Consider the following 144,179-nt stretch of genomic DNA (forward strand, 5'->3'; position numbering starts at 1 on the left):
CATCAGATAAAAAGAACTCCCGGAAATAAGGACTACAAGCAGCAAGAATGAGCCTGTGGCAGGGTAGACTTTTGTCTCCAGCTTTCAGGAAGCAATCAACAAACTTATTTTCATCGAGAAGTTCTTTTAGACCATCCTGAAGAAGAGTAGATTGGTAAAGTCGGACTTCTTCTTTCAGTTCCTGGGTGGGATCCATTTTTTTCCCCTTGAAGAGCAGAGAGATGTGGGAAAAAGCAGAAATGCCGTAGCTGTTGTCAGCTCCCAAGTCAAGCAGTAAAAGGACTGATCAGTGAATTCTGCCAAGCTTAAACTCTCTGCAATTTAAGCCCACCAGCTAAATATAGGTACAGGCTCTTACAATATGGAATTCAGGTTGGCCAGTTTGGAAAGAGGAATTGCTCCTGCAGCTGTCACAGATTGAAAGAAACAACTGTAGATTTTGGTTACTAGGATGGGATAGCTTTGTAAAAAGTGACCAGTGCCAAAGAGAGAATGATGAATACATGCAGACTTGCATCATAATATATTTTAAATAGATGACATTTCTGCAATTTATAATTCTGCAATTATTTGCTATGCTTACGTTGAACAAAGTTACAATTGCCTTCTTTACTTTTGTACGGTGGTAAGCGAAGAATAAAAATGGTTCTGCAAATGCAGTTACAAAAGTTGTTTTAAATACTTCAAAAGCACAATTTACTTGAAATGGGCGCACAATCCAAAATAAAGATATATACACCACTGTTGTTTTGATTAAAGTGTCATCCTTTTCTGCTGTTATGAAATCTATACATTCTAAATACTTTTTAAACAATTCAGAATAGCACCTATACATCCCATTAAGCAGCACGCACACATATTGTATAGTACAGGTACAAACTTTCATTACCTGCATTCAGGGATGGTTTTAGGGTGCATCAGAGAGGGCATAAGTCTCAGACCCCTGGGGGTATATTTACTAAGCTGCGGGTTTGAAAAGTGGAGATGTTGCCTATAACAACCAATGAGATTCTAGCTCTCATTTATTTTGTACATTCTACAAAATGACAGCTAGAATCTGATTGGTTGCTATAGGCAACATCTCCACTTTTCAAACCCGCAGTTTAGTAAATATATCATCTAGTTTCAGAAGGGCCCAAGTTCCAGTATTTTGCTCCTTATTATATTTTCAAACCTGAGAGATTATTTTACATGAACATTTTACTTTATTTTGTAACAACGTGAAAATGTACATCTAAGAACACTTTACAATTAATTATATAGATGAATAAAAGTGTGTAAAACAAGAACCACACATTTTTCCTCTGTAATCCATGCTAATAATATACCCATGAGTTAGCTGCAGGCTTGACACAGCTTGCTACGTCACTGTATATCTCCAAAAGAGCAAAGCAAGAGTCTCTGGAGATTAATGTCATGTAAGCTGGCAGCACTGACAATGTTTCTATGTTTAGCTGCTTCTAAACAAAGCTTCCACATCACCAGCAGAGAAATCACACACAGGCGTGTCAGAGCAGACACTCTCATGGACACCAGACCGAGACAGTCTGTGGCTCTCCAGTTTATGGTAGCAGTGCATGCTGCAACTTGTAGTTCCACAAGACCCACAGGTTTTCTTTCTTTAATCTAAACCGTGTGTAGTTTATATTTACGTTTGAGTATGGCACAGCTCTTATCTAGGCTGTATTTTATCTGTGAGTGTAATAATTTTACATTATTGGAGCTGCAGCTGTTATCCTTTTAACACATCCCCCCAACCAAACTCAATAGCTTGTCTCTTTACAGTGTTGCAAACAATAGGTCATTGCTAAATTATAGCATAGTGTAGTCAATTACCTAATTTGCCTGGGTTAGGCCCAACGCACAGCATTTTGGGCAGATTTGACCTAAAACTACCAAACTAGACATCAAAATCAGTGTGTTGAGTGAATAAATCATGAATTATCACTATGCGACACCTAGCTAGCCATAGTCACATGTGGTCCAATTCAAAAAGACAAACTCGGCAAACAACTTCTGGAATTTTTGTAATTTCAAACTCAACTCTTCTTTTCTATATTAGATTAAGAGTCTTAAGAGCTGGATGCGTTTTGCACCTCAAACGTGTATAAAAAACAGGGCCTGTTTAAGGGTTCTGGCCCCCCTAGGCTAATACACCTGTAGCGCCCCCCACCAATGAATAGGCATATAGGAGTACTTCTGAATATGGATATTCAGGAGTATTCTCCAGCATTCATATTTAGACAGATTGTGCTCTTCTTTCTTCTACCTGTTCCTGCTCTTCTCTCTTCTACTTGTTTCTGCTCTTCTCTCTTACCTGTTTTTGCTCTTCTCTATTACCTGTTCTTGCTCTTCTCTCTTACTTGTTCTTGCTCTTCTCTATTACCTGTTCCTGCTCTTCTCTTTAACCTGTTCTTGTTCTTCTCTCTTACCTGTTCTTGCAGCTTTGTTGTCTTCTACCTGTTCCTGCTCTTCTCTCTTCTACCTGTTCCTGCTCTTCTCTCTTCTACTTGTTTCTGCTCTTCTCTCTTACCTGTTTTTGCTCTTCTCTATTACCTGTTCTTGCTCTTCTCTCTTACCTGTTCCTGCTCTTCTCTTTAACCTGTTCTTGTTCTTCTCTCTTACCTGTTCTTGCAGCTTTGTTGTCTTCTACCTGTTCCTGCTCTTCTCTCTTCTACCTGTTCCTGCTCTTCTCTCTTCTACTTGTTTCTGCTCTTCTCTCTTACCTGTTTTTGCTCTTCTCTATTACCTGTTCTTGCTCTTCTCTCTTACTTGTTCTTGCTCTTCTCTATTACCTGTTCCTGCTCTTCTCTTTAACCTGTTCTTGTTCTTCTCTCTTACCTGTTCTTGCAGCTTTGTTGTCTTCTACCTGTTCCTGCTCTTCTTTCTTCTACCTGTTCCTGCTCTTCTCTCTTCTACTTGTTTCTGCTCTTCTCTCTTACCTGTTTTTGCTCTTCTCTATTACCTGTTCTTGCTCTTCTCTCTTACTTGTTCTTGCTCTTCTCTATTACCTGTTCCTGCTCTTCTCTTTAACCTGTTCTTGTTCTTCTCTCTTACCTGTTCTTGCAGCTTTGTTGTCTTCTACCTGTTCCTGCTCTTCTCTCTTCTACCTGTTCCTGCTCTTCTCTCTTCTACTTGTTTCTGCTCTTCTCTCTTACCTGTTTTTGCTCTTCTCTATTACCTGTTCTTGCTCTTCTCTCTTACCTGTTCCTGCTCTTCTCTTTAACCTGTTCTTGTTCTTCTCTCTTACCTGTTCTTGCAGCTTTGTTGTCTTCTACCTGTTCCTGCTCTTCTCTCTTCTACCTGTTCCTGCTCTTCTCTCTTCTACTTGTTTCTGCTCTTCTCTCTTACCTGTTTTTGCTCTTCTCTATTACCTGTTCTTGCTCTTCTCTCTTACTTGTTCTTGCTCTTCTCTATTACCTGTTCCTGCTCTTCTCTTTAACCTGTTCTTGTTCTTCTCTCTTACCTGTTCTTGCAGCTTTGTTGTCTTCTACCTGTTCCTGCTCTTCTTTCTTCTACCTGTTCCTAGTCTTCTCTCTTCTACTTGTTTCTGCTCTTCTCTCTTACCTGTTCTTGCTCTTCTCTCCTACTTGTTCTTGCTCTTCTCTATTACCTGTTCCTGCTCTTCTCTTTAACCTGTTCTTGTTCTTCTCTCTTACCTGTTCTTGCAGCTTTGTTGTCTTCTACCTGTTCCTGCTCTTCTCTCTTCTACTTGTTTCTGCTCTTCTCTCTTACCTGTTTTTGCTCTTCTCTATTACCTGTTCTTGCTCTTCTCTCTTACTTGTTCTTGCTCTTCTCTATTACCTGTTCCTGCTCTTCTCTTTAACCTGTTCTTGTTCTTCTCTCTTACCTGTTCTTGCAGCTTTGTTGTCTTCTACCTGTTCCTGCTCTTCTTTCTTCTACATGTTCCTAGTCTTCTCTCTTCTACTTGTTTCTGCTCTTCTCTCTTACCTGTTCTTGCTCTTCTCTCCTACTTGTTCTTGCTCTTCTCTATTACCTGTTCCTGCTCTTCTCTTTAACCTGTTCTTGTTCTTCTCTCTTACCTGTTCTTGCAGCTTTGTTGTCTTCTAACTGGCTTCTGGAAGGCTGGGATCCTGTTTTGAAAATATGCAAACACAACAATACATTATGGCCAGACAAAACTATCCCCTAGCACAGGCATATATAGGCAATGTATGAACATTTGTACATTTGTGGTGAAAGAGCTATAATCAAATACAAACCTCTACCTGCCCCATCTGACTAGTAATTAGCATTCTAATGATCTCTGAGACCACAGAGAGCATCCATGTAACAGCCACACAAGACAGAGCTCATGTCCCCCCAAAGCTGCTCTATTTTTTAAATCCCCACAGCTATTCCCCCCCCCCCCCACTGGATAACGCACAACTGTCCCCTTTTAGGCATGACATCCCGATTTGCAGGCCACAAAAGTGGCAGGACTTGGCATGAAAGTGGCATTTTACCCTATGACCATTTACATAGAAATATAGAATTTGACAGCAGATAAGAACCGCTTGGCCCATCTAGTCTGCCTATTTTTTAACCTATGGTAACCTCAAACCCTATTTGATTCTTTATTCTTTGTAAGGATATCCTTATGTCTATCTGAAGCATGTTTAAATTGCTCTACTGTATTAGCCTCTGCCCCCTCTGATGGGAGGCGATTCCTCCAGTTTCAGTGCATGTGGGCGGAGTTTGGGCGGATCAAGAGTGGTGTTCATTTTGTCCCGCTTTTAGGATTCTATATGTTGGGAGGTATGTGTCAGTGCAGGGGTGGAGAGTACTTATACCGCTTTCATACTGCCGCCCCGGTTATATCCCGGGTTTTTCAAGACGGGTTTTTGCCAGGGCTCGGAGCGTCCCAGCTCAGAAACACCATTCATACTGCACCTCGGACCTGGGAATTTCCCGGGTTGACCCCATTCATACTGCACAAGTCTGTGCCCTGGCAATTTGTGGGAGTCATCACCAGAGCAGTTTTCATTGGCTGAAAAATGGTGATGTCATTGAAAGGTGACTGGTTTTTTGACGCATAAAGATGATGCAAAAGTGGGTGGTGATTGTTTACCACATTACTTCCTCCATCATCCTCCAGAGACAGGCAGACAGCCAATCAGCTTGTTTTCTGCGCAACCCGGGTTGAAAAACCCGGGTTGCACCATACATAGTGCAGGCAACCCGGGTCCGACCCGGGAATTACCCCTCAATAAATCCCGGGTTGAAGACCCGGGTTTTTAGAGCCGGGATTCTTGACTTGTACCATTCATACTGCACCAAGACCCGGGTCGTTTGAGCTCGCCCCGGCAAAAACCCGGGATTTTGGTGCAGTATGAATGGGGTATGAGTCCAGTCTTGTGAAATATTGTAGTCTTGCAAAACCAGACTAAGAGAACTTGACAGGCAGCTAACAGCATCGGATTTGCTGTCAGGCTGCCTGCCTGCATAGTGACTGCGGTGCTGCATCCCACCGTGACCCAGTGTCCCAGGCTGCAGCCTGATCAGCCCATTGGTTAATCAAAATAGGATAAAAAAAATGTATGGAAGGAAAAGCAGATTTCCGTGTATATGTTGAGTGAGACGCCTCAAGATGCGAACAGATCAAAGCCAGTATCATTTATCATATTTGCACACAGTATAATAATGTAACAAAGTATCTTACACACACGATAATAGTGTCTTGACAGTTATTAATAAGTACGAATCACATTTTCCATTTCAAATTAAATAAATACAGATTAAATAGAAACATCTGTTGCTTTTCCCTATAGCAACCAATCAGATTCTAGCTGTCAAATAAGTCTTCTTTCCTGCAGTGGTCCAAATAGAAATGTCAATTAAGTAATGCAAAAATATATAATACATACATATAATATAGCTGCAATGCTAATGATTTAAATACTATCAGCTAGAGGAGTCAATACGCAATCAGCCAATCGGAAGAAGCTACATAGAGCTACTGATCATGACCATCATCATGGCGAATCGTTGCACCAGCCCTCGAGGACCCACAAAAGATAAGCCTCCTAAAAGGCATATCTGCAGTCACATCCATATCTACTTGTGTCATAGTTGCATGAACATGGTCTTATGGTACTGAGCTGGCGCTTCCCTGACCCCATCTCTCCAAGCGTAATGGACGAAAAATCAATGTATTATAATTTAATGAATAGTAGACTTACTGCAGCTTTACCATCTTTGGGGGCTGGGCACTTGCGGTCTTCTGTGTACAGATGGCTCCCAACCTGTGGATAACACTTGTGCTACTCTTCTAAAAACAAATTATGTCGGTCATGTGACACCCCAGTGTGGAGCGACTGTAAGCAGAACACTGCATACACCCAGCCTTCCAATATGGAGATACTGCAGATATGCTGCACACATTCTCTAATACAGAGCAAAGGATTACCCATAAGGATTACATTCGCAGAATAGATCCTTTGGGTGCACTTATGCTGTAAGGTTACCACTTAAAGACTAATCTGTTTAGCAGCATGTTTAACAATGTGGAGAGCAATCTTTTGTTACATTTAGTCACTGCTAGTTTTATCATCAATTTACTTGTTATAAATGTAGTGGTCTTAAAAGTGAATTTAGTCACCTATCAATAATGTGTTAAAGTGGTGTAAATAATAAGTGATCGTATTATCATAGTTTGAGTATAAGGCCCATTAATACGATACTAAATCAATAGAATAGAGAAAACAATTGACCTGGCATTTTCTTTTACTAGCATCAATTACAGGATACATTTAAAAATACAGAAGATAGTGGTTTTATTCTGGGCCCCTCCTTACATTTTGCTATGCTGAAATCAACACTTTTCTAGACAATTCTGGAATTGACCTGTTACACCCCACTACACAAAACACACGGAGACAGTCAGCTGCTAAAACAACAGCTGAACATAGAGCTCAGCTGGCTCTAAGTCCCTGTTTAGATCATCACGTGTTAAGGTGGCCAGTGATGTAAAAGACAGACAGCTGTATTACCCTGTCTGCAACAATACCCATGACTCAATTCTCTCCACTCCTGGCAAATAACATCCTAAGGCTGGGTACAGTCTGGAATCTGCACAACACAGTTTTGGACACCAGTGACGCTGTATGTTAAACACACACTTGACATGCGGTTGTTAACTTGGGGTTTTACTCCTGTTTTGGAGGGCAATGGAGATCACTTTCTTGACCTTAATGGGCCTGGTTCAGAGTGAGATATAAGCCCCCTTTGACGCAGCGTATGATTGCAGGTGTTTTGCACTGCGCATGCTTAGGTGAACGTTTGCAACTACGGGTATAATTTTTGCCACTTATGCCAGAAGGGGCGTTATGGGGGAGGGAAGGGGTGTTGTAATGTAGGCAATATAAGGGCATGTTCAAGCAATTGCACATGGGTTCAGACTGGGATGTAGTCGCAGATACGAGTGAACAAGTTTTTTTTATTTGCGGGCGGTCAGGGGCAGCTGTAAGTAGCTGGTGATAATGACAAACAGCCCAACTTGCAAACAGCTTGTAATTAGGTTTGCAAATGACTCACAGGGGTAAATGGATTACCGTAATTCCCCATGTATAAGACGCACCTTTTTCCCAAAAATGTTGGGTCTAAAACCTGGGTGCATCTTATACAGGGGTAAAGGGGATGCGGGGGGGGGAGGGGCAGCGTTACAGTGGCAGCGGGGGGGAAATCGAGGAGGAGCGGGGCATCGTTACAGTGGCAGCGGGGGGGTGGTCGAGGGGGAGCAGGGCAGTGTTACAGTGGCAGCGGGGGGATCGAGGGGCAGCGGGGGGATCAAGGAGGAGGGGGACAGAGGCACAGTGGCAGCGGGGATCCAGGAGGAGGGGGACAGCGGTATGCACACATCCAGGAGCAGGGAGACAAAGGTACAGTGGCAGCGGGGTGGGGGTGGGGGGTGATTGCAGGGAGAGTGCAGAGAGCCGGCCATTACACTCTCCCTGCCTTTTTTGACAGCTACCGTAATTTTTTTTTTTTAAATTTCGGGGTCAAAATTAAGGTGCGTCTTATACATGGGAGTGCCTTATACATGGGGAAATACGGTAAGTAGTGATTCTACCAAATCTCTGTTATTCGTCGTCTTTTCCGGCATAATTTAAAACAAGTTTTGCCTTTGATCCCAATGTCGTTTTAAATTATGCCGGCAAAATCGCCGAATATCGGAGATTTGCTATAATCACTACTTAATACATTTACCCCCCCCCCCCCAGACTCTTATTGAGATGTTACTCGCTCGGCCATAGATTATGATTTACCAAGCACAGATAGAAGCAAAGACAAATACTCTTTTTGATTTTCACACATGTTGGGAAGTTGTTCCTTCTGTATTAGGTTATTGATATTTAAATGGTGCTTTATAGCAATTGCGTTAGTAACATATAAAATGTATTGTACATGTTGACAAGTTGGACCCAAGTGTCTGAGGGTGTGTCTGTTACCGAGCGGACGCATCTTCTACTCATTCAGTTCTGGATGAATCTTGATCTATGAATACGACGTACATACGAATACACTTGAGTACATCACAAGTTAGGCTTATGCTTGCGTTCCACTCTGAATCAGCCTCAATGTGTTTAACATTCCAATTGGACGTGGGTTTCATTTAGACCCGTTTTCCTGTGTTTGTACTAACATTAAAGACACGCTTGTACAACACAAGAATTTGATGCAAGCTGGTATGAGGCATCAAGGTTTGACAAGTCTGCGATTCTCCCATACAGCACAGACTGTATGGTAGAAGTATTATTGATAAGTTTCATAGTAGTTGTATCCGTATTATTGTTCTGTAAAAATGTGGGCTGGAATTTTCAAATGTGTAAACAGGATGCAATGTCCTTTTGTAGATTACATTATAACATCAAAACATTTTATTGTGTCACACTAATCAAAAGTAGCTATAGCTTATACTACAAGTGAAGCAAACAAGGGACTATTAGAGACACAAGAAAATAAGGTATTAATTTATAAAGGACAGCAGTGAACAAGTTATACTCTTGGCCTTTGAAATAAAGCTGAACAATGGGTGCAAGGGCACTCGCTTACTTAATTGGCCCCAGATAGCTTCCAATTTTTTAATGCGTTATCTGTCATACAGGGAGATAACGGTACCATTTTACAGCATGGTTTGAGACAGTGGTAAACAAGATATCCCCCAAATCAGTTTTAATTAATATAAAACCTCCACCCAAGAACCAGAATTGCTGTGGATGGCAGGGATGTTCTATAACTCGGTGCTTAATGCACATAAGGATTTCTCAGATGTTGAGAGTGCCGATTGGTCAGTGCTGTCTACCCTTTGGAAGCTGCTGTGTGCCGGAAGTACTGAATTTATAATTAGCTTTGCAGGTGGGAAAGTGGAATTACCTTATAAACAGCAGGGGTGAATATATACTGAATGGCAGAGGTCTCAAGAGTATCAGATCACTGCTATTGTCATACACATTTGTTTGTTCAGTCTGAAAGCTTTTTTACATTTTGCAGAATGTGTGTGTCAACAGTCAATGACTGGAAAAGATGGGTCACAAAGTCAAATGGCTGGATTTGGGATTATTTGGTTGGTCATTGGTTTAAAATGATCACATCTTGGGGTACATGTGCTAATTTTTGATTCAGAGCATTTAAGACAGCTCTGTGCTCTGCCAAACCAAATTAGTTGCCTGTGTGTGCTGATCGTTGGTGCTAGATGTAGTTTCTTGAAAAACTTGATAGTTCCATGTAAGTTGAAATCTGTGACAGAACCGTTAGTTTAAGAATGAACAAACCTTAAAAGCCCCACAGATTACCTGACTGCACCACATTTTGTTTGGCTTACTCCTCTTATCAATTTTAACGGTTTTTCTATCCAATGAGAAGTATGGCATCATATTGTTAATTCAACATAATGATAAATTGATTTATAATGTTGAGAAAACAGAGCGAGCTGATAATATTGAATTCAAAACATATTTTCTTTTTGGACCTTTTATTTTTCAAGGAATAAACAGATATTCAATAGCTAGAAACATGGCTATATTTTACATAATACATTTTAAGTTGAAAGGAACTAGAAAAGACAATAATAGACAACACAAACATATTAGCTGTCATATATCAATAAATAAAAAATACTCCTTGAAACAGATTTTTTAAAGTGTATGTTTTCATATATATATATATATATATATATATATATATATATATATATATATTACATGCAGTGATTTAATATCAGAGTTTGAAACATATAGTACAGATAAGTAACTAAAAGTGACAGTTGACTTTTTATTTTTTTATTTTCTTTTAAGGAAAACCTTATGCAAAATATTAGCCAGAGCTATGTTCCTAAGTTATAACTATAGGTGTGGAAAAGTACATGAGAGCCCAGTTGGAGTTTATAGCTAGGTGCCTACTGGAGTTTGAACAACACAAACTCAAATACCAGTAAAACTGCATGTTAAAAGCAAAAGAATTTGATTAACGTGCAGTTTTTCTCACATTCAGAAGGCCAATGACATTAAAACATACTTAATGGAGCAGACAGTGTTCAGAAACTCGCAACACTCCCAAACAGGAGTAACATCGCAGGTGGGTATGGGGGCATTAGAATCAATGCGTTCTATTTCCAGACCCATTTTTGTGCGTTAAAAACCCTAGTACAATGCACAAATTTGACACCAGTGCGTAAGAGGCATAGCAAGTTAATTAAGTTGTTAGGTAACTAAAACACAGCACAAAATAATAGCATTGGTTCTAAGCGGTTACTAAATAACACATAACTCTGCTGTGATAAAAAATAAGTAGATCTGGTAATAAATACTCTTAACCATATTTTTACTGGTGGTAAGTACTACTTATTGTGGTTCACATTTGGGATTACATCTGTATAAAAACACGCTGGACTTGAGACCTGAGAAACATGGCGGTCATATTATTTTGTAGTAAGCGTTTGGTTTTCTGGACAAAGACTGGAAAAGACTTATCCTGTGACATCCCATAATCCTTGAAGAGTAAAACCGTCTCTTAGCTTCTCTATGGCAACGCCAAGTTCTTCAGAAAATACCGGCTCACGATCTTGTTGCTGGTAATGTAATTAAACCCAAAGGCAGAAAAGGTGAGTAGGTTTCTAAGAGTATCATAGAAATATACAATCTAGACACTGGAACAAAATAAACCTACCTTGTTCCCGTCAGCAAAATAAGCCTGTAAATATAAAAGACAGGCGCTATAAATATTACATTTATAATGCACAAAGGAAACGGCACATCAAGTTGCACACCAACTATCTGCGTTATTATTATTATTACCATTTATTTATATAGCGAAACTAATTCCGCAGCGCTGTACAGAGAACACATTCACATCAGTCCCTGCCCCATTGGCTTACAGTCTAAATTCCCTAACACACACACACACACACACACACACACACACACACAGACACACAGACTAGGATCAATTTGTTAGCAGCCAATTAACCTACCAGTATGTTTTTGGAGTGTGGGAGGAAACCGGAGCACCCGGAGGAAACCCACACAAACAGAGAACACACTCACATTATGCTGCCTGCTTAAGAGATGTGTCTGCAAACTAAAGTGCGCCAACTGTGCAGGGGGGCAGAGCATGGTGCAGAAGTGTAAACGTCACATCAAACCCAACCTCTCACCACTTTAGTAACACCCCTTTCTATAAATTAAAGTTTTCAGGTTTTGTGCTAAGATACTGCTCAGTTTAGCCTCATTTATGGTGCTTTGGACACAGTTGAGTTACTACTGAGGAGACAGGGAAATTATCAGTTTATAACCTTTATTGTGGGAGGTGCAGGAATCACACAGAAACAGGTGCAAAGCAATCAGTAACACAACAAACAGATATCCCACATGATGTCAGAAGTCTGGATGTTCGGGCTTAGTTACCACTAAGCCTGGCATAGGTTTTACAGAGCCTCAACACAAACACTCTTTCCTCCTAGTACACCAATTTAGAGTGGGCTATCATGGCTTATAAAGGACATAAACTGCTCCATTTATGTGAGGAAGGGGTGGAGCTATCAGAAGTTATCATTTGTGGCAGATCTCCATCCTGGGAAATGCTTTCTCCACTAGAGGTTGGTTCTGAAATGAGGTGGAAGCCTGCCATACCAGCCCTGTGCGAGACAGGAAGTCTGCATTAAGATGCAAGTATCCTGGCCTATGATGCACCCCAAAAGAGAAACGCCATAGAGCCACATAATGCACCGCCTGGTCAATAGTAGACTGGCATGCTGCATAGTCTGTACCACCTCAGGGACAACCACAAAATAAACACCCTAAGGTAGTACCAGACTAGCCAATTTGCCACTGCAGAATACTTCACCCCCTGAGAAGCTTCCGGATTAGATACAAGAACGAACGTTCCACCTTCAAAGTCCTGACCCAGGACCGCTCCATGACCTGCATATGAAGCATCGAACTGCAGAGCAGACCGTCACCTAAAGAAAGGGACCTATGTGCCTTCACAGAGAACTTCTGGATTTTGTCAAATGACTCCAGGATTCCAATGGACATGATTCAGGACCATGTTTTTCAACAAACCTGTTAAAAGTGCTACAAAAGTGGAAGAATTATGTATTAACCTCGTATTATAGTCCACTAAGCCACAAAATGAATGTACCGCTTTTGTTCTGGACTTTATTACCACTAGCTTTAAACAACTCTATACTTTATGTTGGCTGTAAGGCCGGCAGCTCAAAGAACACCCACAGCCTATGCATATGAGCCTTTCAGCCTTAAATGTAAATGATTATCATCCACGTATAACACTACATTATTCTGGTGTGGACAGAGTACTTCATCCATGAAGATATGAAAGAAAGCAGGAGCACCATGGAGTTCAAACGGCGCTGGTCATGGACTTACACAATATGTTAAACAGACTAATTTTGCAATGTAATGAGGCCAACACTGAATGAAGTGTGTCCAAGAAACACATTCACACAGCTTATGTACTAGCACATGTAATGCAAACATAAAGCGGAGGACTGCCACTTTTAATGCTGAAGTGTAATAAAGAAAATGGAAATATAACTAATCAGTAATCAATAGGAGAATCAAAACCATTTGAAACACGCACTTTGCCAATTTGTTTCATTTTCAACACGCACTGAACTTGTTCTTACCGCAAATGCGTCAGTATGTTCATCAGCTTCTATTTCAACATCGTCCTGAACTTGTTCTACTGTCAGTTCCTCCAGAGCTTGTGGCTGAAAAATATGACAATGGTTTTATGCTGAGATACTGATGTTTAATTTTTTTTTGTGTGTTTGAGAGTCTGGGGGTAGAAGTTTCAGTCAAATTCTCATGTTCTGAATAATTTTTTCGAACACAACAAATTTCCTGTCCTTTGTCACTAAATAAATACAGTACAAAACAGTTGTTTATGATGCACAATTAATAATAAACATGTTAGCACAATGTGTTCATTAAAACTAGTTGTACAATTTGGGATGAAGGGACGACACAGAAATAACAGCTCTCATCCCAGCTCTTCTAACAGTGCAGAGGCGCAATGATAAATCATGGATTGAACAAACTGTGTAACCAGGGGAGGGCTGGTAAATTTTAGCCTGGGGGGCAAGACTCGACTCAGCACCCTATTAGGAACATTTTAAATGATGTAGGTGGCCCAGTGACCCAGCCCAAGGTAGCCCACTATGGGACCGGCCTGGGGAGCAGATGCCCGCCTGCCCCTGTGTGTAACAGACTTGTCCTGGAACAAAGACAAGTAACCAGCACTAATCCATAAATAAATCACAGCACTGCACCAAGTCATTTTACATATGACACAGCTAAGCTTTTCCATGCAACTATATATATTCTTGAAAAGCCCTCTGAAATTATTCACAGTACAGCAATGTGCTCCTGTGCCAACAGTTTTATGGCATACACATAAGCCATCTGGGAATTTAGAGGACAAGGACTCTGAGACATCAGGACAACCAATATATTCTTAAGTATTTACAAGACCACTGCATCATTTACTATTAGCTATGTAACTGGAGATCTCAGGTCCTTGCTCAGTCTGTCATAGTCATTTGTAGGCACCTCTGTCATGAATCACATCTTATAAGCTTAGATTTCTTTTAGAAATATATAAACTTAGTGCCATTTGCAGGTTGGCTATTTCAACACATATAAAACAACTATGCTGTATTGGAAACAGCTCAGCTATATACTGCAGCCATAGAGAGTACATTTATAGTAGTGAAGACATATAGGTAGCAGGTTTACTTCATGCGTTTGATTGTAAATGGTTTACCTGGCATCAAACAATGCATCCGGGGACACTATACTGACACAAGGCAGATGACAGACACAAACTACTTCTTGCTTGGAAACACAGTACTTTTTAATGTTCGCATAACAAACAGCACAGCAGACATTTGTCAGGATGACACCAGGAGACCCTCACTCTAGATAGACACAGTTCACCTTCCTGGTTACCGGCCAGGATATATATTTTAATTTGTAACATTTTATTTGGTGGAAAGAAATCACATCTTCAAAAGAGTCAGCTCAGAATAATACATTAGGACAAATTACCTTTTCCTCCATCTCATAGTCTACTCCAAATATGGGGCTTGCAGAGTAGACTCTGTGCAGCGAGTTAATCTCTTTCACAGAATCCTGGAGCTTCTCTACAGGATCGATTTTAAATCCGAGGACATAGCCACCACTCTGTGCACAAGGAAAGTAGAATTAGTTATATGTCATTGTTATGTCCAAATCAACTTAATTTACTAAATATTTCTGGATACCAAGTGTCTACACAAAGCTCTCACATATCCAAAGGTGAACGTCCTAAATGATCAAATAAGAGTATTGCTCTTGAAAAGTACCATCCTACCAGAAGTGGATAACAAAACTATAAACTATGATGGTATTAGAAGTCAACAAGGAGTTTTGGAACTATATAACGGCAAGAGGAAGCAAGTGGAGTGGTATTAAATGGGTCATGGAAATCTGAGGTCATTTCTAATATTCTTAAAAATTCACAGCCATATTTACCTATTGAACAGTGATGTGATAAGTAATGACATGAGAACTCACTGTTTACATCAATATTATTTAAAAGGGACTATATACAGTATATATTTAAACACAGTTTTCAATATTAATCGGATATTACATTCAACAGAAAGTAATAAAAAGACACTATGATCACAAAATGAGATTCACTGAGATTTGAGTGAACTGACACTTTAGTACTAATGGAGTCGATCTATTCATCAAGCAATCCTTGGCAAAGGCTGTTATTTAGTCCAGTAAAATAAACAGTGATAAATCCTAATGCCTCAAGACAAACATTGCATTAAATTGCCATGAGAGCAGCCAGATTGCTTAAAAAGGATTTTCTATTCTTGCACCTGAAATTAGCACAGCCATGGCTCAGATTATTTGGAATCATCGAACTGTAAAGCTAGGTACACACTACACTCTTTTCGTCCAATAATCGGCTCAATCAGCCGACATATGACCGCTCGTTCAAAAGTTGGGTCAGTGTGTGTAGTGACACGATGGTCGAAAGTCTGCCCAGATGGACGATTGTCACCTCATTTGGTTGGTCGTACCGATTAATATTTTCGTTCCAATCTCGTTTCCGTTCTGTAGTGTGTATAAACTTCCGACCGATCCACGACAATCCTCCGATACTTCATCCAATATATATACAGTGTTTCCGTTTATAATCACTGGACTTTTCATAATAACCCCATTCTAATCTCACAAGCTAATTTCATTGCAGGTAACCAACAGTTTAATTAGTTGTTCCCTACTAATCAAGTGTTAACTGAATTTTTTTATTAAAGTACACCTCAGTTTTATATAGGAAGCACAATCGCTAAATGTATATGCATATATAACTGAATACTTTAATAGATTTAAAAAATAAAATTAAATAATTTACCTGTTGAGAGCTTTCGATCACAAGAGCTAAACCAAACTTTGAGTCTCGTATCTTTATGGAACGCTGATTTGAAAAGAAAATCAATTAAACAGTGGTTTATGTTTACTTTGTACAACATATTATAACAATGCAGAGACAACACATCCATTAAAATGTAAATCTGAAAGACTTTATATTTTTAAAATTGGTAACAATGAAAAACTTACTATTTGTAGATAAGGGATGCTGACATTAAAACTATCATTCATGTTGGCGTGCCAAACTATTCTGACATTAGTGATGAAGAACGTGCCTAAATTGCCCTGTGGATAATTAAAACAGGAGGTTAAATACAGAAGAACCTAGAGGATGAATAGATATCAGTATGTAATTATCATAGCTGGTAGCATTGGGATACGAGCTATAGAAAGTACAGTGCTGAGAAATAGGTGTGCTACATATATCTGCATAAACAATATCTAGACCCTTTACTCCACCACAAAATACAGGAAAACTAGAATATATTTTTATTGTAATTTATAATCTATTAAATAGATAATATTTATAACTATAATTGATACATTTAATACATTTACCAGAAAACAGAAAATATAGATTTAGCACAGTGTTCTCCCCAGCACCTATCTCCACCCGGCTCTTGGAACCCAACAATTATAATAGAATAAACCATTGTTTCTCCTATTAGAACAGGCACTATGTGAGCACTACAGCCAGCAGAGTGTGTTAGACCACTGACCACCAGTCTGTCCAGTCCTGGCAGGTGTGGGCAATACCCTCCAACATTTTTCAATATTATTGCAAAGTATTACAACTGCCCCCACCCGGCTACTTCTTAATGTCACCCGGTTGGCAACATTTTCTGGGGAGAACACTGCAGCAAAATACAATATAATATAAAATATAAACTTCACGACATCATAAGGGAGAACGAAAACATAAAATTGTGACAGAATTAGGTGATGACTGAAATTTTGGCACTCTAGTGTATGGACCCGAGCAAATGCATGTGATGGGAAACGTTATTAACATAAAGCTAAAGTGATGATCAGATGTGCAACCACCTGTGAGTCAGGGCGGGATCTAGACTTTTCTCTGGGGAGGGGGAGGGGTTTAGCGCCATCACTGTGATTGGTGGGCCCTGACACCTCCTTCACTCCTACCAGGGGCTGGCACAATATGTACATTAAAACATAATCAAAATCAAAACACGATTAAAACACAATCAGAGCAGCCAGACAGGATTCCCTGCCTGCCTCTCGGCCACCAGGCACAGGTACATGGTGTGAGGCCGCAAGCAGGCCGGCCCCGATCGCCCCCTCTGGATCTGCTACTGCTGTATGAGTTTTAACTTATCATCATTATTTATTTATATAGCGCCACTAATTCCGCAGCGCTGTACAGAGAACTCATTCACATCAGTCTCTGACCCATTGAGGCTTACAGTCTAAATTCCCTAATATAGACACACACCCACATACAGACACAGACACAGACAGACAGACAGAGAGGGAGAGACTAGGGTCAATTTTGATAGCAGCCAATTAACCTACCAGTATGTTTTTGGAGTGTGGGAGGAAACCGGAGCACCCGGAGGAAACCCACGCAAACACGGGGAGAACAAACAAACTCCATGACCCCAGTGCTGTGAGGCAGAAGTGCTAACCACTAGGCCACTGTGCTGCCCACAACTCGGCCTATTTATAATATTATCTTCAACACCGATGGGAGGGAAAGGCATACAGTGAATGTGATGGGGTATATTATATCACAATACAAATAATCAAATAATATAATTAAAACTAGTAATCACATGCAAAAGCATAAAAAACCATAAGTATTAAACAATAATTTTTCCTTTGTTTAAGGAACGTTAACTTTTCTTTCTGAAGATGAAGGGTGCGGATCACAAAAAATAAGAGCTGAACTTTAAACCGTGAAAATGCTTAACATTAAATATCTCTATTTCTTTTTTTTTTTTTTAATACATATTCTTTATTTTACGATTTTGAGCACAAGAAACAGATTACCTTTACAAACATTAGGTTACAATTTAAAAAAGGAAAAATATTTGATAATCCAAACACTGATGTAACAATCATAAAATTCTTGCTCAATTCACATACAAGTATAAACAATCAATCAATATTCTCACCTGGTCACTGGATAAATTCCATACTCCGTTGATTTTGTCATAAACTTGTTCCTTTGGGAGGAGTCTAAGCTGCTTATTTTGGATCAGAGCGCCTCTTAGTTTCAGATCTCGATACATTTTAGATGTTTCATAAGCTCTGCAACAAATACAAATATTTAAAACAAATAGCATATGCATACATTTGTACATTTGTTATATAATATATACATGTATATACACACATATTAAACCAAAATGTTCTTTTACCTAAAACTGAAGTGGACAGTAAGTCTAAAATACAAGTTGATCCAAACTGAAAAGATATCTTATAACATTCACAAACATACATGTTAAAGATTTCATACCATTATGGAAATTGTGATGTATGACACTGTATTGTTAATGGCTGTGCAGTCGAGTGCATGCTATTGCTTTCTGTTGTCAGTCATTTAGGAAACAGAAGAAAGTCTTATATACATATATACTTGTGTATGTTACCAATAGTTATTTTATATTAAGCAACTCATATTTAGGTGTAACTGTCATTTTAATGGGAACTGCAAACAAAATGAATATATATTTCATTATTTTGTCGAAGAAATTTGAAATAGTTCCTTGTGAAAACTTTCTTTGAAGAGATTTAACGTATGGCTAGAAGCTGTACTAGTGGTGCAGTTAAATGATCAACACAAGATTAGAGACAATTATTTCACACCACTCATACAACATGTAGACTGCCAACAAGTAATCCTGTCAGAAATGTCAATAATCTATCATAAACAATCAATATGCCACATCAGTCATATGTTTTTAAAATGCGTAGTATTCACTTATTCACCACCACTTCTTCTTTAGAAAGATATATATTTATTTCATGGGCGTTGTTTGTAAATGAGGGGAGGAGACAGATTCACAAGGCATCCTAGTAGTACAAAATATAGACTGTCCCTACTGCACAGTGGAGGGGTGAATACAAAAGTACTTACTTAAAAGTTATTTTATGTACTTAACACACAGTCCACTCGACAAATCCATCCCATACCTCTATTTGGCTACAAATAAAGGAATGAGAACCCATCCCTACTTGTCCTGTTAGTTTTGGGTATATTGGAAGTCTAAATTAATTATTATTATCGTAGATTTGTAAGACGCCACAGTCCTCCGCAGCGCTGTACTGTAGGAAAAACAGTACACACATAAAACAAGGACATACAAGGTAGACAAAATAAATGCAGACATGAAAACAAAGGATATGGAGGACCCTGCTCATTAGAGAGCTTACATTCTAAGGGGAAGAGGGCACAGCTGAAACAAGAGGCCCAAACGTGGTTCAGAGTGTAGATTAGGACAGTTGTGAGGGTGCATTAGTGTGAATAGTGTTATTGTGGATAAGATCTCCTCTAATAAAGAGATGGGTTTTCAAGGAGCGTCTAAAGATTTGAAGGCTGTGGGAAAGTCTGATTGAGCGTGGTAGGGAATTCCATAATATTATGCGATAATAAGCATTGTTAGTTAAAGCTCGTTAGTGAAAGGGGAAATCGTGACACGTGTGCCATAAAATATATGTGCTATTTTTCGTTTGCATTCCTCACCATCTGTCAGATCAGCAATCTAAGAGTTAAAATAGCAACTCTGCTAAATGTTTACATATATGTTGGCAGTCATACAAAAAAACGGAAATATCAGGTGACATAAAGAGTTACCTGTGAACAGCAATAACTGAAGTGAACAGCCGAGGACTTCCTGGAACCACATTTGTAAATATAAATTCAAAGCGAGTGTTGTTGCATTTTGTCAGTATGTATAGTGCTTCAGTCTGGCCTCGTAATTTCTATTGGCATATGGAAATAATTGAAACGTCAAACATGTATCACAAGTAGCACAACTCTTAACATTATAACTAAGGGGCTTTCCATTTAGAACTGAATGCTTTTGCATTCAGAGCACAGGTAGATAAATAAGTGCGCGAAAAAAAACGTACTTACGTGTGTATGTTGGATTGCAGGTTCTAAAACATTAGTATATGCACCAGGGGCCTGATTCATTAAAGATCTTAAATGAAGAGGATTCTTATTTCAGTCTCCTGGACAAAACCATGTTACAATGCAAGGGGTGCAAATGAGTGTTCTGTTTTGCACATAAGTTAAATACTGACTGTTTTTTCATGTAGCACACAAATACTTGATAGCTTGTTTGTACACTGAAATTTAAAGTTGATATTTTTGTGCTACATGAAAAAACAGTCAGTATTTAACTTATGTGCAAAACAGAACACTCATTTGCACCCCTTACATTGTAACATGGTTTTGTCCAGGAGACTGAAATAAGAATCCTCTTCATTTAATATCCTTTATGAATCAGGCCCCAGGTGTATGTCAAGTATTCAAGTGTGTATATTTACACCTAAGTGTAAGGTGCAAGTGTAGAGGTACGGCTTTGTCAGTGTAATTAGTAAATGCTAAAGTCACATTACCATTATCATACACAAAATAATCTTGTAATGAAGTGTTACAAACAGAAGAGAGAATATTGTGTTTATAGATATTAATAAATGTGAAAGTCACATTTTCAATATAAATTGTAATTAAATACAAACAGCTCCATATCTGTTGTGTGCCCCTTTAAAAAACCAATCTCCTTTCATTCAGTAGTCCAAAGGGAAACATCAAGGTATCTGTGCATAGATGTCCGCTGTGTATTATTTTGTTTTTTAAGTATTATGTAATGTGTTATGGATCTTTGATGTCTGTGTATTGTATAACACTGTAATTTTATGAATGTCATTGCAGACCTTTTGTGGCGCCTTGATAAAAAAGATAATAATAAGAAGAATTAGTGCGAATAGAAGGTCACAACTTGATATTATACAGCCCCAACACTACTGGTCTAAATACTAGTCATCATCATCGTGAATGGGTATCTTTGCACCAGCCCTCCAGTGCAAATAAGAGATAAGCCTCCTAATAGGCGTGTCTGGGGAGGTGTCTGCGTCTAAATATCTCGCTATGACCTGAACACACCTTTACTGTACTCAGCTTATGCTTGTGAGACTCCGTTCTGCCTCTCCAGGCATAGTGGTATGCAAGTCAACGATACACAAGGATCTAGATATGGACGTAGGTATACGCATCTAGATATGGACGTAGGCATACGCATCTAGATATGGATGTAGGCATACGCATCTAGATATGGACGGAGGCATACGCATCTAGATATGGACGTAGGCATACGCATCTAGATATGGACGTAGGCATACGCATCTAGATATGGACGGAGGCATACGCATCTAGATATGGACGGAGGCATACGCATCTAGATATGGACGTAGGCATACGCATCTAGATATGGACGTAGGCATACGCATCTAGATATGGACGTAGGCATACGCATCTAGATATGGACGGAGGCATACGCATCTAGATATGGACGGAGGCATACGCATCTAGATATGGACGGAGGCATACGCATCTAGATATGGACGGAGGCATACGCATCTAGATATGGACGGAGGCATACGCATCTAGATATGGACGGAGGCATACGCATCTAGATATGGACGGAGGCATACGCATCTAGATATGGACGGAGGCATACGCATCTAGATATGGACGGAGGCATACGCATCTAGAAATGGACGGAGGCATACGCATCTAGAAATGGACGTAGGCATACGCATCTAGATATGGACGGAGGCATACGCATCTAGATATGGACGTAGGCATACGCATCTAGATATGGACGGAGGCATACGCATCTAGATATGGACGGAGGCATACGCATCTAGATATGGACGGAGGCATACGCATCTAGATATGGACGTAGGCATACGCATCTAGATATGGACGGAGGCGTACGCATCTAGATATGGACGGAGGCGTACGCATCTAAATATGGATGTAGGCATATGCATCTTTAGAGCGTATGTGCATTACAGAAATGTGTATCAAAAGAAAACTAGTGCTGGATGAAATACTCCACAAACAAGAAACACAAAATGAGATCACATCCATTGTCGACTAGGGAACATGCACAACATCATTCGGCCCATGTTGACCCTCCACCTGAGCTTCATTCAATTTAACTAGTTTTGAACAAAGCAGAATGTAGCTCGGATGGGACTTTAAAAATGAATACTTTATCCCTTTGAGTGTCACAAGGATCATTCACTTGGACATTCAGGGTGGGAGAAAACTCAATGAAGAATAGATGCATCGTAGATTATCGTCTTCCATCTATTCTCCATACAGCATTCCCTGCATTGTGCTGAACGGCTATGTGAATAGCTCCGTCCGATCCTCATAGGCATCAATGATCTTTTTAAAGCACCATCCTAAACTGTATTCTGCTCTGGTCAATGGCAGTTGAATGTAATGCAGCAGAGGCACAGCAATGTGGGCTGACCTCCGGCTTTCCGTAACCAGATGCTAAGACATTTTATTAGTAAAAAAAATAAGTGTTGGAAATATTATCAGTCAAAGGTTACATGACAAGGATTGTACACTTACTGAGTTAGCTGTTCTTGTAGTAATGTTTATAATACAGTTGTAGCCCACAGCTATAAAACAAAACAAAAGAAGCATATTTCAGGTGGATTCGTTCTGCGAGGTTAAATTAAAAATCAGTTTTGCAGCTGACGGGACTTGCTGTGAGTTTCAGTACAACAACAAAGAGCCACACACAGTCTATATATTAGTCCAACAGTATAATTGTAACATATACTGATACTTACCAAGATTAACTCTGGGTAGTGCTATTGAATGCCAAATTATGCGCAGATTGGTCACTAAAAGCCGTCCTGAAAGTAAAAATAAGAATGTTTATTCATATATGTAAATAAATATGTTGTAGCTATAGATTTTTATATAGACTAGTACTGCAGATAGGGAATGAATTTGTAACTTATATCATACTTGCCTACTCTCCCGGAATTTCTGGCAGGCTCCTGAATTTCGAGGAGTCCTTGCGGACTCCCGGGACAGTGGGCATCCTCCCAGATCTTTATGGGGCGGAGCTTAATGATGTGATCGCGCCTCTAAGCCACCCCCCATGTAATGCTGTGAATTTTGCCATTTCATAGCAGGTAGCTGGGCCAAAATGATGCGATTCGCCGAGCCCCAACCCCACAGTCCTGAGGCCTACTTGAAAAGGTTGGCAAGTATACATATATCCACACATCCATAAAGCTGGCCACACATGTTGCTATCTTGCAGGTCAGCTAGAGTACAGAAACCAGGATAATTGTCCAATTTCACCATATACTTGGGAAGTCAAATTGGATAAGATCAAGCCGGATCAGCTGGATAAGTAACCAGTCCTAAGAAGACGCTACAAACAGGCCACAAGTGTTCATCTTACTGTTTTTGCCAATATTCCGAAAAATAGTTGCAATATTATTATTATCATAGATTTGTAAGGTGCCACAGGGAGATTTAACAGTAATCAGTTGAAACAATACATTTAATCAATAAAGACACACCACATGTCCTTAGAATAGATCCCACATACACTCCAATGCACCCTTCAGATTAAGAATCATGCAGTCATTTCCTGCAGAGGAAGGAGGGAGAACATGTGGTTCAGACTGCATTTTTCTCCTCCTCTGATCTCACATTGCTTTTGGTGCTGCATAACGGAATAGGCTACTTGATACCAAAGTCTGCGGCTTCAGGCAAAGAATAAAGTCAAGTTTGGTCTTATTCACTGCATTATGCCTCACAGGGGCTGGAGCCGACAGGGTATAAAGCTGAGAAAAGGATCGAGAAGTCATAAAGCAGGAAAGAGCTAATAGCCGCAGGTGAACGCCTGACAGGCCGCATGTGACCCTCGGGCTATCATTGTACTAACGGAACTGACCTTTACAAGGTCACCTGACATCACAAAATGACCACCGGTGAAATGCCCACTGCTCAGGAGTTGTGAGCAGCATACATTGCTGTAAAATCCTCTGAGTGCAAATTACAGGTGGTGGTTTTTTTAAACAATCTCCTACAGATAATATATATTTCAGAATTGTGAATATTTAGATGTTGACAATAAAATATTGAAGTTTTATTATGGAAGCTCTATGTGACAATTGATTTTCTCTATAATCTACTGACAAAGTGTGAAACTTGATTTGACATGAATTGACACAGCTGAAGTGAATGTTCACTATACATGAAATATTGGTGCAAGTGCTGAGCAACATAATTACACAACTAGTATCACTGTCCAATTACAAATTTATTTTATTCGTCTTTACAGCGTTCTCGCAGAGGAGGGAAATGAATCGCAGTGTGTAGTTTTGGTCTTACGTAGATGGGAGTGCTCACTAGTCCTGACAAAACATATCAGACTAAAAAACCACACAGTGCAGACGGGAAACACTAATCATGTGTTTGAGAACATCACAAGAGAATGCTGTGCATTGCTACAATGTATTTGCAGAGCTGGATTAATGTAATTGGGACAACATTGCACCTTATATGGTCCCAGTACCCGATTTCAGGGGCAGGTGCCCCATTAACTTTGTAATATAGTTTGGCCCGATTCCTGAACAACCAAATTGAACTGTTTTGGGCAGCATTAGCCATACAGCCAATCAAAAATCTCAGGTACAAAAGGGATATTCATACTATATTCATACCTTCCACTGTCTCTCTTCATTACAAACATACCACACCACCAGTAGCTGCACAGCACTGCCAGTGGTTGCATTATTATTGGTGGCTGATAACACTTTACAGTAACTGAACACTACTTTCCCATCACCAACTACAATTATTATTCCACTACCTTATGTACCAATTGATTCCCACACCTCTTAGATTGTCATTTAGGGCGAGCCATCTTTACCCTCTGTTTTATAATCCTCTCAATTTACAGCGCTACGAATAATAATAATATTTGAAAGAACAATACTAAATTATAAAGAAATACAGATTGCTATTTGATACAATAAGTAAATGGAGGTACCTCTGTCGCCATTGTTTCCCTTGGTATCTTCAATTGAATCTAAGCAGTCTATAAGCACCTCTCCGGGTCTCATTTTCATTTGTCTGCAATGTAATGACAGCAAACAGATACAATTATACTCTAAAAGGACACAGAAATATAATATTTATGCATCAACACTGCTCCCCGTGTTTGCGTGGGTTTCCTCCCACACTCCAAAACATACTAGTAGGTTAATTGGCTGCTATCAAACTGACCCTTGTCTCTCTGTGTGTCTGTCTGTGTGTGTATGTTAGGGAATTTAGACTGTAAGCTCCAATGGGGAAGGGACTGATGTGAATGATTTCTCTGTATAGCGCTGCGGAATTAGTGGCGCTATATAAATAAATGGTGATGATGATGATGTTTGTTCCCAATTGTAAAGCGCTATGGAATTTGCTGGCGCTATATAAATAAATGTTGATGAAGATGATATCTGCAAAGGGAAACTATTTGTTACTCCATCTGGATAAGATCTGGAAGGATAATGCACCAGAACCAGGGGTGCTACTAACTTGTGTCACAAATATTGATTCTATTGAAATACTATTCACAATACTCAACTATTCTGTACTGGAAGTAAAGCATTTCTACTCTTTTCATCACAGTCCAATGAAAGAAACATTTATTTTAATGAACACATATTTCAACATTAAAGCCCCAGAAGACAGAAGTAACCGTCATATTAAACTTTCTCAAAAGTGGAGTAAACATTCAAGTATTCTAAGGAATACATTACATTGATTTTCCCTTTACGTATTGCTTGGTATGTGCACATTAGCCTATTTCTACTTGTTGACAGTTTTGCATTTCCTTTATTTGTTACCAGGAGCATTAACAGCTTTGCTTCTAGGTACTTAATAAGATTAAGTTACAAGGTCACTCTCTGGTGGTTTTGAAAAAAAATGAGTATACAACTGTGTTATAATAAAGCAGCTGCCATAAGACCAATATACAGCTGGAGCGAACATACATCTGAAAGTTTATTTCTCTTGGGTTACAGACAGTAGATAGTCTCAGACTGATATTTTCTCCAGCCACAGAAGAGGTACACTCACAGCCAGCTCACTAGTTCCAACTGCTGGCACATTTGAGATGTCACAGTCATATCCAAAACCAAAGAAAAGGAATCATAGCACCCACAACATTATCAGATGAGTCCTTTAGATTGATTATGCACAGGCATTTAAAAAAACTAAAAAACACCAGTGACACCGCCTCGCATTTCACATGCGGTGAGTAACCAGTGCTTACACCTGCGGTCGGTAATGAAGGTTCATGGAAGACATTCAATTGACACCCTTGTGTCCTTGATGTGAACGAGTGTGAATAGGGCAGCCAGGGTCTGAAAGACACTCCCAAAAGAAGGCACTAAGGAAGTCGGTATTGGAACCAAAAGGATCCATATGTGGGCAGCACGGTGGCGTAGTAGTTAGCACTTCTGCCTTACGGCACTGGGGTAATGAGTTCAATTCCCAACCATGGCTTATCTGTGAGCAGTTTGTATGTTCTCCCTGTGTTTGTGTGGGTTTCCTCCGGGTGCTCCGGTTTCCTCCCACACTCCAAAAACATACTGGTAGGTTAATTGGCTGCTAACAAAATTGACCATGTGTCTGTGTGTGTGTGTGTGTGTATGTTAAGGAATTTAGACTGTAAGACCCAAAGGGGCAGGGACTGATGTGAATGAGCTCTCTGTACAACGCTAAGGAATTAGTGGTGCTATATAAATAAATGATGATGAGGATGATGATGATGATCTCCATATTCATTTGCATGTTTTACTGCTATTATAAAACGATTGTAAAAACATACCTTCTAACGCCAGTGGATAAACTGCCAATATTAACACCAGGCTATATGCTTCAAAATGGTAAAAAAAACCAAAAACAAACTGATACAGTAACCAACACCTTTCCTTGCTCCATTGCATATTATACAGATCAGACTGAACACACCATGGAAAACTACAAAGAGCCTGCAGCAATTTTAATAATGAAAGACATATGAAAATAGGCAAGTTGTTGTATGTATCTGTGTAAATCAGACTCTGCATTAAAGTGCAAAACAACTCCTGTGCAAACTGCTCTGCATCATTCTATGCATCTCTCAGAAGTAAATGAGTGGTTCATGTGAGCTGATGTATGACGTTATATAAAATTATATAAAATCAGTGGCCAGGCTAACCATAATACAAAGCACTTATCGGAGGAATTAAAACCAGAGGAGGGGTAGTAGCCTGTGGCTCTGCATGTAATGGTGTCCTGGGACTTGTAGTCCCACATCAGCTAGCTCGTCTACGTCTGGATAACATAAGACAAGTTCTATACTCACTGGGATGATATATCAAAGCGGACATCCCGGTCCTCCCACAGGGCATCCAGAATAGACAGCATGGTGCTGCTGCAGGGTCTGCAGGGTCTTTGGCCTGCGCTGACTGCAAGAAGCCAGCAGCAGTTACCACGGCAACCTGACGCGTGCGCACTGGCGGAAAAGCTTCAGGAGGACGCGGGCGTGTCTCGCACATGCGCAGTGGCAGATTCCTGCTCCCACATGACAATGGCAATGGGTCATCACCCACATGACAATGGCAATGGGTCATCACCCACATGACAATGGCAATGGGTCATCATCTTTAAGTTTTTTTATTATTATTTTTAGCACCATTAGGGCACCTTGTTGTAGATATCTAGGTAGTTAATAAATAGGGAGGATATTCTCATCATCAGGCAGACGTGCAAAGCATAATATAAATATATAAATGCCATATTTATAGGCTTTCAAAAGAAGTTAGGTTGGATTTCAAGTTAGGGTTGCTATAAACATCCCAAAAATAGATATATAAAAAATATAGTTGGTCAGAGTATATATATTTTTTGTTATGCAAATTATTATATATTATAGAAGCTTCAGAAGTATTTTTATTGGTTGAAAGAACAGTAATTAAATATATAATATATTAGTGCTTGAATGAACAGAGAGTCAAAGCTTACTGGCAGGGTATGTGTATGTTATTTTACCAGATCTGTGTCATGGTTTACAGACCTGGCATACATAAGGTTAAACTCCTTCCATGTTGGTGCCAGACAGGGTGGTTTGTGTGTCTCAGATACTGCTGATCTCCTGGGAGCAATGTCACACACAACAGTCTCTAGAGTTTAAAGAGAATAGTGCACAAAATGCAAAGATCCAGTGAGCTGCAGTTCTGTGGATGAAAATCCCTTTGTAATGAGAGTGGTTGGAGGAGAATGGCCAGATTTGTTCTAGTTTACAGGAAGGCAGAGCCGTAACTTAGAATGCTAGCGCCCTGGGCGAGAAAGACAAATGCTGCCCCCTAGCCCTCAATATTAACCGAATTAACCTAAAATATTCCTAAACTGCGCCCCCCTTCAGCGTTGCGCCCTGGGCGGTCGCCCCTGTCGCACAGCCCTAGTTACGGCCCTGCAGGAAGGTGACAATAAATAAAATAACCATGCATTACAACAGTAGTATGCAGAAGTGCATCTCTAAACGCACAGCATCTCTAAACGCACAGCATTTCGAACCTTGGATGGAGTACAACAGCAAAAGACCACTCCGGGTACCACTCCTGTCGGCTAACAACAGGATACTGAGGCTACAGTGAGCACAGGCTGAAAGTGCACAGTTGAATATTGGATAAACATTGCCAAGTCAAAATTTCTGCTGTGACACGCAGATGGTAGGGTCAGAATTTGGTGTAAACATGGATCCATCCTTCCTTGTGTCAACGGTGCAGGCTGCTGTTGGTGGTATAATGGTGTAGGGAATGTTTGCACACACCCCTTAATGCCAATTGATCATTTAAATGCCACAGCCTACCTATTGTTGCTGACCATGTGCATCCCTTAATGGCCACAGTCTAGACATCTAATGGTTACTTCCAGCAGGATAACACTCCATGGCACAAAACACACGTAATCTCAAGCTGGTTCCATGAACATGACAGTGTACTCTAATGGCCTCCAAAGTCACCAGGTCTCAGTCCAATAGAGCACCTTTGGGATGCGTTGGAAATAAATATTCGCAGCATGAATGTGCATCCGACAAATCTGCAGAAACTGCGTGATGCTATCGTCACTATGGACCAGAATCTCTAAGGAATGTTTCCAGCACTTGTCGAATCCATGCCCCAAATATTTAAGGCTGTTCTGGAGGGAAAGGAGGATATTATCCAGTACTAGTAAGGTTTACCTAATAAAGAGGCTACTGAGTGTATACTGATACATATATACAGTGTTTGAGGTAGAAATGTAGTAGTGGCAGTATGGAAAATGTAAGGGAATGGAATTTGATTTTTACAGGAGAAGTAGCAGTATGGAATAGCAGCGTATACCAACCTACTTCCACCAATGCATATACCTGTTTTTATTGGGCAGAAAATCTATTTGCAGGACAAATTGGCGGCGACTGCAGGGGTGAAAATATTTCTACTTTTTAGTAGCAGGAGTTGGATGCATTGGGTGGGCCTTGCAAAGTATAAATTAAGCCAAATACACTTTGTTTTGCACTGAAGTTAAAAAAATTATATTTGATCTAACTGGACAAAATTATTTAAATGATCTGGCGGGTGCAAAGAAGGTGCATTTAGGGAGGTACTCCGTTTTACAGGTGGGCGCAAAGCCAAAAGGACTTGGTTTTCCATTGCACTAAGATATAACTGAGAGCCCAATATGCATTTTATGCACCTTCCAGTTGTAATGTTGCTGAAAAGCCCATTCATCACCTCACTTCCAGCAATGTCATACAAATTTCAAACACTTAAAAGTGATGCCATAAAGACAGTCCGGATGTCCTTTCATGCTCGTGATTAGTTTTACAACACAAACGGAAAAGTACTTGAATGAAGGGGGCGGTCTTAAAAGTGTTAGTAGGTTAATATTTGGTGTGATGTTTATACTCTTTCCACCATATGCATTAGGCCAGACAGTATGCATGAATTTTAACATGCCTGTGGTGGACAATTAGGTGCACATATAGAAATAAAGCATCAGCCTGGACCAGCATTTTTTAAAGGGTTGTAAATGCTTCTTTAAGAAGATTATTTTAGAAGTCATTATTAACTAGTTTTTGTTTACAGTCAATCACTGTGACATCAACGTAGTTATACCCAATATAGCTATTTAGCGATGAAATACAACCAACCTTTTAATGACATAGTAAAAAAAAATACACAAGAACGATTGCTTGACAAAATGGATTTCCACACATAATAAACGTTTTGTCGTATTCCCTTGAACAAATTTATTTTACAGACAAATGCATAAAATGAACTGACATCCAGCAACATTTAGTGATAAATTATTTTATATCCATAATACACCAAAAGTAACATGCTAGCAGCATCTGCCATCTAGAAGGTTGAACATTGATTGTACGTAGGATTGTATTTTATTTCTAACCCTAAAGCCATTTATTTAGTTGTGCCCTGTGTAGTATTGTAAGGAGGATGTCATGTTTTGACTGACTTCTATTTTGTTTACTGTTGGATGCAAATTTGACTAAAGCATGGTCCCCCCTCTCTCCTTGTGGTTTCTTTATGTAATTATGCAATTTTGTGGGCTGTAGTTATGTAAATGTTGATCATTATAGTTATGTCATTTTTTTTAATCTATATAATTTTGTTGTTTGTTCAGACCCTCTTTGTACGGCGTTGCGCATCCCTTTGTGGCGCCTTATAAGTCAAAGACAATAGTATTAATCATTTTTATTAGCTGCCAATATATCCATTGATAGTTGTAAACCCTGCAAGCTAGCATCGGTGGTAGTCATTATTTAGATTACGAGAATTCCGACACTAGGTATAGCGACATTAGTATGCCGATGACTAGAATCCCAACATGGAGGAAATACAGGCTTAATATAAAAGAGAAAGATAACATTTCCAACACGCCTCATATAAATGCCGAAAGTGTCATTTATAATGGCGATAGATTGGTGGTATTAAGAAGGCAATGCCAGGACCCTGCGCCTGTATGATCTAAAAGACGCTTAGGGTTAGGATTAGAGGTTCTACATTATATAGACAGCCTGACTTGGCATTGCCCCCTTAAAACCGTCAATCTGACTGTCGGAAATGTTGTCTGTGTCTTTTATGGTAAGTCTCTATTTACTCCATGTCAGGATTCTAGTCATCAGCATATTGCTATCGGAATTCTTGCCATTAAAAAAACATACCCCACACGCTAGCATCTCCCTATATTGGTGGCTGAAAGATGGAATGAGGGAAGGTTCATAAATATATTTTGAATGACAGGACATTTAACACTACAAGGGAACACTTAACATTTGACTAAACAATGCAATCTAAAAGCTGTGCCAGTTGTACCAGTGAAACTACGGAACAGAAAATGATGAATGTAAGAAGACAGGAATTCGTGATAATGGATAATAAAATGGCTATTTTTGAATTTGGTCCAATTTTAGGAAATACACATGATCGTCAACCTTTTTTATTTAGTTTTTACAGCTCTGTGGTTGGTGGAGGAATTGATAGACTAGATGATGGAACATGCACAAAAATATATAGACAAACATTAAACTATGCTCGCATACCGACTTGTAAACATAACTGGGAAACAGTGAAACAACGTATTATAGAGCTAGGTATCCGTGTGCCCCAGTTTTCTTCGGGCTGTCTAATTTTTCCGCTATAACTCTTCAGCACGTAGTGTCTCTCTTCCCATAAGTCAGATGAATGATGGACAAAATGATCAGGATAGGTGGGGATAGGTTCTACTAACTGTTTCCCCTTATTTGAGACCTAAAAAGAAATGCTGGTTCATGTTATGGCCTAAGCAAACGGCAGCCCACATGGTGACCTGGATTTTCATTTCCAAATTATATTTGCTCTCAATAGGGCCAAGTGAAGGATTATTGTAAATCTAATGGAAAGTTATAGTGGAACAGAAAGCATGGTATAAAATCGGGTGAGTGTAGTAATTTATCAATCCTAAAGATGTATAAAAAATATAGTGCATAAGATAGTTTTAATTTAATCGTTTAAGTTTCAATATTATACTATTTTAATATTTTCAGTGGATTAAAACAGCAGCACAAACAATAATAATATATCTACAATCTAAGCAAAATAATAAACTATACAGGTATCATAGGGTACATTAATGTATGTGGCACTGTGGGAGTGTATGAGTTGTAGTGACTCCTATGTAAAATGGGTAATTTGTTATTTTAAGTATAAGTTATGTTTGTCAGACAACTTTATTTAGTTGTAATTTTAGAAAACAAAATACAATTTTAAAAACACAATAAAAACTGCTATTCATGAGTACATTACATTGCTACAGCGATGGTGTAATGACATTTTGTACATTTTCCTTGAGTTATAAGCTCACTGTCCTTCTGTTAGGTAGACCTGATGTCCCCTTCAACCCTTACGGAAATGCACAATTTAAATACAGACATCAATCCATTTCTATACGTGATTGAGTGAAAGTCTCTTAAGCTGGTGGGGCTGGACTATAAGTCGGGAACAAGTGGGAGAGAGACATTGATTGCCAGAACAAGCCAGCCATAATGATACACAACCTCTTGGTTAACAGCCTTCAGTTATAGCCCTGAGACATAAACGTCAATATGACATTGAGATAAAGGCATCAGCTTGTAACCTTTTCTTTTGCTAAAGACATGTATCACATCCCAGTTATGACACCACAAACAGCGCGGATGGTGAATTGTCACATTCAAGGAGATATTTAAGATGTGTCCATACAATTGAATCCTTCAGTTTCATGAGTAGCAAGTAGCACCTTTTATAACGGGACTGAAAAAGTCACATTATTTCTCTGTAAAACAAAGAAAGTAAGTGTTAAAGCTATGATGATTATATGATATTTGACTTATTGAACTACTGTATATTAGATCCATACATAGGGCAGTCTAGAGCTAGACACACTCTTGCATACAATACGGTGCTCCCTCTTTATAATGCCAGTTTAAAAGACAGGCCAAAACTGGTGTTATATTGAGGGTGATGTTATAAAAAGGGTGACTTATAGCTGAATTAATATATATTTTTTAAATAATTTAATTAATTTAAATAACGTAAGGTGGAAAACAAAGATTTGTAATTGTATAGCAAGTATAAGATAACTGCAGCCAGTATAAATTAAAAGATTACAGCGGTCATACAACACCATGGGCAGCACGGTGGCTTAGGGGTTAGCACTTCTGCCTCACAGCACAGGAGTCATGAGTTCGATTCCCACCTGTGGCTTTATCTGTGTGGAGTTTGTATGTTCTCCGGATCCTCCCGTTTCTTCCCACACTCCAAAAGCCTATTGATAGGTTAATTGACTGCTATCAAATTGACCATAATCTGTCTGTGTGTGTTAGGGGATTTAGACTGTAAGCTCTATTGGGGCAGGGACTGATGTGAGTGCGTTCTCTGTGCAGCGCTACGGAATTAGTGGCGCTATAAAAATAAATGATGATGATTTGTTAGCCATACCCAACGTTTTATAAATACAAACCAGACAGGTACAAAAAGGAGGTTAGCGGCAAAAGCAAAGCCAACAACAGATGAGAGTGTACATCCAGTGTTAATCCTAGCGGCAATGACTCTGACCAAGGTCAAAGTCATGACCTTTCCCAATAACCTGATATCTAATGGATATCATAGATCCAATCCAGTTGGATTGATCAGTTGACTGATCAGCGTGTTTGGTCCTGACAAAGAAGCTCTCTACCATTGGGCAGTGAGATCTCGCTTGCAATGCCCATGAGGAAGTTTGGACTTATTCGTACCACAAAGACCCTTGTAAACCACCTGAAACCATCCACCAGAACTCCTGGGCAACCTGGCATGACCAGGTCTTGTCCAAGAAGGAAAGTTGAATATTCACCTCCCACCTGGTCATGTAGGGCTACATACACTGTGTGGCTACAGGGGAGAATTAAAACATTTTGGTGCACTTTTGTGGAAATAAAATAAAAACACCTTGTGGTAGGTGATCACGGTGTTATAAATGGGGTACTATAAAGAGGGAAGCCAAAACGGCTATCTTCCATCTGCTATTGATCCAAGTCAATTCTCATTGGAATATTATCAGGTATTGTGCTTGTTTTGGGGGTAACAAATGCATATATTACCTAGTGTGTGGCCAGCTATATGTACATGCTATAAAAAGTATTTACCATTTTGCCATGTCGAGTGGCCCAGTCAAAGGCCGGACGTTAAGCTAATCTAATTGTTGTTCACTAATGGACCCCACTAAGCCAAAACTCAAGCAATATAAAAAAATAAAGAATGGACGGAAATTCCAGTGTTCACAGACCACAATAGAGATTTATGCTGGCAGTTTAAATCAGGACATGAGAGGACAATAAGAGGCGGGGGAGTCGCTTGTATTCTGCTGTAGTATAAACGTTTTACTGGTTGTCTGGCACATTTTAAAATGTTTTCGGTTGTCACAGGTACCTATTGGTACCTGTTATTGGAAAGGTATTGAAGATTGAGATTTCTGTTAGCATAATAGTTACTTAGGTTATGGTGCAGGTTATGGTGCATGCTATAATAACATTTCTCCAAAGAGAGAGTTAACCTTGAAAGTATTTCAGCCATAAGTCAATGCAAGAATGAATAACAATGATATGTACATGATCTAATTATCAGTTGAGGATTTTGTTTTGATGTGAGTGGCTCACCCCTTTAAAAACGGCTTTGTCTTTTATCTCCCATTGAAGGGAAAACAGAGTAAAGCTGGGTACACACTACACGGTTTTCGTCCAATAATCGGCTCAATCAGCCGACAAACGACCGCTCGTTCAAAAGTCGGGTCAGTGTGTGCAGTGACACGATGGTCGAAAGTCTGCCCAAATGGACGTTTGTCGCCTCATTTGGTTGGTCGTACCGTTAAATATTTTCATTCCAGTCTTGATTCTGTTGTGTAGTGTGTATAAACTTCCGACCGATCCACGACAGTGAGTACGAAATTACAGTCATTGCTCACGACAACATGGCTGTAAAAAGTCGCTAAAGGGACGTCCGTCCTTCCCTTTATCGTCCTAAACAAGGCTAGTATGTATGCAGTCCATGGACCGAGCGATCGGACGATCGATTGCATGTAAAATCGCACGGCATAAAAAGTTGGTTGAAATTTCTGTAGTGTGTACCCAGCTTAACTTAGTTTCTCTTTCAAACCTTGAGATGACCTACCTCCCTCTGGGTTAAAGACACAGGTCTTCTTGCATGCATCTTCAGTATCAAACCGATTGCCATTTCCGCTACAGCCGCCAAACCAAAACTGGGCACAGGAATTGGCTTGTTTGTCATAGTACCATTTTATTGTATATGTTCGACATGGACCTTGGTCTAATGGTAGCTTGCAGCGAGCATCCTGAATATATTCTAAAAGGAGAAAATACAAGGTGTGTGAGGACGAATCTTTTCACTCATGAGACATACAGAATCCAATAAACTCTACAATCCAAATTTCATTAGAAAAAAAACATTAGTCCATCCCTCTGGGCCTGATTCATTAAGGAAATTAAAGCAATTAAATGAGTAAGTTTTCTCCTGGACAAAACCATGTTACAATGCAAGGGGTACATATTAGTTTATTATTTTGCACATAAGTTAAATACTGGCTGTTTTTCATGTATCACAGAAACACTTGATAGCATTATTTCAACACTGAACTTTAAAGTTGATCTAGGATATGTACTACCCCAACTATAAATCTGTCCCCACATTTTAAATGTATCTCCCCCTCCAATGGAACATGGTTTTGCCAAGGTGCAAAGTTACTCTTTTTGTTTTGCTTTACTTTCCTTAATGAATCAGGCCCTCTATGTTTATAACTTATAACACAAAATTGTGTTGAAGGCGAGGAAAAATCAGGTGTTTAGGAAACTAAAGTAAGACCACACAAAGACAAAACAAACATAGTAAAGGAATTGTATATTCCAACCACATTATTTTACAGATATATTGATAGATAGATAGATAGATAGATAGACAGACAGATAGATAGATAGATAGATAGATAGATAGATAGATAGATAGATAGATAGATAGATAAATATGATCTTCCCACAAAGCTATGCTTTCCCACTTGTGGGCTGGAAGACCGTGCTAGTAGTTTGATAGATAGATAGATAGATAGATAGATAGATAGATAGATATGAGATAGATAGATAGATAAATAGATATGAGTTAGATAGATAGATAGATAGATAGATAGATATTAGATAGATAGATATTAGATAGATAGATAGATAGATAGATAGATAGATAGATAGATAGATAGATAGATAGGTTCACCTATTTGTGGTGTTAAAGTCTCAACTTTCTCTGAGGAACTTGATGGAGAGAGTATGACGGTAGAAGAAGAGGTCCTAGTTGAAGATGACGATGAGGACTGGGACGTAGAAGATGTTTTAGTTGATCCTGATGAAGATGAAATTTCAGCTGATGACAAAACTACACATAAACAAAAACAAAACAAACACAGTTAAGGAAATGTATATTTCACCCAAGAGCTTTTACATGTAATTGGTATTATTTGATATATTGTTCCACATATATTATTTTATAATGTAGATTTCGAACTAATAGTAGCAATACATTTACTTATTTCACTAGTAAGAACTCCACTGTGTCCCCAGCAAGATTCAAATCCCAAAAATATCTATCACCAGTCACTTTTTTTGGCAAACCTCACAGTCTGAGAGGAATTTGAATTGTTTAGAGTGATAATTTTTATTTGAAAGTAACATTCATCTTTACAGAGTCTCCCCAAAAGAGGAATTGAGCAGTAAACCATAAAGTAATCAAAATATTAAAAGATCTAAAATATGATCCCCCTTGGTCAATGCATTGCTGTAAATCACCTCTGGCAGCTACACTATTCAAACCTGTAGTCTTTTTAGAGACGTCTCTGTTAGCTTTGAACAGTGAGATGGTGCAACATTTGACCATTACTCCTTGCAAGTTTTAGGTCTTGCCACAGATTTTCAGTGGGGTTAAGGTCAAGACTTTGGCTGGGTCACTGAAGGACATGGATTTTTTATATATTATTATTAAATTATATATAAAACATCTGCTTAGTATTAATATGTATGTATTTAAGATGTGATCTATTATTGATTTCTAAATAATAGTTAATACAAAGCTATGTTTACAATTTTTAAACAACTTTATTAATTGATTTAGTAACTTGCTTTTGCTTTCGTCAGCTCACAAATTAAATCAATGACCAGATTGGCTGTGTTATGGAACATAATTATAATTTGAGTGATGTTTAAATAGATCAGTGTACAACACAGAGACACTTTTGCCTCTGATGTATTCGACTGGACTTAAGAGAGACCCTATTATCATTCATTTCTTCTGTGTGAAGAAGCAAAGGAATAGGGTCTGCCCACCTAAGCTCAGTGTAGTTGTAGCGTTGAGATTCAATATTATTGTGGTATATCTATCACTTTCCTACTGTGGACACTGTCTTGTTGCTATCTTCTAATTGCTTATGGGACTGTGCAGTTGTTCCTAAAATTGAGGATCATTACTGTGATATGTAAGAGACTATCTATTTAACAAGTTACTATATTCTACTTTCTCTATATGCCTTCTAAACTGTAGTTTTATGTACTGTTATTTTTAAGCTCCTACTAAACACTTTGTTAGTTTATACATTATGTGATTCTCTTTACCATTACAGCCTTTTAGAATTTGGTATTTAATTGCTTTTTATCGTTGTACTATAATGTTATTTATCACTTTTAACAAGGAAGTTTCTAATATTAATTGACGTTTTTATTTTCTTATAGTTTTTGAATAGTAATGCTAAGGTTGAGCACTGTTTAGTTTTCTTCCTTTTTACCTGTCTATATAATTGATGATAGCAGTATCCTATAATCAGCTGTCCCTAGTTTTCTACATTGTTCATACATCTATATAGGTTTTATAGTATTGTTGTGTAGTCTTAGTATTCAGGCCCAAAATTTGCTCATTAGCCCCATCCGACCATAAGACTTTCTGCTACGTCTATGCAGATGGCATTCACAATTGCATGTGACCCTCCTGTAAACATCACTTATAAATGCCTTGGAGATTACTACTACTACAATGGTCAGCATGCTTGGCCACTAGATAGCTAGCAGTGTATGCTGGGACTTATAGTTTTACAACACCTGGAGAGCCACAGGCTGTCCATGCCTGGTCTAGAATATAATTCAAAGTCAAAATAACTAAACGCATAACATACAAAGCATCAATTACCTTTAGTATTGGAAGAGACTGGGGGTTGTTCTATATCTTCATCCTCATCGTCATAATCCTCTTCTTCCCCATTGCCTTCATCTACACTTGTCACAACCTTTCCTCCCTGTAACAGCAATAGGTGGTTAATTGTATGATACAATTTCTGGACTAACTGTAGTTTATAACCATCAATAACTGTCAGATTAACATCTCAATTAACTCAATTTCCTCAGCTCACATTTAATTGCAGTGAACCACTCAATGTTTCAATATTCCTTAAAAGACCAAGATGTTCAGTAGATATTTGCTGATTATGAAAAGATATGGGATATGGTATAATAGCCCTGTGTCTGTTAGATAGTTACAATAAATTGTACTATTTTTGGCATACATTACTTACTAATACTAATATGGTAATAATACCCATTAAGAATAACAATGCTCCTAATATTGTAGCTACAAGATCAGTGGGATAATTGATTGCTGTTAAAGGGGATGCAAACCCATAGCCATAGCCCAATATTAATTGAAATTGGCCAGGGGAGTCAGCTTGCTGAAAAGCAGGATTGGATGCTAGTGTCAAGTGGCTTATATCCTACCCTACTTCAGGCCCTGATGCGACTGAGTATTTTCATCCTCGTTATAAGGGAGAACATAACTGGCATAACTTTAGCAAAGCACTATATAACATTCAGTGCTACAAGACCATAAATACCATCTTGCCATCCAAAAGTAGATGGAGAGGTCATTATGCAGGAGTGCTAGGATGCTGCAAAGTCCAAATTTGGCTTTTGAACTACACTGTGTTTGCTTAGGCTGAAACGGTGAAATAGGTAGACTGAACCAAAGGTAAAATAGCCTGGACCAACATGTATTTAAAAGATAACATACTTTAAAATGTAATAAGACTGGTGAATTGAGATCAGTTCCCAAATGTCTTAAGGTACAACAAATAGTCTGAAATATAGTAATTAGCATTTAAGCAAAATGTTACTAACAGCAATGTAAGCAACATTATGGGTTATTAAAAACGAAGCACTAAAAATACATGGTGAAAATGCCAAGTTAAATTAGTCATTAGTTGCAAAAAATAAGCAGTAAGATTTTCAGTAACCTTAGCCATGAGAATATGAGATTAGAGGATTTAAATGCACAATGTATCATTTCACGGTTTAAACAATGGCTAATGTTCCAAGGGTGTTTAAGCACCATGGTTTTAAACTCAGCTACAATAATTTGTGACAGTGATTGGGACATGGTGATTTCTAGCGGTAACTTGTAGCAACTTGTAATTACTCCCTGCTTCAAACAGTTGCCACGGTTTTCTAAGTGACAGGGCAAATAGATTTCACATTAAGTTGTAAATTTGGATAGCTTCTGTAAGTGACTGTCACTGCTACTATTTCCCACATACTTAGGGAGTAGACTTATTCATTTATAATTATGTAGAAAAGCTTGGTGTTTTGTCGCTGAAATTTGTTTTCTTAAAATCACAGCAACAATTTGCTTGTGTGACATTATTAAAGTTGACCAATCATCTACACACAGTGGAGGCAGCAATTTATAGGCTGAGCAAGTATGCAGCCAATCAATTTTCCAGTGGTCGTCATTCCTGCGAAGACCATCACTCCGACAACACTTAGAGCGAATGAATTCCGGCATCAGAACATACCAACAGTGAGATTCACGTCACTTCAAATGGCGATAGTTACATTGATGCTATTAAGAGAGCAATGCGAGGACCTGGCGTTAGTCTACTGTCCAACCCTTCCTAAAAGACATTACACACCCATCGTGTCCTTGTATTGCCCCCTTAATACCATCAATGTAACTGTCGTCATTTGAATTTGCATGAATCTAACTAGTGGTATGTTCTGATGCCGGAATTCTTGTATGTCACTTTTTTATCAAGTCTTTATTAACTACATATTGGAATTAGAGCATTCGTAAATTTCCTGTTGCTCTAAGTTTTGTCGGAATGATGGTCTTCACGGACTCGTATCCTGCCCCAATTTTCTAGGACCCACTGCAGATCACTGAGATCTTATTTATGTTCATGAGGTACTTTACTTTTTCCTAGCAATTTGATAGGCTTCATTCTCATGAATATTAGTTCATCCAATGAAATATCTACCTCCACTGTGTTTAGGTGCCAGACCCACTTTCATTTGTGAAACAAACCACTTTCATACCGAAACGTTTGGCTTTCGTGGAACAACAAAGGTATCCTGAGTTACTCTTCGCCTTTCTTCTTGTCGAATTCTTTCTTCTTCAATTCTACGTCTTTCTTCTTCTTCAATTCTACGTCTTTCTTCTTCAATTCTACGTCTTTCTTTTTCTTCATTTCTACGTCTTTCTTCTTCGATTCTACGCTTTTCTTCTAGTCTTTGTTTTTCTTCTAATTTACGTCTTTCTTCTAACCTAGCACTTTCTTCTAATCTGGTGGTTTCCTCTGTTTCAGCTTTTTCCCTGCTAATGGTGTTTATGGAGCTGGAAGAGCCTTTGTGATTGTACACTGAATTGATTTTGCTCCCAACTCGATTGTAGATAAGAGCACCATTTTCATCTTCACAAAACTGGTTAACCAGTTTTGACTCCAAAGCTGTAGAAAGGGAAGGAAACATGATGTTATAATAAGAGTCTTACTCAACTGTCACCTGAAAGTCCCTCAACAGCCACTATGTACCTTTTTCAAAGGGGGCTATGAGCCAAGGAAAAACTAAGCAAATTCCTGGGCAAAATTATTGCAACAAATGCATTAAATGCATTATCTATATATTGGCTTGTATATGGCCTCCTGGAAAGGAACTTCTACTAAATAAATGTTGGGACTTTTATGAGATCCGGGGGTAAATGTATCAAGCTGAGAGTTTTCCGGCGGGTTTGAAAAACCAATCAGATTCTAGCTATCATTTATTTAGTACATTCCACAAAATGCCAGTTAGAATCTGATTGGTTGCTATAGGCAACATCTCCACCTTTCAAACCCGCCGGAAAACTCTCAGTTTGATACATTTACCCCCCCCGATGTGGATAAAAAAAACAAAATCCGCGCCTTGGCCATTGACTAAAATTAACCCCAGTGTCTGTGTCTATGTGGTAGGGGACATAGATTGTAAGCCCCACTAAGGCAGGGACTGATGCAAATGACTAAATATACTTTGCAAACTGCTGCATAGTGTGTAAAAAATGTTAATAGCTAAATAAATAAAGCAATGTATATAGTGAATGCTGAAGGAGAGTATGTACAGCCAAATACAATAAAGTAATCTAAAGATTAGGTAAACTATTACATTACATTGGTATGTATTTTTCTGTAGTGCATATTTTTATATATTTAAGAATTTACATATGCCACTTAAAAAGAAGCGTCCCACAGAATCTAACTTAATCCAATATCAAAGTCTGTCTTAAATCATTACAAATATAAATGTATAAATTCTTTAACGTCAAGAGAAGTTAAGTATTAGAAAATGACTGTACTCTGTTACCTGGGAGAGTGTTGAAGTCATCAATGAGGTACATGTGTTCTTCATCAGGGTCAGAAGCAATAAGATTTAACTCCCTTATGAATTCCTGTTGTGTTGGATCTGTAGCGTTTACAATTCCAATGGCGTACATTTCTATATTGGCGGCTTGAGCCTCTCGGACAGCTATGTCCAGTTTCACGGCTTCTCTCTTGTCCGTCTGACCATCTGTGAGGACGATGGCTACTTTCCTGACACCAGTCCTCGCGCCAAAAAATCCTTCCTGCGTAGCTTTCCGTATAGCCGTTCCCGTGTAAGTACCCTCTCCCATGTAGAGCATCTTTCTGATAGCTTGCTTTACGTCTTGCTGGGTAGTAAACCTGTTCAGGCCGAACTCTAGACGCACTTCTAAACTGTACAGAACAAGTCCAATGCGGGTGGCATTGCGGCCAACGGTTACTCGGTCGACAAGAGCTGTCACAAAGTCTTTGACAATTTCAAAGTTTTCTGGCCCGACACTCTCAGAACTGTCTATTACGAAGACAAGTTCCATAGGTATTTCCTTACATTTCACACCACAGCCTATGGGGAACAAAGATGTCAATTCAGTAAAGGTTTACAGGCTTACATCATCTGTGCTGCCAGAGGTGGAACTAGTGGGCTGTGGGCCCCAGTGCAGGGAGCCCCGACCCTCTGCATCTGCCATGCAGCGGGCCCCATTATCTCCATGGGCCGTGGTGCAACGCACCTGTCGTTCCAATGGTAGTTCCGCCACTAATGGCTGCCTGTTATGCACTTTTCTAACTCAATACCAGTGGTTCCCAAACTGTGCGCCGTGGCTCCCTGGGGTGCCTCAGCGATCTCACAGGGTTGCCTCGGCCAGGGCCGGTGGTAAGTAAGGCGGGTGACTACTTGGTAATTATTTTGGCTTAGAGGTACTTTGAAAAAAATTATGAAGACCCTAAGGGTGCCTCCAACTGTGAAAGTTTGGGATCCACTGCTCTATACTATAAATCACAACATTGCCCCATGCAGGCTATAGAAGGGTACTGCATATCATTGAAAAATTATTCTAATTAACAATATATCAATGAGGCCTATTTGTGAACGTTCTCATTTTAATCAGTTTGAAAAGACACACAGTATATTGTAATCACGAAGCAGTGTTCTTACTTACCACAGATTTCCTTTATCATCTTAATGATATCTTCTCTCTATATCATTTTAAAAACATAAATACATTATAGATTGCTGCAATAAATATATCTGCAAACAAATGTACTACTTAAAAGTTTGCCCCCAAAATGTTATTTGCTTGCATTTTTTTCCCACCATTGTCATCGTATTTAGGGGCAATTTTTAGATTAAGGGTAAAAATATAGTACTATGCAGAATAAAACAAAAATTTGTAAGGAATAACAACAGGATATATTAAAAAATTTTATGCAAAACTTTAAGGGCTACATAACGTCAACTACAAATTGTTAATATGCAAAGGAATATATTAATATTAACAACATGTAAGCTGTTGTCCTTTTCGCTTGCCTATTTTAGGTACTTTAGGCTGTAAATTACTTCATGCTGAATACTTCATAGCAGTACTTTTAAGCATGGTCTGTTTTTAGTTTATTGGGGGAATTTCAGTGGTTGATGAAACGATATATACACTGGGCAGAAGATTTTTTGTTCATGCATATTCATTATTTGGCTATTTAGTTTCAACTATTTATTATAGACTTACTGTTAATCCAGCTTCTCCTTTAACTCCAGTTCTGCCCTGTAATGAAATAAAAAACAAAACCAAACAAAATTATGACAACTCGCATACTAGTAACTTTGTCAAAATGTGAGAGGGATCAATCTAATTTTTATCAGCCAAGCTGTACAGTCTAGCAATCTGCCTGTGTGTATAGGAGTTGTCTGACTGCCCTGCTTTGGCTCTATGTGATATGACCTGAATCCAAAACACTGGTTGTGCGTACTTTGGTCCACCATGTGCGTGGTCGACATAAGACTTCTAACATCTCCTGTCTGCCTGGTTTCATTTAGTCTTTCTGGGTTGGAATATGTTTGTTAAGCACATCTAGTGGAAAGAGGCACTGTGATCTCACCCACAATGCTTTACTTATACTCACTTATAAAGCAATTATAGATCTATACATAGTTAAAGCATTTTCCGCTCTACACTTACCTACTGAAATTGAGGACAAAGTTACCTTATACAAATAATAAATGTTTATCCCACATATAAAGATGAGCATGATTTCCAAAATTATACCATGGACTATTTGCCTAATTCCTCACTTAGCTGTGGAATTTTGTTTGTTCCTGTGTTTCATGCTGAATGCCCACTCTCATTTATTAATAACTTGGAAATCTTAATCCTACCCCGACCTCACCACAGAGCAGAATGAATTAACATTGCTGTTTCCCCAGCTCTGCAAAATGCAGGTTTTACAGATACAGTTCAGGAAGCCATTCTGCAGAATGGCAAAGCAACAGCGGAACTTGAAGATGGTCTGTTCTGCTGGGAAATCCAATTGGACAAATTTCACTGCAACTTCGCTCATCTCTACCCAACTGTAAACATTCACTATTGTCTGTGAGACAACGAGATGTTTTACCGTTTCTCCAGGTGCTCCGGGTTCTCCATGGTCACCTTGATCGCCCTTCCTTCCTCTTTCGCCAGCAGATCCACGATCACCCTGAAAAGCAAAATGTTTTTCCATTTCCTGACTCATATAAAGAAAAGTCCTGATACCTGGAACTGTGTTAAACTTTAAAATCATTCAGAAGTCGGTCATTGTTACAAATTGCCAGTTATTGGCTTCTCTTGATAAATACAAAGCCCTATGGTACAGCAGACATGTTATAACCTTATCTGCCAGTTTACATATTACACTTAGAAAATAATCATAGCAAATTATATTAATTATTCTATAATATTCTTTCTCAATACATACAGTATTGTAAAGCTCACTTTAAGAAACTTCAACATGGCAGCCCCCCAATCAGCAATAGTTGAGCAGTATAAAATGAATATGCATCACTTTCATATATATGAATATATATTTCATTCTAATAATTTTAACAGGACATATTTTCATTTTTTGGAGTCTAGTTTCACTTAAAGTGAAAGTTCAGCATAACCTCAAAACATAAAATTTATCCTGACCTTTGGACCTAGAAGTCCTTCTCCTGGCTGCCCCCGAGGTCCCAGCATACCTTGAATTCCTTGTTCTCCCTAAAATCATAATATAAATAAGTGCAAAAACATGAGACAACCTTTGGGTGTAGGCTACTTTTCTAAGCCATTCCATGGCCTTTCAAATGCGAGTGTTCCTCTTACCTTCGCTCCCTGTATACCTTCTCCTTGGGGTCCCTGGGGGCCAGGCAAACCTGTTTTTCCCACACTTCCCTTAAAAAAGAAAAACAATGTTTTCTCTATTAAAAATAGATAATCGTGGTTGTTTCCAATAGTTTGTTTGACAATATCTTGTAGGGTGTACCGATCGCCCAAGGACAGTAGAGGCATCCATATCATAGGCTGAACCAATGCTCTGATAATGCAACTATGAACTATGATTTATCTTTCATCCCTCAGTCATGTCACCGGTTCCTAGTCAATTGATAGGTTGAATTCTAATGAATATTGGTTCAGACCACAAAAATGCTTTATAGTGGCTGCATAGTGGCTTAATGGTTAGCACTTCTGCCTCACAGCACTGGGGTCATGAATTCAAAGGCCTGTGTGGAGTTTTATGTTCTTTCCGTGCTTGCGTTTGTTTCCTCTGGGTGCTCCGATTTTCTCCCATACTCCAAAAACACACTAGTAGGTTAATTATCTGCTATCAAATTGACCTTAGTCTCTCTCTGTCTGTGTGTGAGTGTATGTTAGGGAATTTAGACTGTAAGCTCCAATGGGGCAGGTACTGATGTTAGTAAGTTCTCTACAGCTGCGGAATTAGTGGCGCTATATAAATAGCTGATGATGATGATGATAGTGCTCCATTCACAATTAGTTATTTCTCTTAAGAATAAAGAATCACATCATGCAACATTTCATTGACATGCTAAGAGAAAATCTAATAAGGAGAAAGACATACGACTCGTAGATAGAAATATTTTTACAGAAATGTATATTGTAAATCCTTGTAATATACTGTATACAATATTATTTCCAATAAAAACTCCCGCACGAATAAAAGCTGTAATAAACGAACAAGTCGGAAACACAAAGACAACACAACAGACAGCAATCAACATACTCTCTCCACAACAGCAATTAACTAAGATAAAAATAAAAACTTTATTATATTTTATAAGGAATACATTTGGAATAAATCCTTATTAATGTCACAAACAGTAATCAAAATGAGATGATAAGTTTGTTGTATTTAAAGAAAAAAATCTTGAGTGCAGTGAATTTTGTAAATGACTTTACTTACTTTTGGACCTTGTAATCCTTCACCTGGTGGACCGGTAAGACCAAGAGGACCTCTGAAACCTGGGTCACCCTAAAAATTAATATATTGGTATTTAATAAATAAAACATTGACTCCCTGGTTCCACACACACCACTCTCCAGTCCCTGGGAATGCTTGATTAAGACACCACTCCCCCTATACCCTTTTAACTCTCCCAACATTCCCCTCTCTTCCGTAACCTCCAACCCTACACCCCCCCACAAACTTTAAAGCCCTGTTAATCTATCAGAATCTATCAAGTTTTAATATCAAGTTTCACTTGTGTTGTTCATTAATTTCTTGCGTGCAAGTCAACATAGACATTTTCTCATATTTGTTGAGATTTAGGAAACATTGTTTCTAAATCTGGGTACACACTACAGTGTTTTCAGCCAATTATCGGACCAATCACCTGATAAACGACCGTTCAGTCTGATATCGCATTAGTGTGTACACTTAGACAATGAACGATAGTCGTTCCAAAGCACCGACCATTGTGTGCTTTGATTGTTCAGCAGAACTATAAATCTCGTTCAGCTATGGAACGACGTCTCTCCAATCCTGCAATGTGTATGCACTCACCATCAGGATCTCCATAGAGTTTACAGAGTCATGATCTTTTCAGCCAACGGATATGACAGATGAAGAGCACAGGTCTGAAGGTAAGTCTTGTAAAACATGTATAGTGTGTCCACATGAATTGGCTGCTGATAGGGACTTTTTTTCAGTCGTTAGTAAAATCGTTGTAGATAACACATTGTTTGGAAAATTCTGTAGTGTGTACCCAGCCTATTGTGTTCTCTGCCCATACTGGGAACATTATGAAAAAATGGTGAGAGCGATTGGTCTATTGTTTGATATTAATGAACAGGAACAAACATGTGGTTTGAATAATGGCATTATGGATATCACCATTATGTTCATTATGATGCAAATAATTATTAATGAATGCCTACTCTGTCTAATTGTTTATCTAATCTAGCACAAAGTCGCTAATTAGACATTTCCTTAAGCTGGGTACAAACTACACGGTTTTCTTCCAATAATCGTCTCAATCAGCCGACATACGACCGCTCGTTCAAAAGTCGGGTGAGTGTGTGCAGTGATACGATGGTCGAAAGTCTGCCCAAATGGACGATTGTCGCCTCATTTGGTTGGTCGTACCGTTTAATATTTTCGTTCCAATCTCGTTTCCGTTGTGTAGTGTGTATAAACTTCCGACCGATCCACAACAGTGAGTACGAAATTACAGTCATTGCTCACGACAACATGGCTGTAAAGAGTCGCTAAAGGGACGTCCGCTCTTCCCTTTATCGTCCTAAACAAGGCTAGTGTGTATGCAGTCCATGGACCGAGCGATCGGACCATCGATCGCATGTAAAATCGCTCGGCATAAAAAGTTGGTGGAAAATTCTATAGTGTGTACCCAACTTAACAATGTAGAGTAGCTTTATCAATAAGCATATTGGTGATGTTGCTGGTTCCTAATGAATTGATAGTTTTTTTGCTGCTCAACTCCACCTCCATGACCATTGCAAGAACTATTATTACATCTATTTTAAGTGGTACCTTTGGTCCTGGTAATCCAAAGCCTTCTGATCCTGGTTCACCTGGAGGTCCTGGAAGCCCTGGCATTCCCTGATTTATAATATAGATAGTTATGGTTAAGAAAACATCATAAGATTGTATATATTTTTAGAGGCTACATTCATCTAACTTTACGGTTTTAGGATCATACAGAACAATTATTGTTTTGCATTCTAGTTCAGCCTTCCTCCAGTAAGATTTTTCTTATGGAAATGATAAATCAATTTATATTTCAACTTAAGTGGCTTCACATGGCATCTGATCACCTAACGCCACCAATAAATAGTTGTTTTTTTTTACTCACAGTTGGTCCAGCAAATCCATCTCCCTTAGGTCCATATGGCCCTGGTGGTCCCGGATTGCCTCTATCGCCCTATAGAAAACAAAATACATTTAGCTTTTTTAAAAATTTTACAATAGTGTGACCTACTTTTTGGAAAATAGATTTTATATGTTCGTTGTCCTTAATAAAACCAAAACTTATCATTGAATGTATTGTGCAAATTTGCCTGATTGTTGTCTGCTAAAGCACTTATAGATGTATATATTGAGTTTTGAGTAATGTATTGCATACAAAAATGACTTAAGTTACTTTAATAAGTCGGATAAAAATTATTTTAACATGGTTTTTATTACTTTTCTTTTAAATCCAAACAAATATATTTGCCGGTTTTTGTTTATTCCAATATTGATATTTTACAGAAAGATATAAACTATGAAATAGACAGAAAATAAGGAGATATTGGAAACATAGATTATTGTGATTTACAGACATTTTCTCCATCGCCTGTTAGTCACTTTCCCAATATACCTAACCAGCCGTCATATTACCTTTGGACCTGCAATGCCGATTCCCGGTTCTCCTATTAGCCCCTGTAGACCAGGTGGTCCGAAGTCTCCCTTGAATAATACAAATATTATATTTAATAAAACATGACATTCAAATGCTTGTCAATTCCTAATACCAAAATAGTACAAGTACAAGTATAGTTGGGCTGCCTGAGAAATGTATAGTTTCTTAATGGTCCTTGTGGCACTAAGAGTTATGGTAATTTGCCTAAATTCGGCTACACATACTGAGGTCCTTCCGCTCATCCTGAGAGTCGAGCAACAAAATTGCTGTCTATGTATGTGACCAAATTTGACTAGATCCGTCCCCTTGCCACTCAGAGGCATAGGCCAGATCCCACGTATGGAAGCAACCCCACATGTTTATTTAGTCATGGAATTATGGGGAGGAATATACAGATGATAATAATGAGCTAAGAGCCTTGCCCTGTCTTGCGGGATAACCAAGACACTCCGACACATGCAGTGATGTCACAGGTGCACGATAGCTTAGATTGTGCCATGGGACATTGTTTTTACACGCCATAAGGGGCATGGAGTCTCAGTGGTTCTAATGTAACAAATAGCAACACATACCTTAGGACCCACAATGGCACGTCCGGGGGGACCTGGCATTCCAAGACGTCCTGTAGCTCCAGGTTCACCCTAACATACAGTCAGAAAATCAGATCCAATAGTCATTATTGAAAACCAATGAAAGAATCATATTTGGTTATTGACCTTGGCTTTTTGATAAAATATTATGAATAATTATTTGTGACTTATTTGGTGATTTAATGTATGGTCATGTATATATGAACATATGGCACATATTTCTAAGTGCAAAGATGTCATAAATTCAAGTTATATGTGTAACAGCACACGAGAAATGTTGTTTGCTGTCTATTGTATTTTCTTGTGGAGAGTTGTTACTGCCAAGGTAGGGTTTCACAGCAATAGCATGCAGCACTCCTACAGGCTAAATAGAGGTACTGCACTAAAACACATGTAGTTTTGTTAATAACTTTTGAGTGATGTATCTCATACCAGCAATAATAACTTTGATTAGTGGAAAAACAAAAATGTAACATGTCAGTTATTATTTGTTATTTATGAGACATAGAAATATGGATTGAAGTGGCCATATTACAATAGTATTAACATTTGATTACTTTTGGTCCTGATGGTCCAGCAGGGCCAGGTGGGCCTGTTAACCCACGGACGCCACGTTGTCCTTGATCACCCTAAAAGACAGCAGACTTTACCACAAAGCATATAACCATACAAGTATATGTGTATACAAATACGCAATTATGGGAACATTTATGACAACAGGTGCACATGTGAAATGTGCTGTAGCAAAAATTATGATTCAATATTTTTCCAAGTAATGTTTAGAAGCATGTTTGTACTGTATATCAGTTTCCATAAAGGCACACCTCCCAACTGTCCCAATTTTGGCGGGACAGTCCCAATTTGAGGAGAGGGTGGGGGATTGTCCTACCATCAGGGGCGGACCAAGACGCAATTTTTAGGGGGTGGAGCCAATTTTGCATAATCACGCCCCTCCCTCATTCGGATTGGCTGGACCCCGCCCACCACCCGGGATTGGCCCTGCCCCTCCACCCGTTTTGATCGGCGTCTTAGATACAAATTTAAATGACTTGTGCTGCTAAGGGGGGGGGGCGATAGCCCCGAACGCCCCCCCCCCTGGATCCGCTACTGCCTACCATCCCACAGTTGCCAACTAGATAGTAGATAGTTGTGAGATATGTCCCCCGCTCACCATGGTGGGTGGTTGCCGTGTCATCCAGATGCAATTGTTTCTGGTGCCAGCAGCAATTCAAAGGGGATTTTATGGGAGGGGATGGGTGTTGGGAGTGGACTAGCTCTTTGGAGTTCTAGATATGACCTTGGGGCGTGACCACGGTCATTGTGCCACGCCACCTCCCCATATCCGACACAACCACACCCCCAGGGGCAGGCTGGGCTGGGGTGTAGGGGCATCTGCTCCCCAGGATGTTCCCATAGTGGTCTACCTTGGGCTAGGCCATCTGCATTTTTTTACATTAAAATGTTCCTAATAGGCTACTGAGTCGAGTCTTGCCCCCCCCCCGGACTAAAATTTGCCAGCCCTCCCCTGTACACCCCCTTTAGAAATCATAGATATTTCCATTGTTGATACAATGTTGACACAACACCTTCAAACACAGAGAGATATATAATTCTATTCACTAATTTAACATCTATTAAGCTTTAGTCAATGACAGAAACTAAAGTACATCAGCCGCATATTATGATGTGCTTGCTGTCTGTGTGAAACAGGAAAAGTACTTGTCCAATCGCCTCTCTCTCCCCAAGCTACAAGGCAGAGACCATTTCTCTTTGTAGAGTTAATTATCAAGATGTAAACTTACACCAGGCTGATGGAAGCACAAGATATACACCTCTAAAAGATATTTGCAACTCTAAATAGGACGTATCTCTATTGCCGTTGCTTAACATGCATGTGAATGCCCCCGTTCTTCCTCTCAAGCCACAAGAGGCCACTAACATGTAACTCTAAATAAGTGTGCAAGTTTGGCTACATGTGCTGTGTAGCAGAACAGATTTGTAAATCATGGATATAGACTTATGTCCAACTATAAATTAATCTCTTCCATCTCACCTCTTTTTTGAAAATGTAACTAGCAGCATGGAGAAGCTGACGCTAAACTAAATGGAGAAACATGATTATCAGGTTATTACCTAACTAAGTAAACCTTTTAGAAAAAATAGATAATATGAAATATATGCAGTCCTTAATGCACAACTGAATTACAAATGATCATTTAGTGTGTGACAGCTTGGCACGTACCTTTTCACCTTGTATTCCAATGCCTGGAGACCCCTCAGGACCCCTGAGACCGGGAAGTCCTGACTCACCCTATATTAAAAGAAAGGTTTAATTTCTGTTAGCTGAAGCAAGCTAAAGGGTTATATTTACTAAACTGTGGGTTTGAAAAAGCGGAGATGTTGCCTATAGCAACCAATCATATTCTAGCTCTCATTTTGTAGAATGTGCTAAATAAATGATAGCTAGAATCTGATTGGTTGTTATAGACTTTTTCAAACCCGCAGTTTAGTAAATCTAGCCCTAAGTCTTGAATGAAAAACTTGTGATTTATGGAAATGGAGATCGTTTTATAGGACGCGTGACTCTATGGAATATAAAAATACAGTAATCATCATCAGTATGCATGTTTGCAATTTATCCTAATTTCTAATCACTATCAACAGCAATACAGGATGCTGTTTTCTACATGTCTGAGTATATAACCAGAACATAAAATTTCATATTAGAATTCTACTAGCAATAATAAAAATGCAATTTAAGTAAATGTGTCTGTGTAACAGAAAATAAATAAATATATTGTAAGAACATTAAACCTTTTGTCCTGGTGCACCATCTTCTCCTGGTAAACCAGGTAAACCAGCCAATCCCGAAGACCCCGGTTCACCCTGAAAAATAGATATCAATTAAGTTGAGTATATGAAATTTATGTAGAAAAAAGTTCCATTATATATTGTTACTATTATTATATATTGACCTGTTCATTGAGTGATTGTTATGCTTTGATTGACCACAGTTGAGCCCTTCCCACTTCAAATTGGGTTATATATGAAATATACTAAAGAAAATTCAATAGGACCTAGTCAAACTTGCCTAAAAATGTCACTGATATGCTTTCACTGCCATTCTTATTGATTAGGCAAAAATGATGTGAAAATACAAATATATAATTTAATATTTTGATATTACTTATTTCAAATGAAAGTTTGTTCTAAGAGCCAGTGTTTTATAGAGGTCAGTGTTGAGTACACACAAACATAAGCTAGCGATCACAGCATATCCTGGTTATCATATCCTGATTAAGTGCTTTGAAAATTGTTCCATTAGCATTGAATGGAATTATGGATTTGCCCTATGATAAATATATTATATTACGTTATACAAGCTGTTGGCACCAGGTATCAGGAAATCCAATATACAGCTGCATTTCACTATAAATGGATTGTGACCAAGCTTATTGTAGACTTGTATCATAGAGAACTGTGTGACAAAAATGATAGGGTCAGGTCTGGGTAAGTCAGGGAAACATGGAATCCATAATTTGAAGCACTTTCCTGTTATTATCAGGGCTATTTTAAACAAAGGTTAAAAAGATGCATTAAAAAGCCCAACAGAACAGAGGTCTGACTAATAATCTTTGCAGTAATGGAGGTTGGTTATAAGATGACATAAAATAGATTCTATACTGGCCTACTGGTGCCGTTGACAGATAGTTGGCCCTTTGTTTCAAAGAGGGACGTCTCCTACTTGAATGAGTTACTTGACTTCTTTGATTAAGATCTCTTGGGTGAAACGGAATAGTCTTTATCCTAATTCTTACATAACATTGCCCATGTCCTAAATCTGAATCTACCCCAAGCATTAACCCTAGTCCTTAAATTAGCCCAAGCATGAATCCATTCCCTGTTTTGCCAGTTGTCATGGGGGCTCAGAAATGTGACCTTTTTCTTGGGCCCATGAATACCTTAAAGCAGCCTTGTCTATTATGGGTAAATATAAGCAAATACATAACAACTTGATTGATCATTTTGTTACCTAAAGCCCATTGTTTGGGTTTTCCAAAAACCAAATATGTAATCCTAACTTGCAGCATATTAAACCCAACAATGAAAGTAAAGTTGCAATAATTCACAAATTGAACTGTGACAGCAACTTGCAAGTGCTGATACCATTCTCTTTTGTAGCTCATATATTTTCTTGTTTGCATATTGCAGAAAGCATGTAATTGTCCTGCTTCCTCATAAGCTCATTCTGAAACATGTAGAACAACGTTCTGCTTCACGAGACATGAGACTGAACAACAGTTTACGCTGCATTCTGAAACTGCCTTAATTATTTTATTCTTCATTTCCTGGCAAGAGTTTCAGATTGGACTGTAACTCATGCATAAATGAGTTGCATAGTAGGTAATTAGGCAGATTGAATGTGCATGTATAAAACACTTAGACCAGCACCAGGTTTTATTTACAGTACCTTTGCTCCAGTTTCACCGATCCCTCTTTCTCCGGGTACTCCAGATTCTCCCGGCAAACCTTGATCTCCCTGAACATAAATACGTCTGTTACTTGTGATATGATGTACGTGTTTTATACATACAGTTGTCAGGGTTACCAACACTTAAATATTCTTTTCTGACCGATTTATAAAAGATGTATTGACAAAATGTTATTTACTAACATGTATGTTATTGTAAAAATGTATCAAAAGTGAAAGTATTAGTATCTTGGGGAAAATGGATACAGGGACTAAAAATAGGGGACTTATGACCATATTCAGACCAAAACCATTGGTGTGGTGACTGCTATATGATAGAGGTTGTTACATGTCTGCACTGATCCCTATTTTATTTCTTACTGACCCATTTTACACATTCTTAGGGATCTTGGTGGATGACAGCCATAAAGGTTGTTTATATGGAATTTAGGAACACATTGCATTTGCAACATGCTAATATTATAAAGATTGCTTTGATATTACAAATATGGCTAATGCAATAGATATTCATAAGTAGGATAACTTCCAACCTGATCAACTACATCTAAGCTAATTGCAAATAAACAGAGAAAAGTGTTTAATACAACTAAATGTGCTGATTTATTCATTAGTGACCCCAGTGAGGAGCCATGATTAAATGGCAACAAGCAAAACATTCCTGGGGTTAAATGTATCAAACTGCGAGTTTCTGGCAGGTTTGAAAAGTGGAGACGTTGCCTATAGCAACCAATCAGATTCTAGCTATCATTTTGTAGCATATGCTAAATAAATAATAACTAGAATCTGATTGGTTGCTATAGTGCTCACAGTTTTATACAGTTAACCCCTGGTCACAATATAAGATGCACAAACACAACGATGATTAATTTCTTTTTTCTTTTCTCCTGTTTTGTCCAAAATAACAAACACTATAATTCATCAGTGATGCTGCTGTCGGACTTACTGAGAGAGATGTGCAGCATATTGTTCAATAACACTAAGAGGTATTTTATTAAAATGAATGTTTGAATCTGATTATATAATATGCTTTTATATTCATACCTTAGGCCCCATGAGTCCTTCTCCTGGTGGTCCCCTCATTCCTGGTGGTCCCACTGGACCCTGGACTCCCTAGAAAGCAATATGGACTTTTTAACTTTGGTAGTCAGTATCGAGTTGTAACATTATTATACTACCATAAAACATATTTATAGTGTACGTCATGCCTATATACAGTGGAAGCAGTCCCTGTGTGACTCAGTTCACTAGGATTTAGTGACATGTATATAAATATATCGTCCATAGATAGAATAAATTCTGTAGTGATAAGTATGGAAACATTGCATGCATTTGTATGTAATCATGTTTATATGCTGCTTCGTGGGTTAAATATTTAATGATGACTTTGAGAAATATAATAAGTTGGATAATATTCTCACTTCTGTAAATTATATGGATGTTAGAAGTCACCCAGGCTATAGCATGAGGCTATAGAGAATGAATAGTAAATAGAAAGGTTTTGGGTAATGTGTGGTTTGGCGAGTGATCGTATAGCTACATTCATCCCTTTCTCCTGTCTTTTATTTCAAGGAAACACATTTTTATATTTCCTGACATATAATTAATATTAACATTATTATTAAATATGCCCCAGTTTGTAAAATATTGTAGCTATCAATGCCATAAGAACCTTTAAATAGTGTCTTCAGTGACCTGGAAATTCTTACCTTTTCTCCTTGAATTCCAATGCCAGGTAAACCAAGAGGGCCCGGCAAACCAGGAGGGCCAAAGTCTCCCTAGGAAATACATCAACAAGGTTTGGATGAGAATGTATAGTCCATATATTATCAGTTATCGGTTATAAACATTGCTATCCACCCCTCTTCTACCCACATATGTTTACATTATTCTTTAAAAGGATTTGTAATGTTTATATGAGCACTGAAGCCATTGTTTTAGTCTGTCTCATGATTTCTTTATCTCCTTCCAAAGCCCCATTGGTAATTCCATCACCTTCTTCTGAATGTGAACTAAAATGATAACAAAGCAACACAGATGCCTGATAAGAATCCGATCAGATATTTATCGGGCATGTTGCTAAATGTGGTGGGAAGTTGACGGCTATCGAGCCTGTGCGTGCAGACATCTTCCGATAGTAATCACAGGCACCAGTGATGCCGGAAGAGATGCGATTTGACCTGTGTGCCAACTTCTGGATCTTGTCCGTCTCCGCACTGACACTTGGTGCAGGAGACAAGCGCCTGCACCTTCTCGTCAGCCGCGTCCCGTTGCCTAGCAGCGGGACGCTATCTCTGCTCACCTGTCGGCAGTCAGCATGTCTGACCGCCAAAATCTCCCTAACACAATCAGAATGCACCTTATGGTATATAAAGCACCCTCTGACACACGTCTAGTGCCAGAGTATTGGTTCACTCCTGCTCCAGTGTTTCCTGAACTTCTAATGCAGTGTTCTTCGGTTCTGACTCGGCTTCCTGTTACTATTCTCCTGTGTTTCATTTTGGTACCTCGCTGGCTGGCTGGTTTGACTATTTGGCTTGACCTGACTTCTCTCTGGATCCTCCCTGTGTACTGCACTGCTCGTTTGGCTTTGACCTGGACTGCCTGACTACGTCTGTCTACTACTGTCGGTACACCGGTGACTGTCTTGGGGAACCGCGACCTGCGTATCCTCTGCAGCAAAGCCCAAACTTCCTTGTGGGGGTCCCTGGTGAATACCGGGGGTACGTTAGACTCTGCGCCTGCCTGTTCAGTTGCGCAAATACCGGTTAGAGGCCATCTCTGCAATTCCGTGACACTTATTATGGGCAATTTGGACACTTATGCTGCCACTTGGGCTTGTGTGTGCCCAGTAATAATGATGGAGAGGAAGCTTTACATCACTATGGTGTGGTATGATGTTAGTCGAACCATGGTCAAGTCAGAAGAAGGCTAAGGGGAGATAGTCACAAACCCTCTATCTTTGCTCATCGGCTGTATACAAAGGTAATGTGAGTGTGGTAGAAACAATTAAGCAAAGACAATGATAAAGGTCACAGTGCCTTTATTGCTCACTTTATCACCCATGATACCAGCGCCTGTCTGCCCCCGAGGTCCTCTGGGTCCTTCAAATCCCCGGTCTCCCTAGGAAAAGAAACAGAACATCTCGTTTTAATCATTGTAAGATGATAAGACAGTAAAAGTATGCTGTTATAGAGAATAAATCCTCAGTTGGGTAATCACGTGGTTGAAATACCTGAGAGACATGATTTAATGAGCGAGAAGAGTCATAATAAAACACATTAGGTATCTTGTAGTGTTATGCTACCAACACACCGTTTGCCTTACATCAGTTAAAGGACTCTCCTCTTTCATTTATATTTTTATGGCCGCTTACACTTGGTATATTACAGTGATCTAATACATTCCTCCACATTACCCTTTAATTTGTTCCAGTATATGTTGTAATCATAGTTATATTTTAAAATGGAGCTTAATGCTTATATCAAAGAAAAAACATTGAATATGACATCCAATAGGATGTCACTTATAGAGCTGCTGAGAGAAAAAATGTCCAATGGGGCAGCAGCTTCCTCTTCTGCCCTAGGCTGCAACTGGAGACTCAGCAAAAGCCACTGCTGTGTGTGGCACTATGTGACTGTATGACTACTTGGGGCACTTTTTGTTTTAAAGTTAGGCATTGGGGTCTAAAGGGGGCGGCCCCTACAGTCACTATGCAGACAGGCAGCCTGACGGCAAATCCGATCCTGTCATGTTCTCTTAGTCTGGTCGGATGAGATAACTATAGCTAACGTGACTGGACTAAGTACTCTTTGCCGCCACACTGATAGGCAGCTAACAGCAAGTGGATTTGCAGCCAAGCTGCCTGTCCTGTAGAAGAACAATATTGCAGTGGCAATGGCTGAGGTGGGGAGGGGGGGGGGGTCTGGCTGAAGGGCAGAAAGTAATGGAAATAGCTGCAGGGGGAGTGGTAAGGTAAATGTCTGCAGGGGGAAGGGAAGGAAATGACTGAGGGGGGTATTTAAAAAATAGAGCAGCTGATCTTGACATTTTGGAGAGATATACATAACCTTATTGAGCAGATCTTAGATGTTAAATTTTAAATCTCCCCTTAGAGTGGCCTATTGTGCCTCCCTGTTCCTGGAATGGGGAACAAAACTAATAAACCTATTCCCCACATTATTAACTCTGTAAAATCCCCCATAGCCAAATTCTGATAAAAACCCTTCTCCACCTCCTCTCCAGCTTTTGCAGAACAAGATTTGGTTCATTACTTCCATGGAGCGCATCACTTATCTCCTTCAGGGAAAGGTGGACAAGTATGACCCTACTTGGGAGCCCTGGTTTACATTTCACTCTCCTTCTCCTCTTACTCCTACTCAATAACAGCTCCATGCTCCCAGTCTCTCTGACCCTATGAATTACAGTATGGTTGATATGTATGTACTCATTACCTGTTTATCCATTGCTGTCCCCTAATTGTTCATTAGCTAGTTTCATGGTTTTGACTTCCTTCTCTGCTCTCTTCCTACCTCCCCCCTTCCTTTCCTCTCTTTTATTCCATTTTCCCTTTATGCACAAAGTTTCTTTCAATGACATGCTGTCGATGTGTTGTTCTTCTCTGTGTTATTTTCCTTTATTGTCATTTCAAAATAAATAATAAAAATAAAATAAAGCAGCTTGGGGGGGGGGGCATGACCCCTGTATTGTGTGGCGGCTACATGGATGCTCTCTGTGGCCTCTACATTCACTAGAATGCTAAATACTAGTCATATGGGGCTGGAATTTGATTATAGCTTTTTGACCACAAATGTTCATATATTGCCTATATGCATTTGCTATGAGGTAGTTTTATTTGCCCATAATGGATTGTTGTGTTTGAAAGAGCCTAATCATTCATTGTTTGTTAACATTTCCCTTATACCGTAATACTATTGTTGCATATGTTCAAAGCAGTACCCCAACTTTCCAGAAGCCAGCTAGAAGACAACAAGAGAAAAGAGCAGAAACAGGTAGGAGAGAAGAGCAACAACAGGTAAGAGAGAAGAGCAAGAACAGGTAAGAGAGAAGAGCAAGAACAGGTAAGAGAGAAGAGCAAGAACAGGTAAGAGAGAAGAGCAATAACAGGTAAGAAAGAAGAGAAATAACAGGTAAGAAAGAAGAGAAATAACAGGTATGAGAGAAGAGCACAATCTGCCTAATATAAATGCTGGAGAATGCTCCTGAATATTCACATTCAGGAGTATTCCTATACACCTATACATTGGGGGGGGGGGGGGGGGTACAAGTTTATTACTCTAGGGCTCCAGAACACAGTCACGGTTTGCTGCACCTATAATTTGACTGTGAACATCCCTAGGGAGTCATGAGCACTCCTGCACCCCCATTATAACCCACCAATGCCAGGCCACCAAAGGCCCAGGCAATTTATACCCACCCCTCATTTAGTGCCTCTGGTCACTTGTAGAAGTATGGAGCAAGCATTACCTTTGGTCCAGGTAGTCCTTCTCCTTGTAGTCCTCTCTCTCCTGGAAGTCCCTGAGCTCCCTGAGGACCCTGTTAGAATAGAATAATTACAATGTATCAGGCTGAATAAACAATATTTGCTGAGCTAGCATTCTAATGCACAGACACTGCTGTCTTTGTAGTCCTCCCAGTTGTGACATGTTATACGATAATACTGCAAAATTACTTCAAAGAACACATCAGACTAAATCAGAATGGCTGGGAGCTAATATGTTCTATTGTTTCTGCTGTTAGTGTTGACTGAACAGAAACTCTTAGAACAATTTTGTCAGTCGATTTATCGTAAACAGTTTTGGCGTTGGTGATAATTTATCACAGATTTTAATTACATCTAATTGAAGTTCAAAAAAACCAATATATTTAGAGAAAAACACATAACATTGTATTTGTTTCTTTCATTTTTATAACAGTAATTATGGTTTCACAGAAATAACACCTTTATTTTAAGATCTGTCAGAAACAAGACAGATTACTGAAAACCTGTCCCAGCTTGATCTACATTTAGTTGAATTACTGTTTTTTTAAACATTCCATGATAAAGGTGTGCTGAGGAGAAGACTGGATTACAAGTATCTTTATGGAATGGAAAAGTAATAACTATATAGGCACATATTCCACAGATTGCAACATAGACCATTTTTGAAACTTGAGTTACTTTAAAGGGAAAATATATTCATACATAGGGTTTATTTCTGTTTTCAGTAAATATTCAATAAGACCTACTGTACAGACCACTGTTCCATTTAAGCTTTTCACTCTGGGAATTAATCATTTAAATGTTTAATATATTAAGGACTCCATCCCCAAATGCTGCATTGAGAATCTGCTGTTCAGTGGAACCCGGACCTATGGGTTTTTCTTAATAACTTTTGCTTTTAAATGTAATAATTTACAGATCATACCACTTAGATGGAACACTAACATGGTGTATTTGATGTATTCAGCAAGAAGTGATTTCTGAAACATCTATCGTTTTTAAAGTAAGCAATTGTTGTAGATTATTATTATTAGATTAATATTATGTTTTTGCAAATTTGCAGTGATACAGGAATAGTTAATATCACTGTACTCAGAAATTTGTATCTGGCTAATGATTTTGTTTATTGAAGCTTAAACTAATATAGATATTTTAGCTATAAAGACAAATGGATATCATTGTACCAGTGTAAATGTGTAGGAGTACTTACTGATGGCCCAGGTTCTCCAACTCCTGGTGGGCCATTTGGTCCTGGCCTTCCTTGTAGACCAATGTCTCCCTAAAATATTGACATCATTAATACAACCATCATAAAAGGAAATTAAATTGAATAAAACATTTACAAAAGCTAATTGTTAGCGGAATATTTTTTTTTCATTGCATCGGGAGAAATTCTGTAAAATTTGAGAAATCCAAAAAACGTTCTTAAACATTTCTTTGAATGACTGACTAAATCTGTTCACCATATTCCATTAAGAAGTCTTTACAATGTAAAAATAAGGTTGTTTTTTTCTTTTTTTTTTATTCATTAAAAAGTTGTATATTTGTTCTGCTTTGTTATGAAAATACACATTTTATAGATATAATATATTGTCTTCAGACAGAGAATAAAAGTGACTTTCTATTGTAGGCTTAATACATCTTGATGGAGGTGAGCTAAATTCTCAAAACCGTTCTGTGAAATAGTCACCTCATTCTGTATTTGGTTGCAACATTTTGCATGTTTTACAAAGGTTTCCCCCTATCTGCACTGCCTAGTATGGAGCTTTATATCTGCTGACAATGTGAAAAAATGGGGTCCCCTATCCCTTTAAAATCTAAATATATAGGGATGTAATTCCAGGTACAATATGTAATGTTCCTACTGTTAATCCATTTTATAGCTGACATCAAATAAACTTTTAGCTGGAAGTATGGAGCAATAGGTTATAGAGAGACAAATATGTTGAACCAATATGAAATGTCGTTAGTGAAAACAGATAGACCTTTTTAATATGTATCAACCGAAATGCACAAAATTCAAAATCGTAAAGAATAAGATAAAAATTCAAATGTTGCATTTGTTCTACAACAATTAAAACCACATATTAGGAAATCAGTTCAGAATGGTTCAAACAAAATGGTGATCGACACTTTCTCTTTACCAATCCTTTGTAAAATAATCAAATTTAGACCAAGTCCATTTAAGTTCAACACAAATAGGTGAAAAAGTTCCTGTTATAGCATATATTATTATACAATATGGAGTACAAAGAAGAAGAATTGTACAGACAAGTTAACCACTCTGTGAGGATACAGTCATTTCCTGAGCTAAACGCTTTTGGGAGCAGTCACAACTATAAACATTTTTAATCAATCTTTACTGACTTGGTCCAAACTCAATAAACTTGATTTAGATCTATCTGTATGTCATATTAATTAGGGAAAGTTATTTTATGTTCCTGTTACAATTTTTCTAGAACAGAAACACTCAAGCTCCCCAGAGCTCTTTGCTTTCAGTTAACTACAATTTGAAAATAATGAAATCAGATCAAATTCATAACCATTTGAAGCTCTGAAGCTAACATAGTTGTAGTCCTTTAGTCTGTTTGTTTAAATATATGAGCTCCTTATCTCAGCTGCTTAAGGATATACAGTGTTTTTTTTTAAAGGTCCAATAACAGTAACACAAGATCCTGGGGTAAATGTATCAAGCTGAGGGTTTTCCGGCGGGTTTGAAAAGCCAATCAAATTCTATCTATCATTTATTTAGTACATTCTACAAAATGACAGTTAGAATCTGATTGGCTGCTATAGGCAACATCTCCACTTTTCAAACCCGCCGGAGAACTCTCAGCTTGATACATTTACCCCCCCTATGTGAAAAGGTATCTTCTAACATTTACAAATATACATGGAAAGCATTACATGTCAGTACAGTATCTGTCATGAAGCTGGCTGCAAGCCCTGTTGTCAGACCAGTGAGAGCTCATTCACACATCCCTGGTCCACTGCGCTCCAAGATATTCTGTAGTGGATGCACATGGAAACTTTTTAAGGCAAGCAGAAGGATCAGTGTAAGGCTGGGTACACGCTACAGGGTTTTCAGACGATTATCGGGCCAATCACAAGATAAATGACCGTTTAGCCCGATATCGCATTAATGTGTACGCTCCAACAATGAGCGATTATCGTTCCTAACCCCATCGTATGGTTTGATTTGATTTTTAAACCAAACTAAAAAGTAGTTCAACGATGGAACAAAGTTGTTACAATCCTGCAGTGTGTATGCACTCAGGACCGGCAGTGTCCATAGATCTCTATAGACTGTGCAGAGTCACCATCTTTTCAACCCATGGTTATGACAGATGAGGAGCACAGATCTGAAGGTAAATCTTGTAAAACGTGTATAGTGTGTACACATGGATCAACATGCTGATCAGGGCTTTTTTTTTTTAGTCGTTGGTAAAATTGTTAAGGATACCGCATCGGGAGAAATTTTCTATAGTGTGTACCCAGCCTAAGACATGTAGTTGTTCACACAAGCAGAGCAGAACAACTGATCACAATGGACTGTTTTTGTCCTTTAGTATTTTCCATTTATGTGAAGAGCCACAGACACATAGCTCAGAGACCAATGATCATTGCTATAAACATCCTTGGTGCGACAACGATTTGGATGTATACCCTATACATATACATTTGGATGTATACCCTATTAGACTAATTACATTTCTTACGTTACCTTAGGACCTGGCAGTCCTAATCCTGTTTCTCCCTGAAATCCTGGTGGTCCGGTGATACCTCTGTCACCCTGTGAAGAAAATCCAACCAATAAAATTGCAGTGGGATATGTGGCAGATATTAAGATATTAAGTGGACGTGAAAATGTAGAAACCAATTAATGGCTTAAACTGTTTAAAAGGAAACACCAATGACATAAAAAGAAATCTAATCGGTAATAAAATGTTTTCCATTGTTATAATATTTTATGTCATGTTATGGTGTAAAAACTGCAGTTAAACATCCGTTTCTCTAATTTTGCTCCTTTGGTTGGGAGACGTTGGATGGGCAAGGCTTTTCTATGCTGTATGTAGGGTATATATAGGAAAGTGTTTCCTTCTGCTCCCACTTGTAAAAATGAGATTTCATGATGTGGGAGGAGATATGTAAATAAGCTACAAGGGGGTGGAGAGTACTCTATTATGGGGGTGGAGGGGTGTTTCCAGGTGTTTGCAGAACCTCTATTTCCCTTCAAAAATGACTTGTTACATGTGCTAAGAGGTAATGGACTTTCTATGTGACACAGTTTTTCACCAACCAGGTACACTTTATATGGGAAAGCAATTTTATGTGCTCAATGCAAATATAATAAAAACAATGAAATATAGAGATGTGATACATGAAAAAGATCGCCCCACTGTCACCTTAGACTTAATGATTGTGGCTCCCCATTGGTCCTCGCTCTTAATGTCTGATCTGTGTGTTTATTGCTATATTTTTTCCTTACCTTTTGTCCTTGAAATCCTTCAGGGCCCTGATCTCCTGGGGGACCTTGAATACCCTATTAAAATGAAATACGTTACAATTTGGTCATTTTAAGTTATGTAATTGAACTACACCACCTATTGTGCTTCCAGCATTGTGCCATATATACATTTCGAAGACCGCTCTGACTTTTGACAGCTGTTCCCCATAGTGATATATATAAGGATATGAGTATATGCAAACACAGCTGCTGGCTAATTTATTGTCTTCAATTCAAAATTTGCTCATGGAAAAAACCATTTTGTACTGCAATGGAGGGGGGGGGGGGGGGGGGTTAATTAGACGACCTAATTTAGAGTTGTGAGGAGGGCGCTTCATCAACTATAACATGCACTGTAAAAGTAGATATGGTCAGTCTATGTAGTATGAAAAAGCTTCAACTTGGTTTGCTCGGCTGCAGAATCTGCTCAAAATCAGCCACTTAGGGTGTGAAATGAAATATAACAGCAGTGTCAACCAAATACATCCATATATGAGAATCATCTAATACAAACAGCTTTTTTAATATAAATAGCTTACATCTTTGAACACTAGGCTAATATACTTAATGTCTGTTAGGGATTAATAGAACCAATGAAAGTACAAATATAGACCATAAAATAGTGATAGATCATAGCTTAACTCTATAACATTTTTAAATAATTTTCAGGGACGCTTAGCTGAAGAGCAGGTGCACCTAAACGCATTAGGTCTGATTCATTAAGGAGAGCAATGCAAGAAAAGGAGTAAGTTTGCTCTTGGAGAAAACCATGTTACAATGCAAGGGGTGCAAATACTGACTGCTTTTTCATGTAGCACACAAATACTTGGTATCTTTATTTTTACACTGAAATTTAAAGTTGATCTAGGGCTTGCCCTATCCTAACTATAAATCTGCCCCCAATGCAACATAGTTTTGCCAAGGTGCAAAGTTTTTTGTTTTTTTTGGCTTTACTTTCCTTAATGAATCAGGCCCATCATGTGCCTACACGAACCTTGGTGCACTGTAATCTCTTTTATGACAAGTTTGCTAAACTTGGGGATAGATTTACTAAAACTTCTAAAAAGGAAAAGTGGATGTGTTGCCCTTGGCAACCAATCAGATTCTAACTATCATTTATCTTTTCTTTTTTAAAAGTTTTAGTAAATCAACCCCCTTGGTCTTCATGTGAAATCTGTACTAATCTTCAATATATATTAACGTTCAAAGACCATATATCATCATCATCATCATTTATTTATAAAGCACCACCAGTTCCGCAGCCCTGTACAGAGAATATTTGTCATTCACATCAGTCCCTGTCCCATTGGACCTTACAGTCTAAATTCCATAATACATACACACAGACTAGTGCAGCGGTTCCCAAAGTGTGTGCCGTGGGTCACTGGGGGGCCACGGTGCTGTCACAGGGTTGCCGTAGCCGCCCTTGCAAAAGAAGAAGAAGAAGAGAAAAACAAACAAACAAAAACTTACCAATCCAGCTCCGGATCCTCCTCCTCACTGACTGCCGGATGTGTCAGTGAGGAGCAGAGAGGACATCAGGAAAGAAGACAGCAGAAAATGAGTAAAGAAGGTAAGTAAAGGAACGGAGCGTGAAGGGGGACAGAGTGAGAGATGCTGAAGGGGGGGGGCAGAAAGAGATGCTAAAGGGAGGGGACAGAGAGATGCTGAAGGGAGGGGGCAGAGAGAGATGCTGAAGGGAGGGGGCAGAGAGAGATGCTGAAGGGAGGGGGCAGAGAGAGATGCTGAAGAGGGGGGGGCAGAGAGAGATGCTGAAGGGAGGGGGCAGAGAGAGATGTTGAAGGGAGGGGGTAGAGAGAGATGCTGAAGGGAGGGAGAGAGATTCTGAAGGGGAGGGGCAGAGATAGATGCTGAAGGGAGGGAGCAGAGAGAGATGCTGAAGGGGGGGGCAGAGAGAGATGCTGAAGAGGGAGGGGGCAGAGAGAGATGCTGAAGGGGGGGGGGCAGAGAGAGATGCTGAAGGGAGGGGGCAGAGAGAGATGTTGAAGGGAGGGGGCAGAGAGAGATGCTGAAGGGAGGGAGAGAGATTCTGAAGGGGGGCAGAGAGAAATGCTGAAGAGGGGGGGCAGAGAGAGATGCTGAAGGGGGGGACAGAGAGAGATGCTGAAGGGAGGGAGAGAGATTCTGAAGGGGGGCAGAGAGAGATGCTGAAGAGGGGGGGCAGAGAGAGATGCTGAAGGGGGGGACAGAGAGAGATGCTGAAGGGAGGGAGAGAGATTCTGAAGAGGGGGCAGAGAGAGATGCTGAAGAGGGGGGGCAGAGAGAGAGATGCTGAAGGGGGGGGGACAGAGAGAGATGCTGAAGGGGGGGGACAGAGAGAGATGCTGAAGGGGGGGCAGAGAAAGATTCTGAAGGGGGGGGGAGAGTGGGGCTGGTTCCTTGCAAGTCGATAGGCTACATTCCCATGAATATTGTTTTTTAGCATGCAAAATGGATTTCTCCATTGTATTTAAGAAACGGGTTTCCTTTAGGAACCTGCAAATTAATATTTCAAAGGGACCAATGATTATTCCCCATTCACTCCATCAATATGTGCCTCAAAGGCGCATCAATTAAGTTCCAAATTAATATTTTCTCACCTGCACACCTCTCAATCCTCTAGCACCAGTTGGACCTTCAGGACCCTAAATAATAAAAATAATAATGTTAACATATAGTCTTGCTACACCTGTTACAATAGACCACTCCATATCAATGTAAATAATATCAGTACAGTACAAATGAAAGACTATATGCTTAAAAAACACCCTTCCAATATTGCATTAAATTATTTAATTGTATTCAGCAGTTACACTAGGTGATAATATAATTATAATTAATAATATAATTATAGGAATGTTCTACATATGCCATTTTTACTACAGAAACAAAAATATTATATACTGTAACACACTTACTAAACTATCCCTGTGTTTAATAAATATGTTAATATATGAACTGATTATCACAAGTATTATTTTGTTACATACCCGATCGCCCTTAATTCCGGGAATACCACACTCGCCTCTCTCTCCCTAAAAGAAAAAGTTGGAAAAATAAGCCAATTGTAATTCTCTTCTTCTTATTTTCTTATTTCTCTTTGAAATAAAAGACATATTAAATGAAGCATAAAAAAGAAAAACAAATATGGCACTGGTATAACAACCCAGGGTGCCTCCAGTATGATACATTGTTGTCACTGAGCTATACAACACATGCCAAATTACAATAGTAAACTGGAGACAGTCATTGCTAAGACATCTGTGATATCCACCGAGGTTCCCTGTGGAAGCAGAAAATAAAAATGTAGATGTTTAATGTAATGAAACTAAAGAGCTGCATTGGAAATCTGCTGCTCATTGCAGCCGTCCATAACTAGCTCTATCAGGCAAGATCTCTTTTTTAATACTATAATTTCCAAATCGCTCAGTTTAAGATGAACAGTGTCTCCATAATTCTATAGTAAATACAACTCCTCTACCCTCCACCCTGTCCAGTTCTTGTTCACCAAGATGGACAGTGTCTGTCAGAATCATGTTTAAAGAGAAAGACTGGTTGATTAAAGGCTTTTCCTTATTTAGAGAATGAGAAGACAGACTAGGGCAGTGGTCAGGGAACAGGGGTAAATTACCCCAAATGGGGTAAAAATGAAATTCCTGGGGGTAATGCTGTCGATTCACATACTGTCAGTTGGATTGTAAACCCCTTTAAATGTGAAATTGCTGTTGTACCAGAAGAGCCTCAAGGGTTGGCAGAGGCACTTCTTGAGCTTCGATGCAATAACGAAACATGTATTGCATTTGAAAACAAAGCAGATCTGTCATATTTTTGGATGTCAACAGTTATAAAGGCATTCAATATTGCCCATGAGGAGGCAGTCAAAAAGTTGCTGCCTTTTGCAAGAACCTACCTTTGCGAACAAGGATTTTCCACTCTAACGAACATAAACACAAAACAGAGAAATCGATTGGACGCTAAAGACTGTATCCAAATTGCTCTGACATCAAAATGCCCCAATATTGATGCTCTCGTATCAAAAATGAAGCAACATAATTTCTCCAAAACCTGAAGTTTTGAAGTTGAAGCTTTCAAAGAAATTTTGAATAGATTCAATAAAATTTTGAATTCCAATAATTAATAATATATGATTTCCTTCCTTTCAAATCAAGGAGGTAACGTTGGCGTATCTAAATATATTTGGGAGTAAAAGGTAAAAAAGTTCCCTGACCCCTGCACTAGGGGCTCTAAGAGTTCTGGACATGAACTGAAGACTTTCTTCGAGCGGCCATCAGCAACTAGGCAACGCCCCTCTCACCCACCAAATGCAATAAAGAGTGACTAGCAGCCCACAGAACCATGAACACAATGAGATCATGATTTTGGACAGGGATCAAGTATTATGGGGAATTTACCTTGTATGACGCTTCTTTGGAGGTACACCTAGACATAGGTTTGGTATTTAATTTTTTTTAGGTTTTCAAATTTCATCATTTTGGGTATAGGACAGGCCAGATCATCTAGAGCAGAACGGGCCAACCTGTGGCTCTCCAGGCGATGTGAAACTACAAGTCCCAGCATGCTTTGCCAGTAGATAGTCAGCTAAGAGGGCATGCTGGGACTTGTAGTTTCACAACATCTGGAGAGCCACAGGTTGGCGAGGCCTCATTTAGAGAATATGTTATGATAATACGATTGCCAAGTATGGGATTCAACAGTGCTGATTTCATTCCCTATTTTACAGACTACATGTACAACTGTACAATAAGTGTACACAGTATATCTGTAATGAGCAAACTGAGACAGCTCTCACAGGAAACAGGTTTTGAAGGCAGTAAAATTTAGGGCATTAAGTATACAATTTTTTTCCATACTGCAACTTTAAAAAATAGTAGTTCCTACTTTGTGGGTAGATCTAATAGTAACTAAAGATAACACATTTGGGATTAATAGTAGACACTGCAATAATAGGCATGTGTATGCCAATGTATGACGGGGCATCTCAGACAGTAGGATGCCTAGGCCCACGTCTGGGGCAATGTACCAAACTTGAAGAACATAAATGTTTAAGGCTCTTACACATGGCTATTAATCTTTATGCTTTCAACATGCATTATTAAAGCCTAATAAGAGCACATAGTGTACTGTGCTGCAGGGAGTCTCTGAGAACATCATTCAAACACTGTGTATGCCAGAACAAAGTACACGGCTTTCTCTAGGCTTTTAACTGGCAATTTTGAATTCCCTGTGTGTGCAAGTCCCCAAAAAAGTTTTAAGATGTATAAATCTGGAATAAGAAAGAACAATAATTGCTACATATGTGACCCTTCCAAATTGTTTCAATATGCTCTATGGTCCATTACTGTAATCATTATTGTATGTGAGCACTTTTTAATACATGGCACTGTGTACATACCCTCCTAAATTTAATATAGATGCAGTGACTGACTACATTACCTGCTCTCCTTTATACCCAGGTTTCCCCTGTAAGAAAAAGAATGAGGTTAAATATGACAGAACATACATTTATTTATGTTCTAAATAATTTAATAAAATTTATAGTATAATTAATAACAATCATTCTGGAAATAGAATACATTTTAATGCAGGAAGTGGACTATTGTGTTTGTTAAAGTGTTGCCAAAAATCTTCCCCCATAGGTACTTCCATAAGAGGTCATAATAATTGTTCTGTTTTTTTTAAGTTACCAGTCATAATCTTAGTTACTTTCTGTGTACTCAAGGTTTGGCTAATTACAAAAGAGTTTTCTAAAAAAAAAAGCTATTTGCAGCTGTAATGCAACAATACATTAATAGCTCAAGAGTTCCAAATCTAGCTGTACATACATCCACTGATTTTGATTGCTCATAATGAAGTTTTAATATCATATTTATCATAAAACTGATTAGCTGATAGCTGATTTATCATAAAACTGCTAAACATGTATCCTAGATCTGTACATGTGAACCAAATTTAAGACGTGACCCATTGCACAAGTAACAATGATTAGACAAATTCATTTGTGCAAATACAATACATCTAGCCCATATTTGCCAACTTTTCCTCGCTGGCTTCAGGGAGATCCCAGGGGACGTGGGCGTATGGGGGCGGGGCTTGATTAATCACGTCATTTTGGCCCCACCCCCTTAACAATTGTCACAATTTTGGCCAATTACAGCAGGGGGTGGGGCTAAAATGACACAATATTTGCGTCATTAAGCCCCACCCCCTGCCACTTATCTATTGCGGGGACGAGAACCGTGAGGTTTCCCTGCTCTCCTGGGAGCCCGGGAGGTCATTTCCGGAGAGTGGGCAACTGTGCGCTAAAAAAACAGCTAATTAATCTCTAGGGACTGAAGTGTCTTTTACATTTCTGTCTCCATTACTGAAGTCATGTTGTCTCACCTGTCAGTCTTTGATTATATCTTGGTCTCCATGAAAATGGCCACCTCCATAGGCATCAATACATGGACATGGGACACAATTTCTGAACTGTGTCATCATGCCACAGATGGTGAAGCCAACCACGTCTTGTACTGGCTCAGCATCAGGGAGAATGCCAGACTCTTCAGGGAGTGAGGGAGATCACCCCTATTTCAGGGAGTCTCCCTGACATTCAGGGAGAGTTGGCAAGTATAATCTAGCCAATTTCACAAGTTAATAAGACAACTGTAAGAAGCAGGACTGATTTGTGTTAAATATGTTGTTTTGACTCCTAGTGCTAACTCCTTAAGACCTTGCACAAATCCCAGTCAAAATGTGACTGTAAACTCCTGGGAGCAAAATTTATTCTATTACAATATGTGTCCTTTATAGCTTTCTAGTTGTTTGCTATTAACATAAATAGGTATTGCTAAGCAAACATTCTATGTATACATACGAGGTGGCACTAATTGTTCTGCACATAGTTGTGTATTTCATAAAAATTATTTACTTAGATTTTATTTGATTTAAACGTTAAGCTGATTTTACAAGTGGTTTCTTATACATCAAAGATTTGGATGAGCATACTTTGAAAGCTTATTCTGCCACATTTCAGAGTACTACCGTATATATCTCTGTACTTGTTTATAGTCCTGAAACATATTGTATTGCTTTTACGATCTTACCTCTAGTCCATCTCTTCCAGGAATACCATTCAGTCCAGATTCCCCCTACAATGAAGAAAAATGCATGTTTTTATTTTGCTCATAATGATTCCTGATTCCCATTTGTTGGGCACTAGACAAGAACACAGAAGCAGGTCAATAGTAGAATACTAATATTATTAAGGTCACCTTGGGCAATCAGTGCTTTAACTCCTAGGACATGTTATGGCTCGTTCACACACATGTGCTGGAAAAAAAGCATAAAAATGCCTGAAGACAATTGCTTGCTGCGGATGCAGCCCTCTGAACCTTCATCTATCGCTCCCAGCTCCTACCTCCTTTATTGTCAAATTTGTTTATTATAGTTTTAACACATGTTTAAAAAGCCTACTGGTTTATTATTACACATAAGTGTCTTTTTCTTTGATTAAATGTATTGTTTTAACTTTTTACCTTTTTAAGGATCTTTGAAGGTTAGAGCTGTAGTTTCATGCACTGTACTTTTACCAACACGGTCCATTGTACTAATGTGAATATTAATGCATGAGAAATATGCTGTTAAGACTTTAGACCATGCCTGTAAATGTGGCCCAGCAAGAGTTTTGGTTGTGGCAAGGGGGCAGCGCTGCAAAAAAAAATCCTGCCTCCTCTGTGTGGCGCTCGCAGTGAATGTCGGGGGTGACGTCATCACACCCGACATCCATTGTGTAGCGCAGCACTGAGGAGTCACCCGCGCGAACTATCAGCAGCAGTGAAAGATTATACAGTATCTTATTGTTGTTACTCTGAATTTGGACTTTCTGCACCATGCAATTATGAACTAGCTGTGTTCTCTGTATGTATCTAATATAAATATCAAGAGATGATTGTATTTTTAATATTTTAAACCATTTTAAATGTGCAGTGCTGAGTAGGGTGAAAATATCACCCACTGTTACCCTCATCGGAGGCTGCTCCATGAGCCATTTTTCCTGCCACCCTATCTTTAAATCCCTGTAGATTTCTATTAGTCCTCCTGATGCTTCCTTTATCGGTGACCATTTCAAACTGGTCAATAAAAAAAATGATTCATGGGTGCAGAAAGAGAGGAAAAAAAAGTTTTTGGCATTTAATTCCCCAAACCCCACTAAGGGGCAGATGCAGGTAAGTTAAATTGCAGCTGGTAATGGGACTACTGCTTTAATCATGATTCTGCAATAGGTTTCCTAACACTTACTAACTTCATTTCCAAGTAAGTTTAATATGTTAACTATGTTTTCTATGTTTTTTTCGATGATCAGCTATCGTTAGGGTTAGTGTATTTTATGTGCGGCCCAAACCAACTCGTCGTCTTCCAATGTGGCCCAGGGAAGCTAAAAGGTTGGACACCCCTGCTTTAGACCATAATGGTATGTAACACACTATTGCCATTTATTTTCATGCATTCACAAATTCTTGGGCTAATTCTAATTTCTAATTTAGACGAAAATGATGATTGAAAAAGAGGGGTGAATAAGATGTAATAATAATAATAATGTTAATATAATATACAAGTGATGTTAATGTATATGTGATAATGCACCACTACTGTGTTCTATACATATATGACTGTTGGTTTTTGACAAAGCAGTTACACTTTTTTTTTGTTTAATTTTCTATTTACTAAATTATGTTTTGGTATACTTTTTTTTTTTATTGCATATTTTATTTTTTGTTAGAAATAAATGAAATAAGAGAAATGAATGAATGCTGTCACTATCTATCAGTGAGATAGGCAAGAAGCTACAGCGGGTTGGGTGCAGGAAATGGGATTATATTAGTTTGAACCACCCCTGGATGTTTCTGTCAGTTATTTTTATCACTGCTTGAGGAAACTAAGCTGGAGTAAGAGAGGAATAAAGCAGAGAAGCAGTAGGTACGGTTGAAATACAGTATCAACACTTGTGAAATATACTGTCACTCTCTGTCATTTATGAGGCAGAAACGGACACTATAGGGAAAAAATTTGTTGTCTTTCATGACGTTAAAGAGTGGCAAATATAGGGATATCTTTCGACAATTTGTCAGGCTAGTGCTGGCAAGCTCCAGGTAGCAAGATCAAGATAGGAATCCAATTGCAGTAGCAGCAGGTCTACTGAGACTGGTAGGCAACAAGTAAACGACTATTAAATTCAAGCTGGTAGTCAGGGAAGGAAGAGCTCAGGCAAAGTCCTGTATGAACACTAATCTGGCACAGGAAAGCAAGAATCACGGCTCTTTATAGAGCTTTCTCCAGACAGAAGCTCTCTCTGGGTTTGTCTCTAATGTAACGTAAAGTGGAGTCAGCTGAGTTGCTCTTCTGCAGAACTGATTAACTAGATTACTGAATGTCAGTATAATTGGATCAGGCCAAACAGATGAACTGTACAGAATGCAAACATTACAGGTTGGAACAATTCCTTTAGGCCAGACCAGTGTTATCGATTATTGGGAGACAGAATTCCCGGACTTGGTTCCTGACACTAACATCCCTTCCCACTTGCCATTACCAGGACATCCTACAGACATTCCTAAACTGGATCTTGGCAAATAATCCTGGAGCATCTTTAGGGCAGCATCTTTAGGGCAGCATCTTGATGGCGCTCTTCCATCTGTTTAACCTTCTGTCCGATATTTTGGATTAACTCATCACTTCAGCAATAGAAGCAGCTTCACTGGCAGCTCATGAACTAACTAGAAGTGAAGCACTGGTATTGGGATAGGCCTCCTTGGCTGAGAAAGGACATCTTTCTGTATTTCTGCTGCCTGGCATAATATATTTACCAGACACTCACTGTACGGTGGGGGTCAGATGTCTGACATGCCTGGATGAGGGCCCTCAGATTTTGACATTACCCCCAGTCCTTCACAAGACATCATCTATGTGTCTTAGGACCAAGTTTATCAGAATATTTCTGATTAAAATGTCTGGGGGAATACATATTTGCTTATATTGTTCCCAAGGTCTCTATGGACCTTCTACAGGAAACTAGAATTTCGGCCTAATGAATTTCTGTTCTCTTTGTCCTTCAACAGGAGCTGGTAGACATCATGGAAAATGATTTGTCTTCACAATTTTTTTTTTTATAAGGGATGGATGGAATATCACATTAATCATTGTGCTAGCAACTGTATTTGAAAAACTATAGTCCTGACTTGTTGCTTAATTTTTAAAGGACTTCTAAACATTTCACAATGTTTTGCCTTAAGGCATCTAGATATCTAGGTAAATACTGAATGGAAAACCACACGTTTTTTCCCCACTTCATAACATTTGTCTCATTGCCAATATCTTTCTGCAATTTTTGTTTTAGGGAGGTGCACTGCTTTGGAGCAGTTGGTCTTGGGAGTTCTTAATACCTTAACTCTGTCACCGCGCCTGGACGGAGACCCCTTTCAGAGTTACAGGATATGCCAGCAGATGCAATCCATAAATTACAAAAAAACGGGATCTAATGAATGGATTGATGCAAAAAATTATTAAAGGAATATTCTGCAGTCTGGAGGGAATAGTGAGAGCCAATCATTGTATTAATGATATTGTATTAATGATATTAAGGCTTTCCAGAAATGGGAGGTAAATTTGGAGCCCAAGAGATGATTTAATTTGCTTCAGGATTAGTGGGCAGCACGGTTGGCTAAGTGGTTAGCACGTCTGCCTCACAGCACTGGGGTCATGAGTTCAATTCCCGACCATGGCCTTATCTGTGTGGAGTTTGTATGTTCTCCCTGTGTTTGCGTGGGTTTCCTCCGGGTGCTCCAGTTTTCTCCCACACTCCAAAAACACATTCTAGTAGGTTAATTGACTGCTATCAAATTGACCCTAGTCTCTCTGTCTCTGTCTGTCTGTGTGTTGGGAAATTTAGACTGTAAGCTCCAATGGGGCAGGCACTGATGTGAATGAGTTCTCTCTACAGCGCTGTGGAATTAGTGGAGCTATATAAATAAATGGTGATGATGATGATAGTTTTGTATTCTGTAAGGCAATATGGATTGTTACCAGTAGTATACAGTATACAGTATATTACCACCATAATAGTATTGTGGCAATAAGACTGAGGGAATTCTACAATAGCTTTCACAGGGATGGATGTCCATGAGGGTTATGGAACTAGTAAGGGCTATAGTAACCCAGTTACACGACACAGGGAAATTGTGTTACTAGTACATACCATACAGGACTGAAAATAATCTTGTACTTGCTCTTGTTGTTTTGGCTGAAGAGATATCCTGCAGACTTCTTAAACAACTCTGGGTGGAACTGTACATAAAGGTCTGTATCGGTGGCCTGCTGGAAGATCTACTTGATGATCTCTATTGGTGACCTACTGAAAGGTCTACTTGATGATCTCTATCGGTGGCCTACTGGATGTGACTATGGAGTGTGCAGGCTGCATGAAATTCTCCTTGTTTGGAGTACTGTTAATAAGTGTTCTTACTTGTCCATCCACCTGTTTTGACAAGACATCAACACTGGTCTTGTGTGACCCTGATTGAATGGATAGGAGATACAGTTGGAACTCCGTAAAGAATAAAGGTGCTGAGTAGCTTGTAGGTACTGCAAACTTTTATGACTGGTATAGACTTTAACCGGACAAGATGTACCTCCTAGTGTTCTTTAAAAGCCATTTTTATGGCAATGAGTTTCTTACCTCTCACATCATAATTCTATTCAATGGGGGAGAGTCGTGGGGACTAAAGACCCAATGGTAAACATCTTTGGACCTTGGAGCTCTGATAGAATGGCCCAAATTGCAATGTTGGATGTATCTACTTGTAGGATGAATAGAAAAGCAGTGATGTAGATAAGCTAACACCGGAGGCAATATAAGAAAAGTATTTCAACTGGTCAGATGCCTTCTGGGGTGTTGTAAACCATCTGAATGGTGTGTCATTATTAATTAAAGTGACGAGGGGAGCAGGTACTGTTGGGATGTTGAAATATTGAATCACTTTCACATCTTTTTTCATTGGATTTAAGTTGGTAAAAATACAGTCATTTCAGGTGTTCCAGAATGAGTGGTAATGGATAGCGTTCAGGATGGTAACAAATAGATTAGTCCAAAGGCATTTTCTTCCAATGGCAATAAATCAATTGGACAGTCCTAAGACACTTAGGGCCTGATTAATCAAGAAATGGAAATTGAACGTAATGTGTGTTTTTTGAAAAATGCACATCAATCGGGAAGATGTCCACATTCAGCAAGGAGTGGATGTAAAGATATATATGTTGATAATTACGGGTGTACTCTGCTCAACAGACAATGCACTGCAGGATACATATGTGGAATATAAAGTCCCAAAATAGCACACAGAAAAAAATTAAAACTATTCAATTAATGTCACCTGTTAATAATTTAGTAATTAATGATTAAACATTAAAAAATAACCCCCCCCCTCTATGAAATACATTTGTTAAAATGTTATGTATGTCTACTGTACATAAGATGCATTTTTACAGTTGCTCCTAATTGCAAACACCAGTTTTAGCATACATATAAAGCCATCATCACTATTAATCGGCACTTACACCAGACCTGTAGCTGGTGCAAGTGATACGACTGAAAAGTATATGTTCCTTGATTAATCCGGCGTTTCTTGTATACAAGTCCCTCCGAATAACTAATAACAATGATCAGCAAAAAATACTTTTTGTGGAATAATAAATTGCCTTGCTCTGAGACTTGTTTTTTTCTAAGTAATTTCCAACATTCTACTACGGTGCCTTCTCTTTATAATACCATGTTAAAACACACGTCAGAGCTGGTAAAAGTGGCATTGAAAAGAGGTTGACATATAATGGTGATAATACATTATAAAATCACATTTAGTATTTTAAAGTAGGGGTTGCATTATGTCGTATTTTTCATAAATGAATGAACAGAAAAATATGTACCTTATTCCCCCTCAAACCAGGAACACCGTCATCGCCCGGCCGACCCTTCTTACCCTGGAGAACAGATAAACCAGCAATACAATACAGTCAACAAATCTGCATTAAGACACAACACACTATATTCTATACGGTGATGACATTTATATTGTACTAGGTAACAATCGGTTTCTATATATAGTGTTTGTGTGGGTTTCCTTCAGGTGCTCTGGTTTCCTCCCACACTCCAAAAACATACTGGAAGGTTAATTGGCTGCTAACAAATTGACCCTCATCTGTGGGTCTGTCTGTGTGTGTGTGTGTGTTAGGGAATTTAGACTGTAAGCCCCAATGGGCCAGGGACTGATGTGAGTGAGTTCTCTGTACGGCACTGCGGAATTAGTGGCTCTATATAAATAAATGATAATAATAATACTAGTTCCCTTTAGGACAATTGATAACTAAAATACATATGATATATTATTTTGTTTAAAAATGGCTAGAGATGAACTGATGTTTTAAATTTTGGAACGCCATTCCTTTCCATTGAATTCCTAACAAAACTGATCAGTATAGATTAAATAAAACTATACAGTAAAATTTTCAGATAAGCACTTTCAGATAAGTGCACCGCCTGTATGTAAATGTGTTACTGTTTAAGAATAATGAAACAGTAATTAAAAAAAACAGTTTTCCTTTTTAATCTAGCAGGAATGTTTTCTAATACCCTAAGGCTGGATACACATTATAGGTTTTTCACCCAATCATTGGGCCAATCACACGATAAACGACCATTCGGTCGCATTAGTATGTACACTCCCACGATCAATGATTATCGTTTCAAAGCACAACGTATCGTTTGATTTGATTTTATGAATGAACTAAAAGTCTCTATAAACAATGGAACGATATCAGGCAAACTCTGAAGTGTGTATGTACTAAAGATCAGATCTCCATTGAGTTTACAGAGTCACAATCTTTTCAGCTGATGTTTATGACAGATAAAGAGCACATATCTGAGAGTAAATCTTGTAAAATGTGTATAGTGTGCACACATGAATCGGCTGCTGATTGGGACTTTCAGTTGTTGGTAAAATTGTTATGGCACTGGGAGAAATTTTCTGTAGAGTGTACCCAGCCTAACTATCTAGTCAGGATGCCAATCTCTGAGACAGGGGGAGAGTGACTAAGTTTTGGACAAGGATGAGTTAGTAGCCTCCGCTTAAGATGGGTGACTAACCTTGGCTATAAGAAATAGTGACCCACGTTTGCCACATGGGAAAAGCCTCAAATAGGGTTGACAAGCTTCTGCCCCAGGGAGATGTGACTAGCCTCTGCCACACATTGAGGCTGTGGTAGCCAACTATGTGATACTACTTTGGCAACAAAATATACATCATAGGTTCTTTTGACCTGTGCTTAATTGGAGATTGTGGGATATGACTAAAAAATTACCCAATGACACAAGAAAAAACAACTTTTATCATTTTAAAAATACACTTTTTGTTAAACTATGGAAGAATGCTGTAGTTTGTTAAAACTATGGATGAGTGCTCTAGTTTGACCATTAACAGGCCACAATTGACGTTAGCTGTCCTATTGTGTAAAGTAGTTTGACTATTATTTAAAATTCAGAGGTCTGCAGCAAAGAAGAAAAGGTAGTTCTCTTTAAACATGGGAATGGAATTTGTCAATGTACGCCTTGCTCTCTCAGCATAATGGGAAGTGGATAAAGGGATACACTTCCTCTGCAGAAAGCGCCATGTTTCACGGACATACGAGGATACATTTCACAATATTGTTGAGCAATCAGTAGTTATATTTATGATTTGTTGTACTTACAGCAGGTCCAGAAGGTCCTTTTTCACCTTTCTCACAGGTACAAACTGGTGACTGTCGACACTGGAATAAAGATTGCCCAATGAATGAGAAATGTCACTCAGAAGTTACACATTCTGCACTTTCTTTCTTTTTTTGTTCATAAAAATGCACAGGAAAAAATGCTTCAGCAAAAGGTGTAAACCAGACTATGATTACAGAGGATACAGGTCTTCTTTTATTAAGTACATGATATTTAATACTTGTACCAATAAATAATAATAATCAGACTGATAAGCATGTTGGGCAACCTAACTAACAAGCTGAATAGCCAAGAGAGCATGTTCATAAATTAAACAACTAATTAATTAAAAAATTAAGGCAGTTTTCAATGCATTTAGTATATTGAGCACACTATATAGTTGTCTTTCTCCTGGACAAACCAAGAGGTCCAGTTTCCCAATTCCTTGAAAACTTTGCAGCCTGGCTCACTTATTTCCTATCCTCTGACCTGCCTACACTCATAACTCATACTAGGTGATTTCAACATTCTTATTGATAATCCCACTGTATCTTCTGCCACTAAACTTCTTTCACTTACTTCCAACTTTGGTCTCTCCCAATGGACCTCATCTCCCACCCACTGTGATGGGCACTCCCTTGACCTTGTCTTCTCCCACTGCTGCTCCATCTCTAATGTCTCCAATTTCGCCTTCCCACTCTCCGGCCACAACCTCCTGTCCTTCAGCCTCACCTTACCTCATGCCCTCCCCCCTGCACCAAATACACACGTACACATCAAAATCTAAGTACTCTCAACCCAATCCACTTCTCATTTTCACTAAAACAACTAATTTCTTCAATGACTGCATTGTCCTGTCCTAATCAGGCTGCCTTTTTCTATAACAAAACACTCACTTCAACTCTAGACAATGCAGCTCCAGCTACTACATATAGTCTCCGACAATCCAAACCCGAGCCATGGCATAACAAACAGACCCGCTACCTGCAAAAGTGCTCCCGTACTGCAGAGCACCACTGGAGGAAATCTCGATCCTATCCTGATTTCCTCCACTATAAATGCATCCTTTCATCTTACAGTACTGCCCTTTCAATTGCCAAAGAAACATTCTTTAAATCTCTATTATTCACCCAGTCTTCTAACCAACATCGCCTTTTTGCCACCTTCAGCTCATTTCTCTCTCACCTACACCTCCTCCTCCTTCCTCCCTCACTGCCCATGATTTTGCCACCTATTTCAAAGACAAAATTGACACCATTCGACAAGATATTTCCTCATGCCAAATTTCACTCACTCCACTCACTTTACCCACCTTTACCTACACTCCCCAATCCACCCTTAATTTATTCTCTCCAGTAAATGAAAACGAAGTCTGTGCACTCATCTTATCATCTCACCCTACAATCTGTCCACTCGACGCTATTGCCTCCCAACTTCTCCGCTCCCTCTCCTTCACTGCATGCCCACCTCTAACTCACCTCTTCAACCTGTCTCTCTCCATTGGCACATTTCCATCTTCCTTTAACATGCGCTCATCTCACCTATTCTAAAGAAACCTACTCTCGATCCAGCCTCTTTCTCCAACTACTGCCCTATTTCTCTCCTCCCCTTTGCCTCTAACTACTTGAGCGATTAGTGTACAAACGCCTGTCTCACTTTCTCTCCTCTCATTCCATTCTCGACTCTCAGCAGTCACACTTCTGCCCCCAACATTCTACTGAAACTGCTTTCACAAAAGTGACCAATGATCTACATACTGAAAAATCTAATGGTACTTTCTCCATGCTCATTCTCCTAGACCACTCTGCTGCATTTGATATTGTTGCTCACCCTCTTCTCCTACCCATCTTCACTCCATTGGCCTTTGTGACAGAGTCCTTTCCTGGTTCACTTCCTACCTATCGAACCTCTCCTTTAGTGTTTCTACCTCTGGCACATCCTCCCCTCCACTCCCACTATCTGTTGGGGTCCCACAAGGCTCTATTCATGGCCCTTTACTTTTTTCATTGTACACCTCTTCTCTTGGGGCACTAATTCGCTCATTCAGCCTCTAATACCATCTCTACGCTGATGACACCCAAATCTATATCTCTTCCCCTGACCTCTCTTGTTCTATACTATCTATACTATCTGGTGTAACCAACTGTCTTTTTGCTTTCTCCACTTGGATGTCCCAATGGTACCTAAAGCTCAATATGTCCAAAAGAGAACTTTTTGTCTTCCCTCCTGTCGGTCACCACCTACCCTCAAATCTCCCTCACTATCAATAACACCACAATTTCCTCAGTCTCCCAATCCCGCTGTCTTGGTGTCACACTTGACTCCGCCCTCTGCTTTATTCCTCACATCCAGACTCTCTCCCAGTTCTGTTGACTCCACCTTGAAAACATTACCAGAATACGCCCTTTTCTTACTCAACATGCTACCAAAACTATTATCCATTCTCTCACCATCTCCCGTCTTGACTACTGCAACCTCCTGCTATCTGGCATTCCTGACACCCATATATCCACACTTCAATCCATCCTAAGTGCTGCTGCAAGACTGATCTTCTTCTCTCACCACTCCATCTGCTGCACCACTTTGCAAATCCCTACACTGGCTCCTTGTGTCCTCCAGAATCAAATTCAAATTACTCACCCTTACCTACAAAGCCCTCAACAACAACACCCCTGCATACATCTCAAATCTCATATCAAAATACTCTCCCTCCCACCCTCTTAGATCTACCTCTGACCTGCGCATTGTCTCATCTCTGATAACCACCTCTCACTCCCGTGCTGCTCCCCACTTATGGAATTCCCTACCACACTCAATCAGACTTTCCCACAAACTTCAAATCTTTAGATGCTCTTTGAAAACCCATCTCTTTTTTAGACGTGACCTTATCCTCAATAACACTATTCACGCTAATGCACCCTCACAACTATCCCAATCTCCAATCTGAGCCACACTCGCTTCTCTTGTTTCAGCTGAGTCCTTTTCCATTTACAATGTAATGAGCAGGGTCCTTCATATCCTTTGTATTCTTGTCTCCATTCATTTTGTCTGCCTTGTCTGTTCTTGTTTTACGTATGTCCTGTTTTATGTATGTCCTTGTCTTCCCTACTGTACGGCGCTTCGGAGCACTGTGGTGCCTTACAAATCTACAATAATAATAATAATAATAGAAGATAGGGAAACATTTTTTATTGTTAGTCTTTTAATAGCCTTTACTTAAACAAGAGGATCTCTCATCGTATCGAAGAGACTAACCCAAGGTTTTATAATGCTCTTTGACGCTTAGGGGCCACCTCAATCAGAGATGAGGTCTTTTAACCTCATGGCTATGTTTGTACTCTTTTCAAAAGGCAATTCCGATAATTAAAACATTGCTCATTTTTACTTGCGCCCCTATGAAGTGCGAGAAACAAGGTGTAGGGATTATTAAGCATAGAAACAGAATTTGACGGCACATCAGAAGCACTTGGCCCATCTAGTCTGCCCATTTTTTAACCTTTCGTAGCCTCAAACCCTATTAGGTCCTTCGTTCTTTATAAGGATGTCCTTATGTCTATCCCAAGCATGTTTAAATTGCTCTACTGTATTAGCCTCTACCACCAATTGCAGCTATCTAAATGACAGTAATCAGAATGGATCAAACAGAAGTTTTCCCACCCCATTGGTTCATTTTACAGGCCATCACCTATCACATTTCAAAATGAACTTATAACTTGAAAAGGGACGGGGATTGCAAATTTTAAAGGTATAGTAGTAACATAGCAATACAAATTGGATAATATCATATCAAGAGCCCAGGCGTATCTGGCCTTTTCTCAAGTCTAGACTTGGACCCATGCATTGTATAACTACAATGTACACACAATTAGGGACTATCAGTCCTGCTCTACTGCAGTCTACAAACTTAGTTGTACAATCAATATATAGAAAACAATTCACAACGATGGCCCTTGGGAAAAGGAGAAAATAAAATAAAGTGGTATACTATTGTTTTTATACCAACTATGTATACCATGTATTTAAGCTCCTCAATAGCACAAAAAAAGTGGTTGGGAATCATTTTATACATATTTAGCTGGACTGGGAGAGCCTTATAGACAATAGGCAGCATGTATTGGAAATTGAATTGGAACATTGGATGTTTGGGAAATATATAGTAATTGAGACTATTATGCTTCTAATATGTTCTTTTAATATGTCTAGCAATCATAATTAATATGTAAATTAAGCACTATTGACTTCTTAATTTTAACATTGGGTATATTTAAGAAATGTAATATCTTATTATCTAGTGATTTCACTATAAAATAGGAGCTCTGCATAATATTTTTATTTTTTATTTTTTTCCTTATTAGATTAGGATTATTTCTTTCAATTTGTCAGTCCTATATTTTACTGTGATTGACAGAGTTAGGATTAGTTTAGTCATAGTAAATATAATTATTCATGAGATTTCTTTAGGACAATTTTATACTTTTTCAGTGCAGAATGCTAATACAATATTAGCTTTCCATGGACATATAAGATCAACAGATAAGTAAATTAAATTAATTTAGAAGTGTTTTTTTAATCACAGTGGCATAAATTACATAATAATTTATAACTTATAAAGGTTTAGAGATAAGAGAAGCCATAAAAATATAGTTTATTTATGTATTTTTTTATTTTATTTTTAAAAAATTTCAGACTTTGTACATCTATATTATTTATAAAAACAAAATGTGGTAAAATCCTTATTTAGTTATTTTATATGTATGAAAATCCAATGTTTTATAGTACTGCAGGTAATTTAGTTGACAACTGAAACACTTACCCCTTCCTCTGCAAGCTCTTTCTGTAAAATAAAACAACAAGATACAAGGCATATCAGTGAATGTAAGTTTCAACAAAGTAAATATAGACATTTATATAGTACCTACACACAGCCATTGCTATAAATTTTAAACCATTGAGTTTTAAGTTATCTTAAACTAAAGATTTGCTTTCTGCTAACAATTTAGTTATAACACCTAATATTATTCATTTATTAACTTCATTATGTGTAGACCTACCCTATTCTAGTTATTTAACTTGAAATTCATCTTCTATGTAGAACCCATGAAAAGTTTATTTAAAAGGAACTAAAGCAGAAATGTTTAAATCTCATGGCAATTTAGTAGTGAGAACCAATGGATATTAAACAATATCTTAACCAATGAATATTTTGCAGAGAATCCCTATGTAGAATCCATTGTACCATGTTGTTACTGGTAAACACTAATAGACTTGTTTTCCAGTTGGATATATATTGCTCTACATATTTGAATGTATCTGTTCTATGAACTATACTTTTTTTTTCTTTATGTGAAAGCATATCCCAAATTACGGAAGTTGATGATGAAAAATTATACACTGGATATATGAGCATTTATAAAAACTACTGCACAGGAAAACTGTGGGGTTGCAAATAAGAACCATTCATAATCTAGTTGTCATTTTTTGTAGTGCTGTATAGAAAATGAAAGCAAACATCTGATTGGTTGCTATGGGCAACATCACAGTTTTCCTTGTGCATTAACTTTTATAAAGTCCCTATGTGTAGTTTATAACTTCCACTAACGTGGCAGAACCATACCATATAAATGTGCAAATTACAAGGAGGTCAGGACTCAATCCAAAATACTTTCGCACTGCTCATTAATTAAAGCAAAATTCTGCCCTCTGATTACTTTAATTTATCGACGTGTACATGTTCTCAGGCAACCTTTAAGGTAGTACATTTGTTTTTCTTACTGGCTTCCTTCTATGTTTTTCAGCCATGAAATTATATAAATAGATTAAATTGTTTACATTGAATGTAACTGTACCCAGAGAACAGCTTAGGGGCATATTCAATTGTCCGCGTTTCTGGGGCATATTCAATTGTCCACGTTTCTCGCGGCGTTAAAAGTATTACCAGTATTACGGTAATTCTAAGACGGATTTCAGCTCGCAGCTCCGTGAGCTGCGAGCAGAAAGCCGGCGTTAAAGGTACCGTAGTAACGGTAATTATGTGCACTAGTGCCGTAATAACGGTAATTATGCGCACTATTGCCGTAATAGCGGTACTTACGCGCACTATTACCGTAAAAATGGTAATAGTGCGCAAGTCACGTTACTTTTGATAGTAACGCTGACAATTGAATATGCCCCTTAGTGTTGTATCCCAGGCAGAAAAAAATAACATTCATATCTACATATATGAAGACATGCTGAAAAGCACATAGGGAAATCGAGAGAATCAACACTGTAGTTAATGAAAGATGCAGGAACTTATGTACATGATCATAAGATATAAAACCCCTTCTAGGAGCCAGCAGTTTTGGCCAGAAGGTAAATGCATACTTGCCTACTCTCCCTGACTCATGGGAGAGTAGACCGTCATCTTGGATCCCACTTCTATCTTGAGAAGTAGCCATGGTCCTGATGACGCGTTTCGCTGCAAATTGTGTCAACATGGTTCAGCTCCCACTGTGCGATGATGCTAATTATGACATTGTGCAACAGGGCGGTGGGATCATGATGACACAAATCGTATTGCCATGGCTCCCGCACTTGCTCCTTGGAGATCCAGGAGGGGTGGTATAAAAAGTAGGTAATTATGGGTAAATATAGGAAATGTATTGCTTTAAAGGATGCCCTTCGCAATTCCACTTGGAAAAGGGGAATACAGCTAGTTCTGTAGATAATACAGGGAATTGGGTAGACAATGCATGACGCAAGTGGACATAATGAAAAAAATATGGCATTAGGTTTCTGGAACTTTTAAATGATTACAAGTATGACAGATGACAGCCATATATTGACATTACATCCTCAGGGTCTTTTAATTCATAACAAGCCATTGAGGACATACCCTGTCTGCAACCGCAGAGAAATGGGGAAGTTGAGGAATAATTTGTAGAGGTATTAAAACCCAAAGAAATTATTAGAGCCTTATGGAGCAGTATCCCTTGTGTACAAAACAATTCAAATAATATATTCCCTTTTTAAATGCCAAACATTTTAGATTTAGGAGCCAGGAGAAGAATTGTATTTATTTTAATCCCTTCCTTCTTGGATTCTAAATTATTAAGTGTTCTCTGTTTAGGGCAAATAATTTCTTACAGAAACTGTGGTCCAGACCATTCTCTTTTACTTAAACCACTGCTGGTCAGTCTGAGTTAAGAAATTGATTGGTCACATGACATATTTCACGCTCATACATCGGTAGAGAGACCTCTGAAGCTGAATTTGCTTTGGCTTCAGCGTAAGTACATTATTGCTAAATTTGTGTTTAATGTACAGTTATGTTTTAATAATAATGCAGAATTTTTTTACTTGCTTCTTAATTGTACTAAATTAGGGACCCCAGGTCATTTTCTGCCATTCTGACAAAAGGACTTCCATATCTATACCTGGTTCTGGATTGCTTAAAAAGGCTTTTTTTCTCATCTTTCTTCAAAAACACATTAATTTTTATTTTTTACTCTTCAAAATGGTACAAAATAACTGTCTGCTGTATTTTAAATTAGCCCATTATCTAAATGGGTTTAGGTCCCAGTGAATTTTGTGCCCATAGTTTGGCTGCCAACACTCAGTAGATTAAAGTCCTTTACCATATACAGAAATGTCAGCAGTGCATGCTACAGTAGTAAAATCTATACATACCACTTCCTTCAGAATTGATTCAGCCACATTGCTATCCTGCAAATGGAACACAAATCTAGTGGCAGGAACACTCGCCAGTAAGCGTAGTTTTGCGGCATTGGAAGTTTCCTTGGCAACAGATGTCATTCCGACAGTGAAGAGCTTAATGTCATGGTGTTTTGCATTAGTTGTAGCAGCAAATATATCAGGATTTCTCGGATGATCTACCCCGTCTGTTAGAAGTATGGCCACTTTCACACTTTTGTGTGTACCTTCATTCATATACAGTTGAGTTAAGTTGGTGATAGCATAAGATGTGAATGTACCATGACCAATGTAGGCAATAGGAGCAACATGAGCTTTAAAATTCTCAGGTCCTTTCCAGTCTCTGAATGTTTGTTCTATCAGCACTGTGCTGCTGTACTGTAGTAAGGCCATCCTCCAGCTGAACGGTCGCCTGGAGTCCAGTTGAATGCCCTTCAGCTTGTCCACCATTTGCAGCACAAACTTCTTCTCCTGGTTGTGATTATAGTCCTTAGCACTTTCCGAACTGTCGAGGAGGAAAGCCATTTCCAGAAGGCAGTCTTCATCTGAAATAAGATGAAACAACATCTATTGAAGAATCTATGACAAAGACAGGACCCTGGGCTACAGCCAGGTAGCCAATACTCCTAAAAAAATATTTTTTTGTACATAACTTTTGGGAGTCATTGGTTCTGAATTTTATCCACCTCTACATTATTTTGCATTTTATTTTTATATTTTATGTATATAGAAACCTATGTATATATTCATAAAGGTATTACAAAATCACTGGTTTTATGTAGAATTATTTTAGACTATGCTAAAATACTAAAATGCTATAAAGCAAAGGTGATCAAACCCAGTCCTTAAGAGCTACCAAAAGGTCATGTTTTCAGGCTTTATGTTTGGAGAAAACAGGTGGGATAATTACTGACCCAGAAAAATATCATCAAAGATATAACCCATTTTTGCGTAAAGAAATCCAGAAAACATGAATTGTTAGTAGCTCTTGAGGACTGAGTTTGATGACATCTGCTCTAAAGCTTCATTATCAATCATCTACTACTCTTTTATGGATCCAAGTTGTCCTAATTAGATCTGAAGTAAAGGCAAATTTTGGGATGCAAAAAAAAGAGAATAGAAAGAAAGGAAAGAAGGGCTAAACAAAAAAAGGAGAAAAAAGAAGGTACGGGAAAGGTTGTTAAAAGTGGGAATGAGTCGAAGAGCACCAAGACTTGCCCTAATATACTGGAGTTGTCCACTGTATTCAGTGGTGGGGGCGGGTAGACCCTGGGGAAATTGAACACTCTTGTAATAGTGGTGAACTCAACCATAATCAGCTCACCATTAAACCTCACCAGTGGTTAACATGCGGACCTGTAACCAGCAAACTCTCTAACTCTACCCAATGGAACCACTTTGAACAAACTTTACAGACGTTCCTATCACAGAGGCCATGAGATTCTCCATAGTCTTAGTCATTATATTATTAACTCTTGTGATCCAGTGCTTAAGCAGAGGGAAAGCTCATACTTCTGGCCACATTGTCCAGGTGAACAAGAAATGATCTTTAATATTTTCCAACGTTATAGCAGGCCAACAGTCTAATAATGAGGGAAACTGCATAGTAAACCTTCAGATCCGGAACCCTTGCACACGCCCCATAGCTTGCACATGGGGGACATTTTAGCCCACATACTGTATTTCTGGTCAAGGTAGACTTCAAATGCTTTTTTTAGAATGCCCCCAGGTTGCAATACAGTCTGGGCAAGACATTCATTTTGATTATGTTAATTTATCCAGACCAAGTGAAGACCTCTTGTCCCATGGCTGGAGATCTGTTCAAAACTTGTTTGGGATAGAGGGGAAATTTAAAGAAAAAGTTTGCAACGGTCTGCAGGAATGTTAGTGGATCACAGATGCACCTGCTCTTCTAACACGTATGACCAGCAGGAGGTGCTGGAGAGGACCCTAACAGACTGTATACATATACATACTGTAAGTAATTAAGTCATTAATTTGGTATTTAATGAAATATGTTATTATATCTACTCTGTAGCGCTATTGTGTATATTTAATTTATGTAATATTAACATCTACCCATTGTTTTCTCCTATCCAAGAATTGAACCCATCTATTTTGTTTTTTTAGTTGGACAACTGCAAAATACATGTTGGAAGAAAATTCCTGTCTTTGAAAGAGAAGATCACTAAGATCGACAATGGCTTTGTGGCCCATATTTTAGATCTCTATACATAGGTTACAAAGCCCTGTATTAAAAGCTTCACCTTGTTCACTGAGGTTGGGAACCTTATCCACTGGACCTGATGTTAAAGCTCTTGGCTTGTATCTTCCAAGTCTTTTTTCTTCAAAGAAATTCTGTGCCACATAAGTCTGGACATCTAACAGGAACAAAAGCCACCAAACACGGGGAAACATGGTTGACCTGAAATGTAAAAAAGAAATAAAATAATGTTAGTTTTGAACAATGCAAATGTTATACAACATAACTAACATTTCCGTGTGCATGAATAAAAAACTCTCTGATTGTAGAGCGTTGTGGAATATGTTCGTGCTATGTAAAATAAAGGATAATTATAATAATATTATTATTAATAATAATAATAATAATAATAATACTAATATCCAATTGGAAAGTCCTAATGACTACTTTTTAATTAATTTACTATTTGATGTACTGACTACTACTAGTTAACTTCACCATGTGTGACTTCCTCTGATAAATGAGGTTATATAGGAGGGCAAATACCTTTGGATCATTCACAGTTTAAATGACATAGCTAAAAGCAAAATGGGCGGTTTTTATTGGCTAGGAGCATATTTCTGTACATTCCAGCCATAAGTTGGTGATCATGTGTACAGAATGTTCTCCCATATATAATACTATGTACTGTATAGTCTGGGTAACACGGTTGGACTCAAACTCTCTTCACAGGGAAAGTTCAAGACCTACCACTTTTGAATTAAAAATATGTTTTCTTTTCATTTCTTTGCTGTATTCACATTAGCAAAACAATTGTGCAAAAAATGTTGTATTTGTATTTTTGTACGATTGTTCGAAAGTATACGGACTTGAGGTTTGATTAGTGCATAATTTTAGCTGGCAGATTAACAAGATCCTACTCCCACTAATTATATGAATCCACATGCAGGAGGGATTTGATTTCTAGTAAAACCATAATTCTAAGTTACATATTTCCATTGGCAGAAACATATTGGAGCCCTAAATGTGTTATAGTTTTTAGTTTTTGACTTACTCACAATCAATCAATCTATATATATATATATATATATATATATATATATATATATATATATATTGCATATATTCTGCATATTATATTATATTATATCTATGTGTAAATTATCAGTGATACTAATGCTCTCATATTATGTAAATTATACATAATATCAACAATATAGATGTATAAACATTACTGTTTGGAAATAATATTGGCTAAACCAGCCATCATTGGACAATGTCAACTAGACATTTTGAAGGCAATTTTAGGGTGATTTACCCCCAGCAATATCTGAATTAAGTATTAGTGTAAGGACTGGCTGATTCTTAGAGTGATTATTTGTGACCCCTAGCCTAAAAAACATTACTATTATTTTGTGGCTGTAAAATAGGAATAAACAGAGTTTCCCTCTTCCATCACCTTTGAGAGTCCTAAAATTTGTCCCTACAGAAGATATTATCATCATTATCAGCTATTTATATAGCGCCACTAATTCCGCAGCGCTGTACAGAGAACTCACTCACATCAGACCCTGCCCCATTGGAGCTAACAGTCTAAATTCCATAACATACACACAGACAGAGAGAGACTAAGGAGACTCAATTTTAATAGCAAAAAAACACACAACCACCCTTGATATGGCGCCTAAATAAAATATGTCAGACAAAAAATGGCCAAGCACGATTATATGGTTTATACGAATACCGCATTACAAGTTCCGCTAATTGCTCTCATTATCCTGAGAATCACCGCATCAGCTTGTTAACAATACATTTTATTGAGTCTTCTCGATCTTTGTGGCACAATCAAGATATTTTACATTGTGGAGCTATTCTAAACACATTCTATTGCTCTTTTTTTTATTTTTAGCTACATTGAGTCCAGCTGGCACATATTTTATTAGTAGCATTATACATGGTATGCATAACTTCTGTTGTGTTTAATATATCACAGTGCACTGTGATTTGATCATAGAGATAGTTTCCACCAATGTGTTTTGCATGTCTATTACAGTATACGTAGTTAAGTTGTATATTATACATTTTTATATATTTTATATGGTATAATAAACTTTATGTTTGATGGTTCGTGACTGCTTATTGGTTCACATGAACATTGATATTATTTCTATAGGCCAGCCTGATTTTTAGCGCTGCAATTCTTTCCCTTTTTTTTTAATCAATTTTAACATCAGCCAATTAATCTACCAGTATGTTTTTGGAGTGTGGGAGGAAACCGGAGCACCCGGAGGAAACCCACGCAAACACAGGGAGAACATACAAATTTCACACAGATAAGGCCATGGTTAGGAATCGAACTCATGACCCCAGTGCTGAAGTGCTAACCACTGAGCCACGTTTTATCTGTATATTTGTTTATTCAGTATGTCTAGTCTTTGTATGTTGCTCTACATGTAACAGGTAATGGATCACCACATTCTGTATATGTCATGTATGGCGCTGCGGACCCTTTGTGGCGCCTTATTAATAAAAGATAATAATAATATCATGGGGAGAAATCCATGATTAAATGCCAGCTTGTTGCAGTCCGGTAAGTTAGCTGAAGCTGTTATGGGGCATAAACTCTGCACACAGAAAATTGTCTTTGTATATGTTGCTTAATATTTCAAGTAAAACAAATGCTACTTCTACAAAAGTTGAAATCCCCTTTGTCAGAAATGTATTTTTATAGATAGTTTTTGTAAGGTAAGGCAAGAAAGTGTCTGTCTGCAAATAGTCCTTGGAATGTGCCACATAGGTGCTTAGTAATACAATGATGCACATGTTTTTAGCACACTACATGCAATAAAATGTATTCTAGACTTAATCTTCAGATATCAGCCCTAGGGATATTCTTCAATTCACATGTTTGAATAGTCTCCGGGGCAACTCATAGATTTTGCTAGGAATGTCTTGAAGCTGGGGAAACTTAAATATTGAAAAAATGTTTTAAAATGCTTGTCATGTTTAAACCTGTATTAACGTATATCTTATAAAAATACATTTATGATATCAAAATTATCTAGTGTCATATCTTATGTCTTGTAATAAAAAAATAGAAATATACTGATGGATGTTTATATTAAAAAAAATAGTGCAACACGTATGAGTGTAATAGCGAAAAAAAGTTCAAATCTGTAGATTTAGAAAACAAATCTTGGTGCCCTCCATGGTAAATCAATACCGACTAAGAGATTTCCACAGGCATTTAAACTTCAAAGGCACATTCTAGTAGAATGCACAATGTACATTCTATGTCAGCAGCACCCAAACAGTGGTGAAATATTATCATAGAATGTACAGCAGGAGGCACCAGTATTACAATATATATAATTATGTAGCCTAATCGCATGATTGTGCTTAAAAATATAGACGGAGCATGCTAAAATCCTGTAATACATAAATTATCTGTTTGGCATTTTAGGGGCCATGTAATGTGTCATTGTTTGGATAGGCCCTTAAATCCAGTAACCCAAAATGAAGTAAGATCAAGTAAGAAAGCATAATCAAAAGCATAATTAAATGCACAGATTGTGTAATGCATTTAGTGAATAAGTACCTTAAAAGTTTATATATGTGTTCTTACAATTAGCATAAAGCTGGTTACCCACTGGCAGGGTAGGGTTAGTGGGCGGGTTGACCACCTTAGTTCACTTACAGCGGGAGAGAGCAAGCAGTGTTCAAAAGATGATGCAGGCACTAGTGCAAATGAGCATGAGATCATTGGAGCCAATTGGTTCCATCCCCATGACCAATAACGTGCCTTTACTAGCATTACAAAAATGCTTGTAAAACATGATTTTTTTTATGCCAGTCTGTAAGTAGCATAAATGACAAATACACATTTTGTGAAATCAAGGCCCCAGGGTGTATTCATAATTAAATTATCCATGGTCAGATCTATAATTAGAACTTGCGAGTTACCTGTACTTGTTGGGCCTGTAGATGCAGGTGACTCTACATCTAGTGGGAGAACTTTGGAGATATTACTAATGCTGGTACCTGAACATTCTTATTGCTTCATCCTGATACTAAGAATACGCTGCTAGATATATCAATGGGTTCTGTTAAAAAGATGGTGGCGAAGAAAACAAATTGTGAGTCAGCTAACAACTAATAGCAAAACCTAACCAAACAGTGTATGGCCACAGGCACTAACCATTGGTCCTGGGACATAGTCCTTTATGATTGGCCGGTGCTAAATTGGGCGTCATAGTGACTACTCGCCCTCTGGTCTCACAATGACGTGCCCACACAAAGCAGGTCAAGGGATCCCCCACTCAAATGTACCAGGAGCCAGGGCGCTTTGATGGGGGCAGTGACTTGTGGCCAATCAGGGATAGCACCATATGAATTAGTCGCTGACTGCAAAAGCTTTCTTGTCAACTGTTCCTCATCTGGGAATTTTTTTTTAAAACACTACACATAAATGCAGGGAGGGAATTTGTGCTGCAAAAAGAGGCCCAGCATCCCAGCAAATGTACTAAACTGTGGGTTTGATAAAGTGGAGATGTTGCCTATGTTAACCAATCAGATTCTAGCTGTCATTTATTTAGTGCGCTCTATAAAATGACGGCTAGAATCTGAATGGTTGCTATAGGCAACATCTCCACATTTTCAAACCCGCAGTTTAGTAAATCTAGCAATAAGTGTGTTTGGCTTATTGCTTTTCTTGTCATAGTCACTAGAGCTAGATGTCTGTCGCTATCAAAAACCCCAAGTGATTTGTATATCTTTGCATGACATGTAAGACTGGACACAGAGGATAAACTGTCAGGAGTGTCTCCATAACTTGGTAAAATGTAAATATATTTGCACAGGCTTCTTTAAAAATGTAGAAAAAAATTAAAATATTATATTTTCTAGGCGCTTTAATTTTTTTTAATTTAAAATGTGTATATTAAGTCTGTTACTTTGACACACAGCGCCGCCTCCTGTAATGAGGAGCTTAACGCACATACCAGAAGAAATGTAAACAAAACAAAATAAATAAAATATATAAATTACGAGTTTATGAAGCACAGTTCTGAATCGTTTGTCTGGTTGTGGATCCAGTTAAAATTTTAGGTTTTCTGATATGAAATGTCCCTGTCACTATATAGGTAATTGTCTGTAAACTTTGAATTTGATTGGTACTTAGAACAGTTTTTCATGTTGTTGCCTGATTATTGTACCTGCGGGATACCCTCTTAAAAATACCAGGATTCAGCATATTAGATGGCTAGATAATTGTACAAAACAATATATAAATCAAATTAAATTTGATATAAGAATTACATTAAATAAGAAAATTATTGTATTATTCAAAAATTAATAGTCTGTAACACAACATCAAAAACAGCAAAGCAAAAAACAAACATTTGTTTAAAAGTATAAAAAAATCAAGCATACCCAAATAGCATAAAATAATACATTTTAGTCACATGGTTACTTCCTCTTTAACCTTCTCTCTTTCTACCAATGACTAGGCTGACATGATTGAAACTTTGAAATTCACCTATCTAGGCAAAACAAAATGCATTACTTTTTCACTGTCACCCCAATAAATCATACATGCCAACTTTTAAGAAGGGAGAAGTCATGTGACATGGGGTAGTAGGAGGAGGGCGTGATGACATTGTCGCGTCACCATAGCCCCGCCCCCACTATAAAAAGCAGAAATTCAGAGCTTTGCCTACTCTTCCGAAATTCAGGAGCCTCCTGGGAATTCCTGGAGAGTAGGCAAGTATGCAATAAATGTATTTGGTATGTGAAATCACATCCTCCAATTCATTTTAGACAGCTTTATATTTAGGGCCTGAGCCATTAAGGAAAGTAAGACAAAAAAAGAGTAAATGTTCCCCCGGGACAAACCATGTTACAATGCAAGGGGTTCAAATTAGTTTGATATTTTGCACATAAGTTAAATACTGGCTGTTTTTTTCATGTAGCACACAAATACTTGATAGCTTTATTTTTACACTGAAATTTAAAGTTAATCTAGGAAATGCCCTATCCAAACTATAAATCTGTCCCCACATTTTAAATTTACCTCCCCCTTCAATGCAACATGGTTTTGCCCAAGTGCAAAGTTAATTCATTTTTATGCTTTGCTCTCCTTAAAGACTCAGGCCCATAGTGTTTGGAATGTTTGGTAAAATTTGGGGAAGCGTAATGTGGTAATTAGTGGAAGCTTAAGGACAAGTAGTGTAGCAATTCTGGGGCAGAAACAGTTTTACTAAGTATAAAGAAATTATTATTAATGTTTTGCTAATAAAATTGCACAAACAATGGATGTATGCAAGTAATAATATATACAACCTAATATAAACATCAGAACACAAGTCACAGGAGCTGCTAATCTGATAATCCCACTCTTCCCAAAAGAAGATTACATTACATTTCATCAAGAGAGATTGTACAAACAAAACTATTCTCAAAGAGAAAAAAGAGGCGTTTTGTTTTTTTTTTTTAAACTAGGGGTCTCTTTCTGACAGTATAAGGGGAGGGCTGACAAATTTTCGCTGAGGAGGGGGGGGGGGAGGCAACACTGAGCTCAGCAGCCTACTAGAAACATTTTAAAGAAAAAATATAGCTGGCCCAGTGACCCAGCCCAAGATAGCCCACTATGGAACCAGCCTGGGGGGCTGATAACCCCTGCCCCCGGCCCATCCTGCATTTGGATAGTAGGGAACTGTAATTGAAGCTTTCTTAGCCTCTCCTATCCAAGTCTAGCAGTGGTCCCCAGTCATGGTAGGACGAGGGCTTTTGGCTCTATATTAAAATGACCCAAGAGAGAGTTCTACTTCTCTAATAGGAATGACTCCAACATATTGCACTTTGTACATCCACTCCATATTTTAATTGTACAAACAAGCAAGTTCTTTGAAGCTTGACTTATAATTACTGCTTTATATAATTAGGAGAGTGTTTTAAGTCCATCCCACAATAGGATGTTTTGTAGGATAAATATATATTCACTTAATACTTTTCCTCCATTTTTGCCTTTTTAGACATTTTTATTGGTTTATAGATCAAGAACATAGCACAAAAACAGTAAACCAGAGATACAAAATATATTAACTCACATAGTCTGGTTGTCATTTTCAACACACCTCTTATGAAGATTAGATGATATTTAGCATGAGACCAAAAGATACTTGCAGATTATCAAAGGTATCAGGTTGTATTAAAAATAATTTTCTATATCTCCATAAAAATACATATAAAATTTGACTTAGACTGGTGTATTGTGGGACCTTTCTAAACTGTTGCCAGACTGTTCGCCATGCACGACTCCCTAAACTTAGTTCTCTAGTCATCTCGTTTGTCAACTAGTGTGGGCATAACTTTCATTATGTTGACAAAGGGAAGGTATAATGGGGCACAAGTCATGGTATCCAAACTTTCTAAGCCTTCCATACCCACTCTGTGAATCAACGATACTGTCCAAATGGCAGATCTTCAAAGTGTACCAACATAGATCCATGGATAGCTATTCAGAGTATCAGAACTGCAGGGGAGAACCTTAATTTTGGCCATATAACTGTGACTTTACTGAGGTACTTTATAATCCTCTGGTACGACAGGTTGGCTGCTGTTAGTTGGTTTCAATGGTAATTTATCAACCATTTGGGTGTGCAAATGGATTGAATTTTTTACAGGTACTTATTAGTAACATAAAAACTTGTGTAAACCAGAGCAATATATAAAGTTTCCTTTTTTCAGAACATCCCTTTACTTTTTTGCTCAATACACATTGTTAATATATTGACTTTATCAAAGTTCTGCAGAACATTGTCCTGTCCTACATGTGACATACATATATATATATTGTGTAGACATCTCATACTTCAAAACCAGCAATAGCCAAATTAGTTACCTGAACTTTGCTACTTCTGTGCAACTTAATCCACTATTAAATCACTGATAAGTTCTTAACAACCAGACTGATACACGTTTTTGAGTACACTGCATATTTACTCCAGGATGTGATCACATTTAACTATAACAGTTTGATGACATTGGTCCTGATTCTTTAAGGAAAGTTAAGCAAAATTAAGCAATTAAGGCAAAACCATGTTGCATTGGAGAGGGAGGTAAATTTAAAATGTGATGGCAGATTTATATTTGGGGTAGGACATGTCCTAGATGAACTTTAAATTTCAGTGTACAAATAAGCTTTTAAGTATTTGTGAGCTGCATGAAAAAGCAGACAGTATTTTCCTTATGTGCAAAATAATAAACTAATTTGCATTGTAACATGGTTTTGTCCAGAAAACTTGAGTAAGAAAACCTACTCAATTTTTTTGCTTAATGAATCAGACCCATTATCTAGAATTCTGCAAATGGATTGGCCTGGGTAGAAAGATTACTTTTACCATCATTAGTGATTCCTGTCTATCATCTCTCTACTTCAGGATCACTGAAAGTCAAGTGCATTCTAGCAGCTCAATATTATCATTCTGTGAAGGCAAAATATCAGGTTTTGTCAGTTTACCATACTTAGATCTTGTCAGTTGTAAAACTGCAAAGCACGTTATTTATTGAGCAACAATGTTCTACTGTTACATTTTATTTAAATGCATGCACTTGTTCAGGCTAATCTACTCAAACAGTGTTCGTTATGATAATTTTGCTGTTTTATGATATATTTACTCACACTATATGACTATATATATTCCATCAGTATGTCTATTCCACTGTACTAATATAGCAAATTTGCAACCATTTTTTATTATCACAAAACTGCTATGTCCAACATATTTCTTCATACACATATATACATCGTACACAGCTAGGTACATACTATAAAACAATTACACATGACAAATAACATGCTGAATGCACAATGCTACTTTCATCTAAATGAAGAGTGAAAGGCTTTACCTATAAGGTGATTATGCAGATGTGGTGAAACGTGAGGCAGATCAGAACAGCAGAGAAATGCTGCAGATGTTAATAGCCAGAGGGTCACTTTCCCATGTTACGCCGAATACTCCCTTCTTAGATCTGAACTGAAGTGTTCTCCAAATTTAGTCTTATAAGTGGGGGCTGGACCACTCCTGGAACTGTCAGGAGAATTGAAGTATTATTGATCTAGGGGTTTATGCAAATAACCAAGTGGGAAGGGTCTATCCCTTTGAAGGTGTGAGGCTAGAGTGTATAGCAATCTTAAAAAGTATTGGAAATGAGAAATGACTTAGCAACATTCAGGAATGTTCACATTTATCTATAGGGAAAATATAGATTAACATGTACACTGAAAACATGCCTTATATTTATTAAAGTTTTTGGGTTTCTGCGAGTAAATCAAATGTATGAAACAAAGGTTTACTTTAAATATTCTTATTCAAAGAAGATTTTTCTAAAAAATCCACCTGCACTTGATTGATAGAAAAAAATACCTAATGTAAAGCCTGCAAATGCAAACATTTTAATAGCAGAATTTGCAAAGTCTGTAAACGCCCTTCGCCATTAAAGGTGTTTCTGCAAAAAGGATGTTCATAAATACAACCTTTGAAAATAAATTCTTTTGTTTGCATACATATTTTGGTAACTGAGGGTGAAACCCAAATTGCCCATGGGCCTTGTGCCCGTCCTAACAGGGTATTATATACTCACCTCTTTTATACTTAGTCTCCGGTTCTTCCAGACCCTCCAGCCGGCGGCGCATCTTCCCCTCTTCTGCACTGTCTCCCGCTGTCTTCCCGGCGGGGTCGCTCTTGGCCCCTACAAGGGCTCCCCGCCGACGATCTGTTCTTCTTCTTGATCTCGGTGTCTTCTGTCTTCCGCGCCGTCTTCTCTGTCGTCTTCGCGTGGCAGGGTAGCTCCTGCCACGTCTGCCGGCATCTTCTGTTCTTCCTCCGCTAGATGTCCACCATGTCCTCTCCTGTCCATTTCCCCGGCGCACTACTGTGAAATTGGCAGGGCCCGGTGGCTTAAGTAGCCCTGATTGGCTAGCTGCGGCGCCACCAATTCAACCGGCCGCTAATTGGCCAGCAGGGGAAGGTGAGCCCTGATTGGCTCACTCGTCGTTCTCTGCCGGGACCTGCGGAAGAAGATGGAGACTTACCAGAACTGGAACGCAGGTATGGTGAGTTGTCTTCTTTCTTCTTGGGTTCCAACTTCACCCTCTTGACGGGCACCTTGGCGACTGGGCACACCTCCACAACACTACCAGGGAGTCAATGCAAGATAAATTGACATGAGACGCAAGTCATACAATTTTTATTCAGTACCTGAGGAGAGGGAAAACGAAGAATCTGTTTATAAGATATTTCCTAAAAATGGATTGTTTTCCATCATGTTCCTCAGCCCTATTTCTATTGGTAAAAAATGCCTTTTAATTTTCAGCTCATATAAGATCCGTAGCTCAAGGAAAAGAATACAGCCTCTAATTGGGGAATTTTTTTTAAGGCTGATTACATGCTGGCATTGGCCTAATCCAGAGGCAGAACTAGCGACCTGTGGGCCCTGGTGTAAGGAGGCGGGGAGGAGGGAACCGGGGTCTCCGACCCACTGCATCTGCCATGCAGTGGACCCCATTATCTCCATGGGCCCCAGTGCACTGCACCTGCGCATCAATGGTAGTTCCGCCACTGGTCTAATTCATAATGGACCATAGGAACTCCCACTGTCAGGGTCTGCGTAAGAACAGACCAGTTGTGTTCAGGTTTTAGTCTAAATGACGAGGAGTTGGTGCAAATGTCACCATATCAGTGGAATCTGTATTAAAGTACTGAAGCAAAGGTAAGTTTCTTCTCTGTCAGCTTTCATGGAAAAAAATGTTCTGTTGCATACAACAGAAAAAAACGCATTATAGCTTTGTAGCGGATTAAAAACACACTTTATGACACTACCCGTTTAACTCCACCCTCTCTGGAGCAATTGAACGATCCCGATATCCAGAAAAAGCGAGGTCTTGCTACCTAATCTCCCAAACAATCTAAAGATCCATTCCTGATGACTTCATGGTAGTTACTAGAAACATTTTTCCTAATTTTCTTAACCCACCCACTTGAAAACCTTTTCAATTATATCCTTCATAGCAGATATCTACCCCTAGAGATGTTGGTAGCAAATCTATAATACCTAAGTTAGGGAAAATACTTCCTATTGAAAAACTTTAGGTCAATTTCAGTTCTAAGCTGTAAACTCTATTCCAAAATGATTGCTACAAGATTGGTTAGGTTTCTGCCCTCACATATCTTACCTAACCAATCAGGGCTTAATCCTACCAAATAGACTATCAAGCCACAACTGGCCTTTAACATTTTCCATGATGTAAAACAACACAAGTGATTTTGCTTAGTTTGGACCTCAAGAAAGCCTTTGATGTTGTGAGGATTTCTGGGATTGGCTTCAAAATTTGATATGATGCAGAATTTTGCTGAATCATTAAGGCATCTCTGTTTTTTCAGCCTACATAAAATGTATCTACATTTGAAATAATTTAATATAGCATGGGAGACTAGACAGGGGTGCCCTCTTTCAGCCCTCCTTTGGCTTTGAATCTTCTTACTCAGTCAATCAGGTTGAGCGAAGACACAACATACAGAGAATATTCTTTGTATGCAGATTTCTTAAAGAATAGTCAAGTGTATCATGGCTAGTTTGCTAAGCCACAATTAATAATAATCTCCCCCAAATTTTTCTACCTGTTACGGGCCCTTTCTCTAAAGCTCCCAAGTAGTCCACGTTTATCGAATCAGATGGGGCAAAAAACTATGTACAGGTAACCTCATAATGGTGGCCCAGACCAACCCAACCTTAACCTTTGTCTGACAACCTGCAGATTTGTCCTGCTAACCTGATGAAATGAATATCCCTTTATGGTGAAATTTGAGGTTCAGTTTATCAATTTGCCATAGGAGCTCTTCTCTGGATGCCTTTGTCGTGAATGAGTGTTTGCTACAATGCAAACTTTATAATCCTTAACACATTATGCTATGGAGTAAGTACAAAAGGAAGCATATAATCATATTTTATAACTCCATCTTTGCAAACAAATTTTAATGAACTTGACTTTCCACCCTCTAAACCTTAAATAAAAACTGAATTTGGCAGAAACTGCAGCAATATAACAATCAAGGAGACTCATGAACAGGAGTGGGTATCATGTCTTTTACAATTCACAAGAAATGTCCCTTCCTGCAAATATATGCACTATCTCCAGTTAATCCATTTATTGTATACCTCTCTGGGGGTGCAGCTTCAACTCTTGAAAGACTGTTTGAACTTAAATGGCAGAAACACCCTATAGGTCAATCTTCGATTTTATTTTTCTTCTTCCAATTTATTTTTATTCTGACTGGATCACTGATAAATAACTTCTGGTATAAATTTATTTAAAAGAAATAGCGCAGGGCGCTTATTTATATAATTGCACATGCACTTATTTTTGATATTGTGTATATTTTGATAAGGGAAATCTTTAATTTCTGAGACCAAGGGAAGAAATTTGTTTCTTGTTTAACCTTGCTAGAGCAGATGCATTATTTCCTAAGGTATATATCTGATAAAATAAGCCTTTGTGGATGGAAGTCTTTTGTGTGTCGTGATGTGTGGAAGTGGCTTGTTTGGGGTTTGTACCTTTCTTTGGGAATGTGTATTCTGGACTGTCTGAAGTGGGGCCCCATGCTAATTAGATCTTTTGATATGTGTAGGTCCAACATTGTATGCAGGAACTTTTAATTAAGACTGGCTCCTAGATTCTCTGCATCTGAAAACAAGATGCAGGACATCACAGCATCTCCAGAATTTCATAGATAAGTGTAAATATTGTTGGCTTTGCAATGGATGTAAATCCATGTTTGTGTAAGCACATTGCACCCTGATTCTAAAAATAGCCTGTGTCCAAATCAGTATAAAAAGCACTGTCTTGTACACTGAAATGTTCTTCTTGTTTCATCTGACCTGATCACTGGTACCTTCAACCAGTGGGAGAGCAAATAAACATCACTTGCTTCAAAGACCTGCTTGAAAACATCTTCAATATAGCTGTATTCCTGTGACCTGCAGATTACACCCTAAATCTAATCCGTTCTCCGGCTGTTTCTGAGGTTGGACCCAGATTTTCCGGTACCACGGCTCTACCTGCTACTCTGTAGCTCTGGTCAGTGTGATAGGCCAGGGGGGATCCATCCACAGCACCCCTGATCCATAGTAAGAGGTCAGGAGTACCAGCCCAGGTACGCCAGTAGCGGGGTACGCTCGCACCGTCAGTTACCCAGAAGAAACCCAGTACTGGATGCTAGTAAGGAGTCCAGTGGTGGCAGCATTTGTAAGCCCCTCCTACTGCGGTTAGAGGGCGCATTTGGGATAACGAAAGGTAGCGGTGGCAAAGTAAGCTCAGCCGGTTCCCAGCAGCAACAGACAGGGTGGCATAGGGGTTCCAAAGGCTTTTTCCCTCCACTTCAAGATTATACATCCATTGCTGTGGCCAAATATTGGATTTAAACATGTCTGTAAACACTGTCTGAGAGTCTAGATAGAGGGGTTGTTATTTATAAACAGTAAAGTGCATATAAATCTGTCCCTACTGCTTTGGTCTGCCTTCCTCAGTCACCTGGTTGGGGGAATTTGCAGACCTACCCATAAACTAACTACACACATCTTATCGGTTGTGAAATGGACCATTACATCTTGCTGGTGTTCCTCCACATTGCCTCTGTGTAATACAATTGGTAAGATACCTGTTGCACTTAATAGATTGTAACCTACCAGGTTCTATACAATGTAGGGATCCTGGGATCAAAATGCTGTTAGAAACAGTGGCGGGAGCTGTGTCGCTCTCGGCTGATTGATTAGACAACAGCAACTACTGTTCCTGCTCTGTTCTCTGACTAAGGCTAAGCAGCTGCTTATTCTTTCTATTCAGTATAGGTGCAGGCTAATTAATTCCATGGGAGTGCCTGATTCCTATTGGTTGTTCAACCTTTATATATATATATATATATATATATATATATATATATATATATATATATATATATATCTCTTTTTCTACCACCTGTGCTGGTTATAGCTGTGTCTGAATATATGTTTGTTTCTGCAAATCCTGCTGTGAATTCTACGGACTCCATATGTTTGATCCAGACCATTTACTGACCCTGCTTTTGACTGCCGCCTTCATTTTGACCTTAGCCTGTTTTCTAGACTTGACCTCAACATGTTCTAAGAATTTAGTTTGTATCTCTACCAGCCTTGAACCTAGCCTGTTTTACATCTCTGTCTCAAATTACTGCCAGCCTCTGTTCTCAGCCTATTATCCCTGCCTTTGTACCTTGTCTCTGTGCATTGTCCCTGTCTTTATCCTGCTCCCTGTTGTTCTGCTGCTGTGTTCCATCCACACTCACACTACCCTAAGCTTTTAAGCCTTTACTACTACAGGTGAAGCCCTAGGGGTAACTGAGTATTGATGAACCCATACTAACTGATTCATGTTAGGTCATAAGTCCATTTGCGTGCTGTATCTTCAGTGAATTTGCTGTGTGCATGCACCAAAACGGAACTTATGCCAATTAGCACAATTTCATGCCATTCATGTGATCTTTGAGCAGTTTTTTGCAAAAGCACAATTCCTTACTATCTCATAGGCCCATTTGGCTGCCTTGATGCTAGACTTTTTTCTAGCATCAAGGTTGCCCAAAGATAATATATTCACCCTTTCACCCCCAGAACTCATCAGTCAAAGTTTACATCACAGAAAAACGAGCAAAAGGGTTTATCAACCCTTCCAAATCTCTATTAGCGACAAGACTGCTCTTTGTATCCAAGAAAGATGGTGGGTTACGGCCATGTATATACTACAGAGGCGTAATTCACATCAATGTTAAAAACAGATATTCCCTTTCATCCTAGAACTTTTTGGACAGTTTAAAGGGGCAACTATCTTAACAAAAATTGATGTAAGAGGTACATAGAAGGAGACAAATGGAAAACTGCATTTAACACTTAGACCAGTCACCAAATTTACTATGCTCTTTGGTTTAAGCAATGCAACAGTAGTTTTCCAAGATCTTATTAATGATATACTCTGCAACTATCTTGGAAAATTCGTGGTTGTCTGCTTAAATTACATTTTAATATATTCGTCATTATTGTGTCATCACTGAATACATGTTTGCCAGGTCCTTCAAAGGTTGAGAGAGAATCACCTCAATGGTAAGCAGAAAAAATGTGCGTTCAAGACCTCTCACATATCTTTCCTATGATACATGCGCTCTCTATGGACCCATCTAAAGTCCAAACTATTCCAGAATGGGTCAGTCTAAATGCTTTCCGAAGATTTCTTGGCTTTGCTGGCTATGATCGTAGATTTAATTAGTCCTTTCAGTAGTTGCAGCCCCACTCACTGGACTAACCAAGAAATGGGCTGACCGATAGAACTGGTCTATTGAAGCGATGGAGGGTTTTATGCTTCTGAAAAAAAGCCTTTTGTATTGTCAACATCCTCTACCATCCAAACCTGGAATTTCCTTCTATTGTGGAAATAGAAGCCCCTGATGTGGGAGGTTTGATCTTGTCTCTACCAGAGGTTTGCAATTTGTTGTCCATTTTTGGAGATCCCTTTATGAGATGTTGGGGATTAATTTAAGTTTTTTTTCTGCTTAACATCTTCAGCCAAATAGCCAGACCAAAAGAGATATTGTAAGAATACCTCCGGTGCTACAGTTCTCATCTCCATAGCAATTTGGCCAATTTTTTTCCCTGGCAGAATCTGATAAAAACAATACACCTCATATGGTTTCTGGAGCCTCCTCTTTATTTCTGTGTTTTTGGGCAAAATCTAAAATCTTATCCCAGAAATTAAGGACCACAGGGATTGAGCAGCTTTCAGTCGATCTTAGAACCATTTGAAAAAAATCCATTATCTTGTCCACTGGAAGAGAGATCCTGTATTCCGACTTGAAATCTTGCTGCTGATAGACTCTAGAGGGCCTTTCACCATCTAAAGCCTCAGAAACCTAAACCTCAATATCGGGGTCCCTAGACCCAGGCGCGGGCTGGCATATGTCAGCCCGGGTGGCGTACAGGTGGCCGCATCACATGACACGCCATGCGGCCGCGTCATTGGACGCGGCCGCATGGCATGTCATTGAACTTGAGATGTGGCCGCGGGTCAAAATCAGGTGAGTTTCCATCCCAGCGCTGAAACTGAGCGGCCCGGGGGATCGATGCCCCCCTGCCCCCCGGGCCAACCCGCCCTTGCCTAGACCCCTCCACAATGGGGTGTAATGTGAGAAACAGGCACTGCCCTACTCTCGACTAGTTGCTAAAACAATGACAACCAGTGTCCCTGCTCTGTTCACTGATCTGATTTTTCTGTGTCTAACTGGTTGCTAAGCAGCAACAGCCGCTGCTTAATCTTTCTATTCAGTACAGGTGCAGACCAATTAAATCTATACGAGTGCCTGATTCCTATTGGTTATTCAACCATTATATACCTCTCTCTCCCTACCACCTGTGTTGGTTATAGTTGTGTCTGACTCAGTGTGTGTTTGTTTCTGCAAATCCTGCTGTGAATTCTACTGACTCCATGTGTTTTACCCAGACCATTTACTGACCCTGCTTTTGACTGCCGCTTGCCTTTTGACCTTAGCTTGTTTTATGGTTGTCTGACTCAGTGTGCTTTTGTACTTTCCCACCATTGTCCCTGCCTTTATCCTGCTCCCTGTTGGTTTCCTGTTGTGTTCCATCCATGCCCACAAATACCCTAAACTGATAAACCCTTACTTCTATGGGTGAAGTTCTTGGGGCAACCAAGTATTGGTGAATGAGTGAAGTTCTGGGGGCAACCAAGTGAACACATAGCGTTCTATATACTATTGGGAAGAAATAACCATAAGGTCAAAAGTTTGTACCATAAATGGCAACAATCGATTGCCTTTAAAAAAATAAATAAAATAGGGATGTCTGGATTCTTGATGGTGGGGATTGTATGGTATAGAAATGACGGCTTACTCTTGATTTTTAATTTTTTATGTGCCTCTACTTTACCCTTCTGTACCCTCTATTTGTTTTGTTTTTTCCTCTTCACATTGTGTCATACCAGAGGAACTAGCGAGCTGTGGGCCCCGATGTGGAGAGATGGGGAGTAGGGAACTAGGGCCCTCAACCCTCTGCTATGCAGCGGGCCCCATTATCTCCATGGGCCCCAGTGCCGCACCAGTGGTAGTTCCGCCACTGTGTCATACTCCAAATTATTTTTTTGTTTTAATTGTAACATTTGAAAAATTATGAAGTATATAAAAAGCAAGATGGATCACACCTACACTAAGGTGGGTTTATAATCCTTTACAAGACTGTGAAGCATCCTTTCTGTTTTATTCACAGTATTCCTAATCAGCCACCGAGAACCTTAGATCATCGGTGGACTCCTTTCACAAGAAAAATGTGTAATTTAAATGCAGAGAAATTTCCCAAGGGCAGATTGTGCCAGACATTTGGACCATCTCAGGAATTCTCCTAAACTGTTTGAAAACGCTAAATATACACTTATGATAAAATATTAAAATAAATATATAATAATAATAATAATAATATAACTCATTGTGATTATACATCAGTGACTTCTGTCTACTAGAAATGACTAGATGAACTGGCTGGGAAGCTCCTGTTAGGCTTTGCTCTATATGAGGGAATAAGAACTACATTTATTGCAAAATTGCCAGTGATTTTCTGACAATACAGCTAGGGGTGAGTAGCTAAGGGAGAGCTGCTAAGGCAAACAGGCAAGTATAACAACTCTCATTTCCTTACTGCAATTTGATGACAATATGTGTTGTATGTATACATGACACTAACAAAAATATCTATATTGATTTGTGATGAGAGGAGCACCATCTCAAATGTTGCTTGAGGCAGAGAAATGGCGAGCCCACACATGTGCACACAGTAACCACATTTTGTGATTTAGTCATAAAAAGCTGATGTATTGGACGGTGTGGAAAAAGTTATGTATGCACTGTGCCAGATATCGAAATCACATTAATTCTACTTCATTTGTTGTGAAATTTCCAATAAAATATGTTCAGGCAATAAAGACAGAGCTGAAAAACTCAGGTCTGAAGCAAACGTTAAATACAAGACCTTACAACAACTGTGCATATGTTACAGAAGCTTATAATATACTGTGATTCATCCAGTGTGTTACATGCCAAAACTCGCTGTCTCCGTGTAAATTCCATTTGTAGAAAGCAATGCATTTGTAGACTTTCCTTTATAGCCTTTGTCAAGCAATATACTGTTAGTTAGCTTTCAGTTAGCTAATCCACCTTTTATGTTTGTTTCCCTCAGTTTTGCTTTTATTACAGCACTTATATCGCCTGTCACTTTATATGTGATACCTTAGTCAGAAGTTACATTTTTTAATGAATAGTTAGAAAAAAATGTCCACTCGTCATTTTAACTGCTCCATTCCTACTAAAACTGTGCTCATAAAAAGCAGATGTTTTTAATGTTTAAAATATTTGACTACGTTTAGCAGAATAGTGCACTTTAATAGCAAAGACAGCTGTGGTCAGGATAGTGGCGTTATTCTAAGTTGAAACCTGGAGGCAAAAATAGTTTTGTAGAATAGAGCTGTCATTGAGGAATGCTTCTCTGACAACCTGAGCCTTAGATCCATTGCCACTAGTCTTCTGGGCGTTTTACATTCTAGTTAGCCCTTGCCTAGGTCGACTTATGTGTGTAGTGTTGCAAAGACATCTGAGTAGCAACCTGTATTGGACTGGACAGTTACCTTATTGCACTTACTGGGTTTGTTACACAGAAATTAAAATGAGCGATTGTCGCAGTTTGGTTCAGGGGGCAATTTGTGATATGGGATAAACAGTTCTAATTTGCATATAATGATTCATAAATTAAATCTTTTTTTTCTGGCTCAAGCAAGAAAAACATTGTTTTAAATTAGAGATGCTCAGGCTCGGTTCCCCGAGAACTGAACACACCCGAACTTAGCAGATCTGAGTACCGAGCTGAGCTGACTCGGTACTTTTGCGCGCCCTCGGCATTGAAAACGAGGAAAATGTCATTGTTACGTCGTCGAATCTCGCCAGCTTTGAATTCTATAAATACCGCCGTCCACGGCGATCCAGTGCCATTTCATAGAGGGACACAGAAGGGGTAGCACAGTTCTTGTCAGCCTCTAGTGTAGTTGGGCAGCGTCATAGGTAGAAAAGAAAGAGGAGGGGTAGCAGTGTTCTTCAAAGTTTCCAGTGAAATTCAGGAGAGCTCCATTGCTCCATTGCTAATTGTCATTTTTGAAATAGAAATAATAGGTCTGGCAGACTTGGTCTTCTAAATCTGCAGTCACATTGTACTGTGTTATATAGGTAACATACAAAGAGGAGAGCTCCATTGCTCCATTGCTAATTGTCATTGCTGAAATAAAAATAATAGGTCTGGCAGGCTTGGTCTTCTAAATATGCAGTCTTTGTTTGAAAGTGTATGAAAATAATTTTGTGACCTGTGAGGTGGTCAAAATTGACTGCAAATGACATGCAATTAGTATTATTGAGATTAATAATAATGTAGGGGGTGGGAAAGCAAAAATATTTGATTTTAGCCAAAAAAATAGGGATGTTAGGGAAAACAAAATCGGTATCCAAAACCAAAACCAAAATACTCAAGGGCGGTTTTGCCAAAACCAAAACACGAAGTTAATCCAGATCCAAAACCAAAACCAGAACACAGGGGTCAGTGAACATCTCTATTTTAAATACATGTTTTAAGAGTCTAAAACATTATTTGTAGTCCTCATTTGTTCAATATGTATTGTTATAATTAAAATGTTTTATAAAATTGTTGAAAAATTTAATTTTAAAAGAAAATGTTATTCAACAATTGCTTTTCAAAAGACAATTTTGCTCCACGTGTCATCATAGTATCATGCTGATAAACAATCCTGTCTCTTAAATTGCTTATTTCTGAGAAATTGCTGAACTTTGTTTCATATAGAGGCAAGTTTCACATGTGCCTTATTTTTAGTGGAGTCAAAGAAGGAAAGTTTGAGACAGGCACTTGCAGGACTCACAGTCAACAACTCAATTTAGTGAATAGGGTCATTCTTGGAGCAACAGATTGAACGTGTACAAATGGCTCTATGTGGATTTTATATACTATTCTCCCTTACTTTTTTTTCCAAAGCTAGGTACACACTATTGCATTTTAATTCAGATGCGATTTCTGTAACGATTTTTACCAACGACTTAAAGTGCTAATGATCATGCAGATTCATGCGTACACACACATAGGCAAACCGAGGGTGGTGGTGGGGGGGGGGGGGAAAGGGTTTCTAGTGCCTGAAAACCCCCATCCAAGTCTGGGGCACTGTATAATTGAGGTGGCTGGACCCTGCCCCTGGTTCACACAGCTCTGCTTGAAAAGGGAGAGCTGCGTGCACCTAACAGTAGTGCACACAGCATTGCCCATGTATATTATGGGGATAGGATGAGTTGGAGAGCAGCCAAGCACTGTCTGAAATTATAGCTACGCCCCCATGCATGCTTGTTATGTCCATTGGCGGCATGGTGTGGAAACCCCCCTCTACAAATCTTGCGTTTGCCCCTGACACATACACAATTTATCTTCAGATCTGTGCTCTTCTTCTCTCTTTGTAAGTGCGTACAAACTTACACATTTTCCCAACATCGTTCCATGGTTGATCATGTTTTTTATTAAGTTTATAAAACTAAATCAACAGGTGCGATGAGTTTTGGGATGATAAAACATGAATGCGGGAGCGTACACACTCTTGCAACAGTCATTTATCGTGTTATCTGAACAATAATTGTATCAGTGTATACCCAGCTTTAGTCTTTACCAACCACCTATTAAAAATAATGGAGTAAGGACTGTTGGATAAAGTGTTATAAGCCTGCAGGGGGTACTAAGACTGATTTAGGATGTGTTCGCTAGCCATGGCGGATCTGGAGATGGTAAGCACTAGGCGGGGAATGCTGTGTGAATGAGTTCTCTGTACAGCGCTCCGGAATCAGTGGCGCTATATAAATAAATGATGATGATGATGTGTTGGTTCCAGAGAATTATTTTGCCTTCAAATGAAGACAACAACTATCTGGACAGCATGTGGTACTTTATAACCAGAAATCCACCTGTACAAATAATTATTTATTCAATATATTAAGGTTACTAACAATGTAATATGCAGAGAAGGGGCACTGGACTGGTGAAGGGTAGTGATCAAGTCAGAAAGTGGACCGTCTTGGAATCATGTGCAGATGCACCTGGCCAAAACCAAGTTGCATTGGAGGGGGAGGCAAATTTAAAATGCGGGGACAGATTTATAGTTGGGGTAGGGCATGTCATAGATTAACTTTAAATGTCAGTGTAAAAATAAAGCTAACAAGTATTTGTGTACTAGATGAAAACAGCCAGTAGTTAACTTATGTGCAAATAATAAACTAATTTGCACCCCTCGCATTGTAATATGTTTTTTTTGCCTTACGTTCCTTAATGACTCAGGCCCTTAATGGCTGTAGGTAACCTGCCCTCTTTACATCTCTTCCCTTCCTAAGTTCCTTGCCTACTGTTTCTGATTGGATGTGCCGTTTTATGAAGAACTCGATGTTCATGTTGTCAGCATTAAGGTAATATTGATTGTGTTAATTTAATGTTAAGTGAGGGAGGATAGACATTGCTTTGACTGACTTATGGAACCCTTAAATTTATTTTGAGAAGGTATCAGCCACAGGTAATCCTGCACACAAGTGTTATTAATGCTACCGCTATTGTAAGACAGACATTTTTGGACTGTCCCAGCTCCTCATAAATAACCCCTATAGTAAGTAACAGTTTGTCTAATGCAAAAACTAAATGTTGAGTAGCCCAGCTAGCCATAACTTGGAAAGCCCATAAAGTGGTAATACAGGTAAAATCACAAAAGAATGCAATGTGATGTCATAAACTTATTGTTGTTACAAATTCAGTACAGTCCCATAAGCAATGATAATGTGAGAGGTGAGCTTACCTCTGTATTAACTGAAAAAATGGAAAGGAGCCGATGATGGTTAAATGAAAGACATTATGCAAAATACAACAAAGCAGACACCCAGTTAGTTACTAAACTGAAAGGAAGAAAAACCACTCAGATGTCAACCTTTAAGGAACCAAATGCGCAAATTGTGCTATGACCTTTGTCAAGTTTACAAGTGTTTTAAAGAATTCTATGACTCACTTTATAACATTCACAAGACTCAGGATTGTGAAGCAATTCAACGTATTCAAAAGTACTTTTACCGTTATGTGAATCGAATACAGAAATAGCAGATGTTAAAGAACAATTAAAGGTACAAATGCCATTAAAAGCCCAGATTTCTTGCTACAAAAGTTTTCCTAGCTACTTATTCTCACATTTCATCTAGTTTTTTAATACAATCATGCAAGGAGATCATTTTCACTCTGACTTAATGGAGCTGTTGAGTTGCTCCTATGCCTGTTTAGCGTAAAATTTGTAATGTGCATGCACACAAAAAATGTGCACACTTGCAGAATTTGTAGCATCTGACACTTGTGCCTCCTTGTGACTGGAGAGACATGATGCAGGTGGGAAAGAGTGGTCTAAAGTAGGCGAGTACAGTAAGGGTCTGTTTCTGTATTTTGTCTAAGGCAGACCTGCATGGATAAGTATATATGCTTATCAGTAGCCATATCTGTTGCAGGTGCCTGATACCTGGTGCAAATACATACAAATGATGATGACAATTGGCAATACTGGAAGATTGTGAATTGACCACTGCAGCATGTCATAGGGACAGTTGGTGGTACTCATGTAGTTCTTAATCCATGTTTTGGAATCTGAATAATTTTCATTACATCAATGTCCAGGCTATATATGATGCATTTCTCCTCATCCATAGCATTGTTGCCAAATTTTCTGGAAGTAGCCATGGCTGCTTAGTTATGAGGTAAAGATTATCAGAGAGAGAAGGTCAACATACGTGACTATTGAGTGATAATGTTTGAAACCATAATTTTCAATGGGTATAGAGCACTAAAATTTCCACAATGCTCTGTGTATTTTGATCTCGATTTCACAATGTAAATAACGGTAACATATTTCTATTCATGTTACTTATGCAAATAATGTAAATAATTTTCCCTTACTAAAGCTACACTTTTCAGAGGCTTTAAAATGTCTGTAGTAAGATACCATTGAACCACACATAGGTTTTTGGTGTGAAGTGTGTTGTACTTGCAGGAGACAGCACCTACCCTTTCTGACTGTGGCTTCTCACTCCTTTTTTTACATCCAGGCACAAACCAGCAAGTCACATACCATTCTGTACACACCTGCCCAGGTCAGCAATTAAATGAACATTTGGGCTTCTCAAAGCCCATTTTTATTGCCTTGACTGGAACGCAGAAGTCCCCATGTATGTGCTGAGTATTGTGTGTGACATTATTGATCTGTGTGACATTTTTTATAACATTACAATTAGAAATGGTGTGCCTTTAGAGGAGGAGTTGGAGACTGTTGTGTAGGATCCAAGAAATCATGTTGTGGAACCTTTACCCATAGAAAAAAAGTTTTCAAAATCATGTTATTTATCAATACTTAAATTACACTAAAGAAAATATGTTTTAAAGCAGAAATACTGCATATTTCTATGTTTTATATTCTTTACTAAAACATCTATTAACTGATTACCTAAACAATGCAAAAAATGTAAAGAAATTTGACACATGCTTAATTCCCAAAAACATATAAAGTATTTGTTGATGGACGCAAAACAGAATTCGCCATGCAGCTTATATATTTTTAAGTCAATCAAATATATTGGCCATCTTTAGTAAGAACAAAATATGCTCTGCTTTAATCTATTACATGTGAAGGATTGCTTTTTTAAAAAATTAGAAGATAGTTGCACGCGGGTACATCCATATTCAAGATCAAGGGAATCTCAAGAAACCTTTCTAGTTGAACACTCTGCCTATATGGAACTTGCCATATGCAGACAGACACAACAAACTACAGTAGACACACAATGCATATGTATATTTAAAGTCCCATCAGTACGTACAGATAAAATAATTATTATTAAATACATTAACACATGTTAATAATATAGTTATTAATAAAAAAAATACATAAAAAATTGTTTGCTTATTCATTTTTTTGCATGAAAAACATATATCAGGATGTTCTTAATGCCTACTGTACATAAAATGTATTTTAGAGTTGAACTTAATTCACTATTAATCAGCACTTACACCTGCCCTGTAGCTGGTGCAAGTGATACGGCTGAAAATCACGTACCTGAGATACCAAGAGCTGGAATCGGAAGGATATTTATGTGTGTGTAACTTTGGCATGCCCTTACTGTACATTGTCCCTTACCTCCCACATTTTGCCCTTGAAATCATAGCCTGTCGGAAGTATCCTTTGTGTTCGAAGATGAATTGCATGCCCTTGTGTTCATTGGCGTATAGTCCATTTCTGAGCATGGAAAGGGGTCTAGGGGCAAGATTTACTAAGCTGCGGGTTTAAAAAAGTGGGGATGTTGCCTATAGCAACCAATCAGATTCTAGCTTTCATTTATTTAGTACCTTCTACAAAATGACAGCTTGAATCTGATAGGTTGCTATAGGCAACATCCCCACTTTTTCAAACCTGCAGCTTAGTAAATCTAGCCCTAGGAGTCACTATTTCAGGCGACATAAAGGCAGGTAAGCAATGTAACAAAGCAATGTGGAAGGAAGTCAGATGCTTAGTTGCACAGGGAGAGGAAAAAGTATCAGTAAGAAAGAAATAATAATGCCACTGTGTAGGTCATTGGTACAGTCTCATTTAGAATACTGTGTTCAGTTCTGGAGAACATATCTCGAGAAGGATATATATACATTAGAGAGTATATAAAGAAGAACAACTTAAATGGTGCATGGCCTACAGCACAAAACTTACCCGAAAAGACTAAAAGAACTTGGGGACCGGCTGGGCTTGCCTGCCACCGTCCCTTTCTTTATCCCAATTGCGCCCCTCTAAGCACAGTAGTAGGGGCTCTGCTGCCACCACTAGGCTCCTTCAACGGCACCTAGAACTCCTTCTTCTGGGTAACTCTCGCTGCTAGTGTACCCCCTTGCTGGGCACCTGGGCTGGAACACCTGACCTCTTCCTTCAGGTTTTCTGTGGATGGATCCCCCTGGTCTATCATACTGGCCAGAGCTGCAGGGTAGCAGGCAGAGCGTTTTTAATAGATGCTGGGTCCCAACCTCAGAACAGCAGGATAACAGGAATTACAGTAGGTAAGTAGGCATCAAAAGCAGGATCTTGAAGCAGTGATATTTATTAGCTCAAGAAGTCCTTATAAGGACAGTTACGCACTAGTTAGTGGGAATAGTGATCTCCAGAAGCTCAGGTGGTATAATATATAACATGGTCAAACAGGGCTCTTTTTATACAGTTTCTGACACACATGTTGGCAGGGGGTAGCTCAGCCTCCAGATCTGAGCTGGCACCACAAAATCTGAGATATTACGTCCGATATTTACCCTCAGGATGTAATATTCTCTAGACTTGGAGTTAAAGCAATTTTAAACTTAACAATATTAAATCATTCTGTGATTTCCCAAATCACTTACTGTTTACATTGTTCAGAGGTTTCTAAGACACAGAATGAAAAACTACACAGGATAGAAAGATAATGACCCCCTGCTGTGTATTCAGACTAAAAAAAATATTCACTAAAATATTATTCATACTGAGATAAAATAATTAGTAATAATTATCCTTTATTACAAAAACAAGCTTCCTCCAACATGGCAAATTACCTCATAAGTCAATACATGAACAATATGAAAATAAATACATTCACACCCCCAGCACCGGGACTTAGCCCTTTCTGGCACTGCATGCCGGTTACTAATTGGCGCAACAGCGCCCATACATTAAATATATACATTTAAATGAATAAATATACCCTTTAATGCATCTTTAATCCCTTAGTGCTGGGGTTTAGCACATTCGGCACAGCAACTTCAGGTATTAACCCATTAGATGATGCAGCAGTCATTTTGACGATGTGGGAGGTGAGCGGTACCCAGCCACAGTACATTAAAACGAAAATAGTAAATGCAATCAATATGAAACCATTTGTCCCTGAAACAGAATTGCCCTAGGCACATGCCTTGTTTGCCTATAATGTAAACATACTGCGGACTAGCTCCAGTTTAACCTATGCGCTTGAGAATTTAAAAAAGTACTGTATTTTGTGCACTACCAATGAATTCTTTGACTTGATTGTGTTAATTGATAATACCTGTCTTTACCTTTCAAGGTTAAACTAATGCATGTGACTTTTACTACAGTGTACACCATGTACTTGGCTGACCTTCTACTGACCTGAACCACATCCTATACCCTCGGACCAGTAACAAATCACTGGCTGTCAGCCAGGAATCTAGAGCTGGTCACTCTCAAAGTCAGTGAGTTATATACAAATGCTATTGCACACTGTATGCTGGCAGATTGTGACAAGGTATAGGTGTGCCCATTAAGTGTTTTCTCAAGGCGCCCCCAAAGAGGCAAGTTTACAGGAGGGAAAAGGAGTGATTTGCCCTGGTCACCCAACTGTAGATCGTCCCCTTACCGAAGGATTGAACCGGTTCTCAAATTAGCTCTAACCTAGTTTATGTCTAGAGAAGTAATAGACAACGCCATACATTTCAGGGTCCGCCTGACCAGCTCTCTAACCTTCAGAAAGGCCGCACATTACCCTCAATATCGGCAATATGTTAAAACAACACATTTAATCAAAGAAAGAGACACCTATCCGTAATAACATATCTGCATGCGTTTTAATGAAAGATAAACAAGTTCTACAAACTATCATCATCATCATCATCATCATCATCAACATTTATTTATATAGCTCCAGCAGATTCCGTAGCGCTTTACAATTATAACAAATAAATCTGACAATGAAGCAGGAAGGACCTGGGGGCCGCTGGTAAAGCCTCGGAGGGCCGGCTGTTGCCCATCCCTGGTCTACAATATTTTTATTTCTGATTCCAGTTCTGCCATGACATGCATCTGCAATGTTTCAAACAAATCTGCGCAATATTAGTTTTTCTTTTTTAAGAAGGCAACTCCATATGTACTCGCAGATGTAAAGCATTGCTTACATTTTTAACAAAATATATCAAATCTTTCTTAATCTACCTGTTTAGGAAATATTCTGCACTCAGCAGCCATGAATCATGTCTTTATTGTAGTATTAAGAGACTTAGTTAAAATTCTTTGCATTCTTATTACACTTACTACCACTACTATTACTACTTTAACACTGTAACTGATTAATAAAATAATCCACGTATCTTGTTGTATTTTGGAACCAGTGAGACCACATAAAAGTGCTCTGCACTGGTACTCTGGGCGGTCTACTTTTGAAGCGTTAGTGAAGTAGATCCTGCAACAGATGAGGAAGAGTGAGAGATATGAGCAGAATCTGGGAAGCATAAGTGGAAACCAACTCAATCACTGTTTGGTAAGCAGACTAAGGGCTAGATTTACTAAGCTGCGGGTTTGAAAAAGTGGGGATGTTGCCTATAGCAACCAATCAGATTCTAGCTTTCATTTATTTAGTACCTTCTACAAAATGAAAGCTAGAATCTGATGGGTTGCTATAGGCAACATCCCCACTTTTTCAAACCCGCAGCTTAGTAAATCTAGCCCTAAGTTGGGAGAAGGTGTGAGGTACTCGTACAACTATTGTCAAAACCTGAATATTGCATTTCCTGAGGATAATCAGAACAGGCTGAGAAGATACAGAAAAGAAGAAGGGGAAAGTGGATACATAGTAGGGAACTGCACATTAGGATAGTCCTATATTCTACAATATTCATTCTAATATGACTACAATAATAATAATAATAATAATAATAATAATAATAACAATAATAGGAGTTTAGAATCGCCCTGGTGATAAACATTAGTTAGTGTAATAAATCAGCAATTCAGAGTGCCTAAATTGGTATCATAGTGTTCTATCCAGTGCACTTACAGTATGTTAGAGAATGTGTGTGGGATACAGTGTTATATGTTCCATACGATCAGCATGTCAGACACGATTAATGATAGAGGGAAGGGAGAGAGGTTATGTAGGTTTCCAGTTTGATGGTATTTGACACTTAGCTGGATTCAGGATGTTGTAACGCCCCCTGCGGGGAAAAGACAGGGACAGACGCACACAAAAGAATTTACCTTGTAAACGATGGTCACCTCCAGTCCGCTTCCACTTTCCCAGCTGCGATCCTATCCCAGCAGATCCGCAGCCGCAGTCACCTCCAATCACGTCCCTCTGAGATAGAGACAGAGATTACGGCTGTGCCTACCAGGTAAGGGCTGTCCGAGACTACGGCAAAGGACAAGGACACGGTCAGTCCAAGCTCCTTGCCGCCTCCTCACTTTGTTCTTGCCAAGACGCGGGGGACTACAGGCACTGAAGGCCAAGACTAATCCGAGGACTAATCCCGCCTCAAGTGCCTCACACACCTGCCGGTGAGGGCCTAACCGAAAGGAGGAATCGAGCGTGATACTCACCGGGACACTCCCACTTCCGATCCGGTTCTCCTGCACCTTCCCGACTCCTGCGGATGACAAGACACACAGCCTCCCTCTACGCTCTCCGTGAACTAAGATGGCACCCACAAACTGGACTAACTACAAACGGCGACCCGACCCTAACAACGTTCTAATGGTCGGCAACGCAACTACGTCAAACACTAGGACTACTAAATGTGGTGCACTAACGGAACTAATAGTTACACGCTACGGGGAACACCAGCCGGTGTTCACAGCCTAAACCGGAGGGCGGTTCCTAACCCCCTCACCCAGGTCTTACCAAGAAGCTGCCTTCTTGCTATGGAGTCACACACAGGCCCTAAGTACGGGTTCTTTAAGCCCGGCTGAGGCTCAGTAAAACAGCACACTAACCCGCGGGCCGACTGCCGCACGGAACAGCCGATCGAACTGAACCGCCCGACTGCCTGTACTCGGGTATCTCACACGTGTCCCTTCGTCCGGAACCACAGGTCCACCTGCACGGAACCGGCCTTGAGGACCCTTGATCAGAACCACGGCCGCCCCTGGAACTGCCTCAAGGTGTGCTGCACTGCCACCAACTCACTCAGCCACCCCCCTTGGGTACCAGTGTGACCCCGGGGACCTAAGGGACAGGGACACTACGTGTGTTCTCCCCTGACTATGTGTATGCTGTTACTTACACTTGTCCCCACACAGCACGGGTTAGCACAGGAAAACCACAGGAAACAAGAGCCTACCTTTAATGGGGGCCTGACGTCTTGCCCCTGGACACAGTTAGAAAGCACACCAAAATACTGTAATGTAAACTACACTCGCCACACAGACAGAATAAATAGATACAGTCTACAGTACTTTGCCGCTACTTACCCGAACACACCGCTGCTAGCCAACCAGCAGGTTGCTACAGCACCACGGGAGCCTACGCTCGACCGTACCTCCTAACCACGTGTGCTCACCTCACACAGGACCGCGCCTACTCTCACGAGGCTCCCACGCCTCTACCTCACACCACCAGGGCCTTAGGCCCTACACACCATGGGTCTCTGCCCAGCTACACACAGAGCCTTCTGCTCTGACTAATGGGCCTCAGCCCCCTCTCTAACCCAGGGCTCTGAGCCCATTCACTAGGGCCTTATGCCCTACTACCTAGGGGTCCTAGCCCCTGCCTGAGGCCTGTGGCCTTCCTAACTGACTGGGGGGCCTTGTGCCCTTAATAGCAGATGGGCTACCAGCCCCTATGGCCTTCCTATGGCCTCTAGGCCACTAACTACCTAGGGCCTTGTGCCCTTGTACCTGGGGCTCAGAGTTCCCCTCTCTAACTAACAGGGGCTTGTCCCCTTTATACAGATACTAATGGCCTACTGGCCCACTACCACGTTGGGGCCTAGTGCCCAGGTCCCTGGGCCTTGTGCCCCCTACTTTACAGTGTGCCACGGGCCTTGTGCCCGACTGTGCCCACGGGCCTAGTGCCCGAATTTACGTTGAGTGTACTTACCTGCTCTGCGCAGGATACTCAACTTGACACGCCGTCTTCTGTTTTCTTCTGCGGGTCTTCCAGACCCTCCAGCCGGCGGCGCCTCTTCTCCGCTTCGGCGCTGGGTCTACACTTGCAGCTGGGGCGGGGGCGCTCTCAGCCCTGACAAGGGCTCCCCGCCGACGATCTCCGCTCCGGTGCCTTGATAGAAGTCTTCTGGCGGCAGGGTAGCTCACGGCCCTTACAAGGGCCCCCTGCCGCCGCTGCCGCTGGTCTTCTGGCTCGACGTCGTGGAGAGACGTCCTCTCTCTTCCCCGCCGACGGACTTCTGGCAAAATGGCGCCACCCGGCGACTTATATAGTCGCCGGCGTGACGTCATCCGCCGGCGCGAGCGCTGATTGGCTCGCGTCGGCGCCAATCTTTTGAATGGCCGGGCGCGAGCCGCGATTGGCTCGCGCATCCGGCCGCTGATTGGCCAGCGGGGAAAGATGAGCCCTGATTGGCTCATCCTTCCCCCGCGCACAGGACCTGCAAAAAAGAAGTTATACTCACCGCCGCTGGATCGATGGACGGGTGAGTACTTCTCCTCTTCTTTCTTGTAGCTGGGCACCATCGGGGACCTCTTCAGCCCCTCCAGGGGCACAGCGCTGCCGGATATCTTCGCCCTCTTCACGGGCACCGGCTCCAGCGTCTTCTGTCCCTCCACATTTCCGCCGCCTTTTTCCATTGTGGTCCCCACAATCAACGTCTTCTCCTCTACGTCCACCTCCAAGGGTCGCTTACCGGCATCCCTGACTTGCGTCCACCGGGTCCTTCGCGGTAAAGCCCTCTCGCGCAGGATCCACACCATCCTGGCAACTTCCTCGCCCGAAGTCGGTATCCAGGGAGTCTCTTCCTCAGCACCTGCCGGAACCTCCCATCCGTCCGATACCTCCTCGGTTGTGCGGGAAGCTTCTTCAGAAGGTGATAACATCCACCACTCTCCAGCTGCGCTCTCTAAAGTACAGTCTTCGTCAGGCAGTACTTCTTCAGCAGCTCTCTCTTCCGGGGTACTGATGGCTTCCATCCTCTCAGGTACCACCGGGCAGACATCTTCACATGTCTCCGGACACAGCGTTGCCCCGTGGAGGGTCTGCTCAGTTCTCCCTTCGTCTTCAGGGACCAACTCTTCCACAGCCACGGACAAGTCGTCTGACGTATCCGACGTCTCCAATACCCCAGCTCCAGCATCCGGCTGACGCGGGTATTCCTGTCGCGAATCTTGCTTGGACGGGACGATCACCTGCGATCCAACAGTCAGCAGGCTCTGCCGATCCTTCCCTCCAGATTCCGACTTCTCTTGAGACCATGGATGGAAGGCTTCCTCGTCCTTCCACTCGAAGACTTCTACGTCTTCCCATTCATCGGAGACTTCTTCGTCCTCCCATTCATCAAAGAGCTCCTCGGCAACTGGGCACTGGTATGCGAAGTGTCCAGGCAACCCACACTTCCAGCACAGCATTTCTTCCACCGGTTGCCGTTTAGTACCTTTGCTCTTCTTCTTCCTTGTCTCACAACGTTCCAGGATTTGCTTCGTGAACGCTGCCACTTCGTCACGAGAGATGACACAGCTGTATCCCTCGTACAGCGGAATGATCCCCCGATGAGCCATCGTTGATCCTGCCGACTACGCCAAAATGTAACGCCCCCTGCGGGGAAAAGACAGGGACAGACGCACACAAAAGAATTTACCTTGTAAACGATGGTCACCTCCAGTCCGCTTCCACTTTCCCAGCTGCGATCCTATCCCAGCAGATCCGCAGCCGCAGTCACCTCCAATCACGTCCCTCTGAGATAGAGACAGAGATTACGGCTGTGCCTACCAGGTAAGGGCTGTCCGAGACTACGGCAAAGGACAAGGACACGGTCAGTCCAAGCTCCTTGCCGCCTCCTCACTTTGTTCTTGCCAAGACGCGGGGGACTACAGGCACTGAAGGCCAAGACTAATCCGAGGACTAATCCCGCCTCAAGTGCCTCACACACCTGCCGGTGAGGGCCTAACCGAAAGGAGGAATCGAGCGTGATACTCACCGGGACACTCCCACTTCCGATCCGGTTCTCCTGCACCTTCCCGACTCCTGCGGATGACAAGACACACAGCCTCCCTCTACGCTCTCCGTGAACTAAGATGGCACCCACAAACTGGACTAACTACAAACGGCGACCCGACCCTAACAACGTTCTAATGGTCGGCAACGCAACTACGTCAAACACTAGGACTACTAAATGTGGTGCACTAACGGAACTAATAGTTACACGCTACGGGGAACACCAGCCGGTGTTCACAGCCTAAACCGGAGGGCGGTTCCTAACCCCCTCACCCAGGTCTTACCAAGAAGCTGCCTTCTTGCTATGGAGTCACACACAGGCCCTAAGTACGGGTTCTTTAAGCCCGGCTGAGGCTCAGTAAAACAGCACACTAACCCGCGGGCCGACTGCCGCACGGAACAGCCGATCGAACTGAACCGCCCGACTGCCTGTACTCGGGTATCTCACACGTGTCCCTTCGTCCGGAACCACAGGTCCACCTGCACGGAACCGGCCTTGAGGACCCTTGATCAGAACCACGGCCGCCCCTGGAACTGCCTCAAGGTGTGCTGCACTGCCACCAACTCACTCAGCCACCCCCCTTGGGTACCAGTGTGACCCCGGGGACCTAAGGGACAGGGACACTACGTGTGTTCTCCCCTGACTATGTGTATGCTGTTACTTACACTTGTCCCCACACAGCACGGGTTAGCACAGGAAAACCACAGGAAACAAGAGCCTACCTTTAATGGGGGCCTGACGTCTTGCCCCTGGACACAGTTAGAAAGCACACCAAAATACTGTAATGTAAACTACACTCGCCACACAGACAGAATAAATAGATACAGTCTACAGTACTTTGCCGCTACTTACCCGAACACACCGCTGCTAGCCAACCAGCAGGTTGCTACAGCACCACGGGAGCCTACGCTCGACCGTACCTCCTAACCACGTGTGCTCACCTCACACAGGACCGCGCCTACTCTCACGAGGCTCCCACGCCTCTACCTCACACCACCAGGGCCTTAGGCCCTACACACCATGGGTCTCTGCCCAGCTACACACAGAGCCTTCTGCTCTGACTAATGGGCCTCAGCCCCCTCTCTAACCCAGGGCTCTGAGCCCATTCACTAGGGCCTTATGCCCTACTACCTAGGGGTCCTAGCCCCTGCCTGAGGCCTGTGGCCTTCCTAACTGACTGGGGGGCCTTGTGCCCTTAATAGCAGATGGGCTACCAGCCCCTATGGCCTTCCTATGGCCTCTAGGCCACTAACTACCTAGGGCCTTGTGCCCTTGTACCTGGGGCTCAGAGTTCCCCTCTCTAACTAACAGGGGCTTGTCCCCTTTATACAGATACTAATGGCCTACTGGCCCACTACCACGTTGGGGCCTAGTGCCCAGGTCCCTGGGCCTTGTGCCCCCTACTTTACAGTGTGCCACGGGCCTTGTGCCCGACTGTGCCCACGGGCCTAGTGCCCGAATTTACGTTGAGTGTACTTACCTGCTCTGCGCAGGATACTCAACTTGACACGCCGTCTTCTGTTTTCTTCTGCGGGTCTTCCAGACCCTCCAGCCGGCGGCGCCTCTTCTCCGCTTCGGCGCTGGGTCTACACTTGCAGCTGGGGCGGGGGCGCTCTCAGCCCTGACAAGGGCTCCCCGCCGACGATCTCCGCTCCGGTGCCTTGATAGAAGTCTTCTGGCGGCAGGGTAGCTCACGGCCCTTACAAGGGCCCCCTGCCGCCGCTGCCGCTGGTCTTCTGGCTCGACGTCGTGGAGAGACGTCCTCTCTCTTCCCCGCCGACGGACTTCTGGCAAAATGGCGCCACCCGGCGACTTATATAGTCGCCGGCGTGACGTCATCCGCCGGCGCGAGCGCTGATTGGCTCGCGTCGGCGCCAATCTTTTGAATGGCCGGGCGCGAGCCGCGATTGGCTCGCGCATCCGGCCGCTGATTGGCCAGCGGGGAAAGATGAGCCCTGATTGGCTCATCCTTCCCCCGCGCACAGGACCTGCAAAAAAGAAGTTATACTCACCGCCGCTGGATCGATGGACGGGTGAGTACTTCTCCTCTTCTTTCTTGTAGCTGGGCACCATCGGGGACCTCTTCAGCCCCTCCAGGGGCACAGCGCTGCCGGATATCTTCGCCCTCTTCACGGGCACCGGCTCCAGCGTCTTCTGTCCCTCCACAATGTCACGAATTAAATTTGGAGCATTCTTTTGAGCACCTGATATTGATCTAGTTAATAAAGTGTAGGAGGGAGAGGTTGAGAGTTTAATTCCTGTAATAGTTTGTTTGGATGGTGTAGGTTTGTCCAGAGCTGCAACTACACCAGGCATGGGACACAGTTGCCTCTTGTGCACAGGATAACCAACAAAGGTTCCAAGGGATTAGAAATATACAATGTAGATGAGTCTGAACCAAGTACAACTTAGACGTCTTTGTACTAAAAGGTGTGAGTAAAGCTGGCCGCCAGGAAACAAGAGAATTGATTGTCTCACCAGGTGCCTGCTTCCTCCGTTGTCATTGCAATTGTACCCTATTAAACTTCTCTCATAAACTCTGTGTGGACCCTGACTGCACAGGTGGGGATGTGTTAGAAACAATGTTATGGATTATAGGTCTTGTTATGGTTAATTTACGCCAGGTGGATGATCCGTAACAACATGGCAACATAGACTTCATTGACCGGAAGTCTCTGTGAGGTTTTCTACCCACAGACTTTAAGAAGCACTGCACGGTTTAATGTTCAGCACAGCTGGTGGTCATCATGTGATAACTCCATTACTGACCCATTGTTTCATCCCCAGTGGTCCCATTGTCCAAACTTGTCCTCAGCAGACTTCCAGGAGCCCTAACATTGGTGGGGTACCTAGCCCATAGCACCTGGGGAGGTTTGCCCAGGGACATGTCTAATCCTATCAGAGGATACCTCAGGGCAGGGGGGCTGTCAGTTCCCAAGGTCACCCAGGGTAGGGGGATAAAAAAGATTCCTGAGGGTCCAGAGTTGTGTTCATTTTTGGGAAAGACTGACTTAAGAGCTGATGCTCTGGTCAGGGTACACTTGCCATCAGGACTCCATTGGATTTGTGCATTATTTGACTTTTTACCATTACCAGTCTTCTACTTTGTAAATTGTAACCTGACATTCGCCAGACTCTGCAATCCACTGGTGACTGTATTTTACGCTGGTGTCTTCTGTCGATGTTCCTGACTGTTAAGGGTACCATTGAAACTTATTTAAATCTCATTGTATTTATATCTGGTGTCTGTCCGAGTGAAATAAAAAAACCCATAATCTCACGAAAGGTATAATATTTTGTAGTTATTTTCCTTTATTCTTGCACAGATAGAGCTCATAGCGGCATTTTATCTGACAGATGCTCGCTCTCCTGTATGCTCCTCTTACTGGAGTTCATGTGGGTATTTGGTAGGTTGATTATGTGTGATAAGCAAAAAGTAAAATGTGGAGATTACACCTTCAGAGATTGTGGATGCATAAAACTTCTAATAGAGAAAATGGTGCTTGAAGTGTAAGTAGAAGAGTAAAAAATGTCTAAGTTGTAAAAATTGGTAGAAGTTGAGAAGAAGGAAACAAGCCTATATTTTACTAGATGTAAAAATAGCATGGAAGAGCTATGTCAAATAGGAATTTTATATTATGTTGAGTCCAGCGAGCAAAGATTTTTGGGTCAAGGCCATTGATGAATTGGCCATAGGTGGAGACATATTCGCTCGCTTAGTGATCAACTTAAAGTTACCTGTGCAATTATCTAAAAGCGAGAATGAAACTGTGCTCACAATTTGCATAAGTTATGATTTGGGGTTTATAGCAAAGGAGAGCGTAGGTAGACTCAGAGGTGGGCTGGGGCAGAGGCAGGGTGGTCCCACTGGACCACACCCAGGGGCTAAGGTGGTCCAGTGGGAATGTGGTATAGGCAGCCTAGGCACTGCCTGCATAGGCTACCTACACTGCATTTCTGTAGTGACAGTGCTACAGGGCTCCGCCCCTAGACTGTGAGAGCCCTGTAGCACCAAATTATTATGTGTGAGTGATATGGCTGTGCGGCGCCACATTAGTGATGGCCAAGATTGCCACAGTAGTGATTGGCCAGGATGTTAGATTGACACCCAGTACCGTGCGTCAGAGGGGGAGGGGGAGGGGGAATTGGGATGATCGCCCTTAGCACACTGACGTCCCCAGTGTGCCCTCTGATTTCCTCCTCACTAACTGTCGGGCGTGACATCATATTCAATGCCCGACGCTGTCAGTGCGGAACTGCGGCTGCAGATGATTCAAAGACAGAAGGTAAGTAAAGAATTGTGTTTATGTAGGGGGGTAGTGTAATGAGGGGGACAGTAATGAGGAGCACAGTGTGATGAAGGGTACAGTGTGAGGAGGGGCACAGTGTTGAGGGGGACAGTAATGAGAGGCACAGTGTAATGAGGGACATAGTGTGATGAGGGACACAGTGTGATGAGGGGCACAGTGTGATGAGGGGGACAGTGTGTTAAAGGGGAGAAGTGTGATGAGGGGGATAGTAATGAGGAGCACAGTGTGATGAGGGGGACAGTAATGAGGGGCACAGTATAATGAGGGGGACAGTAATGAGGGGGACACTGTGATGAGGGGCACAGTGTGATAAGGGGCACAGTAATGAGGGGTACATTGCAATGAGGGGCAGGGTGTGATGAGGGACACAGTGTGGTGAGGGGCACAGAGTAATGAGGGGGACAGCGTGATGAGGGGCAAAGTGTCATGAGGGGGACAGTGTGATAAAGGGGGAAGTGTGATGAGGGGGACAGTGTGATAAAGGGGGAAGTGTGATGAGGGGGACAGTAATGTGGAGCACAGTGTGATGAGGGTCACAGTGTGATGAGGGGCACAGTGTGATGAGGGGAACAGTAATGAGGTACACAGTGTAATGAGGACACAGTGTGATGAGGGACACAGTGTGATGAGGGGCACAATGTGATGAGGGGCAAACTGATGAGTTGGACAGTGTGAAAAAGGGGGAACAGTGTGATAAAGAAGAGAATTGTTATAAAGGAGAGAAGTGTGATAAGGGGGACAGTAATGAGGAGCACAGTGTGATGAGGGGGACAGTAATGAGGGGCACAGTATAATGAGGGGGACAGTAATGAGGGGCTCAGTGTAATGAGGCGGACAGTGTGATGGGGGCATAGTGTGATGAGGGGCTCAGTGTGATGAGGTGCACAGTGTGATGAGGGGCTCAGTGTGATGAGGGGCACAGTGTGATAAGGGGGACAGTAATAAGGGGCACAGTGTAATGAGGGACATAGTGAGATGAGGGGCAAAGTGTGATAAGGGGCAAAGTGTGATGAGGGGCAAAGTGTGATAAGGGGGATAGTGTGATAAAGGGGGAACAGTGTAATAAAAGGAAGAAGTGTGATGAGGGGGACAGTAATGAGGAGCACAGTGTGATAAGGGACACAGTGTGATGAGGGGCTCAGTGTGATGAGGGTGACAGTAATGAGGTGCACAGTGTAATGAGGGGCACAGTGTGATGAGGGGCACAGTATGATAAAGGGGGAACAGTGTGATGAGGGACACACTGTGCTGAAGGCGGAAGCACTGTGATGAAGGGGGCAGTAATGTGATGAAGGGAGAACAGTGTGATGTTGGGACAGACATATCTGTCATTTGTTGTTCTTATTGTTGTGATTTTATAGCTATATTATAATCAGCCAGGTAGGTAAAAAAAATTGCAGTAGGTAGAAGATATAAAAAGTAAAATGAAATATAAACTGAGTTTTGTTTTTGTTGCATTATTTACTTTCATTATTTAAGATTTATAATAATAATAAGTATTACTGGGTTAAGCAACACTAAAATAGCCTCTTTTTATATTGATAAATATATATTGTACCAAAAAACCAACCTATAAGGATGGGCCGCTACTTATGGGCCAGTACTGTGTGCTTACCCCTTGGGCTAAAGTCTGCCATCCTGGATAGACTGCTTCTCTAACTGTCTATATTCTAATTCATGTGGTAGAGTGCCTGAGCACACATTTTGAGATGTGTGTTTGCTGACAATACTTTGGATAGCGGGAACTCCAATTGCAATTCAGCCGTCCATGTTTATGTAGCTCACATAGTCGAACTCTGGGATTTCTACCCAACCAGATAATTTTCATAATTAGTTGCTGCAGATTTTTAAAGAACCTTATCTGGTCCCTAGACTGGAAGGGTCTGAAAGAGATACAAAAATCTTGGAAGAACATTTATTTTAGTCACGCTGATCCTTTATATACAAGATAGTAATAAATCGTTCCACTTGTAGAGATGGGCTTTTATGGAGTTTTGCAGAGGAGGGAAGTTAGTTGATTACAATTGAGAATAAAAGCTGGTCAGGCACAGGCCCAGGAGTTTTATTCTCCAGCGCAATTTAATACAATTTTCAAATTGTGCTGAATGTTGGAGGAATATTTAGGCCTAATACCTCAGATTTGTCTGTATTAGTTTCGAATTTTGAAAGTTTAGCAAATGAGTGGGTGGGGAATACAACAAAGACTTTGTATATTTTCCTATTCAGTGCTAGTAACTTTACTAAGCAGATTTCAATTTTTAGTGCAAGAAATGTTACATAGTTACTGTGGTACAAACTCATCCTTTCATTAAGCAGCACATTTTTCTGAAAAAAGACCTGTGTTTAAATGGCTCCTACCCTGGAGATACAATATGTTTCCAGGTGTAAATCTGTCTATGAAGCTTAGTTTGGCCTCAGTAATTTTGCAGATCGGTATGTACAACACATTGCAGTTTCCTTGACAGAATTCTAAGAATGTAAAATGTCTAAACCTTCCTTACACACTCTTCATTCATAATGAGTATGAAAATTCACATACCCGATGCAAGAATATTATTTTATTTGTCTTAATCTTTTTTTTTTTAGTTTAGCACAAAAAAAGAGTTACAGTTGAAAGGTTTTGTCAAGTAGAACATGGCAGATAATACTCATTTTTATTGGGTGATTATTACACAATTAAGGTTGTGTATTATTGACCCTTGAATTTCTAATAAACGTCTTCTACTTCTTTAATACCGTTAATACTCAATGGGTGACAACATGTCAGATGTTATTTTTTAAAAAATGAGGAAATATTAAATACAAAACTTACAGAAAGAACTATAACAAAGCAGTATGTCCTACATTGAAAGTTTGTTAAAGTTTAATTTCCTTGAATCACCACAACAGTTAAAGGTTAATGTCTATTGATCAGGCGGAGACCCATTGTGCTAGAACACAGAAGGGCTAATTCATTAATAGTGCATTTATGTGCAACATGTGCACCAAAACACAGTATCCAATCAGCAATTAGCTTGTATCTGTATAGTGCAATTTTGACAGTGAAAGTGAGTGTCTGGTTGGGCGTTTTTGTTCAGGGCAAAATTTGCACCTACATGTAAAGTTAGTATTACAGAGGCTTTATATATGCATTTCCATACTGTACATGAGCACCAAAAATGAATACGTTTATGCCCCTATGCATATTTGTTCGCCTTATACACTTATGGCTCCTTAAATTTGGAGAGGCAGAATGTGGGGGGGGTGGGGGGGGGCATATATACCTGTCTAGAGGCAATTCTGTTACGGGTGCTAAAAGGCATAACACTGTCCAGACACTATTATCTCTTATGTATATGACATAATTACAGTGTTAGGTTGTGTAAAAATATTTATTACTAACACTGGCAGTCAAGGGGAGTAAGTATACACACTTGTTACTTCTGACGGTAACCAGGAGCATATGATAGTGTTGTAGAATCTTGTGAGATGCACAGAATTGCCCCTCTTTCCCTGTTTATATCTGGTGCGCAGATAAGTCCCAGGGCTGAATGTACCGCTATGCAAGCTAGGCACATGCCTAGGGCCCAGTGGTTCCCAGGGGGCCTCTGTGAGCAGGGTAAAAAAGGCGGGGGGAACGCCAAGACTGAGATGCGCCCCCCTTCTGCCTGGCCTCCCCGCTGCCGCTTGTCCGCTGGCCCAGAATAATAAAGTGCGGCCGAAGAAAAAGAAAAAAATAAATCACCTGACTTGGAAGTCACATGGCCCGGCAGCCTCCTCCCCTTCTCTCAGCTCCGTTCCACTGAATGTGTCGTCGGGCGTGATGACATCACGCGGCAACACATAGCTTACTCAGTTCCTCTGCTATAGGGGTATGTGCTATGCAAAAAAAATAGTGTTATGGATTGATCCAGGGAGGGGGCCCCAAAGCAGTATCTTGCCTAGGGCCCCATGAGGTCTAAATCCGGCTCTGATAAGTCCAACTTCTACATGAGACCAGAAATGTTTTTTTCCCCTTTGTGCCAGTTTTAATAATGTTTTCTTCTGAATCTACTGAATTTATTCACACTATGATCTGAGATCTGAGCTCTGTGTCAGTAATAAGATTGTCATTATTAGATAATATACTGCAGTGGTATCTTAGTACTCGCTGAGACATCTTGGAAGTGTTGTTGGGCTTAATATGAAATGCCAGCTATATATAGCAACTTGCTTTAATTTACTTACAATAATTATAGGAGTGTTTGCAGCAGAGTATCTATTTACATTATTTATTAAAATGTATTTACATAGTGCCAGTATACTCTGTGGCACTTTACAGTTGTGGATAAATACAGTAATGAACTAGGACTAATAAGGGGTATATTTACTAAACTGCGGGTTTGAAAATGTGGAGATGTTGCCTATAGCAACCAATCAGATTCTAGCTGTCATTTTGTCATTTATTTAGTACATTCTACAAAATGACAGCTAGAATCTGATTGGTTGCTATAGATAACATCTCTACTTTTTCAAACCCGCAGTTTAGTAAATATACCCCTAAGGGATAACTGACAGATAATGAGGTAGGAGAGCCCTCTTCGCATGTTTCCCATAATAGTACCAGTATTCACTATATATTTAAGCGCTAGATATTGCATACTGATACAGTCAGATGGCTATGGGAAAAAGTGTATGCATATAAATACATTTCATGCATAAGGTTGATTGCTAATATCTGTTTTAATTGATTGTATTTTTGTCACATTAGCTGCACATTGTATAATTAATGTTATAGTGTGTTTATTGACCTGTAAAGGAATGTGTCCTTACATGTAACCTTCTGGGTCTATCTGGCCTTTAGACCTTTCCCCTCACGTAGTATGCTGATAATTTCACCACTGTATTGCTTGTATGTGTCTGATGCAAATTGCCTTCAGTGATTGCTCTTAAAATTGTCTGGTCAGTGGCGACAGGCTTTAGATTAATAATAATAAAAACATCAGTAAATTGTCAAACGTGTCAGTGCAGGACAAAGTGCACGTGTCTAGGAGGACCCTCCCGTGGCTCATTATCTTGTAACATCAACAGCAGGTTATGTTTTGATTAAATGAAGATGGCACAAGTAAGAATAATTGATTATACTAGCAGTGGCAATATATGGAATAATGTACAGAACAAGCTACAAGCAGTCCTGTGACCATATAAAGGCCCAATGCCACAGGTCAAGTATTTTAAAAACCATTTACACAGATATTACTTTTAGAAATAAATTCTCATTTCCTATGTATTACTATATAAATAGATTAAACTAACCTTTTTACCAGTCACAGAATCTCTACTCATCTCTTAAAGAGTGCCTTTTGCTAAGTATAGTTTAAATAAGGGAGAGCATTAAGAAATAAAACTAAACAAGAGAATTCCTCCCTCTGTCAGGGGAATCTAGTCATCAACAATCAAATATGCATCCTCACGTCACAATACATGCCCCCAATTCACATACCTTGTTTTTGACACGATACGGCAGCTCCCAGGCACTGATAGACTGGGAGAGTGGCGCATAGCGCTAATGTCACCGCTCGGCGCTCTCCCAGCCTATCCATGTCTGGAAGCCGCGCATGACTGAGGGATACAGAGACACGGCGGTCAGACTATGAGTGTCTCAGTATACCGTTTACAATATACGAAAGCCCACCCTCCATCCTGTATCTGTCAAAATAATCTTTGTAGACGAAGTACTAGGATGGGACACAGCAAAACTTACACTATCATTATCATCATCAATATTTATTTATATAGAGCCAGCAAATTCCGTAGCACTTTACAATTGGGAACAAACATTAATAAAATGATACTAGGTAATACATACAGACAGAGAGGTAAGAGGGCCCTGCTCGCAAGCTTACAATCAATACTCTTCTCCAGAGATCCTTCCACAAAGTCTCAACAAACTCAGGACTCAAGCTTTCCCAGTCCCATTGTCTAAGGTCTGCCGCTCTCATTTAGCACATTGACTAGTCATAAATTTAAGCCTAAGCCTTTTTAAAATGGGAAACTATGGATTTATTATTGTGTGTATACTTAAGGCTGCAAGCATTTTTTCAGGAATTAAATGGAAACTCGTTATTTTTGTATGAAACTGTTCACCCCATAAGAACCAACTTGACAATTTAGAGATTATATAACTTGAGGAGAGCTCCATGAAAAATTGTTGTTAAGAGAATAATTCCCAGTTGCCAACTAGCAGAACTACAAGTGTTCCATGCCTAGAATATCAGGGGTACGGAAGAAACTCACTACTGCTTCACCAGCACTCCCGTGATCCTCTATGGATCATAGCCTGGAGTTTGAATGTAAACCTTTACAGATGAGGGCTGTCTATATGACTGGTTGCACAAACCATTCTTTCCTTCACCATATGCAGTCGGTTACAACCAAACTCTAGGTTGTAAGTACTGGAGGATCATGGGAGTGCAGACAGTAGTCAGTTTCTACAGAACTGCAGAGGTACTAGATATCGACTATCGGTGGTCCTGCTTTTGGGTTCATACGCTATACATACATTTTTTTCACAGAGCTTTCTTTTAAACCTAAACAATTTACAGGTATAATTTAATAATTTTAAACATTATGAATTTGGGTCAGTTATAAACATTGTAATTAATGTGAACTATCAACATTATTCTTATGTCCTATTGTATTAGAATAAAACACTTTTGTTAGCTATATGACAACTAGGAATGCTTTAAATGTTTTTCACATTTGGAGGCAGAACCAAATGACCCTGAAGCATTTAAGATACTGTGGTTAGAAAATAAATGTAATTTCATGAAACATGAACTGTAAAAAAATCTTTAAAGACCACCAGTTCATACAAGTAGACTGAAATAGCAAATCCAGCTACAGGGTACACATTTGCACCTGGACAAATCATGTTGCAAGGTAAAGGGTGCAGATGCATTTTTTGGGGGGATGTAGGGACAATACCGTCTACTTTTGCACGTAGCACACAAATACTATACAGCTTTAATTTAACAGCACAATTTAGAGTTGAGCTAGGACGCTCCCTCCTCCTAAATCTAAATCTGTCTGCACATTTATCCCTCCAGTGTTGTAAAATACATAATTGTCTAGGATATTTGTTACTACATCCTGTCCTGTTTAGCAATATTATCTCTAGTTATCTTAATACATACATGTCAAATATCCCTTCTATAGGAAAGGGTATTTTTTTTCTTGTACATTATTGATACACATATACTTACATCTTCTGTGACCATATTTATGAAACATTATCAAGGCAGGTGACCCGCATGGAATTCTACCACACTAGGGTCGTTCTGCCCCATTACTATATCCTACCTTTATATAAAATGACAAGTATAAGAACCCTGCAGTGTTCTTATAAAATTATGCAGAACCCCTAGGGTTCTGCATAACTGTAGACTGTAGACTGTAGAATTTACAATGATAAGTAACATTTTACACTTCTCATTGGTCACTCAATCTTCATATCTAACACTTCTCATTGGTCACTCACTCTCCATATCTAACACTTCTCATTGGTCACTCAATCTGAATATCTAACACTTCTCATTGGTCACTCAATGTGCATGTCTAACACTTCTCATTGGTCACTCACTCTCCATATCTAACACTTCTCATTGGTCACTCACTCTCCATATCTAACACTTCTCATTGGTCACTCAATCTGAATATTTAACACTTCTCATTGGTCACTCATTCTCCATATCTAACACTTCTCATTGGTCACTCAATCTCCATATCTAACACTTCTCATTGGTCACCCAATCTCCATATCTAACACTTCTGATTGGTTACTCAATCTCCATAGCTAACACTTCTCATTGGTCACTCAATGTGCATGTCTAACACTTCTCATTGGTCACTCAATCTCCATATCTAACACTTCTCATTGGTCACTCAATCTGCATCTCTAACACTGCTCATTGGTCACTCAATTTTTATATCTAATCCCAGTAGAATTATTTTATGATTTATTTTATGAGTATTCTAAGCAACCACACAGTCTTTGATACTTGTTTAGACTACGTCTGATCCCCTGCGATCAGCTCATCCATTACCTGACCGCTTTCACCTGCGATGCAATCTGCAAGCGGAACTGCAGCTATTCTACTTTACACATTCAAGGCACTGAAATAGCGCCTGGTGGACCCTTATGACCACTCACACACTTTAGGGAATGTTTGTGGTAATCTCATTCAGTGACGTGAGGTACGAGGTACGAGGTTCAGTCTGAGGTTTGGGTTTATTTAAATCCCAGACATATAGTCTTAGCCTTAGTCACTTCCACTTATAAACACACATATATCACACAAGGTCCTTTTCACTAACTCTTAGACAACTAAATATACTAAACCCACCTATTAACAGCAACAGTATACTAACAACAGCAAAAGAACACAAAAAACCCCCACACAACAGTAACACAGCTTATCTAATAACCAGCTTATAAGCAATAATTTGAGTTCATAGTCTACTTCAGGCTGAAGATTTCATCACTACAATCATCTGATTCTTTCTTCCTCTGGGCCCACTTAAGAAAATAGGTAAAATGCTTACCTCCTGGCCAGAAGATTTATCTCCAATGGGCACCAGAGGGAAAGGGGTTCAGGTGAAATGTAGATTATTGAAATCCCGGACGAAAAGCACAAAAATGATAAGGCACAAAGTCTTACAAAGTTATCTTAGGTAAGGATGAAGTCTTTATTCCATTCACATCAGATGTAGACACTTCTCCAGCAAAGACTAATGCATCCGTAGGCAGATCGGTACAAGCTTTTATACCTTTAAACAACATCTGTTACACAGAGTAATGATCTTTACTCTTATTTACAGTATGGTGACCTAGTTTCTAATTCACATTGACTACCTTGAAATAAAAAACAACATATATCAATATTGTTTAAAGCCTGTGTGCTGGCATCGTAAATCTCACTTCACCTTATTATGCTTGACCTTTCTCATTGATGGTTCTTAAACCTAAAGGTAAATACGTTTCTCCAGCTGTCACCAAGAACTAAGAATACATCTGCTCAGACAATGTCAACCTTCAACCTCTTCCAGCTGAATTCTGAAGAGAACAGAATTGGACACACAAAATACAAGTATATTGTATTGCTTAATTGATACAATATTAACCATAAACAGCCAATATTGTGTCAATCAGGTTTGCTCCCACATCAGTTTTACAACCATTTTACCTGCAAAAAAGTCACAATGGGTCTCATCCAATAGTTTAAATCCTTAATAACTGACACATTTTATGTAAAGCACCGCTATCGATCAATGACTGTATTTTCATTATAATATTTGCATTATTAGAATTTTTTGGCAAAAATTTAATTAGCCAAAGATTTCTAATTACTTTTTAACATGTTTTGTTAAAATTTTCACTTATCACATAAGGAAATCAACATTTTGTGGATCTGGAGTTTGTTAACATATTAATGTTGTCACCTGTCCGGTTTCCACCAGGACCGTTACGGTTACTGTGTAGATTTTTTTTTAAAAAACAGACACTTTAATGGTCTTACAGTACAAACAATAAGCATAGTACAAACTAACTGCTGGTAGTTTTATGTATAAGTAACATGGTAAAAAAACCAAATGACAGTAATGGTTATTGATGCACAATTATCGATAGAACTCACTGCTCAAAGGGTGTCAATAAATGGTACATGCATATAGATCAAAGAAAACATATCATGTTAATTACTTAATTCTATATAAATGGCTGTTCAAGTTTAATGTGCTTAATCCAAGCAATTTTTTTCCGTCTCCCTCTTTGCACTTTGATGTAACACCCTTTGAACTTTATGAACTAGCCTTACTCAAGGCATTGAATAAAATTACTAATCAACTTTAATTATTTACATCTTAGTGTGCAGGGGTCTATTTAAACGATGTTTTGTATTGTACACTTTGGGCTGCATTTAGTGTTTGCTGCATTTTACGCTCTGAACGTTGTAAAGTGATTCTGTTGTAAAAAAAAAGCGCACGCACATTTGTATTTTGACTCGCACTTATCTCAAGTTTCATCCAACTCAGAGCACAGTAGTATTTTTGCACCAAGCATACTAATGTGTATACATTAAGCCCCAGGATAGCGTAGAGATGCGGCTTGGCAATGTTAGTAGTAAATGCAAAAGTTTCATTACCCTATACACAATATATTGTAATGAAGTGTCAAACATTCAGTATTATTAAATCACATTTTCCATCTAAAATGTAATGAAATGCAAACCTGAAACCCGGCATTTACCATTTTAAAAATCCCATGGGAATCTTCTTTCCTGCAGTAGTCCAAATAGAAATGACAAATAAGTCATTTGAAAGGCTGTGACTTGATATGTTATAGCTGCAATGCTAATGAATGAAGTTTTATCAGCTGGAGGGATCAATATGCAAGCAACCAATCAGAAGCAGCCAGATAGTGTTGCATCATTATAACGCATGTTTACCCCCAGTAAACAGTACAACTCCTAAGAAGTGTACCTTGAGATGCTTCCATATTAGATAAGGTGGTGTCTCCAAGGGGAATACTACACCTATGTGAACATGCTCAAACTATCCTCAACCTACGCTTGCTTGCCCGCATTCCGCCTTTCCAGTTGTAATGTGCTGCAAGTCCACACATATCATCATCTTCACCATTTATGTATATAGCGCCACTGATTCCGCAGCGCTGTACAGAGAACTCACTTACATCAGTCCCTGCCCCATTGGAGCTTACAGTCTAAATTCCCTAACATACACACACACAGACAGATAGAGACTAGGGTCAATTTTGATAGCAGCCAATTAACCTACTAGTATGCTTTTGGAGTGTGGGAGGAAACCGGAGCACCCTGAGGAAACCCACACAAACACGGGGAGAACATACAAACTCCACACAGATAAGGCCATGGTCAGGAATTGAACTCATGACCCCAGCACTATAAGGCAGAAGTGCTAACCACTTAGCCATTGTGCTGCCCTAGATATGGATGCATATTTTAACCCCACAAAACTTGATGTACCCTCAACTCTTAATGAAGCCCATTATCTATTCCCAAAGAGAGATAATGTCTTCAAACTAAAGCCTAAAGTTTTCTTTAGCACAACTGTAAACTGTAATTATTACCTGCACCTGAGCAATTTATAGGCTTATCCTTTAGGAACAGGAATTTTCAGAAATTGTTCACATATTTCCAGTAATGAAGATCCCCCGTTTCAAGTCATGATAGACATCCTCAACATTCAACATGTGCAAATAGTCAGTTTATACTTTGATTGATGATGTCATCTGTAAAAGTCTTTAAAGGCAACTTTGCTGCCCATGATCAATCTACAGTACGAGACTGCAGGGCGAGGATAAGTATTTGGTGTCTTTATTTCACATTATCTCTATTTTGCCCATGGCAAGTTTTAAAAATAACACCTGGAAATATGTAAAAATATAGGTCATGAAAAGTATCAATTAGAGATGTTCACTGACCCCCATGTTTTGATTTTGGTTTTGGATCTGTATTAACTTTGTGTTTTGGTTTTGGTTTTGGATCTGTATTTTTTAGAAAAAATGCTAAAATCTGCTAAAATCACAGGATTTTGCTCTTTTTTTGTTGCTACATTATTATTAACCTCAATAACACTAAATTCCAGTCATTTCCAATCAATGTTGACCCCCTCACAGATCACAATATTATTTTCATCCACTTTTTGACACAGACTGCAGCGAGCTGGCTTGATGCTAAGCGACAGAACAACGACACAAACACACGGCAGTTCATAGCACATCTAGGAAACATTTCCATACAGAAGTGTCAGAAAAGAAAAGTGGTGCAAGATGGAATTGTCCTTGGGACCTCCCTTCCATCCATATGTTAAAAAGGTTTAACAAACTCACTCAGAAACAGGAGGGGTAGCAGGTACAGTTTAACAAACCAAGCACTTCAGTGAAGAGGAGTGCCACTTTTGTGGCTGAAGTGCTTGGTTTGTTTGGGCCCCTACAAACAATGTGCTTAATGCAGCTAAGCTAACAGTGCTGTGCTCTGTGTGTGTTGTTGTCATCATCCTCACCCTCATTCTCACACTCATCAGTGTGTACATCATCCTCACACAATATTAATTCATCCCCGTTGGAATCCATCATTACAGAAATCTCTGTACTTTAATGTAATTGCTGGTAAAGGCCTTCCTTGTGGAATTTGTAGTTCATTTTAAGGAACATCATCTTTTCCGTATTTTTAGGAAGTAGCCTCCTAGGCCGATCGCTCACAAGATTCCCGGCTGTGCTGAAAACTTTTTCTGAGTACACACTGGAGGTTGGGCAGCATAGATATTGCAAAACGAGTTTGTACATGGGACTCCAAATTTCCTTTTTTTTCTCCCAGTGTGTAAAGGGACTGTCTGATGTGTCTATTTCTATGCTGTCATTAAATAATCTTCCACCTTTCTTTGGATGTTGATAGGATCAGGAGAAGTTACGGCAACGGTGTCACGATTATTGGGCAATTCTATTAGACCAAATCGGATGTCAAAATGTTGTGCTGTCTCATCTGCATCATCCGTGGATCTCTTGGAAAAGCTTAGTTTTTTCCTAGCAGCAGTAGCCTGAGAAACTGAAGGAGGAGAGGCTGTCGTGTCACATACCACTTGAGCTGGCAACTTGGAGCTTATTGCATCTCTTGTAATCTGGGACAGTTGGAAATAAAGAGAAGACATAGCTCTTAAACCTAGGATCAAGCATAGTCGCCAAAATGTAGTGAACGATTTCAAGATGTTGATAACTCTTGGATCCTGGCAAAGCGAATAAAGTACTTGATATACAATTCTGACCTACTTAGGGTAATCACTTTGTTTCATCTCCTCCTTCAATTTCTCAAGCTGCTTTTCCAAAAGTCTAATTAAGAGAATCACTTTGCTCAATTTAGCAGTGTCTAACCTCACTTCACAGGTGACTACTTCAAATAGTTTCAGCACCTTGCACAATACGGACAGCATTCTCCACTGTGCTGGACTGAAATATATTCCCCCCTTTTTTCCCAATGTCATGGCTTGTGGAGTAAGCGTGGATGACTTTTCGCTGTTTCACCATCCTCACAAACATGTAAAGTGTGGAATTCCACCTTGTTACCACCTCTTGCTTCAGTTGGTGGCAGGACAAAATAAATTGTTCTTGCAGCTGCTGCAATTTCCTACATGCTGTTGCAAAATACCAGAAATGACCCGAAATTTTCGGGCTACAGACAGTATCTCCTGTACGTCCCTGTCAATTTTCAAAAAGTTCTGTACCACCAAGTTGATTGTGTGAGCAAAACAGGGAATGTGATGGAATTCACCCAGCTGTAATGCTTTAACAATATTGGTGGCGTTATCAGAAATCACATATCCTGAGGAGAGTCCAAATGGGATAAGCCAAGTTGCAATGACATCCCTTAGTTTTACTAACAGGTTGTCAGCGGTATGCCTCTTAGTGAAGCCGCTGATACACAGAGTAGCCTGTCTGTGAAAAATCGAGCTTCTGGTAGAGGTGAGGAATTGCTTTTCTAGTAAAATGGTGTTGTGATGGAATTTGGTAATGGGGACACAGGACCTCAATTAACTGTCTAAAATCAGCTGCATTAATTTTAGATCTAATACTAGCATAGTTGCCATGGTGTCTGTGATCCACTTTGCAATTGGGTGACAACTTTCATACAGGATTGTTTAACAGTCAATTGTTGTAAAATACGAGTAGTTTTATTCTTGGTCTGCTTCTGAGATGAAGATCTATCCCCAGCTGCAGCAGCAGCAGCAGCAGCAGCAGCGTGCCTAACGGTCAAGAATTCTTCAGAGGACTCTTGGATAGGAGAGGAGTCATCTAGCTTTAGCAACTTGGATGCAGTGAAAATATTGACGAGGAAGGTGTTGTTGGTGTAGATTGCAGGTGCTGGGATCTAGATGAGAGAAGGGAGGTAGCTGATGCTGCACTTCTTGTTGTTATTTTTATAACATAAGTTTCTGATTTTCCCAACAGCTTGCCATGAACTCGCTTCAAATGGCGTAACATGGATGAAGATTCTAGATGGTTAAGGTCCCTACCTCTACTGACTGTGGCTTTACAAATGCTACAAATGACTAGACAACTGTTGTCAGGATTGGTTTAAAATAATTCCACACATAAGAAATGGATTTTTTTGGTTTTATGCCCAGGCATGACAATGGCTTTCTTCTTATCACTGGCAAGAACTGCTTCCACTGGTGCAGGACTTACACAAACATCACCATCCTCATCAACATCCTCATTAGCGCCGTTGTCAGCTACACAAATATTCCCCTCATGGTGTTACAAATACAAAGTGGTATCCTCAATTTGTGTATCACCAGCTACACTAAGAGGCAGGTCTGTGGCAAGGTCTCTAGACACCCTAGGCAAAGTTTCAGCCAACCCCCCCTCCCGTACTCTGGCGGTCTAAAACAAACAATATATAAATAAATATGTCAGTATTTGGTTCAAGGTGGAGTGTAAAAAAAATAACTCTTACCTTCTCGTGGCTGGCAAGGCTGCAGTCCACATGCACTGATGCCTGATGCTTTCAACACTGTCCAAGCTCCACTTCTGCCCGATGCCAAGTTACTGCAGTAACAGCTGTAATTTATTTAAAATGACTCGCTGATATAATAATATATATTATAATTTAAGCTATGACTTCTATTTTTAGCCACATCATTCTTTTGTTTTGCTGTGCAACTGGTAGCCTTAAAAATACAGATGTAACCTATACAAATTTCTCTCACTGTAGGGAAGAAATATAAGAGTCCTCGGCTACACCTGTATTTTTTGCACAGCAATAGAAGCTAACTATGTGGAGAGAAATAGAAATCATAGCTTAGGAATATGAAAATGACAAATTTTCTATTTCCTGTCCAGTACACAACATAGACTATATAAATTTGGATTTTTAAACACATATATACCCAGTGCTGGAAATGGGCTGCAGGATGACAAGTACCTCTTACTTACCTAAAAGGGGAGAAGGTGGCACAGGGGGGTAGATGATAGGGACAGGGGAGAAGGTGGAGCAGGGGGGTTAGATGAGAGAGACAGGGAAGAAGGTGGCCCGGGGGGTAGATGAGAGGGACAGGGGAGAAGGTGGCACAGGGGGGTAGATGAGAGGGACAGGAGAGAAGGTGGCACAGGGGGGTAGATGAGAGGGACAGGAGAGAAGGTGGCACAGGGGGGTAGATGAGAGGGACAGGAGAGAAGGTGGCACAGGGTGGTAGATGAGAGGGACAGGAGAGAAGGTGGCACAGGGTGGTAGATGAGAGGGACTGGGGAGAATACATAAATACAAAAAACAAAAAAATACAATATAAAAAAAATTCATTATACATTTTTACGTCCCCCCCCCCAGCTTTTACTTCCCCACTACACTCTCTCAGTTTTTGCTCCTGGATGGGGCACCCTATTTCCTGCTTTTACAAAAATATTTTAATTACAATATAACATTTACTTACCTATTTTTCTTCCATCCTGGATGGTCAGCATAGCAGTCAGCAGTAGATGCAGAGGACTCACTCTGTCAGCTCAGCAATGGCAGCTCCTCACCTTCTTCTCAGAGGGGGGGGTTGAGCGAAGCACAGTATGCTGTAAGTGGAGGGGGGGTCCTGCAAATAACTTTATACACACTGTCTGTCACTGACAGTGTGGTCATTGTTTTGCTTCGGCTGGCAGCTGTCTCAATGTGCCGGCAGTGTCTCTCACTGACAGACTGACATCTTTGACAGTGAGAGACACTGCCGACACATTGAAACAGCTGCCGGCCGCCGCAAAACATTGAAGAAAGTCTATTGTAGACTTTTTTCCTTTAAAAAAACTGGTCTGCGGCGCCCTCCAGGTCCTGGCGCCCTAGGCAGCTGCCTAAGGCTGCCTAATGAAAGCGCCGGGCCTGCTAAGAGGCATACCTCTGACAACCTGTTTGAAAAACTAAGGGATGTCATTGTAACATGGTTTATCCCGCTTGGACTCTTCTGAGGATATATAATTTCTGATAGCGCCATCAATATTGTTAGAGCATTACAGAGGGGAAAATTCCATCACATTCCCTGTTTTGCACACACTCAACTTGGTGGTACACAGCTTTTTAAAAAAAATGACACTGACATGCAGGAGATGCTGTCTGTGTCCCGATATATTTCTGGTCATTTTCGACATTCTGCAACAGCATGTAGGAGATTGCAGCAGCTGCAAGAAGAATAGAATTTGAGGGGAAATGTACTTTAGTCCAGCGCAGTGGAGAATATTTTCCGTGTTGTGTAAGGTGCTGAAACCACTCAAAGTAGTCACCTGTGAAGTAAGTTCAGACACTGTTAGTTTGAGTCAAGTGATTCCCCTAATTAGAGTTTTAGTAAAGCAGATAGAGAAATTGAAGTAGGAGATGAAACAAAGCAATTCCGCTAACTATGGTGAACTTGCAGATCAAATACTTTATTCACTTCGCCAGGACCCAAGAGTTATCAACAACTTGAAATCGGATCATTACATTTTGATAAATGTGCTTGATCCTTGGTTTAAGAGCTATGTATTCTCTTTATTTCCAACTGACCCAGATCTCAAGAGATGCAGTGAGGTCCTGGTTAGCAAGCTGACATCTCAAGTGGTACTCTGGCAGCTGCTGCTAGGAAAAAACTTAGCTTTCCCAAGAAACACAGTGGTGATCCAGATGAGTCAGCACTACATTTTGACATTTGGTATGGTCATAAAGAATTGCCCAAAAATCATGACAGCCTGAAATTTATACATGTGTTCCTTTGTTTTGGCATCACATGTTTGCAGAGGAGAAGACGTTTTTACTGTCCAATAGGACAGCTGGGTATAGCAAGAACATTCCTTGCCAATTATAAAATAGGTGCACAGGTGGGTCTAGTTTTCCAGAGCAGTGCACAATGAAATTTCAACTTGTGGAGCAAGCACGATTCTTATTATTGTCATTGATTTGTAAGGCGCCACAGTGTTCTGCAGCACTGGACAGTGGAGAAAGCAGAGCATACATAAAACAAGGGTATAGAAGGTATAAAAAATAAATGCACACAAAAAATAAAGGATGGTCAGGATGGCCCTGCTTATTAGTGCGCTCCCAATCTAAGGCATAAAGGGCAGAACAGAGAAAGAGGGGATAGTGTGGCTTAGAGTGGAGATTGGGACAGTAGAAAGGGTGTTCTATTTGGAATAGTATCGGTGGGAGAGAGTAGTTTCTAGTAAAGAGGTGGTTTTTCAGAGAGGGTTTAATAATTTGAGGGCTGGAGAAAGTCTCTTTAGGCAAGAGAGGAATATCAGTCTTGTAGCAGCATTGAGGATGGATTGAAGTGGAGACAGATGTGTGATGGGAATGCCAAATAGGAGATGGCCAACAATAAAATGGATGAGTTTTGGTTGCATCTTTGAATAGAGTCAGTTTTGGTGCCCCCTCTTTGGTAGTGAGAGGTTGGAGTTTGAATGTTATGTAACATTCGCAGTTTTACCCAGTGCACCTCTTCCTTCCACCGTCCCACAAGGTGCACATCTAGCTTGTATCATCATCTACTTATGCACTAGTTCCGCAGCCCTGTACACAGAACACACTCAAATCAGTCCCTGCCCCATTGGAGCTTACAGTTTAAATTCCCTAACACCCAAATTAACCTACTAATATGTTTTTGCATTGTGGGAGGTAACCAGATCACCCGGGGGATGCCCACGCAAACACGGGGAGAACATACAAACTCCACACAAAAAAGGCCATGGTCGGGAATCAAACTCATGACCCCAGTGCGGTGAGGCAGAAGTGCTAACCACTGAGGCACCGTGCTGCAGACTTGTCTCCTGAGAACTGACCATGGTGCACTGGCCATACCATTTAGACGCAACGCCGCACATCCAGGGAGGATGTGCTCATGCCTCCAATGTGCCATTATTTTACTAGGTTGTACCAATGGTTTGAAAACAAAAGTCAAGGAAAAAAGTAACTTAAATTAATTTAAAACCTTTTATGTACTGTCCCCTGATAAATGTTGCTGGAGTCATGTGCTTAGTATGTCTGTATGATCAATATTATTCTGTATATACATTTAAACTGCAATGTGTGCCCTGTGTATAAACACTGTGTGAGATACTTGGTATTTGGTGTCTCCATATGACAGGTGGGACCCACGCTGCCAGTATTCCTGTTTTAGTGTCACCAGCCTAGCCTGGCATAACCTGGTGCTGCTTTTACAGGGGGGCAACACGCTCATTGTCCTCCTGCTTTAGAGGTAACCAGCCTAAGCTATTGCCTTGAGATTTATGGGATTGGGCACATGTTTTAAAAAAAATAAAAAAATGAATTTCATTTTTCTCTTTTTTAGCATGTGAAGATGTGTGGTGATGGCCATGATCATAAGAACATATCTTTACACCTGTCCTTCGGAAGCCACAGCAGATAATCCTGAGAGGCTCACATGGAGATGTGTGGTACACCTACTTGTGCTGAACTTGCTCCTGTCCACTCCTGATCCACTTCTCCAGGCTTAGGGAGCTGCACATGTTAGATACAGTTAACATCCAGCAACATTGTACTGCAACTATCTCTAAATCAGATCCATTGTGTGAGATACGTGTGTCCACAGAAATGTAGAAAATGTATTTAGACGCTGCCAATTCTTGTATTAAGATCATTAAACCTATTAAAATGTTCCAAATTATATTTATTGTCTATGTGTTTGTTACTGATGCAGTTTAATGAATTTATTATCTACTTGTGAAACATGAACTTAGGTTCAATGAAAGTCAGATGATCAATGGAAATTCCTGAACGATATATCACTATAAGAGACATCAAATTGCATACAGGTTTCACACTAGCATGGAATTTTCTTTATAAGTCTTCATGATTTATAGTTTATTCCTTCAGCACCCAGGCTTACTACATTGAATAGGTATGGTTTATTGGTCATAGCAGGTTTTCATTTGTTTTTTATCTTATCTAGCCTTTTAAATTTATCATATCTTCTCAGCCGATCGACAGCCCTGCACTTTTAACAGGTGAATTGAAGAGGACCAGAGATACTGATTGAACATAGGTTTAACATTTTCTAAATATTTGCAGTATTTTAAAAATAAATCTTGACAATATTTTTGTGTTTTCAGTTTATTTAAAAAATAGTCAGTAGATTTTTTTTATTTACTTTTTTCTACTTTTTATGAAGTGTTAGAGTTAGATAATAATAGATTTTCTTCTACTTTCATAGCTTGCCCACTTATTCCAGACAGAGATGCCACTGTGCCTAACACCATGACCTGGGGGTTGCTACCACATTC

General features: G+C 39.8%; 3 protein-coding genes across 3 annotated transcripts in view; all 3 read right to left on the bottom strand.

Moving 5' to 3' along the window:
• KLHL41 (kelch like family member 41) overlaps positions 1-279 on the bottom strand; it is a 14,858-nt gene extending 14,579 nt beyond the window's left edge. Inside the window, exon 1 of the mRNA XM_075180698.1 lies at positions 1-279. This exon is cut by the window's left edge and continues 896 nt beyond it. Coding sequence (XP_075036799.1) covers positions 1-196 — 196 coding nt within the window. The 5' untranslated portion in view covers positions 197-279.
• A 9,919-nt stretch (positions 280-10,198) lies between these two features.
• Positions 10,199-27,529, bottom strand: BBS5 (Bardet-Biedl syndrome 5). Its single transcript, XM_075180701.1, has 12 exons — positions 27,365-27,529; positions 25,016-25,098; positions 22,791-22,856; positions 22,567-22,616; positions 19,765-19,892; positions 18,083-18,218; positions 16,137-16,232; positions 15,931-15,993; positions 14,568-14,702; positions 13,145-13,228; positions 11,167-11,190; positions 10,199-11,068 (listed from the first exon to the last, which is right to left on the bottom strand). The coding sequence occupies exons 1-12, from the start codon at positions 27,424-27,426 to the stop codon at positions 10,967-10,969; spliced, it is 1,029 nt and encodes a 342-aa protein (XP_075036802.1). The 5' UTR covers positions 27,427-27,529; the 3' UTR covers positions 10,199-10,966.
• Positions 27,530-30,277: 2,748 nt separating this feature from the next.
• Positions 30,278-88,636, bottom strand: COL28A1 (collagen type XXVIII alpha 1 chain). The gene is made up of 36 exons (XM_075180702.1): positions 88,486-88,636; positions 86,195-86,763; positions 83,340-83,360; positions 78,529-78,588; positions 76,711-76,764; positions 70,839-70,883; positions 69,187-69,213; positions 66,723-66,767; positions 66,333-66,377; positions 63,715-63,768; positions 62,950-63,018; positions 60,436-60,504; positions 59,210-59,278; positions 56,777-56,845; positions 55,432-55,500; positions 54,767-54,835; positions 53,705-53,773; positions 52,048-52,119; positions 51,476-51,544; positions 49,791-49,862; positions 49,216-49,284; positions 48,622-48,690; positions 48,095-48,163; positions 47,773-47,841; positions 46,186-46,254; positions 45,087-45,155; positions 44,913-44,981; positions 44,362-44,442; positions 43,479-43,514; positions 42,915-42,951; positions 41,762-42,319; positions 40,463-40,872; positions 38,289-38,394; positions 36,333-36,491; positions 35,226-35,417; positions 30,278-32,853 (listed from the first exon to the last, which is right to left on the bottom strand). The coding sequence occupies exons 1-36, from the start codon at positions 88,634-88,636 to the stop codon at positions 32,846-32,848; spliced, it is 3,837 nt and encodes a 1,278-aa protein (XP_075036803.1). The 3' UTR covers positions 30,278-32,845.
• Between the last annotated feature and the right edge of the window lie 55,543 nt (positions 88,637-144,179).

The sequence above is a fragment of the Mixophyes fleayi genome, chromosome 7 (assembly GCF_038048845.1).
Source record: "Mixophyes fleayi isolate aMixFle1 chromosome 7, aMixFle1.hap1, whole genome shotgun sequence".
NCBI classification, from domain to species: Eukaryota; Metazoa; Chordata; class Amphibia; order Anura; family Limnodynastidae; genus Mixophyes; species Mixophyes fleayi.

Coding starts and splice junctions, on each gene's coding strand:
- COL28A1 (XM_075180702.1), bottom strand. CDS start 88,636: ATGTTTCCCCGTGTTTGGTGGCTTTTGTTCCTGTTAGATGTCCAGACT. Junction 69,214..70,838: donor CTGGAAGAGATGGACTAGAG/GTAAGATCGTAA, acceptor TTTTTCTTACAG/GGGAAACCTGGGTATAAAGG. Junction 45,156..46,185: donor AAGGATTACAAGGTCCAAAA/GTAAGTAAAGTC, acceptor TTCTTTTTTAAG/GGAAGTGTGGGAAAAACAGG.
- BBS5 (XM_075180701.1), bottom strand. CDS start 27,426: ATGCTGTCTATTCTGGATGCCCTGTGGGAGGACCGGGATGTCCGCTTT. Junction 22,617..22,790: donor ACTACCCAGAGTTAATCTTG/GTAAGTATCAGT, acceptor TTTGTTTTATAG/CTGTGGGCTACAACTGTATT. Junction 16,233..18,082: donor GGAATTTATCCAGTGACCAG/GTGAGAATATTG, acceptor AATTATCCACAG/GGCAATTTAGGCACGTTCTT.